The sequence below is a fragment of the Erythrolamprus reginae genome, chromosome 2, assembly GCF_031021105.1.
Source record: "Erythrolamprus reginae isolate rEryReg1 chromosome 2, rEryReg1.hap1, whole genome shotgun sequence".
Lineage (NCBI taxonomy): Eukaryota > Metazoa > Chordata > Lepidosauria > Squamata > Dipsadidae > Erythrolamprus > Erythrolamprus reginae.
The window spans coordinates 313,383,011-313,527,189 of record NC_091951.1 but is presented as its reverse complement, the minus strand read 5'-3'; the positions used below and the strand labels follow the sequence as shown (position 1 = coordinate 313,527,189).

Here is a 144,179-nt window from a genome sequence, read left to right as displayed (position 1 = left end):
GCCTAACTTTGTGAAAGAGTTCCCTGAAGTGTTCAGCCCCACACTGGGATTGTATAAGGGGCCCCCTATATCTTTCTCTATTGACCCCAAGGTCCCACCGATCAGACTAAAACCTCGCAGGGTCCCCCTGCCGCTCCTCCCCAAACTAGACATACAGCTGGACAAACTCATTAGCCAAGGTATTTTGGTCCCTGTGGAGCAGGGGCCATGGGAAACTCCCATAGTTACCCCTCTGAAGCCAGATGGCTCTTTAAGAGTTTGCGCTGATTACAAATCGACCCTAAACAAGGCACTCCAACACCACCCCTACCCCATCCCGGTTGTGCAACAACTGCTACACTCCCTGGGGGAGGGGAAAAGGTTCGCAAAGATCGACCTGGCGCAGGCTTACCAGCAACTTCCGGTCGATGAACAAACAGCAAACGCTCAAACAATTGTAACGCACAGGGGGGCTTTCAAATGCACGAGGTTACAGTTTGGGGTAAGCATAGCCCCAGGAATATTCCAGAGCATTATGGAACGCCTATTGTCAGGGGTAAATGGGGCCATTCCATACTTTGATGACATCTTAATTGCAGGGGAAAACCAGGAACAAGTAAACAAAAGAATAAGGGAAGTACTTAAGAGGTTACAGGACAAAGGTTTAAGAATCAAGCCTGATAAATGTGTCTGGGGAACCAACAGTATAGAATTCCTAGGATATAAAATAGATAAGGAAGGTATCCACCCCACAACAGAGAAACTGAGAGCAATTAGAGAAGCCCCAGAGCCACGAGATAAGAATGAGTTGCAGGCATTTTTGGGCCTCCTTAATTTTTATTCCGTTTTTTTAAAGCAGAAGGCAACAGTAGCAGAGCCTCTCCATCGTTTACTCCAGAAGGAAGCCCGCTGGACATGGGGGAAAACTGAACGTGAAGCTTTTTCTCAAATAAAAAATTTATTAACTTCTAAAAGTGTAGTAGTCCAATATAGTGCTTCACTACCCATTAGGCTCACGTGCGACGCTTCGCCGTACGGCATAGGAGGAGTCCTAGCTCACGTTCTACCTAATAAGACAGAGGCCCCAATAGCATTTTTTTCAAGAACCATGACCAGCACGGAAAGGAATTATAGCCAGTTAGACAAGGAGGCTCTAGCATTAGTGGCAGGGGTAAAGAAGTTTCACAATTACATTTTTGGAAGAAGCTTTGAGCTAGTCACTGACCACAAACCCCTACTAGGCCTGCTAGCCCCCAACAAGCCCACTCCACCTTTTATGTCTCCAAGACTAATCAGATGGGCTCTTTTCCTCTCAGGGTATCAGTATGAGCTCACCCACAAGGGGGGGAAGGAAATCAATCATGCAGACGGTCTCAGCAGATGCCCCATAACAGACTTAGTGGAAGACCCTGTTCCTTCCACAGATGTGTTAATGATAGAACTCGAGGAAAACCCACTAACCACAGCAAAAGAGGTAGCTGCACACACGCAGCAAGATCAAATCCTTAAACAAGTGGTGAACTGTGTTCTAAAGGGATGGCAAAATGATGTTGTGAAACCTGAATTGTGTGATTTTAAAAACAAGAGACTTGAGTTATCGTATGTAAAAGGTTGTTTGCTGTGGGGGGATAGAGTGATCATCCCCAAAAGCCTAAGGGGAAAGGTACTCAAAATGTTACATGTGGGTCATCCTGGGATCGTCAGGATGAAGAGCCTGGCAAGGGGGCATTTATGGTGGCCAGGGCTGGATGCCGATATTGAGAGTTGGGTTTCAAAGTGTGATCCGTGCCAAGAATCACGGCCCAGTCCCCCCAAAACAACTCCGGCTGAGTGGGAACAGCCTGCTGGTCCTTGGTCTAGAATCCACATTGATTTTGCTGGCCCAGTGGGGTCTCAGTATTTTTTAATAGTGGTTGATGCTTTCTCCAAATGGTTGGAAATAATAGCAATGAACAACATAACCACAAGTGCCACTATCAAGGTATTGAGCAGACTGTTTGCATCCCATGGTTGCCCAGATCTCTTAGTGTCTGACAATGGGCCACAGCTAACAGCCAGGCAATTCGAATTGTTCCTAGATGGCCTAGGGGTCAGGCATGCCCTCATCTCGCCTTATTCGCCCTGGGCTAACGGATTGGCAGAACGTTACGTACGGGTGGCAAAGGAGGCATTGCGCAGGTCAGGCCCTGGGGATGTGCAACAGAACTTGGACCAATTCTTACTCACCCAACACATTACCCCTAACTCGCACACACATGTAAGCCCTGCAGAGTTATTGATGGGAAGGAAGTTGAGGTCACCACTAGACAGGTTAAACCCAAGGTTCTGTGTTAATAATAACCAAATGTGTACAAAACCTGAAAGAGAAATGTATTTGGGACAAAATGTATATGTAAAAAGTTTTGATGGAAATGTAAACTGGATGAAGGGAATTATTGTTAAGCAAAATGCACCTAAGACCTATGTTGTTAAACTAGAGGATGGTCGCTTGTGGAAACGACACATAGACCACATTCGGAAGCGAACAGAAAATCAATTGCCACAAACCGCTGACATGGACTCTCCCCCTTCAACAGACTTTAGTACATTGCCCGAAATAAGAGACACGCAAAGAGACTTATCGGGCCAGGGGGAACCATCCAGCGACGCCGAACCATCCTCGTCCTCCGAAGCCTTCGTTGGGCCCGCCAGGCCAAGTCCGCAACACCGGGAGAACAGCGGCGAGCCATCCTCCACAGTCGGTGGCGAAGGAGAAATTGAACTGCGCAGGTCAGCGCGAGCTCCTCAGAGGCCCCACCGATTGGACGACTTTGTCACATGGCTTTCTTGATGGATGTGTCCAACTATGAGGGGAGGGGTGTTGTATCCTGTAATGGCTACCTTGTAACTCTGTAAATAGTTTGTTCCTCTTTCAGCGCTGTCTGAGCCCAAGCAGGAAGTCGCTCCTGATTGGCTCAGACGCGGCCGGCTCTGGCTTTGGCGGGAACCGCAAATATATAAAAGGAGCGGTTTCTCCAGCCAGAGTCAGTCGGTACTCGCTGAATTGTCACTTTACCTTGCTGAGCTGTCACTTGTTCTCTGAGCTGAATAAAAGTACCGATTGCTCAAACCCTGTCTCTGGGTCTACTTCAGTTACTGTATTTTTCTATCTGACCAAAGCACCCCGTATACAGCATTGCTTCAATGATACTGATAGCTGTGCTCTAATTAAAGTTAATGGCCACCAGATTGCTCCCTTTCCCCCAATCAACCTTATCAAAAATAGTTACTTTGCCTTTGTTAATAGCTGCAGAAATAGGCCAATCTTGCCAGAATAGCAGGAAAGGAAGAGAAAGTTCAAATCTCTCCCTTCTCATCAGCTTCCCTGATCAAGATACAGTAATTGTTTCCTGTATGCTATGGGAAGACGAACACATCTCCCAGGGATCTGATGGACAAGTAAAAATTTCCCACAAGGACGTATCATTTGGATTATCCCTTCCACTCCACATGGGGCCTCTGAAACCTATTGCCTAAGTGGAAAGGTCCCAAAAATTGTTTTTTTAAAAAAAATAAAATTCTGATTGTTATGGATTAATTTGCAAAGAAGTGATGTTATCATAATCACCATGTTCATCATCAAAACTAAAAGTCATGAGTTTTCCATATGTGCTCTAATTTTTGCCATAATACTTTCAATCCAGAACCACATAAAAGGAAACCAAACTGAAATTAAGGTGGAATGAAATAATAGCTGGACTCCGAAGAAATGCTTCATTTTGAAGATTTGGGAATCAAAGCACCATTTTATTTTATTATTTTATTTTATTTTATTTTATTTTATTTTTTATTTTATTTTATTTTATTTTATTTTATTTTATTTTATTTTATTTTATTTTATTTTATTTTATTTTATTTTATTTTATTTTATTTTATTTTATTTTATTTTATTTTATTTTATTTTATTTTATTTTATTTTATTTTATTTTATTTTATTTTATTTTATTTTATTTTATTTTATTTTATTTTATTTTATTTTATTTTATTTTATTTTATTTTATTTTATTTTATTTTATTTTATTTTATTTTATTTTATTTTATTTTATTTTATTTTATTTTATTTTATTTTATTTTATTTTATTTTATTTTATTTTATTTTATTTTATTTTATTTTATTTTATTTTATTTTATTTTATTTTATTTTATTTTATTTTATTTTATTTTATTTTATTTTATTTTATTTTATTTTAATTATTTATTTTATTTATTTTATTTTATTTTATGTTATTATTTTATTTTATTTTATTTTTTATATTATATTATTTTATTTTATTATTTTACTTTTTAAAATTATTTTATTTTATTATTTATTTAATTGTATTGATATGCCGCTCATTCCAAAATTGTCTCAGTGGCTAACAACAGTCATAAATACAATAATAATAAAAAAGCAATAAAAATACAACAATAAAATCAACACTGTAATAAAAACGATACTATCATTAAAAAAATCCAAAGCAAAGCAAAGCAAAGCAAAGCAAAGCAAAGCAAAGCAAAGCAAAGCAAAGCAAAGCAAAGCAAAGCAAAGCAAAGCAAAGCAAAGCAAAGCAAAGCAAAGCAAAGCAAAGCAAAGCAAAGCAAAGCAAAGCAAAGCAAAGCAAAGCAAAGCAAAGCAAAGCAAAGCAAAGCAAAGCAAAGCAAAGCAAAGCAAAGCAAAGCAAAGCAAAGCAAAGCAAAGCAAAGCAAAACAATCAGATTGCCCTCATCACCTAGAGGTTCGACTACTGTAATGCTCTCTACATGGGGCTACCTTTGAAAAGTGTTCGGAAACTTCAGATCGTGCAGAATGCAGCTGCGAGAGCAGGCATGGGCTTCTCTAGGTATGCCCATGTTACACCAACACTCCGCAGTCTGCATTGGTTGCCAATCAGTTTCCGGTCACAATTCAAAGTGTTGGTTATGACCTTTAAAGCCCTTCATGGCATCGGACCAGAATATCTCTGAGACCGCCTTCTGCTGCACGAATCCCAGGTCCCATCAACTAAACAATGTCGGTTGGCGGGCCCCAGGGGAAGAGCCTTCTCTGTGGTGGCCCCGACTCTCTGGAACCAGCTCCCCCCAGAGATTAGAACTGCCCCTACCCTCCTCGCCTTTCGCAAACTCCTTAAAACCCACCTTTGTCGTCAGGCATGGGGGAACTGAGATATCTCCCCTGGGCCTATACAATTTATGTATGGTATGCTTGTGTGTATGTCTGTTTAATAATGGGGTTTTTAATATTTTATATTGTAAATTATTAGATTTGTTATAAACTGTTTTTATTGTGTTGTGAGCCGCCCCGAGTCTACGGAGAGGGGCAGCATACAAATCTAAATAATAATAATAATAATAATAATAATAATAATAATAATAATAATAATAATAATAATAATAATAATAATAATAATAATAATTGTGGAAAGGTATAAATGCAATAAATAATTAAGGTAAAACGTTGTGGTAAAAAGATAGAGGTGATTAAGAATTTAACAAGCATTGAGCATGAGAAAAAAAATGCAATTCTCAATTCTTCCTGGCAGTGCCTGGCAGAAGACATCTTGGCATCCAGCCTGAAGTCAGAATCCCTGAAGAGTTATCAGCAAAGAGCAATAAATTATTTGCTCATAAATCATTTATTAGATACCGACTGAAAGAAAGTTCCAGCTAGGAGCCAAAACAAGCAACACAAATGGACACTCTATCCCAGTGTTTCCCAACCTTGGCAACTTGAAGATATTTGGACTTCAACTTCCATAATTCCCCAGCTAGCAAAACACTGCTCTATCCTGCTGCGGTTCTCCTTTGAGACAAGAGCAGAGTGAACCAGGCAGTTTTCTACATGGGTATCTCCCATGACCTGCCTACACTTCTGCTACTTATGAAATCTTTCGGTTTTCTTCTTAGCAATAGCAATAGCACTTATACAGTAGTCCCTCGCTATACCGCGCTTCACCTACTGCGGCTTCACTTCATCGCGGGTTTCTGAGGAAGCCGATCGGCAGATTTAAACAGCCCGCCGAACTCAATCGGCAGGTTTTTTTAAAAAAAAATATATATATCTAAAATTGTAAATACAGTACTGTATTTAAATACTGTATCTAAAATAAATACTGTGTGGGAAGGGTTTATAAACACTTAAAACAATGAAAACTTACCAAACAATTACAATATAAATACTTAAATAAGTACTATCAGTCGATAAATTCCCCATCGCGGATTTCACCTATCGCGGCCAGGTCTGGAACGTAACACCAGCGATAGGTGAGGGACTACTGTATATCGCTTCGTGGTGCTTTTACAGCCCTCTCTAAGTGGTTTATAGAGTCAGCATATTGCCCCCAACAATTTTGGTCCTCATTGTATCCACCTTGGAAGGATATAAGGCTGAGTTAACTTTGAGCCTGGTGAGATTTGAACTGCCAAATGCCTGTGAGATTGGCAAAAATCTATACTGCTCAAAAACATAAAGGAAACACTCTAATAACACATCCGAGATCTGAATGAATGAAATATTCTCATTGGATACTTTGTTCTGCACAAAGTTGAATGTGCACAACAGCATGTGAAATTTATTGTCAATCAGTTATGCTTCCTAAGTGGACAGTTTGATTTCACAGAAATTTGATTTACTTGGAGTTATATTGTGTTGTTTAAGCGTTCCCTTTATTTTTTTTGAGCAGTGTATATAAATATGAAACTGTCTGGAAATGCAAAAGTAAAGACAGAACTTTTTATCATATATGGTGGCAATGCCACAAAGTGAAGACGTATTGGGAAAGAATAAGGAGGTGGCTACAGGAGATCATGGGAGAACAAATTGAATTTAAACTTGAACTAATTATTATTATTATTATTATTATTATTATTAATTATTTATTATTTATTGGATTTGTATGCCGCCCCTGTCCGCAGATTAATCTTATTAGGAATGATTAACCAAAAGATAAAGAAAAAATTCCAATACATTATTTTACATATAGTAACCGCAGCAAGAATTGTATACACCAATGTTGGAAACTTGAAAACACATCAAGGAATGAAAAGATAATACATAAGATAATGTGCAGAGATGTACAAGCTTACATTGGAAATGAAAGGCAAAGAAGAAACAAAATTATATGATGTATGGAATAAGTGGTACAATTGGTTAGAATAGAGAAATAAAGATGTATAGAAATAAATGTAAATAACTGTATGAAACATATGATACAGTACTGTTAAAAATGTTTATTTGATATGTTAATTAAAAATTGAAAAGTAAAAATTGAAAAAAAGGAAGATTTAAATGGCCAAATTGTAGGCAGATGGCAGGCAGCAGAAGTAGCCCTCTAACCACTGCACCACCACGGTCAGTAAATGCTGAGCAGACAGCTCAGAAGGAGATCAGTTATCTAGCTCCTCCTTGGATTCAGAACAAGAGTTAATGACACAGCCACGCATGCAGAGAGTGATGCATAGGCTACAACAACTGAGAGATTATTATCAAAGAAAATGAGGCCACCTGTGGTTGGGTTGCGCTGTGGTAATTAGTGAGGCTGCTATAAATAGCAGCCTGTGCATTTGGCCATTGTGGAGGATTATCTGATCGTTGTGTTTCGTGCCTGCTTTACTGACTTTGACCTTTTGTGTGCTGCTTTTTCCCCGCTTTGAAACTAAACCAGAGCAAAGTGTGTTTCACTTTGTGAAAGAAGAAGGACTGTGAATTGCCTCACAGCTGCAAGCTAAGTATCACAGAACTGATAAGGGACTTGTACAAATTACCAGTTTGTTTGGAGATGAGTGCTCTTTGCTATACCAAAAGAGGGCATAGTTTAAGTGAATTTTCATTATAAAGAACATTGTTTTGAATTTTCAAACGTGTGTGTGTCTGAAATTTATACCTGTGAATTTTTGGGAGGAGTCTACCAGAGAGCCCAACAGAACACATGCTAGTCACCCAGAGCTATGTGCATATCACACCTGTAGCAGCGGTAAGTAGGAACCTCCACCTGTGTTGAAGTACAGTAGAGTCTCGGTTATCCATCCTTCAATAATCTGACATTCCAAATTATCCAACTTCATGGCTACTTGGGGGCATGGCTGTAGGCATTTAAGCGCCACCCAGACATGCCCCCAAACATGGCAGCCGTGATGGGGAAACAAGCTGGGAGGAGGGAAGCGGGTGAGTGAGCAAGAGATCCGAGGAGGGAAGTGGGCGAGCGAGTGAGAGAGCCAAAGAGTGAAGCGGGCGGGCAAGCCACAGTAGAGTCTGGATTATCTGACATTTTTGGCTATCCGACTATCAGTCCACCCGTTTATTTATTTATTTAATGGACTTGTATGCTGACCCTCTCCATGGACTCGGGGCGGCTCACATCATATAGCAAAACACAACAGTACAGTTATCCAATTAATATACTAAAAAGTTCTCAAAATTCTAACTTTAAAAAACATTCATTTTCATTCATTCAGCAATCACACTAACAACATTTATGTCGGATAACCGAGACTCTACTGTATGTGTTGGTGTGTGTGTGTGTGAATAGACTTGTGGCATGGGGATGAATGAATAGAATGGAATAAGATGGAAAAGTTTGTGAATGGCTAATGGGGACCATGAACAAAACTCTACAACCTTTTTTTGTAGGTCATAGCTGTAAAATCAGGGGCCCATCTCAGCCCCTCAAAGTGTGAAATACCTTCAAAGAGTTCTGTGTGGCCAATAGGACTGCCCCCTCCATACGTTCCCATTCCCTTGTTTAGGTGAGGCTCTTTGTAATTGCTGTTCTTTTTTCTGTCCAGCTTCTCTGCCCAACAGTGAATAAATAAGAAGCTTTCTTTGTTCTTGAAATTCACCAATATATTAACCCGATTAACAGTATGACTTGGCTAGTTCTATGTTTTATTTTGCAGATGATATAACCTGTAGATATTCATTCTTTACTATTAAATAGTACATTTAGGACTACAGTTTGAGGCACGGAGTATTTCATAACCATCTGTTATGATCTCCATAAAAAAATATTGGAGCTTTAATTATGAATGTTGTCTCCTGTGGGTATTTCTCAATATCTTCCAGATGGAGAAGACCTATTGCATGCAAAGAAACTGTCTTGTGAAGCCACTTTCTAATTTCATTGATAATACAGTTGGACAAAAGTATAAACTATATTCTCCTCTGGGATATAGGACTGAAGTGTAAATTACTAATAGTGATTTGACTTAATTTAATTTAGTATCCTACAATAGCATAAAAGTCATAAAAAGCCACCCAGAAACAGCTCAATATTATCATATTTTCTCTCTTTTGATTTCAGAAATAAATGCCGATTTCTTAGGAGACCACAAAGCAGACACCAGAAAGCAACGCTACTTTTTTCGCAGCAAATTAGGAAATCTGAGTTTTGCATAAAGTTTTGCATTTAAACATTAAAATGTGAAGCAAAAGAAAGAATTTAAGTCACCTCTCAATGTAACCCAGTGGGCATGGAAAGCTTAAGAAAGATGAAGAAATATGATGGAAGAATAAATTGAATAAAATATAATGGACAATTATTTATTTATTTATTGGTTTATTTGTTTGTTTTGTCAAGTACATATCAGTGGTATACAAAGCTATAATAATATTCATATACATACTAGTAAAAAAGAAAAATTAAGAAAAGGGGACGGAAGACACACTGGTCCATTCAATCACTAGGGCTCAGGCTGCACTCAATGATGTGCATCTAATTATTTGCATAACCTATTAAATCACAAACTATTCATCACAATTTAGTTTTGGGACATATTTTATGAAATTAAATCAATGAGATTCATGTATAATTCTATGAAATCCAGAAAAGTGAATGAACTATGGATCAAATTGTTGTGGTTCAGCCTGGGCCAGATCAAAGACCAGCTGCGTTTCTGCTGGCTCCATGCCCGGAGGAGGCTGAGAGCGGAGAGGAGAGTTCTTTGCAGTCAGACAGTGCAGATAGAAGTCACGAAAGTGAAGGTGATGCAAGGCCTGGGAGCCCTGGGGAAGGGCTATCTCAAGCAAGTAGCTGTGATTCCCTGGAGTCTCTGGATGATGACGCACAAGCTATCATTAGTATGCGACAGAGACGCAGAGATCAAAGGAGAAATCAACTGCGTAGATATTATCAGCGCTGAATGAAGAGCACCTGGGGGTTGGGGATGGTCCTCATTAGCAGGGAAGGGTTTATAAGGCATGCAAACCCTTTCGGCAGCATGGAGTGTTATCAAAGGGAAGTTGGTGTTATCTGCATTTTCTCTCAGCATTTTTGTTCCTGGCTCGTGGCCCATCAGCCTTGAAGATTGGTGGGAGGTGTATGTCTGTTGGCTCAACAGCCTCGTCTGGCATTAAGGATCCTGTGTTTCTGTATGAACAATTGCCTTCGTGTATCTATTTGGAGTTCCAATGTTTTCCTGATCTGTAAGGACATTTTCTGTTGGCTTCTTTTCTCTTTACCATTATAAAACTGTGTTTGGATTCAACCGGTGTGTCTGGCTTATCTTTTTGGGTTGGTCATAGCTTCCGGAGTGACCCAGATAGAACACAAATAAACCTAGGCAAATATGTCATTATAACACAACCAATGAATATCAACCTCCCTGAAATTACCTTACTTTAAAACTATTTATTTATTAATTTATTCGATTTTTTTTAAAAAAAATGCAGCCGTTCTCCTTAGACTCAGGGCGGCTTACAACATGTTAGCAATAGCACTTTTTAACAGAGCCTGCATATTGCCCCCACAATCCGGGTCCTCATTTTACCCACCTTGGAAGGATAGAAGGCTGAGTCAACCTTGAGCCGGTGATGAGATTTGAACTGCTGACCTGATCCCTTTTACTCAATGAATTGTAGACTGATTATACTTAACACCTATGTACAGATTGCCTATTGATGTAGACATTGTATGGACAAATATAATGCGAGTTACTTAAACAAAATATATCAGTTTAGAAAAAACATGTATATTATATTATATTATATACAGTAGTTATACTTGAATAACTGCATTAATTTCTTCTTAGAATTGTAACCTACCTTAAAATTGTACATTTTTTCATTTATTTTATTTTTTCACTTTATTAAAAATACTTTGTTTTTTCTTTTTTTGACAATTTATTTTTATCATAATTATTTTTGTGTTTTGTTTTTCTGTTTACTCGTCATTATTTTAAAAGCAATAAAATGTAAATTAAGAAAACCTTTGTTTATTAAGACTAATGTGCAAGATTGCTGAATTTCTTAGCTAACCAGATTTTACACCTTTGACCATAACAAATTAGGTGGTCATCCCAACCAACCCACAGTTCCCTGTTTTTTAGTTTTTATATAATCAGCAAGTTACCTGCTTTATTAACATAATGGTACCTCATCTATCTTGTGGAGTGATTATAAGGAATGGAAGATTAATTGACTCTGGGAACATACAACACCACATAACACCTTGTCAGTCCACTGGTGTATTGGACTCAATATTGTTTATGATTCCCATTTCCAGATAAGAGTATTCCAACCTTGTGTTATTTTCTCCTTTTAAGTAGTGTGTCTAATCTACGGTAAAGCCTTAAAGCAAGGGCCCCAAACTTGGCAAATTTAAGACTTGTGGGTTTCAATTCCCAGAATTCTGGGATTTGAAGTCCACAAGCCTTAAAATTGCCAAGTTTGAAGACTTCTGCCCTAGAGTCCCATGTAAGCTGCAATCTTTTTGAAGCTCTCAGAATTTCCACAACAATTTTATTTTTATTTTTAACATAACAGAACTTGTTGTGGTTAGCTCTGTCCCAGCTCCTGCCCCAAGGACTGTGGATGTGGGGGAGACATCCACATGCTGCAGGCCTGTTTTGCCCCCCCCCCGGTGGAATCTGCTGATGAAGGCTCCTCTGACCAAGAAGACATGAGTGACAGGGAGGAGGAGAGTGTGGCAGACAGCTCAGAAGGAGATCAATTGTCTAGCTCCTCCTTGGATTCGGAACAAGAGTTAATGATATAGCCACGCATGAGGAGAGCAATGCATAGGCAACAACAACTGAGAGATTATTATCAAAGAAAATGAGGCCACCTGTGGTTGGGTGGGGCTGTGGTAATTAGTGAGGCTGCTATAAATAGCAGCCTGTGGGTTTGGCCATTGTGGAGGATTATCTGATCGTTGTGATTCCTGACTGCTTTCCTGACTTTGACTTTTTGTGTGCTGATTTTTCCCCACTTTGAAACTAAACCAGAGCAAAGTGTGTTTCACTTTGTGAAAGAAGAAGGACTGTGAATTGCCTCACAGCTGCAAGCTAAGTATCACAGAACTGATAAGGGACTTGTACAAAATACCAGTTTGTTTGGAGATGAGTGCTCTTTGCTATACCAAAAGAGGGCTTGGTTTAAGTGACTTTTCATTATAAAGAACATTGTTTTGAATTTTCAAATGTGTGTGTGTCTGAAATTTGTACCTGTGAATTTTTGGGAGGATTCTACCAGAGAGCCCGACAGAACTAGAACTAATTTTAAAAAGATTGAGAATAGTAGTGAAATTAAATGAAAGACATTTTGTCCTTGTACCTATCCATTTATTATTATTATTGCTTCACTTATAGTTTGGAACATGGCTCTAGAAATGCCAGGAGGGATCATTGTTGGCCTTGGGGAAGTCTTTTTTTAAAAACTTGAGCAGATAATAATTTCTGAATGCAAAGTATATGCTCTTCCAGTGAATTACGATCCCAACCTGCCTCATTAGTCTTTAATTCTATTCATTGTAACCAACCAAAGTTTATCGCCTGAGAGTTGTAGCATTGCACTGTTTGCTTATACTGATCTGAAATTATTCTGCTAAAGATATGAAAGATGCTACCTATTTTTTAATCACCGTGGCAACAGAGCAGTGGAATGATTCACTGCTTTGAGACTGTGGGCCTAAAAGGTGTAGAATGGGCTAGGAAAAGAAAAAGGTGTCGGATAAATCCTAGAAAAATAAATTGGGGTACTCTTAGTAGAATAAATCCTTTCCTGAATAATGTTTCCACCTTTTTCTTTATCTCTTTCCAACTCAAATTTTTAGAGCTTTCTCCTCCCCAGAGCTGGAAAAGCAGTGCCGTAAATTGTCACCTTGAAATGTTTGTTTCCCTAGCCCATAAATTATTGTCCAGCTCCATGATGGAGAAACTAAGGCACGCGTGCCACAGGTTGCACGCAAAGCCATATCTGAGGGCATGCGAGGCATTGCCCTATGCCAGGTGATTTTCGGCCTTCTGGAGGGCACAGGGAAGCTGTTTTCGCCCTCTTCAGGCTTCAGGAAAGCCTCCAGAGGTGAAAAAAAGGACTCAACAGGCCAACGGGCCTACCAATCAGAAACAATTTCTGGCAGGCCCGTTGTGTTCTGCCAGCGTGTCTCAACCGCCTGTAATTACAGGGTAATTAGTTCAGGAATACACACACACCACACGATAAAAGGAAAACCCAAAAGTTTTTATAAACAGAAAAAGAGAAACAGCTCCCTTTTTAAATGTCAAAGGGATTTTCTGGTACACACAAGGCACAGGTTAAATGCAGTCCAATTGCTCACCCAATAACTGGGAAATTGAGTCTAACTCTAAAGTCCACACACACAATCCTGAACAGCAAAAACCACGATCTTGATGAAACAATGAATCAGATGAACTGCCATGAGGCTAAAACCCCAGGCTGCACTTTTATCTGTAGCACTAATTAGAGCAGCCCCACCCAACCACAGGTGGCCTCATTTTCTCTTGTAATAATCCTTCAGTTGTTGTCTCTTATGCATCACTCTACACATGCGTGGATGTGTCATTAATTCTTGTTCAGAATCCAGGGATGATACAGATGACTGATCTCCTGGGCTATTTGCCAAACTCCCCTCTTCCCTGTCACTCACGCTTCCTTGGTCAGAGGAGACTTTGTTGGCAGATTCTACTGGGAGCAAAATAGGCCTGCAGCATGTGTATGTCTCCCCCACATCCACCTCCACATTGCTTGGGGCAGGAGCTGGGCCAGAGCTAACCACAGCACGTTGGATCCATTTTTCTCCCTCCCCAGGCTTCAGGAAAGCCTCCTCATGTGCGTAAGGTGGGCAGCATGGGGGGGGGGTTGTGCGCCCATGCACAGCGGGAGGGCATTGCATTGTCTGTGTGAGCATGCATAGACGCCCTTTTGGTACCCAAGCAAAAAATGGTTTGCCATCATTGGTCTAGCTCAAGGGTAGGCAAATTTGGCTCTTCTATGATTTGTGGACTTCAACTCCCAGAATTCCTGAGCCAATCATGCTAGCTTAGGAATTCTGGGAGTTGAAGTCCATATGTCATAAAAGAGCCAACTTTTCCTATCCCTGGTCTAGCTGAAATAAATTGATTCCCTTAGCTTAGAGGTCTCATATCACATGCATAAAATGTGTCTAATTGTGCCCCGGAGTGGCTGTAGAATAACCTGAACTTCTTAGTTGGTTTCTCATTCCAAAGGATTTCTGTGTCTGTTTTTGGCAAAATAGCCCAGGAAGGGGTTCGCTTCCAAAGCAACTCTTAATAAAAAATAGACCAGTGGTCTCCTTATTGTGTATAATGTGTATGTATTCAAGTTAGTTTTGGACTTCAGATAACTTCCTGGATAAGCCCCTTTAGTTTTCTTGGCAAGAATTTGGGAATAGTGAGCCACTGATAAGGGTCACCCAGATGGCTTTGTATCTAAGGCAGGACTAAAGCTCACAATGTAGTAGTAGATGCTTGGAACAAACTTCCAGCAGACGTGGTTGGTACATTCACAGCAACTAAACATGCCTGGGATAAACATATATCCATCCTAAGATAAAATACAGGAAATAATATAATACAATTCCATTGGATGGACCATGAGGTCTTTTTCTGCTGTCAGTCTTCTATATTTCTATGTCCCAGTTTCTAGACTGATGCCTTAACTCCTGGTCATGTTCTATTCTGGCCTTTTTTTGCGGGGAGGAGTGGACTTTCTTAAAGCTTTGAGAAATAAGTAGATAATGGTTTGTTTACATTTTCCTCCCCGAGAAAAATTAACCAGGTGGCTCTCCCTAAGTTAAGTTACGAATTCTGCTTTTCACTTCAAACAAATATAGATGTTTCCAGCTGTTTTCCTGCGTGTGGAACAAGAGACAGCAATGATGATGGACATTGAAAAAATGTGCACAGCACAACTTTCCTGAGTGTTACATATGACCACATGCTTACAACACGTTTTTTAAGGCCACCCAAATGCAATCTGGCAGCAGAAATAGCAGGAAAAAACCCTCCTACTCACCAGACTTGAAGACAGCCTCAAATCTGAAACACATTTTGCAAATGTTGTCACTAGATTCCAAGATTCATGCCAGGCCTCTGATAACTTCAGGCAATCTCTTCTGGCTGGGTTGTTTGTGCAGGGAATCAGAACAGTTACAGAGCAGGGGAATAATCCATATATATATGATCCCAGGATTGGACAGTGGTGATTTGTCTCCTATGTTCCTAAAAGGAGCAACCACTATGGCCATGAGAAACGCTTCTGTCCATGTCAAATGAATTAAATCACCTCTAATAAAGCCATTTAAAAAAAATCAATTCCTAAAGTTATAGCTTTTATCATGAGGATCTGAGGATGAAAATAATTGTGTTTATCCAATGAAATGGCTGCTGCCACAGTGGTTTCACAACAAAGGCAACAGAACAGCTGGTTAACACAATTTGGAAAAGACCAAGCCCAATTGTTCATAACCAAAGTTTGCTGAGATCAAGTTCTATGCACTTTCATAATTAGTTGCTTCATTAGTAACACTTAAAATTGTCCTCTGGAGTCAACAAATTCAACAAGCACTCATTATCATCTGGACCAGGGTTCTCCAACCTTGGCAACTTTAAACCTGGAGGATTTCAACTCCCAGAATTCCCCAGCCAACTGAGGAATTCTGGGAATTGAAATCCACAAGTGTTAAAAGTTGCAGGGGTTGGAGACCCCTGATATAGACTTTCTGTTTTTCAACCACCCTTACAAATTTACTCCTTGTGTGTTTTTGCTTTATATTATGGTTATGGAGGGAATCTTTGTCTTTCTGTTAACTGACCTATTGAATGTCCACTTTGTTAGCAGTATAAACAGGTTATTATATCATTAGGAACTTTCTTCTTGACCACATCCATGTAACCACTTAGAGTCACCTGGACTATGAGTTGACAAATACATTTGATAAATAATAATGTCATGTCATGTAAGACGAGGTAGGGTTGGGTGAGAAGAGATAAGACGAAGAGAAGACATTTTTAAAAATCCAAGGTAAATGCTTTATTCCAATTTTAGCTCTTCCTGCTGTAGATGTTTACAATGCTCCACCTGTTTTGTGACTTTTCCATCAACTTTTCCATCACTTCATCTCTGCAGAATCTGTCTTATTTTGCCATGCTCGCATGATTTAGTTAATTCGCTAAGAGCATTAATGTATGCATTTATTCATCCATTGCATAGTTGTATTCTGTGCCCAAAGTCAAACCATTCTCTTGCATTCATTTCGTTTTGGAATGAAATACTTACCCCAAACGGCTTTTTTCCCCCCTTATGGGCTTGGAGGGGAAAAAAATCATTTACTTGATCTCCCAAGCAAGACATCATTATAGCTCTCTGCATAGTCTCTTCTTGCTTAACTTTGAGTGCAACTATTTTACCCTGAATATTTAACAATTCAGAGGTTGGGGAGCAACAAGACTAGAATGCACCGTGTTAACACAATGTTCCAGAATTCCATCTTCATGGCTAACTGATATATTTTTGCTTAGAGAGTTTTTAACACAGAACCTATAGCAGGGGTTTCAAACTGGTGGCCTGCGGGCCAGATGCTTTTCGTATAGGCCCTGCCCACCCAGCTCCACGAAGGGGAAAAAGTTCACAATAGTCCCGTGACAGCAATGTGACACCGCAAGTTTGACATCCGTGATCTATAGTAACGCTGCAGCCAGTGTCTCTTGGACTTATGGTAGCAGAATTAACCAGAGCATTCTGGTGCAGAGTTTTGGAGAATATATTCTTGACTGAAGACAAATCAACAATTAACATCAAAAGCAGTGGGTATGATCCACATCTGGAGCTCAGGCAAGGGAATGTTTCGCCCTAAATCTGAGGAGGAACTTCTATAATCAACGTTTTGAGCTTCTGGAGGAAATATAAAAATCTAATGTAAGCATAAGTAATAAATAACAGTAATGGTTTATTGTGGATCACAAACAATTAACTGTGAGAAGTGAGAAGAAGTAATTTAAGGAGGATAATTAGAACATCCGTTGCAGACCACATGTCATTTGGTACTTTGTACCGTTGGGGAAACGAAAGAGGATTTTGTGTCTTTTTTGATCATATTTGAAAGCTTCAGGGATCCCATTGACTTAGCTTCTTATTTTTTAATTTTTTATTTTACCTGCAGATTCAGGTGTTTTATTAAGAATCGATCCTGGTATATTTATCTGAGAACCATCAATATGTAGCTATTTTCATAGAGGCAAATGAAATAAAATATTACAAAATGAGACAAAATTATGGTAACAATAAGTTAATGATGAATAAAACTGAAGCCCACAACACACAAGCACATGCATATAATGACATCCTTCTTGAAAACTTAAATGTTCTTTATCTGTTGAAAAAACCTCTAATGCATTGAAAACCAGTAATACAAAGTTTTTTGTTCCCTTATTCCAGGCATTGCCAGCTTGGTTGCGCTGACTGGGGGTAATTGAAATTGTAGTCCCGCACATTGGTAGGTATTAGCCTCCCTAGGCTTACCTAATAGAGACATTTATGCTCTATTGTGTTCTGTCGGGTTCTCTGGTAGACTCCTCCCAAAAATTCACAGGTACAAATTTCAGACACACACACGTTTGAAAATTCAAAACAATGTTCTTTATAATGAAAATTCACTTAACCTAAGCCCTCCTTTGGTATAGCAAAGAGCACTCATCTCCAACCAAACTGGTAATTTGTACAAGTCCCTTATCAGTCCTGTGATACTTAGCTTGCAGCTGTGAGGCCATTCACAGTCCTTCTTTCACAAAGTGAAACACACTTTGCCCTGGTTTAGGGGAAAAATCAGCACACAAAAGGTCAAAGTCAGTAAAGCAGTCACGAAACACAATGATCAGATAATCCTCCACAATGGCCAAACCCACAGGCTGCTATTTATAGCAGCCTCACTAATCACCACATCCCCACCCAACCACAGGTGGCCTCATTTTCTTTGATAATAATCTCTCAGTTGTTGTTGTTGCCTATGCATCGCTCTCCGCATGCGTGGCTGTAACATTAACTCTTGTTCTGAATCCAAGGAGGAGCTAGATAATTGATCTCCTTCTGAGCTGCCTGCCACACTCTCCTCCTCCCTGTCACTCATGTCTTCTTGGTCAGAGGAGCTTTCATCAGCAGATTCCACCACGGGCAAAACAGGCATGCAGCATGTGGATGTCTCCCCCACATCCACAGTCCTTGGGGCAGGAGCTGGGCCAGAGCTAACCATAACATATTGGAAGCTTCATTTCAGAATTTCCTACCATAGAATGCAGGACTAAGTGTTGTCGCTCAGCAACTACCAAGAGTGGTACAAAATGCAGCCACCGAGCGGTTATGGGCCTTCCAAGGCATACCCATATTTCACCATCACTCCGTGGACTGCATTGGCTGCCGATTAGTTTCCTGACACAATTCAAAGTATTGGCTATGACCCACAAAGCCCTACATAGCATTGGGCCATATTACCTTCGAGATCACCTTCTGCGAGTCTGCGGAGAGGGGCGGCATACAAATCTGATTAAACTTATAAACTTATAAACTGCCGCACGAATCCCAGGGCTCAGTCAGGTTCCACAGAGTTGCCCTTCTCAGGGTCCCGTCAACCAGACAATGTCGTTTGGCGGGGCCTAGAGGAAGAGTCTTCTCTGTGGTGGCCCTGGCCCTCTGGAACCAGCTCCCCCCAGAGATTTGCACTGTCCCCACCCTCCTTGCCTTCCATAAAAGTTTAAAGACCTGGGGCCATTAGATCCTAGTCTCCTGACCAAGGAGTGTCTTAGTATGTTATGTGGAGTGAATGGTGATGAATGTTTTTAAACCACATTGGAGATTTTAAACTCTTTTTAGTCATATCAACTAGATTTTTAGATGTATTTGCTGTGTTCTTTTGATATGTTGTGAACTTCCCCGAGTCCTTGGAGAGGGGCAGAATAAAAATAAAATAAAATAAAATAAAATGAAATGAAATGAAATGAAATGAAATAAAATAAAATAATAAAATAAAATAAAATAAAATAAAATAAAATAAAATAATAAAATAATAAAATAAAATAAAATAAAAAAGTTAGTAAATTAGTAAATTAATAATAAATAATAAATAAATAAATAATAAATTAGTAAATTAGTAAATTAGTAAATTAGCAAATTAGCAAATTAGCAAATTGGTAAATTAGTAAATAAATAAATAAACAAATAAATTTGTCTGTACTTTGCATGCATTCTTGCAGGCTGATCAGTATTAGGAGAGAATGTTGTGTGATTGTCTCCCAGATGACCTTTGGTAACAATGATAAAACTATGCAGCCTGAAGTCCTTACTTATCCAAATGGGACTCAAACGCCAGTTCTTCAAAACACTGAATTCAATAGCTTCTCAAAACAGTGTGGTGACAGAAAAGATTATCTCCATCCCTGCTTTTAACGTGCAAGTCTACAAGTAAAGCAAATTAATTAAGGGGAAAATGTTGGACTATGAGGGAGGCTGCATAATGAATGTAATTACTTTTTGATTAAAATAAGGGACTTCCCTGTTTCTGCCGTTCTGACTATTGTTTCTCCTTGGCGGCACTAAGTAGAGAAGGTCTGAGTGGAAAGTTTGCTGGAGCTGCATCTTGCCATGAGTGAACAGGAGAAAAGAGGGGGTCAGAGTAAGGGGTCTGTCCCAATTGAATAGTGCTTTGATTTAACAGCTCCAAAGGCTTTGAAAACCATTGGCCAAGAAAAGTTTGCCACCAACCCAGTATAATCTCTTATCAGAGGCCATTGAAAGCCCTGGCTCCTGGGGTTAATTCTCCCATCACAAAGTGTTTGAATCAGCCCTAAACTCACATTGAGATGAAAGGCACCAAGCCCCTCCGCTCCTCCCCCCCTGCTGACTTGCTCTGCAAAATCCACTGAGATCAAGCAACTGGGGAGGATAGAGCATGTTCATCTGTTGGCTCTCCAGCAGGAAGGGCAAGCTCAAAATAAAAACAATAATTAGGGATAATTGCTTGTGTCCAAACACAGGCATTAAAGCACCCCTCCCTTTCTCTTTTGGGTACTTTGTGAGTTGGAATGAAAGAGACACCCCCTGTTTTGACAGCTGGGCAGGCGAGCAGAATGGGTAGCAGACGAAGTGAGACATCTTCAGGCATCAAGAGGAGGAAGAAGAGAGGCACCCTGGAGGCAACCAGGCCTTCTCCTGGCCTGATATTGAGGAAACCTCACTCCCAGTTCCATCCATTTCAGACCTCTAAGTCCTAGTGAGGATATTCCCAGAAAGCACCTTTAGAAGCAACCACTTCCCTGAAGAAAGTGGGCAGACCATGTGAACGTTTGCAAAGGAGCGCTTGGCTTTGGTGAATTCCACATTTGGAATTTTTCTTTGAGGCCATTGTCCACTCCATGTTCGCTGGGGAATTCTGGAAAGGTGTGCAGTCCACACATCTTAAAGTTGGCAAATTTGAAAAGCACTGCTTTAAAACACAGTGGTACCTCTACCTAAGAATGCCTCTACTTACGAACCTTTCTAGATAAGAGCCTCCGAAAATGTAACCGGAAAAGGCAGGGAGAAGCCTCCGTGGGGCCTCTCTAGAAATCTCCTAGGAGGAAACAGGGCCAGAAAAGAAGGGGAGAAGCCTCCGTGAGACCTCTCTAGGAATCTCCGGGGAGGATACAGGGCCGGAAGAGGTGAGGGGAAGCCTCTGTGGGGCCTCTCTAGGAATCTCCTGGGAGGAAACGGGGCCGTAAAAGGCAGGGAGAAGCCTCCATGGGGCCTCTCTAGGAATCTCCTGGGAGGAAACAAGGCCTCCACCCTCCCTGTAGTTTCCCCAATCGCACACACTATTTGCTTTTACATTGATTCCTATGGGAAAAATTGCTTCTTCTTAAAAAAATTTCTACTTAAGAACCTGGCCACGAAACAAATTAAGTTCGTAAGTAGAGGTTCCACTGTAACAACAGTAACAGGATCGAGAGATTTTCCATGCAAAGCACATACCAAGCATATGACTGATGTTCCAAAATACCGAATGCATCACAAATGTTGGTGTGTTGGGAAATCTTGGCAGGTGGTCAGGAGACAAAAACAGATATTCTGATTTAGGTAGAAACAGCATCAAATATCAAAACATGTTCCTAAATTTAGACCAAAGAAAGATTAAATAATCCATTATTAATATTTAGATTGAAGGAAGGAAGAAAAAAATTGAAAATGTAAAAATCCAAGATGTTTAGGATTAATGAAAGCAAATTGATACTTCAGTGGAGAAGTCTTGAATTAATTAAAATGCTTTCTATCAAAACCTGTGCAGGACAGCCCCAAGAAATATTCAATTCAATTCAATTCAATTTATTAGATTTGTATGCCGCCCCTCTCCAAAGACTCGGGGCAGCTCACAACAAATAGGGTGGCTAACATCTGAGATTACACGTCCCAAAACATTTTCCTGCTACAGTGATACCTTGTCTTACAAACTTAATTGGTTCTGGGATGAGGTTCTTAAGGTGAAAAGTTTGTAAGACGAAACAATGTTTCCCATAGGAATCAATGGAAAAGCGATTAATGCGTGCAAGCCCAAAATTCACCCCTTTTGCCAGCCGAAGCCCCCGTTTTTGCGCTGCTGGGATTTCCCTGAGGCTCCCCTCCATGGGAAACCTCACCTCCGGACTTCTGTGTTTTTGTGATGCTGCAGGGGAATTCCAGCAGGGGAATCCCAGCATCGCAAAAACGAGCACTTTGCTGGCAACGGAAGTCCGGGGGTGGGGTTTCCCAGTGAAGGGAGCATCAGTGAAATCGCAGCATCATAAAAGCACCGAAGTCCTCGAAACCCCACCTCCGGACCTCTGTGTTTTTGCGATGCTGCGATTTCACTGAGGCTCCCCTCATTGGGAAACCCCACCTCCGGACTTCCGTGTTTTTATGATGCTGCAGGGGAATCCCAGCAGGGGAATCCCAGCAGCGCAAAAATGGGTGGTTCGCTGGCAACAGAAGTCCGGAGGCGGGGCATCCCAGCAGCGGCGGTGGGTTTGTAAGGTGAAAATAGTTTGTAAGAAGAGGCAAAAAAATCTTAAACCCCGGGTTTGTATCTCGAAAAGTTTGTATGACGAGGCGTTTGTAAGATGAGGTATCACTGTATTGCTCTCAAGAAAGAACAGATTCAATTTATCTTTGAATGTTTTTTGTTTATGGAAGATCTTTTTTTAAAAGAAAAAAGAAAAGAAAAAGCTACCATATATTTGCACTAGATTTGAATGTATGAAATTCAAAAAATATTAGGATCAGATGATACCTCCATTTAAAGAAGGACTATAGATTCTTCCAAATTTTGGGTTGAGTATCTGGTCATTTTGTACCAATTATGTCATTTCATTAGTTGAAATATAGCAAGGCAAACTGAAGTTTGATTGCACAACTGAAGCTTTTGAAAACAGGGGATGTGCCCTGCATTTGCACAAACATTAGGCTAAAATGTACATGACAAGTCTGTGGTTTGGTGTATTGGATACATGCTACTAAACACATGAACCACAAACTACTCATCCATATTTTAGCTTAGTATGAATCTACTTCTTTCTTGTGCTTTAATATGTTTTACAAACAGAAATTTGAATTGAATAAACAAGAGGTCTTCAAACTTGGCAATTGTTAGGTTAATATAAGAAAAGTGAACAAATATTAAATATATATTAAAAAGTTAAAATCACCATTATTAAAAACTACTTGCTTATAAATTATACACTTCCTTCCCATTATATCTGGCAGTTGATGGCAACCAAAATATTAGGAAATATTTTTGATTTCTATTTGAATCGTTTAATACAATTTGATTTTTTTTTCTCACTAAAAACCATGTTCTAGATATCCTATGTTTGTCTTTTGATGTGGTACATGATACATAAGGGTTCCATTCTTGTTTAAAACTTCTGTTATGAATATTGTTCTGTCTGGGTGCCCCCAGACTTCAACACCAACTGGAAAAAACATCCAGACACCCTGGTACAAACAAAGGCACTTTATAGTTTGAAAAATAAACACAGAGAAAAACCTGTTCTTCCCAACAGGCAGGCTATGAGACTTCCCAGCAGAATCCTGACGGCCAGACAATACAGCAGACTTCTTGCTGGCACACCCACCACTGTAGAGAATAAGACCCACACCTTTTCCCCCCAAGGTTTCAGTATTCAAAGTCACAAACCAGAATTCCAAGACGCCAAAGATCACAGCCAGGTCCCAGGACTCCCAAAGATAATACTCTACAAGCCAGGAAGGGTGGGTCTGCCTTTTCAGCCTTTCCAGAGAGCACCACACCCAAACCCAGCTGTTGCCTCTTTAGTGCTGAAAGTACCTGGCTAATTGTCCCCTTCGTTGTGTTGCTCTTATCTGCCGGAGATCGATTATTGCTTGTGCATTTTCATCTAAGGAATCCAGGCTGCTTGCTGGGGAGAGCTCCCTCTCGGGGGATTCTGGCTGTCCTCCCTCTCCCTCAACCTGAGATTCCTCCTCCCCGTCTGCCTGAACCTCCTGTTCCTCATCCTCCCCCTCTGAGCAGGAAACCGGCAGAGGATCAGCCGTTCCCTGAGGGGCCTCAGACGGAATCACAACAGAATATATATATTGTTACTTTCACCATTACTGCGTATTCTCCCAGCCTGATGTGGTCACTGAAATAACTCTGTTCTAATGTTTTGCCAAATTTGTTCTTGCAGCCACCAACACGTAACTTAATAAATCATATATATTTTTGTCTATATATTTTGGAACAATCGTAGTAAAAATATTTGAGGTTTCAATTCGAATTGTGTGTGTATATATAAATGTATATTCATAAAATATATGTGTATATGTATGTATACCTGTGTTGTGTGTGTATATATACACACACACACATATACATATACAGTACATACATAAATACATACATACACACATACATTCTATACTTTTGAGGGAGATCATAGCATAATTATCACATATGATGAAGTGTTCCTTCTTTATTAAAAATTTCCAATGTTTTTATATTTACTATTTAAAAATTGGTGGAATTACCGTATCTACCATCTGTAAAACATTCTTACCAATTTTCTCCTAAGTTATAACTTGGAGTGAATGTTTTTTTAAAAAAATCTTCCGATTGTTATTCCACTCTTGTTTCTTTAAAAACTTGCATCTCCTTTATCACGCAAACTTTGACTTGCTCTGTCTCTCTCTCTCAATTTAATAACAAGTTTATATATTTATTCAGATACGTATTTTTCATTCTGTACGATATTTCAAATTCTGCACCTTTTTTAAAAGCCCCCACCTTTCTCGAGGTCTCCTTTTATTTTTAATAATTGGTAAAACGTCTCAATTATGATAAATTCCTATCCTCGCTGGCTCGTTCTTCCTGTACCTTTAAATTATGTTCTGCGATTTTTAATATGCCATATCGGGATACTAATGACCCTTTACCAGTTGTAAATTATCTCTGCAAAGCATCCAAAGGTGAGGTTAGTGATTCATCTTAAGTTTATTATTTATTTATTTATTTACTTACTTACTTACCTATTTATTTATTTATTTATTTATTTGTTTAATGTGTCAAACATGTATAGGATAGTAGTTTGTAAGTAAAAAGTGATTATAAAAGAGGGCAATAGGTACAGGGACACTTATGCCTGCCCCTTCCAGACCCCTTAGAAATGGGGAGAGGTCAACTGTAGACAATCTAAGGTTAATGTTTTGGGGGTTTGGGGAAGAAATCAGACAGTCAGGTAGTGCATTCCAGGCTGTTGCCGAAGTCATATTTTCTGCAGTCGAGGTTGGAGTGGTTTACATTCAGTTTAATGTATTACGTGCTCTTGTGTTGCTGTGGTTGAAGGTGAAATAGTCCCTAACGTTACCGTCGAACTTTGTCTTATAAGTCCGAAAAGGAGTTGGACGGCTTATAAATGTAATAAATTATATTGAATTAAATATGTCTTGTCACATTTCCCAAGCTCTCCCAGTCCGAAACCACCCGAGTTGCGGTGCCTCTCCAGCACAGCACAAAAACTACCCAACTTCTTCTAGGCTTCAGTAGGTTTTAACCCTGCTGTTCTGTTCGGGTTGTATGTGACCCGAAGCGAAGTGTGAGACCCTGTAAAAAAATTTCTCTGCATATTTGAAACTTGAAATTTTATGACTTTGCGTCATTTTAGGGGTTCTTTCTATGAGTATATTTTTGCGGGGGGCTTAGTTTTTGCTGGGCAAAAAAAGTCACACTTGTACTGTTTGGGTCATATATGGAATACATATATGAAATGAAAATTGAAATGAAATAAAAAAAGTTGGAACTGGCAGCCTAATCTAGATAAAAATGAACAAAATTGCACAAAAATGGGGGGGTGGGCATTTATGAGCAAAATAAAAAATAAGCATTAAGTTTTTTCATTTCAATTTTCCTTTCATTGTGTTCAGAAATGTTCAAATTAGTATCCCAGCGAAAAAAGTTTTCAAAAAAACCAAATTTAAGTAGCTAAAATAAACCTTTTTTTAGTCCGGGTCAAATTGACCCGGGAACAGAATAAGTGTGACAGTTTCACGAACAAAACAGTAACCGAAGGATGCTTAAAGCAGTGACAACTTCGCCTCTGGCTTGATCCACTAAGGTGGCCGGGGCAGGACAAGGCAAGCAAACGAGGGCGTCCCACCCACACCCACCAGCGACCCTTTGCTCCCCGGCCCCCAAGACGGAATCTGGGGCAGCACGTGGCAAAGAGATCAGGGCAGGTCTCTAGATCGCTACTTCCGGCCACTAAATTGCCCACGAAATGTCAACAAGGAAGGTGGCGGGATGGTCCAATGCAGGTGCACATGGATCTGCGGTAGGTTCCGGTTTCCTTGCCAGCAAATGTGGATGAGATGAGCATCAAAAAAGAAATGATGCTCTGTGTTCTGTCGAGCTCTCTGGTAGACTCCTCCCAAAAATTCAGAGGTACAAATTTCAGACACACACACGTTTGAAAATTCAAAACAATGTTCTTTATAATGAAAATTCACTTAAACCAAGCCCTCTTTTGGTATAGCAAAGAGCACTCGTCTCCAAACAAACTGGTAATTTGTACAAGTCCCTTATCAGTCCTGTGATACTTAGCTTGCAGCTGTGAGGCAATTCACAGTCCTTCTTTCACAAAGTGAATCACACTTTGCCCTGGTTTAGGGGAAAAATCAGCACACAAAAGGTCAAAGTCAGTAAAGCAGTCACAAAACACAACGATCAGATAATCCTCCACAATGGCCAAACCCACAGGCTGCTATTTATAGCAGCCTCACTAATTACCACAGCCCCACCCAACCACAGGTGGCCTCATTTTCTTTGATAATAATCTCTCAGTTGTTGTTGCCTCTGCATCGCTCTCCACATGCGTGGCTGTATCATTAACTCTTGTTCTGAATCCAAGGAGGAGCTAGATAATTGATCTCCTTCTGAGCTGTCTGCCACACTCTCCTCCTCCCTGTTACTCATGTCTTCTTGGTCAGAGGAGCCTTCATCAGCAGATTCCACCGGGGGCAAAACAGGCCTGCAGCATGTGGATGTCTCCCACACATCCACAGTCCTTGGGCCAGGAGCTGGGCCAGAGCTAACCACAACACTCTGCGGCTTCAATGTATGCAATGGCATGCAAGCTTCATTAGGGGAACCACATCCGATCTGGGGGCGGGAGGTGAAGGCAGCTGGATCCCAGATTAATACACAACATTAGAATTAGAATTCTTTATGGGCCAAGTGTGATTGGACGCACAAGGAATTTGTCTTTGGTGCATCTGCTCTCAGTGTACATAAAAGAAAAAGATACGTTTGTCAAGAATCATGAGGTACAACACTTAATCATTGTCATAGGGGTCAAATAAGCAATCAGGAAACAATATTACTAAAAATCTTAAGGATACAAGCTTATCAGGAAAGACTTAATGAACTCAATCTGTATAGTCTGGAGGACAGAAGGGAAAGGGGGGACATGAGCAAAACATTTAAATATGTTAAAGGGTTAAATAAGGCTCAGGAGGGAAGTGTTTTTAATAGGAAAGTGAACACAGGAACAAGGGGGCACAATCTGAGGTTAGTTTGGGGAAAGATCAGAAGCAACGTGAGAAAATATTATTTTACTGAAAGAGTAGTAGATGCTTGGAACAAACTTCCAGCAGCCGTGGTTGGTAAATTCACAGTAACTGAATTTAAACATGCCTGGGATAAACATATATCTATCCTAAGAGCAAAATACAGGAAATAGTGTAAAGGCAGACTAGATGGACCACAAGGGCTTTTTCTGCAGTCAATCTTCTATGTTTCTATGTAAGACTTCTAAGTCTTCTAAATGTTATTCTGATGATTTGCCAAAGTCATATGTTGTTACCAATCCATTACATTTTGTAAACTTACTCACTGCTGGAACCAGCTCCCCCCGGAGATTTGTATTGCCCCCACCCTCCTCGCCTTTCGCAAGAATCTGAAGACTCATTTGCGCCATCAGCCTTGGGGCCTATTAATTACTTGCCCCCTGGCCAATGGATGTAATGTATTGTTGCTGTGTGAATGGGAGCGATTGATTGGAAATAAATTTGGGTTTTTGGAGTAGTTAATTTTAAGTTAAATTGGATTTAAGAGGGTTTTTTCATTGTCTTTTTGTAAACCGCTCTGAGTCCTCGGAGAGGAGTGGCATATAAATCCAATTAAATATAAATGAATGAATGAATGAATGAATGAATGAATGAATGAATGAATAAATAAATAAATAAATATTTATTGATGTTGATTATGACCTATAAAGCCCTGTGTGGCATTGGACCACACTACCTCCAATACCGCCTTCTGCCACACGAATCCCAGCGACTGGTGAGTTCCCACAGAGTTGGTTTCCTTAGGGTCCCGTTGATCAAACAATGTCGGCTGGCGGAACCTAGGGGAAGAGACTTCTTTGTGGGGGGCCCGGCCCTCTGGAATCAGCTCTCCTTGCCTTCCGAAAGAGTTTATAAACTCATCTTTGCCACCAGGCCTGGGGTTTTTAGATCTTCACCCCTGACCAATGAATGTTTCTTAGTATGATTATCAAATGAATTGTAAACGATAGTTTTTTTAAATCAAAATTTTAAGGATTGTTTTTTTAATGTACTATTAATTAGATGGTTTATTATTGTTTTCTGTATATGCTGTGAGCCGCCCCGAGTCCTCGGAGAGGGGCGGCGTACAAATCCAATTAAATCTTAAATCTTAAATAAAAACAATGTTATATCTATGTATGTTACCAATACGTACTTGACAAAATAAAATAAATAAAATAAAATAAAGAGAAAGGGAGAAGAGAGAAGCTGACGCTACAGGCCTTATTGAGGCTGCTCTGCCGTTCGCCCTCCGCAGCTGCCACCTAGTGGCATTGAGTAACTTGAAGAATGAAGAGCCTTTTCTCCCTGGAAGAACGTTTTGTCTGGGAATTCAAAAGGATGGCCTATCTTGGCCTCCCTTAGTTTTGTATTTGTATTTGTTTATTTTGTCCAATACACAATACATATAGAAGAGAATAGACATGACGTAATATATATAAAGAAAAATATAAAATAGAGGAGAAGCTTTTTTGAAAGGAAGAAAATATATATGATATATGAGATAAAGGAAAGACAATTGGACAAGGGACGAAAGGCGCGCTGGTGCACTTATGTACGCCCCTTACTGGCCTCTTAGGAACCTGGAGAGGTCAATCGTGGATAGTCTAAGTGAGAAATGTTGGGGTTAGGGGTTGACACTATTGAGTCTGGTAATGAGTTCCACGCTTCGACAACTTGATTGTTAAAGTCATATTTTTTACAGTCAAGTTTGTAGCGGTTAATATTAAGTTTGAGTCTGTTGCGTGCTCTTGTGTTGTTGCGGTTGAAGCTGAAGTAGTCATTGACAGGTAGGACGTTGCAGCATACGATCTTGTGGGCAATACTTAAATCGTGTTTTAGGCGTCGTATTTCTAAGCTTTCTAGACCCAGGATTGTTAGTCTATTTTCGTAGGGTATTCTGTTGATGTCCGAGATGTGGTATGGGTTCCAGACAGATGAGCTGTATTCTAGGATGGGTCTGGCAAAAGTTTTGTAGGCTCTTGTGAGTAGTGTGAGATTGCCGGAGCAGAAGCTACGTAGGATCAGGTTAACAACTCTGGAAGCCTTTTTGGCGATATTGTTGCAGTGGGCTTTAGCACTTAGGTCATTTGATGTTAGTATTCCAAGGTCTTTTACTGAATGTGGTTTGGCTGTGAGAATTTGTTTATTCAGTTTATATATGAGGTTAGGATTCTTTTTGCCGATGTGGAGGGTAGAACATTTGTTGGCTGATATTATGAACAGGGATTTAGCACGCTTCAGGGATAGCACCCTTTGAATAATGCTATATGCAGGGGTAGGCTACTGCTCGGATGTGGGGGCAACGCAGTGGGTTAGCGAAAATGGAGCTCCACCCCAGAGCACCCAATTTGGACTGTAAATGTTGAAAGAAAATGCAGGGCGTCCTGCATAAGCCACGCCCACAGTGTGGTAGCAAAACTTTTTGGTAGCCCTTCCCTGGCTATGTGAGAACCCCTGTGCAAAAGAAGCTCATTGTTGGATTCCCACGCAAAACAATTCTGCCAGACCAAAGCAGGTTGGCAGGCACCATTTGAAAACAAGTTTAGTGTTATCTCAGAAGTGGGTTAGAGCTGTCTCAAAGCCCTCCCAAACTAACTCATGCTTCACCTTAAGAGTCAAAGGGGTGGGAATATAAGCTTAATGCTATTCTTTGCTTTCAAGATATTTTAGGGAATTGCCATGATCCCTGACCACTGTCTTTTGACTTTGGAAAATGTGGTCCGAAACTGGCCTGCCTCCGCTTCACATCAATATAATTATTCTTGGAATAAATTCCAGTGATTATGTTGTCAATTTGTTCTCTGGATGTTGTTTTGGATTGATTAGTGTATGGCTTATAGTATCGCCAAACAAGTAACATTCAAAGACACCACATCGCTTCAAGTCATCTTAGCAATAATGCGTGGATGAACTTGTAATACTGTATTTGGTATGCTACAATCCAGGTGTAGATTGCTTAATTGAGAATTAGGGCAACATGTGAGATACTTAATACTTAAAGATGATGTCATTCGACTCCCTGCTTCCCAGTCATTAACAATGCAGGGGGGAAAAACCCAAATTGAATATTTGTCTTTATCAACACGCGTGGATTTATTTATTGATTTATTTATTGATTGATTGATTGATTATTTGATTTGATTTATTTGATGTATTTGATTTGATTTGATTTGATTTGTATGCCGCCCCTCTCCGTAGACTCGGGGCGGCTCACAACACAATTAAAACAGTTCATGACAAATCTAATAATTTACAATTTAAAATATTTAAAAAACCCCATTATTAAGCATACATACATACAAACATACCATACATAAATTGTATAGGCCCGGGGGAGATATCTCAATTCCCCCATGCCTGACGACAAAGGTGGGTTTTGAGGAGTTTACGAAAGGCAAGGAGGGTAGGGGCAGTTCTAATCTCTGGGGGGAGCTGGTTCCAGAGACTCAGGGCCACCACAGAGAAGGCTCTTCCCCTGGGGCCCACCAACCAACATTGTTTAGTTGACGGGACCCGGAGAAGGCCCACTCTGTGGGACCTAATTGGTCGCTGGGATTCGTGCGGCAGATTCGTGCTGTTTGTCTACATGGAAAGAGATCTAGTCCTACAGAATGAAGCAAATTTTCACTGAGTAGTGAAGCAAATTTTATTGAGTAGTAAAATCTGTAGAAGATTAAGATGGTGTTTTAAATTTACAACATATTCTGCCAAATGGTTGCTAAATAAAATATTATAAAACCAGTTGGTTCCTTTCTGCCAGGCTGCAAGCCATTTCTTCCCCTCAATCTGGTGCCCATAAATTGAATGTAAAGGGATTACAACATTATGCAATTCCAAGATTCCCAATCAGTATTTAAGTGTTCTCCATAGATGAACACTAAGCCAGTTTTCCCAACCTTGGCAACTTGAAGATATCTGGACTTCAACTCCCAGAATTCCCCAGCCAGCATTCGCTGGCTGGGGAATTCTGGGAGTTGAAGTCCAAATATCTTCAAGTTGCCAAGGTTGGGAAATATTGCACTAAGCTGATGAAGTTTCCTCTAAATTCTCTGGCTTTACATGATGGGATCCTTTTAGAAATGTTGGATTCACATGCTTATTACAGCTTTTGTCATCGTCTTGGGAAGAACCCATGAAAGTATTCTATGGATGTGAAGTATGTGTGTTCGGGGAGCACTTTCCTACTGTGGGACCAGTATGACTATAGACAGCAAAAGATTTTGAACTGTAATAACAAGAAGATTTTGCGGTAATCTCTCCTAACTATACAGAAAGTTAAAATCAGAGCCATGTGTAACCAATCACACCAATGATGTATTACTTGTCTAATCATTAACTTAAAGTGCCATATAAGAATTTGTAATCCATAATAAATCATTTTGCAGGAATGATTCAATGTATTACTGACTAATGCAAAACAGGCTTCTTTTCACAGGCAGGGGTCTGCCAAATATTAAGGGGGTGCTGGGCAGAGCAAGAGGGAAAAGAGGGTTTGGGATCTTTAATGACATAAATTATAGCAATTGTAGAGCAACCATACATCAGTGGTGGTTTGCAGATTGTTGGGTTTTAAATTTAGGAAGATGAAATGAACTAACTAGAGCTCTGCCAGGATTGCGGTGTCGTTATGATTTGCAAATATGGATTCAGCTGTTTTTTTTAATGTAATGCCTACAAATGGAAACTTTTGGTGACAGAATTTTGAATATTGGACTATTCCAGAAGGTCAATGAAAGGAGGAAAAAAGCACAGGAAGGAGAGTTTCAAATAAGTTTGCTCAATGTTTTCCCTCATTAAGTTTCATAAACTACTGTTAAAAAAAAAACAACTGAGCAAACTGGTTTTATTTTAAAACTGAACGACATGTCAGTTGACATGCGTTAATCTCTGTTCTACTTCACTATAAAGATTAACAAGAGGCAGGAGTTTAGAAAACCTAGGTGACATCTGGGTGCTGGCAATGGCCTTAAAGATTAAATAAGCAAATAATAGGGAGCAATGAAAGAGACTGGACTCCATTGGTTCCTAATTTATGGTTCCTAGATGTTGGTGAATGGCAACTACTGGTAGCAGAAGCGTGGGCAATAGTTAAGAATGATGGAAGATGTAATTTAATAACAACTGGAATGCTACAGGCTATGGTGAACTCTTCCTCACTTATCTCTGTAAATGCCACTTTCTGATCTGAGGTGAACTCCAACGATGAGAAGACGAAAGGCTCATTATTATTGTTGTTATTATTATTATTATTTATTAGATTTGTATGCCGCCCCTCTCCGCAGACTAGTTCAAAAAATGCCTCATGCTTAGGTGATGGGATACTCTGAATGCTTTTCATATTTGTTTCAACTCAGTTTCTCTATATTTTACCACCACCCCCGACACACTTGGCCTACTTTGGTTTCTTTCACATTGAAATCTAACCAACACCCGGCTCCCACCCATCCAACGTTGAAGTAACAAGAATGGGAGAAAACAGACTCAACCCAAAAGTAAACCTCAATCCCAATCCATCATTATGCACTTGGATCTAACCTTCAGCAACTTCACAAGACTGGGGAAGTACCAGTATGGGACAGTAGTTAAGATAACCAGGCTACAAACTGGAAGACTGTAAATTCTCGTCCTTGCCTTAATCATAAGGTCAACTAGGTAAACTTGAGTCAGAGATTCTTTCTCAGCCCTTGGAAGGCGGCAATGGCAAACCAATTGTGAATAAGCTTGCTAAGAAAACTGTGGGGTCTTGTCCAGGTGGTCTCCAAGAATCAAACACAATCTAGGTCGGTCACTGGGATCACAGATTTTATCTTCCAAGCTTTTGGATTCATGTGGAGCCCATCTTCACATATATAACTTTTTATTTCTATTTAAAATGTTATTTTTAAAATGAATCTTTCTTCACCATTTTCCTAAATATTTCACATCTGGCTGAATCCCACAATAACACTATTAGACTAATAAAGGGACAAGGTAAAATGTATTTTTAAAACTTGTATAAATATAAATTAGTCATGTTTTACCAGCAGTCCACATCCTTACACACACACACACACACACACACACACACACACACACACACTCCTTTATACCCTCAATCTTGAGTCCTTCTCTTATATTTTTTGTTGATGGTTGTGAAGTCGTGTCCAATCCATCGCGGTATATTTATATTTAAATGGGGCTAAAACTTAGCATGTCTATACCTCTAAGAAGAATTCCCATCAAAGAATAAGGCAAAATGCCAAGGACTCCCCAAACTTTCAAGGTAAGTTTATCTGGAGCCCCACTTTGTTGTGCTTGGACCTGACAATAACCCTTGACCACCCTGAACTAGTTCCTGTGGAGGTCTCATGTCCAAGGCTTGTGAAAGCAGAAACAGCAGTGGGTTGCTCTTGGTGCAGCCTGGTTCTGTGAACTGGTAGTGGAAGTGACAGAAGGCTCCACCCACTCACTGGGTACGCTTCCACACATGTACAGAAATGTCCCGCGCCCAGGGATGGGCAGCAGGCAGGACGAGGTGGAATGCAGTTCTAATGGCAGAAATGAAGATGCGTGAACAGCTCCAGCTGATCGCCGGCTGTCACTTCCTGGATTACTGGTCTCAGCTTGGCTCTCTTTTCTTTCCCTGCTGCTGCTATGTCTGCACTCCTTGCTTTTTTCCTCTTTCCTCCTTCCTGGCCTCGGACGAGCTTCCCTCTCTCCTGCTTGGCTCCCCTCCAGCCTCACGCGGCCACCTCCCGCCTAAGCAGAAGGCTTGGGTGGAAGCAGCGCTGGCAGCATTTATGCTTATGGCAGCACCCATTCGCCTAGTTACCCAGCCTGAGGTGGGTGGGTGACACAGGAAGGAGAGCACAGGAAACACAAAGCAAATTGTCACCACAGCAAACGACACTGGTAAGGTTGTAAGTCTAGGACTTAACAGTTCAAGCCACTCCCACCTAATCACATGGCCGACAAGCCACTCCTACCCAGTCACATGACCATTAAGCCACACCCATAAAATAAGACACACCCACAGTGTGGCAGTATAAATTTTGGCTGCCAATTACTGCCCACACCTATGCAAGCGCATGCACAAATCGGTAGCAACGGGTTTTAGAACCCACTACTGGGCAGGAAGTGAAGGAATTGTTACTTGGGAATAAACAACATAATCACTCCATTTCTAAATAGTCCCTCTAATTAGCCAGTCCTTGAGATCCAGCAGCAGTTGTAAAGGTAAACCTGAAAATATGGTCTTTGTTGAGCAGCTGCTGAGACAAATTTTCATTAGTCCTCCTGTCCTGCTTGCTCAGCTCTTAATCTTCAAACTTCTTTCTGCTTGCCTGATGTTCTGGACCTCTAGACCAGTGTTTCCCAACCTTGAGAACTTGAAGATATCTGGACTTCAATTCTTAGAATTCCCCAGCCAGCAAATGAAGTCCAGATATCTTCAAGTTGCCAAGGTTTGGAGTTGCCAAGGTTTGGAAACACTGCTCTAGACAGTGCTTTTTCTAATATCAACCTGGCATCGCCTGCTGTACATTTTAAAGTACTCTTTGTAAAATAATGTCTTTAACTTATGGTTTGTCTCTTGTTCCATCCTTCCCTTTGGCTCAAGAATTGCTATAATAGTAATTGAACTTGTGATTACTATCTTGTCTCTGATTCTCCACTTGCTGACTTGGTAAAGCCTAAAATAGAACACAATATCCCCATGTGCTCATTCCTGCTTCTTGATATCTTCTTCGGGTGAAAAGCACTGGTCATTCCTTAAACCAGTGTTTCCCAACGTTGGCCACTTGAAGATATTTGGACTTCAACTCCCAGAATGCTGGCTGGGGAATTCTGGGAGTTGAAGTCCAAATATCTTCAAGTGGCCAAGGTTGGGAAACACTGCCTTAGACTACTGTTTTTTTTAAAAAATAAATGAATCTGGATTTCAAACATATCCCAGGTTTAAATAAAACCTGAATATCAATTTGCATATTTTTCAAGAAACCAGGCGAGTAGGTGAACTGGAAAGGCTGGGTGATTTTAGAGATGGAATCAAAAGCAAAATGTTAAACACTTAGAAGAAATATGTCCACTTGCATTTAGTTCAGCTTCCTGATGAGTGAACAACTGTTTTCATCCAAAAAAAAATGTCCGTAAAATTCATGCATGTGGTTTATCCTTATTAAAGTTATATAAGTATGTTGGTGGTCTTATTGACGCAGTCCTGATGGAGATATTAACCCGGTCTGATTATGGCAAAGGTGGAAATATCTTCTCATAAGGAGGAGGTAAGGACTCATTGCAAAGATCTTCATCCAATATCTCTTCAGGTTCCTCAAGACTGTTAGCTGACCTAGAAATATGATGGGTGGATGAGCAGGAGAGAGGCATTTTATAAGATGAAACATCCAGCAAAAGAAACAAAGCATATGAATAAAAAGAGGTATTTTAAAACATATCACAAGAGTATTTTGCTTTATATAATGATAGAAACAGGCAGGGGGTCTTCTTGGACATTTGTACTTAGAGCGGATTTTATATGCACGTTCAAAATGTGCCTGCATTTCTCCCTGCAAAATGCAAGTGAGAGACAAATGTGCACTTACTGTACAAAAGCTTGATGATGCAGAAAGGTCAATAGAGATTAGTGCGTCTCAGTATTGTTAACCTTATGCTTTTGTTTGAAAATGTGTTATTCAACAGCTGGTATCTTAGTTATTGCAGCAAATTCAATACAGGACCAAACATCGGTTATGTAGTTTTCAGATCATATTGAAATTTTCTGTGGCACCATTAAATGAAAAGGTCCAACATATCATTATAAGAAAATTGGAGGATATAATTGTTTAGTGTATAGAATGCAACCTTCTCTATACTTTATATAGTATAGAGAAGGCTGCATTGGTTGCCGACTTCATGGCATCGGGCCAGAATATCTCCGGGACCGCCTTCTGCCGCACGAATCCCAGTGACAGATTAGGTCCCACAGAGTTGGCCTTCTCCGGGTCCCATCAACTAAACAATACCGTTTGGCGGGACCCAGGGGAAGAGCCTTCTCTGTGGTGGCCCCGACCCTCTGGAACCAGCTCCCCCCAGAGATTAGAACTGCCCCCACCCTCCTCGCCTTTCGTAAACTCCTTAAAACCCATCTCTGCCATCAGGCATGGGGGAATTGAAACATCTCCCCCAGCCCTATACAGTTTATGTATGGTATGTTTGTGTGTATGTTTGCTTTTAATAATGGGTTTTTAGTGTTTCTCTTAAATTATTAGATTTGTTATATATTGTTTATTATTGCTGTGAGCCGCCCCGAGTCTACGGAGAGGGGTGGCATACAAATCTAATAAATAAATATATATTCCAAAGCTCCAAAAATAAACTCTGGATCCAAAATCCATGAAGATCAGGTTGTGATAATATATACCCAGTAATCCACTCCCTTTATTCTGATAAAATTATTATGAACATTAGTGGAAAAGAAAGTTATTTCAAGATAAGAAAGAAATGTACTTGAGAAAAACACCAACACATGGAAAATTAAAGCATGTATGTCAGTGAATTACTTAAGTGAAATAGCAATAAGATGTGAAACTGTAGAGCTTCAGGCAATTCTTTCACTTAAAGCAGAATTTTACCCAAGGAATGATAGCCACTCTACTTCCTTAATATCTCTATCTAAGTCCTTTAGTTTTTGCCCTCTAGTGCATATTCCCAAATAACTTACCTTTCACTTATGGTGTCCACTGTAAGATAAACAGAATAATTCTCTTCTGAAAAAGCAGAGCTGTCCATGGGAGTGACATTATCAGAATGAGGAGGATTAAGAACAGGAATTATTGATCTTGGACCTGGGATAAATTCAGAATGGCTCAATACTTGCTGCCAATTGGCTGAATTGGTAGCAAATCTTTCCTGGGTTGGAGAAGGCAGGTAAGGTACCATTGCAGCTCCGTGAAGGATGATGGGCTGCCTAATTTCAGCGTAAAACCCATGATATGCTCTTTCGGTGTCAAGTGAGTTTTCTTCGTCCTGGTTGCAAGCATTGCAGGAGAATATTTTAAATTTGAACACGGCAGTCAGCAGAAATGTTACCCCCATTAAAAGCAGTGTGGGTCCAAGCAATCGAGTCCATTCAAAGTGAATGGCACCTTCATATTTCACCCATCCAATCAGAGCGAAGGTGACTCCTATAACCCCTAAAAAGATTCCGGAGAAAAATAGTGCTGGACCAGCTTTGTCATCCTCAGATGCATGAATTTCAGAGTGATTTCGATGGCAAGGAGAGACAGAAAACCCATTGGTAGACGTATCTTCTGCAGTGTTCTGGTTTTGTTCCATTACTTAGAAGACCCGTTCTGAAATAGCCTGGAAAAGGATATGTTTATAAAAGCATTCCAGGCTGAATGTGCCTATTTTTTACACAAGAACTTTGTTCACATTAACATAGTTAAACTACTGCAGACTCTGGACTTTCTGGTCCTAAAGGGGCCCCTCAGTTTATACTGTGTGTTACTCCACGTTTGTCTTATCCTACCTCTCCTGTCTCCAGAGATAAATACGGACACATAACCTCAAGGTTACATCTAACTCAGGGGTGTCAGACTCGAGGTGTCACGTTGTCATCACATGAAGTATTGTGACTTTTCCCTCTTCGTTAAATGAGTAAGAGCAAGGGTGACGCAGTGGCTAGAGTGCAGCACTGCAGGCTACTTCAACTAACTACTAGCTGTAGTTCAGTAGTTCAAATCTCACCACTGGCTCAAGGTTTACTCAGCCTTCCATCCTTCTGAGGTGGGTAAAATGAGGACCCAGATTGTTGGGGGCAATAGGCTGATTCTGTAAACCACTTAAAAAGGGCTGTAAAAGCACTTTGAAAAGGTATATAAGTCTAAATGCTATTGCTAAATCGGGGTGGGTGTGACCAGCAGGTGATGCATCTGGCCTATATCTAACACCTTGATCTAACCTGTGCATCTAACGTACAGTATATCTAACCTAAGGGAAGTTGATGCACAAATTACAACTAGAACCACCACCCGTATCTTCGAAATTAGAACAGATACAATTGATAGTAGACCAAAGGAGGTGAAATAGGTAATAAATCCCCTTCCTACTTCGTTATTACATTCTCACTTAGAGCAAAAACTCAAAACTAAAATTAACTGCCTTGTCTTACCAGTCTTCTCTTTGTCAGTTTGTATTATTAGATACAATAGTTAGGATATCTTCTGTACGTCGGAATAATAATTATTAGAAGAGGGAATAAATATATGATCATGTTTCTACGTTTTACAATGTTATCCACCTATCCTTGGGTCAGCAGAAAACTATGCTGGTTTGGATTTTGCTATTTTATCCTAATCTTGGCCCTATGACTTCTGTTCCCAGTTACTTCAATCACCTGACTTCTTTTCAAAGTAGTGAGTGTAGTAATGAGTGAGCAACTGTTATTCACCTTAAGGCCAATCTTGGATGGAGTCAGAAGAGGAAAATTTCACTTTAACACAGCTACAATTGAGAATAACTTAAGGCTATCCCTCAGGGGTTGAGGATGAGATGAAAGCAACTTCATAAAGACACAATTTTTTAAAAGGTTGTTGCTTGAGCATCTGTAGCTGAGGACATGACCTGGTCCTGCATTTTTGGATCATTTAAGAATATAGTTGTGATTACAAAAAAATTCTATAAAGGATCTGCCTAAAGGATTCTTTCCCCTAAAGTGATTTTTGATTTCTCTAAATTGGTGAGTCAGATGTTTCAGGTTTTAAGTTGGGACATTATTTACAGTCTAATTGAATGTGCTTCCGATCAGATAGGTAGATCTTTTGAACTATTTTCTTATTTTGTGCTTCTTCCAGGTAATGTTCCCAGAATATGTGATTTTATCTTTTATAAAATATATGCCAAACAACATTGCCACAACTAATACCTAAGCTGTTTGCCTGGATATACAGTATTTAAATCTCATATGTGCTTTAATAATTATAATACAGCCACCAGGATCTGTTTATGCCTACATTTTATTTCTTCTCTATGCCTGAATCCTAATTTTACTTAAAGCTTTAAGCTTATGATAGAAATTCAGGGATTGGCTTTTGAATCAAATAAAATACAAAAATAAGTCCTAACTGAAATACGAGGGTCGCCCAGAAAGTAATGCACTACATTTTTTTCTTCAACAATTATTTATTGAACACAATGAAACTTACACACAAGAAAGAATGATGTTTCTTCTACACTTGCTATTTTTTCATGTAATCTCTGTCCTGGTCTATGGCCTTCCTCCAGCGAGATACTTCTGTAGACTGCAGATTTTCCATAAACTGTACACAAACGTTTGGGAATGTTCCCAACAGTTTCTTTTACCGCAGTGAGAAATTCAATGACACACTGCTTGTAATGTACATCACTTGCAGAAGCCATTTCAAAACACTGCTGCAGCTATGCTGTCTGAAGAAACGCAAAATTTATACACGCACTCCTGACAATTCAAATAATGTACATTTAAAGTTTTACATTCGTAACATTACTGTAGGCTGAGAAAAAAAAAAGTGGTGCATTAATTTCTGAGCGACCCTTGTAGATCTAATTTAGGTTTCTTCCTGTTTTGCATTAATGCCTTGCAGAAAGCTAATCTGTAGCCATGAATGAAGAAGAGTTGGATGATGGACATGGCTGTGTTACCAATGTTCTGTCTCTAAATTCCTGGATGAGCATAAATGAGTGGCATAAATGAGCTGAAAACCTCAAACTTAGCATAAATGAGCTGAAAACCATTTCATAATCTGGCGAATCTTTTTACACAGTAGTCTGAAAACCTGAGTCCAACCTGTCGTATAACGTTTTTAAAGAATTATTGTGGGCTCCCAAAATATTAAATGATTTCTAATTGTTCCTTGAAACAGCCTCTTTCAAAGAAGCTTGCAAAAGTAAACTCAAAATGAAGAAACTGGCTAAACAAAATCAGATGATATTCACAAAAACAAGCTGGTAATGCAGAAGCTGTGAAAGTTTTGTGAGGACCCTGGTAGATTGCTCCTGTGGCAAGCATCAATACATAAATATTAAAAAATAGTATCACAATTTTGTGTGTTCGGAAGTTTATCACTCAACATTTAGCAAATTTTCAGGCAAGGGATTTGGTGATTCCACAAGGTCTTAGCCACTGCACTTTTAAAAATGATTTTGTGAAAATCCAGAAATATCCTTGGGTGGGTGGGGAGGCAACAGGTGTGCCTGCCGATTCAGTGTTATAAATCTTGACTTAAATGGTAGTTCTCAAAACCTTTCAAAGACGTTTGAGAAGTCACATTGAGGAAAAGAGTAGAAATTGCAATTCCAGAATGTAAGTATCAGGTCTGCGACTAAGTGAGTAATGAGGGAAATGAGGGGGAAAAATCAAAATTCTTTATTGCCATCTAGAGGTTGCTTTTATTTTTTATTTGGCCAAATTTGATTTGGTTACAAAAATCTGGACCAGGGGTCCTCAAACTTGACAACTTTAAGACTTGTGGACTTAAATGTGACAAGCAACACAGAGAAATCAGAGCTATTTAACACATTTTTTGCACCTGTCTTTACAAAAAGGGAAAAAACTGCAACCTATCAAAAAACATATTAGGAACCCAAGTTAAAATAGGGAAGAAAATGGTAAGTGAACACCTGTCTACCCTAGACAAATTCAAATAATTAGGGCCAGAGGCATCTTGACAGACTTGAACATGTGCAGACTAGAAAGAATGCAAAGAAGAACAACAAAGATGATTATAGAACTTGATGCTAAAACATATGAAGAACAGTTGCAGGAACTGGGTATGTCTACTTTAGTGAAAAGAAGGACCAGGGGAGACATAATAGCAGTGTTCCAATATCTCAGGAGCTGCCACAAAGAAGAGAGAATCAAGCTATTCTCAAAAGCACTTGAAGGTAGAACAAGAAGTAATGGGTGGAAACTAAACAAGCAGAGAAGCCACTTAAACTAAGGAGAAATTTCCTAATAGTTAGAACAATTAATCAGTGGAACAGCTTGCCTCCAGAGGTTTTGAATGCTCCAACACGGGAAATTCTTTAAGATTATTTATTTATTTATTTATTATGTTGGATAACCATTTGTCTGAAGTGGTGCAGGGTTTGCTGCCTAAGGATGGGTTTGGACTAGAAGACCTCCCTTCCATCTCTGTTATTCTATTCTAAATTAAGCTCAGCCTTCTTTATTTATTTAAAAGAAAATGTCTACCACTCATTTGAAAGACCATTGAAACATGTTTAATTGTCTATGTGAGTTCACATAATTTCTTACTGGTGCTCTGCCAAACAAATTGCAGACAATACCTGGACAGATGCTTCTGTGAAAACAAGGTGCCTGATCTGTGAACCCAATGCCAAATTGGACTTAGAAGACAATGCCATGCAACCAGAGGGAAAAGAGCAGGTCTACAAGAGCTCAAGATGAAAAATAAAATCTGAATAGATTTCAGCCCCTGGTCATTTCATCACTAACCTCTCTGATAAGATGTGGCTGAATGTTTGTATGGCAAGATTGATAAAATTGAACGATCCCAAAGACGGGCTACAAAAATGGTGGAAGATCTTAAGCATAAAACGTATCAGGAAAGACTTAATGAACTCAATCTGTATAGTCTGGAGGACAGAAGGGAAATGGGGGGACATGATCGAAACATTTAAATATGTTAAAGGGTTAAATAAGGTTCAGGAAGGAAGTGTTTTTAATAGGAAACTGAACACAAGAGCAAGGGGACACAATGTGAAGTGAGTTGGGGGAAAGATCAGAAGCAATGTGAGAAAATATTATTTTACTGAAAGAGTAGTAGATGCTTGGAACAAACTTCCAGCAGACGTAGTTGGTAAATCCACAGTAACTGAATTTAAAGATGCCTGGGATAAACATATATCCATTTTAAAATAAAATACAGGAAATAGTATCAGGGCAGACTAGATGGACCATGTTCTGCCGACCATGAGGTCTCTTTCTGCCGTCAATCTTCTATGTTTCTATGTAACACTTGCATTAGCAGAAGAGGAAAAACACAGCTTTAAAACCGACAGCTAGAGACTGTTAGCTGCCTCTGTTTGGGGCTAAAGATGAAAGAAGTGCATAAGGAGACACATCATTCAAGACATTGGTGGAGTGTAAGAACAACCCCCAAAGATTCATTTCTTTGCATAGTGCATAATCATGAAATTCTTCACCATGGGACATAGTGATAGACATTAACTTAAATGGCTCTAAAAGGGGATTGGATACATTTGTGGAGGATAATGATTATGGTATTGGAGCTGTGTGCCATTTATTGGCTGATTTCAAGTGCTTGAGCAAGAATATGGTGGGGTAAGTGCATATGTTTCCACTCTTCAAGTACAAGCTGTGCTGTATATTCAATACAGTATTACCAGCATCAATATTTTCATAGCTTAGCTCAAACACATCAATTCAAATTTACAGTATGCATTTATAGTGAATGCCAGACCTTTTCTAACATTTTAATATTCCTTAAAGCTTTTAGAGGGGCAAAGTAGCAGGAGTAAAACCAGATCCAATGATTATGTAAAACAAAACAAAACAAAAATCAATTTCAAACCTTACTTTAAAAGAACAGCTTTGCTTAATGTAGTAGAAGGAAAAAATAATTGCCTTAAGAGGGGAAAATAATGTTCTTCTAAACCTGCTCTCAAATATAATATTTATGGCAGATTGTAATAAGCATTTTGTAAAAGACTTGTGACTCTGAAGATTCAAGTAAAGGGAGCAAAGAAAGAGTCAAATTGTATGCACAGAAATCACTCATAAATATTAGATTCAGGACTTTTTCTGTAATGAATAGGAACAATTGTTTTCCAAAGAACATTTCAACAACATACCGTGTCCACTCCCCTACAAAACATCTACAAAACAGTCTGAAATTGGTTTATTGGAATATTTTCAGCCTTGGAATATGGAAAAACAGTTGGATAACACAAGCATTCGGAAATCAATGTTTTCAAATTCAAAACAATTCAAATTCAAAAATAAAACCAACCACTTTTTGCAAGAGCCATTTAATCAGTGCTGCCAATGCCTTTAACTCTGCCCCATGAAAGGAAATAAATTATTTATGCCAATCCATATTTTTACTAAAGGCTATATTTGCCTGCTTCCACAAGGGAAACAATAAATCTGAGTATATGTAAGAACATAAAGCTGCTTGGCTACTACAGTCAATCATTATCCCTTCTGTTTAAAAATACCATCTTAAGGATGTCATCATATGTTCTAACCATTTTGAAAACAAGTAATGTTCCTAATGCTTAATTCCTAATGGTTATAGGTTCTAAAGATGGCTGAAGAGAGGAATTGCAAACAAAATGCATAATTTTTTAAAGTGCATAGAATTCATTGCAAGGTCACTTTTATTAGGACTAGCAGATCTCATCTGCCAAAATCCAGATGATCACTGGACATAGAAAGCTAACTCTAATGGTTGGTTTATCTGTTTTTTATTAGAGTTTGCAACCAAGATCTGTTATTCCTAAACTTCAGGGAAAATTTGGGAATAGTTTGGAACACACGGGACATCACATTATGTCCCAATAATAATTCCTTAAAGATATGAGCTCTGAAATATGTTTATCTTCTCAACATGAGATCATTGCACAGATCCGGTCCTAATGCCATTACTGCTAACGCCAATACCAAGACAACCTTGAAGTTACCAGAGGAGGATTTAAAGCTTAGGAGTCTGGAAGAAGAAGGCAAGAGTTTTGTTCCAATATCTACCAAGTATATATCAAAAATAAAAATTGCTTTCTCTCCAGCAGCATCAGCCAAAAGAGGTCAAAACAGGCGAGATGGCATCAAATTGCTGCAATTAAAACCCTGCCCTTTCATAGTACATACAGTATTGACACACACAAAAGGGACAATTGGCATTTTGTTTGTTTTGACCTCCTCTGAATATGTGGCTTTTCTTTTCTTCCTTTTTTATAATTTATTTATTTATTTATTATTTGGATTTGTATGCCGCCCCTCTCCGAAGACTCGGGGCGGCGTTAGAAAGCCAGCAATAAATGTGTTCATCAGCTGAACTCAGCCAACTCCTTGGGAATACAGATCTGGCAGAATCCTCTTAGTTCGGGTTAAAAAAATGAGAAGCATTTTCACTGGATTTATGCTAAACACATTCCATATGCAGGCAGGAAGTTAGAAGAAAAACAGGAGCATGGAATTTTTCAGAAATGGCAGTAATTATATAAATATATAAAAATTGCCTAGTATTTAATTTTTATTGGAATTTTTGTGAGATTACCATTAGAGTCTAACCTGTACAGGATATATCCTGGGCATCAAATGTATGTTAACACCAAATACTGAATGTAGTACTGTCTTCTTTTTATGCTTATTTTTTCAAACTTTGTCCAGAAGAAAAGTGTTATACACACATATTCAATAATACTGTTTTTATTTGGTGTGCACTGGTATCTAAGCATAGTACAATACCTATTTTTTCCATCATAGATAAACAGCATTGAGCTTGGAATGAAGAAATGGCCCATACTGTCCTCCAGATATACTTTACTAGTTAGCTTCCACATATAATTCAAATTGTTAGTTGTCACTTGTTTATAGCTTGAGGCCTGGAAGGTACCCCTTCTCCTGTTTTTGCCTGTCCAATAAGATCTGGCAGGATTGGCATGCTCCAGGTCCTTTTGGCAAAGCAGTATCATCTCATGGCATCCTGGAGTTGGAATACTGCTTAAATCTGCCTATTGCATTATAGGAAAGCCATGAGGTGCCCCTGGGTCTTTCATCAGATCCTAGGAGTGCACTTGAGATGTATGTTTGTACATTGTTGGTTTCCTGTTGTGATTTATCTTTTTTGTTGTTAGATTTCTTTTTAATATATTGATATCACTGTACACTGCCTAGACTTGGTTTGGTAACCGAGGCAATCAGTAATTCAATGAAATAAAGAAATTCAAATAAAGAAAGAAAGAAACTTCCATGGATGAACAGAATAGACTTGAATTCTAATCCAACTCCTTAATCTTCACATTATGGTTTCTTTCATAATTATTCTTCAGTCTACATTGGGGACCTTAATTCTAGAAGATGAAATATGTCATTTGAGGCGCCAAATATGTGCCACTTTGCATCATGATGTTAAATAAATTAAAATGTCACACATATCTCGTGTCTTTTGGGCCTTTACAGCAAGGGAAAAAAGGAGGAAAAGGTCATATGAAGTTTTCAGAATTTCTACTAGCCTAAGTTGATCCTAGCATCAAGATAGTACAGTGGTACCTCGGTTTTCGAACGCTTTCAGTTCGAACAAATCGGTATTCGACCAGGAAATTCAAGAAACTTTTGCCCTGAAATCTGAACAAATATTTGTAACTCGAACACTCAAGAGAGCTGAAGACAGAAGCCGGCAAGCTACAGGGAGAGAGAGAGAGCCAGGGACAGAAGCGGGCGAGCGAGAGAACTGAAGTGGGAAGCCGGCAAGCTACAGAGAGAGAGACACACACACACGGGGACAGAAGCAAGCAAGCTAGAGGGAGAGACAACTAAGGAGAGGAATTTATCTTAAATTGTTCCGGTTCTCAACCAAATCGGTTCTCGACCACATTTCCAGAACAAATTGGGGTCGAGAACCGAGGTACCACTGTACTTGATTTGTTCTGGGTATTTAAATCTCATGCAGGAGTTTTTATGATGGTTCCTTTCTTGAATAATTCTTTAGAAATAAGGAGTTTACCACTTATAGGCATTCTGCCTAGCTTTTGCTACAATTTCCCTTCTGGTTGGCCTCTGAAATGAAAGTGGGTGGCCTTTGGCTAATAGAGTCATCTTTTCTGGGATTCTGAGCCATAAAGGGTTGTTGTTGAATGTCGACAGTGGCACTATCATATCCCAGCACTGCCTACTTCTTTGCTGTCCTTTTTCTGTGCCTTCTGCTTGCCTTTGAAGCATAGCACAGAGAACCAAGAAGTCACAATATCTACCTGTCCCCTTACTCATTTCCTAATTCTCTATTGCTGCCAAGCCTATGAAATACCAATCTCTTCAAGAAGCATCACAGTACACATCCCTTCCACAGCTGCTATCACCACACCTCTCTTCTTCCTTACCTTCCATAGAGGAATATCTCTTTCCCTTTACTTGGCTGCTTGGTGAGAAGTCGTGTGACTTTTATGGCAGCAAAGCTTCCAAATCACTTGTTTGTCCCCCAGCAAGTCCTCTCTTGCTCACTCAGCAAATGAAGTTTCCAAAAGTTCATAATTCCCTGACCTTTCTAACACTGATAAATTGCTGGGTATTTTACTAGCAAATAAGCCTGTAAAACTACCACACTGTCCATTTATAAAAACTCATTCTGGCTTCCTACTTCAGTAGAGCGTTCAGCCGACTTCCTGGTGCCCCCTTTTTTTAACTCAAAATGTCAAAGTATCTTTAGCATATCCCCTGGATTTCAAGCAGCCTCCATGAATTGAGCTGCTGCTACAGCTACTATCCCTGCCATAAGAACAATAAGAAAAATGGATATGCAAGTTAACAGATATACATTTGTTGTAGAAGTGGCCTGGATCGCAAAGTATATTACAGGTAAGTGAACAATCTATTTTACACTAACAATCACTAACGTTTCCTTGTAGGAAATAAATGCAACCACTTGATTCTGGGCAAACCCATCTCCCCCATCCATGTTCCAGCCATTTTCTTTGTAAAACCCCCAAAATATTCTATATGTCTGGAGGAAGCCTTTGACTTGAAAAAGGTTGCACTGTCCTAATGTACAACCTACTGCTCTGTTTAATGGGTTGAGGAAATGCAGGTGTAGCCTTTTTTCATTCACTGTTCATCTTATTTTTATCTGGAATTCCTGTAGTTCTTTCTTTTCTTGTCTTTGTTTATACCTGTTCCTTCCCCTGTCTTTCTGCTTCAGCCCTGAATATTTATTATAGCTGGTGATAAGCAGATGGTAATGGATTAGCTGAATATGGAAGGGAGAGGAAGACAAGACACATTCATTATTTATAACTGCTTCTTTTTTGCTTTGCAATTCTGAGATGACTCAGAGGAATGACAATGAACTGATTAAGTTTTAGAAGACAAACTGTTTTCTGATACTGTGGAACTCATTCCCTCTGTAGGCCTGTTATTCGCATCTCAATATTCTGCAAAAACAATAACAGAATAAAAATGTTAGACATAGACATATTTCATCCAAGATGGCTAATGCTGATGACAATAACGCTAACAAGTATAAAACTTCATAATAATACAAACAATAGAACAATAGTATAAACATTATATACTTATTGTTAAGAGCAATGAGAAATATACGAGAAGTTAGTGAAAATATGATGAGCGATTCATGCAATTACTGACAAGCATCTATCTAGGATCTTATCATTTGGATTGCTATACACTGTAGGCAGTTGTATGATGGTCTAAATCAGTGGCTCCCAACCTTTTGGGCACCAGGGACTGGTTCCATGGGGGAGGGTTTTCATGAGGACCAGAGGGGACGTGGTTTTGAGTGCTGCCTGCATCCTGCGGATGGAGCCAGTTTCTGGCATGCCGTGGCCCGAAGTCAGTTCGCCCCACCCAGGGGTTGGGGACTCCTAGTCTAAATGGCACCTTCCAACTCTATGACTATATGATAGAATCACATCTGGTACAGATATTGTCATTTTAACACTCCCCTTTTCTACTGTGCAAAGACTAAATATAATTTTAAAGCTAATACATTTGTCTATGTAGATCATCATCTATTAATTGAGTGTCTTTTTTCCAGGTAAAATTCACTTATACTTTTTCAGGAAGGTCACGAGAATCTTGTATTCAGGTGCTTCTTTGATTTAGTGTTACCTATATACAGTGATCCCTCTATTATCGCGAGGGTTCCGTTCCAAGACCCCTCGCGATAATCGATTTTTCGCGATGTAGGGTTGCGGAAGTAAAGACACCATCAGCGCATGCGCACCCTTTTTTTCTATGGCCGCGCATGCGTAGATGGTGGAGTTTGCGTTCCCCGCCGCCCACGCAAAGGGGAAACCCGATTCGGCTCCTCGCTGCTGCTGCGCTACTGAGCAGATCAGCTGCTGGGCGGCCGAAGGAACCTTCCCTGGGTCTTCCCGGCCGCCCACGCAAAGGGGAAACCCCGGCTCCTCGCTGATGCCCGCCGCTCGCCCCGCCCGCCAGCAAGAGGGGGAAGACCCAGGGAAGGTTCCTTCAGCCGCCCAGCAGCTGATCTGCTCGGCGCAGCAGCAGCGAGCAGACGAAGATCGGGGTTTCCCAGCTGCCCACGCAAAGGGGAAACCCCGGCTCCTCGCTGATGCCCCCGCTCACCCGCCCGCCAGCAAGAGGGGGAGAGATAGAGAAAGAGAGAGAAGGAAAGAAAGAGATGAGAGAGGGAGGAAGAGAGTGTGAGAGAGGAAGAAGCAAGATAAAGAGAGAGAGAAAGAAAGATGAGAAAGGAAGGAAGAGAGTGACGTCATCGGTGGAAAAATCACGATATAGCGTTTCGCGAAGATCGAGATCGCGAAACTCGAGGGATCACTGTATAACTTTAAAATATTAAGACCAAACCGACATGATGTGAGAGATCCATTAACAGATACTTCAATTATTTTGAAAACTTGAAAGCAGGTGCACTTAACAAAGTGTTAATAAAGAATCAAGGTTGAAGTTGTAGAGGAAGGTAGCTACTCTGTGAAGTGGGATTGTCATTCTATTGTTACATGACTAATAGTCAATTTACAAATAGATAATAAAAATATGAATTAATCATTACTGTTCATGCCAACGTAATTCCAACCTCTCAATGGCTTCTTTTAATTGGTATTTGGGAACTCTCAAGTCATGCCTCATTTGTTGCTTATTTTTAAAACAGATAAGTATCTAAAATTAAAAGCAGAAATACTCTTACCAATTAATAAAAATACTGTGGTATGGTGGAGGATTTTCATTTAAAATAAGTTCGCTTGTTACCAAGCTAGGAGTTATGGTCTGTGGTGAACAATCAGAAAAATAAGGTGGTGGTGGTGGAGGAAAAACCATTACGGTATCACCTGCAAAAAAAAAAGGAAGGTTTTAAAACCAACATCTTCTGCAGATTTCTTTGGAGCAGTAAATAAGGGAGTCAAGCTTCCAAAGTATATTTCATTATAAATTCAACATGAGTTGGAAGCTTTAATTTATATCTTTAGACTAACTTCCATTTTTCAAAATAATTACAGTATATTTTACAATGTACAGGTAGTCCTTGATTGATGGCAGCAATTTCCATTGCTAACCAAAGCAGTTAAGCAGCTGAGTTGCACACCATTTTACAACTCTATTTGCCACAATTGTTAAGCAAATCACTGCAGTTGTTAAGTGAATCATGTGGTCATTAAACAAATCTGGTTTTCCCCATTGACTTTACTTGTCGGAAGCTGGCTGGGAAGATTATAAGATTATGACCCTGGACGAATTGCCATAAATACGTGCCAGCTGCAAGAGCTTAAAGGAAACCCAGTCATAAATCACTTTTTTCAGTGCTATTTTAACTTCAAACGGTCACTAAATGAATAGTTATAAGTTGAGGACTACCTGTATGAAATATAATTGAAATACAATATAACTGAATATAATTGAAGCAGAAATGTTCTACCTCCAAGATAACAGGAATATTTATATAAAAGTATTATCTTTATTTGTGTCTTTCAAACTTTTAACCAATATATTCACTTACTCAAATTCAATTAATGGTATCCTGGGAAATGACAAATCTGACATTTGTGAATCCTTTGTTTACTTATTTGTATCCCACTGTTTTATCCCCATCTTCTTTTTTCTTCCCTGTTTATATATTTTCTTTAAAATGGCTAATAAAATATATGAGAAGGAAGGAAGAAGCATGATATCGAGAGTTGCCGTCTAATAACCAGTGAAAATATCTGGCTGGTTTATTTACTTACCTACTGTAACTTGAAATGATTCAGAGTTCAGTTGTTCTTCACTGACAGAAGATTCTTGGATGAGGTTTAAATTTTGTTTCTTTTTAATGTGAGCTATTACAAAGAAACATAATCCAATAAGCACAATTAAAGGGCCCATAGTTTGAACAGAATGAAATCCACAGTCCTGGAGTTCAACGCCGGATGTGTTGCTATGGTTAAACTGCTGATAGCGCCACCCTGGACTGCATCCCGGAATCCATATGCCCAGGACACTAATAAGCATCCCACTTGTTAAAAATAAAAAACCAAAGACGAGGAACTGAGCAAACTGACAATTTCCTCGACAAAAAACAAATCCATATACCTGATCGTCTTGCAATTGCACATCTCTAAGATAATCTTTGGCTCTCGATTGTGCCAAGATTATACAAACTAGTCCAACCACTGCAAGCAGAGGCCCAATGATTTTGAAAGCTCCCTTACAGTCGCCAAAGGCTCCACTTGGACAGGTTTGCAAAACAAACATTGATAGCAAAAATCCAGCACATAACAACGTAATGCCAAAAACGAAAAGGAAAGAGATAAATTTCCTAGGATGTCCATTATCTCCTTCCATTCCAGATAGGGAGCGAGGAACCGAATACATGATTATTGTAATATGAAATTCTCCTTCAAACTGGAATGGAATGTGTTTTCTTCTATGAAGGTCAGAATGACGAAGGCCTGGAAATTAAAACAAAAAGATAAATATAATTAGGCCATAAAAGGAATACACACTGATTATCCTTAACATAGAACTGCAAGCTTGCAAAAAGGTTAACCTATTCCTGCTTGGTTTGGTGGATACCAAAAATATTCCAGTGCAATTATTAGCTCTAGAACAAAACCAAAGAAAGTCTGCAATATGAGATATGACCAAAAAAACCTAAGTGGAACTCTTTTGCACATTCTGGAAGTGAGTCTGCCTTTAATAACAGCAGTAAGAGGAAGCTTAGATTAAAACCAGTTTTACAGTGAAGAACTTCCAAATTATTTCTTCCTTCCTAGTATCAGAACAATTAGGTAGATTAGCATAAATAGGAAATCATCTATGCAGGGAAACTAAAACTACTTTTAGTGAGACCTTGTCACGCCTAAGGAAACAGGTCTACACTTCTTTATTGTTACAATGTCTATTTACAAGCAAGTTGCCAGATAGACTGCATTATCTTAGGAACAATCAGATAACGCTTCAGTGATTGTGGGAGAGACTGTGTTATTTTCTGCTCTGTGAAGACTTATAGCACCTCTAGATGCAGGTTCCACCACAAATTGGCTATTATCGCTACAGAGCACTGCACACCAAGACAACTAGACACAAGAACAGTTTTCCCGAACGCCATCACTCTACTAAACAAATAATTCCCTCAACACTGTCAGACTTTTTACTAAATCTGCACTTCTATTTCTACTAGTTTTTTCTCATCATTCCTATCATCCTTTTCCTCCCACTTAGGACTGTATGACCGTAACTTGTTGCTTCTGTCCTAAGATTTTTATTAATATTGATTGTTTCTTCATTGCTTATTTGACCCCTATGACAATCATTAAGTGTTGTACCACATGATTCTTGAAAAATGTATCTTTTTCTTTTATGTACGCTGAGAGCATATGCACCAAGACAAATTCCTTGTGTGTCCAATCACACTTGGCCAATAAAATTCTATTCTATTCTATTCTATTCTATTCTATTCTAACTGTCTATTATCAGAATATTTGAACTCTGATTTTTATTAAGAAAATTCTAAGATACTAACTCTGAAATCAATCCCAAAGAATTACTACAAGAATAAGTTCCCTTTTTACGACTCTATAGTTTCTATTCGAATAGTTGGGGCAACTGGATTGAGCTAAACATTTACTTACCAGATACCTTTCCTGACACCTACAAGAAGTTCACAAAAGATATTGTTTCTTTGTCTCTTAGAACAGAAACGGTTGCCACTATCTAGGATTGAATTCTCAACCTTCCGAGCAGTAAGTGTCTTGTCACCACTATGCCAACACGCTTGTCTTGCTACAAGAATAATACCGACTAACTAAGCAGATACACAATTAGAGTGCAAGTAGGGAAAGAGACTTTCTAAGCTGGAAGGGGAAAGAATTTAAATGAACCTAAACAAGCAGTCAGCGAATATAATCTTAGTTGGTCCTATTAAAATAAACTGCAGGGACTTGGTTGTGTATAAGCCACAACACTAGTTAAATACAAATAGGCATGCCTTTATGTCTTCCAAAATTTCTCATATGATAAAGTCTTGAGTCAAGCTTAGTAGCTTCTCATGTACTTTTCCTGATAACAACTTGGAAGTTGTCTGACAGTTCCTACATTCTGAATTTTTGTTATTATTTCCCATTTTACCTTACAGCTGATTATTTCCTGTTGGTCTATCATCCAGATCAGTCTGTCTGTCAGTCATTCAAGTACTAACCAATCAGATCCTACCTTAGCTTTTAGCTTATTCAATATTAGAGACAACTACATTTTTATCAGTACTGTAATTACATTTTATCAATAATTCTCCATTTATACTTTAAGATCTACAAGCTCATATATGTGATACACAGAGACTACAAAGAAGCAACTTTATTTCTCATTATTGTAAATTGTGGAATTGGGAACATGGAAAAAAAACACCTTTTAGTCCATCCCATTGTAGTACCTTGCAGAAGTATTGGACTGTACGTTATGTCATTTTGAGCCATAAATGATGTGTTTTGTAGCTGAAATATCTGGAGAGTGTCTTAAGGAAAACAAGACTAAACAGACTGAATTTTTTATTATATTCTTCCTTCTTTCAGAATAGAATTAACAGGACTAGCTTAATGAATTTGTCAGATTCTAATCACATTTATTTCTCATTAATCCTCCCCACACTTGTTTTTTTTAGCAAAATTCATCCATAGAAAATATACACTCTTGCTGAATTTTTCTCATTCTGTATCCAATACGTTGTGACAGAAACTCTATCTAATTGAGTTTACATATGCTGTATACAATTATTTCTGAAATTATATCAATTTATCTACTTAGTTGCGAAGTATATTTTGAATTAGTGGGGTTTTTTTTAAACTGGTACCATGTATAATTTTCAACAAGTTAGAAATGGTTATACCTTATGTTAGCTACCAAACTTGTTATAAATGGAACTGTCTTTAAAAACTATCCAGAATCTAAAATTGTGAAAAATGCAGCAACAAGTTCCTAATAAGTGCAAGTTATAGGACTATATAATTCATTGGCTTACAATTATTTAGTTATTGAAGTTAAAGCCCTGGTGCAATCAAATTAGTTTATAAGCTATGTAATTCTATGAACATCTACTTAAAATTAAGTTTGGAGGCAAAGGAGTGAAGCTTTAAACTATTATAAAAAGTAAAAACAACATACACCGTCATCCAGTTTCTTCTAATCTAAACATCTTACACACATACACCCCCTGTATTTTGGCAACTACCAGTATTTAGTTCAAAGATAAAAACAAAGCATTAAAGCATGGAATTTTTAATTACATTTATAAAATGGGTCTTTTCTGAATCAATCTTGTAGTGCATCTGAAAAGACAGACAGATAGATACATGAATCAATCTTGACTGTCACTTCATTCCTATATACACTGCTCAAAAATAAAGGGAACACTTAAACAACACAATATAACTCCAAGTAAATCAAGCTTCTGTGAAATCAAACTGTTCACTTAGGAAGCAACACTGATTGACAATCAATTTCACATGTTGTTCAACTTTATACAAAACAAAGTATTCAATGAGAATATTTCATTCATTCAGATCTAGGATGTGTTATTTGAGTTGTTTCCTTTATTTTTTTTGAGCTGTATATATACATGCTTAAACCACAAATAAATCCAGTGCAATTGACTCCCATGAAGGCAAGTTCACAGTTTACTGTAGCCAAGAACTATTAATATAACTATTAATATAAAACACAATTATCCCCCAGAATACCAACAAAATTAAAGCCAAGCTTTAAAAATCTTGTAGACTACCTTATAATGCCTATACATTGTGATTACACTCAAAGGATTTCAGTTTGTTTAAACTATGAAATATTAAAATGATATGAGTCAAAGAACGTATGCAATACTCTGCAACATTACATTTTGAAAACTGATTTTTATTCCACCCCAAATAGAAAAAGATTTAAATGACAGAAGGGATACTATACATTTCTATCTTCACATAGAAGAACAGAATGTGTAATTTTCAAAATACATAGTAAGTTAGGCTATAGAGTTATATTATAAGCAAACTATCTGCCTCTATCAGGGAGCTACCAATAAGATCAAGATCGTAACAGCCACTTGCAATTGTCATACAGAAGAGATAGTTACTCAGCAGAGGCTGAAAATGGGGACAAACATAAACAATTGTAGCAAGCAGTAGTTTTATTCTTAAGAAATAGTGCACGAGCATATACCATGCTTTCCCCCTGATATCTGAAGCTATTCTTAGCTACTCGTATTACAACGTATATTTATTTTATGCTGTCAGCAAAAAGAAGCCACTTAAGAGCAAATTCCTGTCAGCAGATATTTTTTAAATAAAATTACCGCATACCTTTTTCTATCCAGATATAACCAATCTATGCTTGTAGCCCATACAGAACACCAACCACATTTTAGTCTATTATATCATGTGAATTTAGCATGAATGTATTTATATATGTATACCAGTACATCTTTACTGTTCAGTGTCTCATAGAAACTTGTAAAATTGGGTTATTTTAATTACCAATTAATAAATCCAATTGATATAAGCATACAAGTCCAACAAACAAACAACAAACAAAAAAAACAGTGGCTAAATTGATCAGGTAGAAATATCTGGGAACACTATCTCTTTTGAATAATTTTAGGATAGTCATATCAGCTTTTGGGAACAAAATGAGGTTTTATCTACTCTATCTACTTACAGTTTTGAAATATCGGAATCCATTTCATGAGATGTGTAAAGAGAAATCTTAGCCTCTATACTGGCACAACAGGCGATCCATCCTCTGAGTAAGAAAGGCAGCCCTGTGCCAAAAACACCACCGGAAGCCACAAAACATAAATACGTACACACTCAATTGGCAGATAGCAGTAGTCCAAAAGGCAGAGGACAAGCAGATACCACAGCATTCTGGAATGGTTCGGATGACCATTTCAATGTGAACATTTATTTTTAAGGGAACAGGATCTGCAAAATGGAATACTGTATGTTTGGAGGTGGGAATTTTTCCTCACTGGAATACCAGTTGTGATCTAGGGCATCTCACCCCCTCACCCCACACAGTGAAAAAAGCATCCCCGATTCCAAAGAACCACATTCACGCCACCAAAACATTACACTGACAAGTCAGCTGCCCTAAGAACATAAAAAGAGCCATGCTGAATCAGGCCAAAGCCCACCGAGTCCAGCATTCTGTGACACACAGTGGCCCACCAATTGTCCATGGGGATCTTGAGCAGAAAGAGAAGGCAAGAGCCTCCCTTTCCCCTGAACCCCAACAAATGGTACCCAAGGAAATCCTGCCTGCCTCAACCAACACAGAGGCAACATTTGGACATCCGCTTCAATAACCACTGATACACTTAGCATCCATGAATCTGTCTAATCCTGCCTTGAAGCTATCCAGGCTGACAGCTGTCACAACATCTTCTGGAAGTGAATTCTATAAACCAAAGACCCTCTGGGTGAAGAAATATTTCCGTTTTATTTGTCCTTGCTTTCATTCCTATGAGCTTTAGGGAGGGGCCCCTCGTCCTAGTATTGCCTGATAGAGAAAAGAATATTTCTCTACCCACCTTTTCTATCCCATACAGGTCCCATGCCCTCTCTTACTTGATGCTCTCCAGCTGTGTTGGGCCCAAATTTCAATTTCCTCCCCTCCCCCAATTGCCTTTCCAGTCAGCATGCCCAATGGCTATGGTCTCCGGAGTGGGACGGCATACAAGTCTAAATAATAATAATAATAATAATAATAATAATAATAATAATAATAATAATAATAATAATAATAATAATAAATAATAATAATAAATAATAAATAATAAATAATAAATAATAATAATAATAATAATAATAATAATAATAATAATAATAATAATAATAATAATAATAATAATAATAATATGGTGGCTTAAAGCAATGTTTCCCAACCTTGGCAACTTGAAGATATTTGGACTTCAACTCCCAGAATTCCCCAGCCAGCAGAAACACTGGTAAAGGACAAAGAGTTCCAGCGCCAAGTGCGCAATACTTGTGGAGCGGAGAGAACCTGTTTTTGGAAGACTTAAACTTGCACGTACGGAGTATAAGCTCCTCGCCTGTCGAAGTAAATAAAAACACAACAACAACAACCAGTGTTCTCTCTAAAAAAAATTTGGGGTGAGCAGAAAAGTATAGTGTCTGAGCGGCAGTCCCTTCGGGACTGGGCGGCACAGAAATAATAATAAAATTTCCCTCTCGGCTTCTGGGCAGGTTTGGAAAACTCTGAGTTGATGATGATTTTTAAGTGAGCGAACTATGACAACAACAACCCCAGCCTCGGACAGGGTTTTTTTCCCTTTAGTGACAAGCAAGCGGCGTTGGGAAAAGGATGGGGGCCGCGCGAAGAAGTTGCGCCGATATTGGCGCCAAGCATCCATCTCAGTAAAAATACAGGGGGGGGGGGATCCGAACGGGGTTCCCAGCATCCGAAGGGGGGGGGGGAAGAAGCTTCTCCGCATCAGCCGCCATTCCTGCCCGTTCGTTTCTCCCACCCTCCTCCCTTAGACCGGAGGGGAGGCGCCCCAAGGCTGGAACTAGAAGCCTTGTTAGAACTACCTTACAAACCGGAGAGAGACTTCTTTCTCTGCGTCGTGAGGGGGGCCGGGAAGGCTTTCCTCAGGGCCGCGAGTGCCGCCTTTGCTGACGCCCGGAGTGACCTTGAAGCCGCGGCGCTCTCGCGGTTTTCCTCCTCGCTCGGGTCCTTCCTCCGCAGCCGCTCCCGAAAGCTCTTTTTTTGGCTCCCCCCCCCCTCAGTCGAGTCCCCGGAGGCCGCGCCGGGAGAGCAAACCGCGCGCGCCCTCTGGGATATGAAGCGCCTTCCCGAACAGGAGGTGCCGAGGAGGGAGCCGCAGAAATGCCTCTTTTTCCCTCCCTCCCTTCTCTTCGGATGGGAAGGAAGGAAGGGGGCATTTGAAAGCGTGACGTGCACGAGCGGTGTTTGCAGGTGCAAAGCTTGCCGACTGCAGGCCCAGGAGAAATCTTTTCAACAAGGTGGAATCACCTTTCCTCCAGACAACAGCTTTCATATTAGAAACATAGATTGACGGCAGAAAAAGACCTCATGGTCCATCTAGTCTGCCCTTATACTATTTCCTGTATTTTATCTTAGGATGGAGAGATGTTTAAATTCAGTTACTGTGGATTTATCAACCACGATTGTTGGAAGTTTGCTCCAAGCATCTACTACTCTTTCAGTAAAATATTTTCTCACCTTACTTCTGATCTCTCTTTCCCCCAACTAACCTGATTGTGTTCCCTTGTTCTTGGGTTCACTTTCCTATTAAAAACACTTCCCTCCTGAACCTTATTTAACCCTTTAACATATTTAAATGTTTCGATCATGTCCCCCGTCCCCCGATCCTGCAGACTATACAGATTGAGTTCATTCAGTCTTTCCTGATAAGTTTTATGCTTAAGACCTTCCACCATTTTTGTAGTCTGTCTTTGGACCGGTTCAATTTTATCAATATCTTTTTGTAGGTGAGGTCTCCAGAACTGAACACAGTATTCCAAATGTGGTTTCACTCATATTTTTCGGATTTTGAGAAGGGAGAAGCCAAAAACGTTGAGTATGTCCAGTGGAGCAAGAAGGAATTATGTAACAGAAAAATAAATAAATATACTGCTCAAAAAAATAAAGGGAACCCTCAAATAATTCTCAATGAATACTTTGCTCTATACAAAGTTGAATGTGCACAACAGCAGGTGAAATGGATGGTTAATCAGTGTTGCTTCCTAAGTGGACAGCTTGATTTCACAGAAGTTTGATTTAATTGGAGTTACAGTATATTGTTTGTTTGTTTGTTTGTTTATTTATTTATTAGATTTGTATGCCGCCCCTCTCCATACTCGGGGCAGCTAACAACAATAATGAAACAATATGTAACAAATCTAATATTTAAATTAATTTAAAAGACCCTTATCTAAGAAACCAAACATACACACAGACATACCATGCATAAATTTTATAGGCCTAGGGGGAAGGGAATATCTCAATTCCCCCATGCCTGATGACAGAGGTGGGTTTTAAGGAGCTTACGAAAGGCGAGGAATGTGGGGGCAACTCTGATCTCTGGGGGGAGTTGGTTCCAGAGGGTCGGGGCCGCCACAGAGAACGCTCTGTGTTGTTTAAGTGTCCCCTTTATTTTTTTGAGCAGTGTTACTTCCAATTTTTTTCTGGCCCAGGATAAAATACTACTCACCCAGAAAAGCAATGCACCACATTTTTTTCTCAGCCTACAGTAATGGCTGTGAAACAAATGTGAAACTTTAGATATACATTATTTGAATTGTCAGGAGTGCATGTGTGAATTTTGCTTTTCTTCAGACAGCATAGTTGCAGCAGTATTTTGAAATGGTGTAAGTGATGTACATTACAAGCAACGTATCATAATTGAATTTTTCACTGGGGAGAAAGAAACTGTTGGGAACATTCATAAACGTTTGTGTACAGTTTACGGAGAATCTGCAGTCGCCGGGCACAGAGGATAGGCCATTAGAACAAGGAATGGTACCAACACGGCATACACGCCTTTGTGTCTTGCTAAAGGCCATAGAATGGGACGGGGATTACATCGAAAAATAGGGAGTGTGTAGAAGAAATCATTCCTTCTTGTGTGCAAGTTTCATTGTGTTCAATAATTGTTGCAGAAAAGAAATTGGTGCATTACTTTCTGGGCGACCCTCATATATACAGCTTTTACAGTATTTAACACCAAACCATGTGGATAATTGATGACTATTACGTTTCTTCGGATCTTTTAGAAATATTAAATATTGGCATGACTGATAACATACCTACAGACTTTAGCTGTAATTGAGGCAGGAATGTCATTTGTAAATATAGCTGAGGAATCCCAGGAGGAGGAAATCCCAATGATAGGTTCATTATAAGAGGAATACATCTTGTTTGTTGTCTACGTGGAGAAGCATTAAATTGCTTCTCTGCATGGAACTGATGTCTAATTTAGGCGATTTTGTTATGCCTAAAATCATTCAAGTGGCAGGTGAAAATTCTTCAGTTGTGTATGAAGGAAAATTTCTTGGTTTATATAAATCAGAACAGCTGCCTTGAAAAACAGAGTGAAATATTTTGAGTTTGGATAGAAATACCAGGCATATATTTCATAAATATTTTTAAAAAGTTCATTAGAAAGATGCTAATACCTGTGGATGTCTATCTAATCATTGCAGGTCTCCAATTTTTCTTCAGCAATAATCATATAATTTTTATATCATAGAAACATAGAATATTGACGGCAGAAAAAGACCTCATATATTATATTAGGCAAATACTAAATACATAATTTTCTAATGAGACAACTATAGATACATAAATTATTTAGCACTAAGTAAGTCTATAGCATTTTCTGACGGAAGTTTTCAGGACAATTATTGTCCCTCAATCATTCCCAAGAAAATTGTTTGGGGACTTTTATTTTTTATTCTGCTCTATTTTTTGGCAAACTGCTGTAAATTTAGTTTTGAACTGTGACTGACCCATCTTTCTACTAGAAGCAATTCTCCCCATACCTGTGACTCAATTCACACATTATCTTGAGTCCACTTTCTGCATGTTTACCAGAACTTCATATAATACAGTCAACACAGTTGCATCTATGGCTGCAGTAGGTGGAGAAAGATTCTTGATTGCAAAATTGTTCACATACTGTACTTTCATATCAACTTCATAGATTGTACACTATTGGATTACAATGAGTATTATAGTGGAGGGAAAAACTATTGGGGAATTACAGTAATTAGTTTACATTTTAAAATGTATATTTTACTACATTATCTTTATAGCTACACATTCAATTGTTTTCTCAAATCACAGAAAAAATACAAAAATGTAAAAAAATAATGCAGTTGGTGGGAGTTTAGCCAGTTCTTTCTTTCTGTATATAATGGGGATGAGAGGACTTTTATTATTCCCCAAACAACTAAAACAGGAACAGACTATTTTTTCCTTACACTCTTGATAACTGGAAAAAAGCCTGTGAGCACTGATATTGTCTTGTGTAGTAAGCTCATAAACCCATAGCCATAATAGTGCACAGAAATATGTAGAAAAGAAACTAATTCTAACAATGGACCAGAATCAAAATATATTTTATCTGAAAACTGTCAATGGAATGCTTCTGCATAATGTATGAAATCATATAAACAACAACAATCAAACTGTTATATATTACATGTTTATTATAGGTGCAATTTTTAAAACATTTTTGTAAAAGATCAGATGTATTTACAATTTCTCTAAGATTTATATTGCTCTAATTTACAGTTTGTAGAACCTGCAGACCCTTCAGATTTGAGTTTACAAATTCTCCCAAGAGGCAGCTACAAAGGCAAAATCTTTATAAACAAGCAAGATCCAGCTTGCTACATGGTTTCTATGAAATAGGTTTTATTTATAGATATCTATATCTATATTTAGATATAGATTTTTTTAAAAAAATTATAAAGTTACATGGCTTCAAAATCATAACCTGCAGCCTTTGTGAATATGTATCTGAGAACTTTTGGTAGTAAGGCTAGAAGGTGCTGAAATTTAGCACTAATTTAGAAAGAATACATCATTAAAATAAACAGATTGATTTTCAAAAGTTATTCAGACAGTTGTTGATTGCATTAGCAGATTACGATTAAGAATACGTTAAAAGTCTGTACCATTTAAAATCCCAATTTAAATGTATAATTCTATCAAAATGTATTATTCTACAATATGAAAATTCACTGTGTAGTACTCTAATGGAATTTTAGATTTTTATAAAACAAGGCTTTTTGCTTTAAAATCAGTTTTTGCCATTCTAAAATCAGTTTTAATCTATGAATTATTCATGCTTTTCAGTATTTGTGTTTATGTCTGAAAACAATTACATTTGGATTCATTTTTGGTTAAAAATGTGAAACTGAAGAATTTTGAGTAAGATGCCAGAGTTGACTATCAAAGTTAAAGTGGCTTTTTTTTTCCACAAGAAAAAAAAATAGCTGCCATTTCTTCCCTTCCCAATAATGAGCCAGAGTATATTTTGTACATTACAATGTCATAATGTAGTATCTTTCTGAGAGACATTTATGTCACAGTTAAAGAATGAATGTTGCTGGGCTGCTGAAGGTATATCTGTCACACAAAGAGATAGCAAATGTTTATTTCTTTTTAAAAGCAAAAATAATAATTAAATAATGGATCCACGTATCTTTAAAAATAAGACAACCACAGGCGTCTGATTTCCCCATCCTCAACAGCACTGATATTTTCGCTCCACTTTTTGTAGGAAATTAATGGTCTCACAAAAGGAGGGAAAGATATCCCATTTATCCTAGCTATTCATTACTTTGATGTCAATAGAACAGAATACATCTAACTTTATTTGTAGTGTACTACAGATTCATCAAAATTTAGTGACTATATAGAGCACTGATATATCAATCCACTATTTTATTCATTAAGTATTATCCATTGAGTTAGTGATTTTCATGTATGCTTTTATTAGGAACTAGAATTTGAAAAAGTAGTTAATCTCTGGTGCTGTTGTTGATATAATTCACCCGCCCTAATAACTTTTGACATTTACATTTAATCTTTTAAAGGCATATAGGTAAGTTCTAAAAAACAGGATTTGTATTAAACTTATCAAAATGGGTCATTTTTTTTGTATTAGGGCTATTACCTGCTTCTTTATTTGTGATCATAAAACACTTATTGAAATTATCAGTAATTATTTTTATTTTATTAAAAATAGACCTTTAAAATAACATTGCTGCTCATAAGCAACACTTTAAATCCATGTATGTTTCAAAGCATATGAAATTCAGCTTTTTGTAGTTAGAAGAGGAAATTCTACACTTTTCAGAAGTGTAGCATTTTAATTACATTAAAAATTACTTCTTTTTCAGGATTTTATACATCTTTGGTGATATTTTAAATGTTGATACTGTGTGGTAACTGACAAAAATTAAAAGGTTTCTGTTGTAATGGTTGCATTTATTGCAGTTAACCCAACAGAAGTTATATTAAAGGCTATTTTCTGTTTGGATTTCCAAATGCCAGGTTATATCCAACTGTGCCTATCTTCCAGTGAAAGAGATTGTAATGTGCTGGTTGGCTTCTCCTTCCCACTTTAAATGCTTCATGACCCCACAAAATCAGCACCAGAAGTCCTGATGAACCTCCCTAGCAAATATAAGGGGTACATGGAAGATAGAGCACAACTGATTCTTCTATTCTGTAAGAATAAGATTACTTCCTTCAAGTTTACTAATTAGAAGATCTAGATAATGAAAACAAGAAATGAAAAGCACAAAAACATTTGACAGGCACAGCTTTGAAAAGGCACGAAATTACACATTTCATATAAAAATAAATAATCTACAGCATTAATTAAAATTACAACTCCCATCATGTTAACTAATGGCAGAAGTAAATAACTCTGTTGTACATTGCAATTTAAAAAAACATTGCACTTTACATTAAAAACCATCTATTATAAAACACTGGTCATTTAATTATGTATGATATATGGAAATAAAGTTATTTTTATAGATAATCTCTAATAAGATATGACACATGAATATACAAGTGTGAAAACAAAAAATACTTTGCCACTGTTTTGTTTATGGAATGGCAATATTGAAAATTGAAAAATATACTTCAGTAATATTTATAGAAAGTTAAAATATAGTTTTGTTTAAGGTATCACAAAGCATCACACACTTTAAATACCACACATAACTGCTATTTGGCTCCGAAGCTACATTACTATAAAATATTTCAGTATCTTGTTTCCCAGTATTGCAACTGATTTTCTATATTGTTGGAGTTCATTTCAGTGCTATTTCAAAACAGAATATTTTAAAAACTGACTTATTTTCAAAAGTGCATTTTGTTGGGTATAAACTCCAAGAACTACGCAATGTGTTTTCAAAAATTAATGCATGTTAAAATAGTGTTGGAAAGATAGTAAGAGAATGAATAAACTTATTATTCATTGAAAAATAACCTAGTTTTCTTAACAGGTTGTTCAGCAATCTGCCATATATCGTCCTGAAAGACATAAAAGATTTCAGTTAGTATCTCAATAAGCAAAATTAATAGAAAAGTAATTTTTTAAAACTAGACTTCCACATGTTTTGCTATCCTGGACTGTTTACTTCAGTCCTCATAATGATCTCTGATCTATCTAAAATGAGGATTTCATGAATTGCTTGAATCCCCTGAGTTCCTCCTGGGATCCAAGGATGGAAGAATCCTTGGGGACTGATTGGTTGCAGCCAACGAACCTGGTGTCCTTTGTTACCCTTACACATAGGAGAGTTTTCCTGAGTGTAGAACCGTTATATCAACCAGGAGAATGGGCAGAAAGACAGTACTTACTACCTGTATTATACACAGACACACAAACATGTTTTAATCAAGATGCAGAATTAGCATACACATTTTTTCAAAGTAGAACACATTTTAACAACTTTGTTCTACACCACCCAGTGTCACCTTTTGTGCAGTGGGTGGCCTTATAAATTTGATAAACAAACTAATAACAGGATTATAGAACTGCAAATACCTATTACAAAAAGTTTTCCACTTATGATTCTATATCACTAATGACTGTCAGACATTACAAATGAGCTCTATGGGTTATCCTCAGAAAAACATTATCCTTCTTACCACTGGCAAACCTCTTCTTAATCAGGGAAAGCCGATAGCCAGTGCCTACTAATTCCACATCTACTCCAGAAAGGGTGCTTCCCTCACTGATAAATTGCACTACAAGTGTTGTTGGTTTACTGGGTCCTTCAGAAAGGTCAAATTTAGCTCTGAGAGAGCCAGAGCCTATTCAGAACGGAAGAGAGAGAAACAGTAAAGAAATATGCTTATTAGCATAAGTACTAAAATACAATTAATCTTTGACTACTGATAATGCATTTTTAAAATCCCCAAAAATTTCTTCAGTAACACTTCATGTTGAAAGTGCCCCAAAATTCTTCATTATAATTTGGTGCAAAACACTAACACAAAGCCAATTTTATTACAGCAACAACAATGGGTGATGTTTAGCCTGTATTCTGATAAATAAATGGTATTGTAAGAATTACCCTTAAAATATACTGTATTGTCATTTTGCAATATTTTTTAAATTTACTTGGCTATTCAATTGATTGGAGTAATTTCATATATTTCCTATTGAATCTCATGTTTCTATTAGCAAATGTATTAATTATATTAGCATATGTATTAAGAGTTGTTCTTGAATCTTTTAAAATATATAAGACTGTTTGTTTGTTTGTTTGTTTGTTTGTTTGTTTGTTTGTAGCATTTATATGTCGCCCAATTCCAAATGGACTCTGGGTGGCTTGCAGTAATAAGACTAGTTATATACCAAGCCATCTTTATTGTGGCTCATGCATACATACAAACATGCGTATACAAGTGTATAGACATAGGTCAATCTGGTATAAATCTCAGATCAAAATTGACATACAAAAACTTCTGTTTGGTTGATCTACACACACCTATATCACATGCTTAAGAAGATCTCATTTCAATATGGAGAATCAAAGCATAGGTTTCATTTTAAATTGACTGTAGTTTAAATTATTTCATTTTTTCCTTGTGTTTTTAAGACTATTCTGCATTGTGATAAGTTGACAAAACTTATTTTTCTGCAACTCAATATAGTATAAGAGCCGGGGGGGTGCAGCAGGTAGAGTGCTTTCCTGCAGGCCACTGAAGCTGACTATAGATCTGAAGGTCAGCGGTTCAAATCTCACCACCGGCTCAATGTTGACTCAGCCTTCCATCCTTCCGAGGTGAGTAAAATTAGGACCCGGATTGTGGGGGCAATATGCTGGCTCGGTTAAAAAGTGGTATTGCTAACATGTTGTAAAGCCGCCCTGAGTCTAAGGAGAAAGGCGGCATAAAAATCAAATAAATCAATAAATAGTCATAATTTATTACGCAGCAATTAAAAAATAGATAAGGCTCAATGCCAGTTTTTCTATATACATTTTCTAAATAAATAAATAAAATATTGCAAAATATGCTAGTTGATGAAAAAAAATCCATTATAAAATTATCTTTGGGGAGAAAAATAATTATTGCAAGAATATATGCTGTTAGTTTTAAATTGGTTTTTGTTTGTGTGTATGTGTGTGTGTGTGTGTGGTCAAAATACTAATGGTAGTTTTCTAATCTATGAGAGTTAAAATAAAACATTTCTTCTTACCGCCATTTTCTGATTTCTCTGAAATACTAGCTAATTTCCACAAAGCTTTCATCTGCTCTGAGTTCCTATAAAGAAAAAAAAATCATATATTGGCAATTCTCCATACTGCTACTCTGCATCTACCGGTATTCTTTTAGGCAAGTTTTCAAGTAATTAAAAATATAATGCAAGTATGTATTGGAGTCCAGACTCAAAGAATATTTTAGATATTCTCTCTGAAGAGACAGTCCTTAATGTAACCTTGAAGCCAAACTATTCATGGCTTTATGAGTGATAACAAACCTCTGAATGAAGTTCAGAAACTAACTGATAACCTGATGTTCGTCCATCGTGTTCGAAAAGGACCTTGATATCTAATGGGTTGTGGGCACCATTGTTGTAGCATTTGCAGCTCTGGCTTTGCGGAGTGCTCTCTTCTCTTCTGCTATGAATGTTCTTCTGGCCTCAGATGTCTGGCAGCCTTGGTGGATCAGCATGTGCCACGTTGGTCAATGAGTCTAAGGTAAGCTCTAAATTGTGGATTTGCTCCTTCAGAGTGTAATGATCCCTTGTAGAGAAATCATTAGGGTAGCCAATGAGCTAAGATATTTTTGCATGAACAGGAATTCTGTCTTGCTTGAATGAAATTTAAAATCATTTTGGCCCATCCAGGACCTTGCAGCCTCCAGATACTAATTCAAGGTTTCCAAACCATCTCTAGTTAAGACCATGGTGCTGATATATAATTCAGTACCATCAGCAAACTGTTGGCATTTCAACCCAAACTAGTGGAAGATCTTTTCTGGCAGTTTCATACAAATGTTAAAACTTAAAAGCACACAACACTGGAATAACTTTAAATTACAAACAAGTGTTGTGCACAAGGAAGGATGCCTCCTGCAGAGCCCTGCAGACCAAAACATGGATCCAGGAATGGCAAGTTAAATACTACACCAGCAGTTATCTCAACTTGTTCTTAGAGTTCAGTGTCACATAAAGATACTTTCATTCATTGAGAAGAATGGGAATGAGGAAGGAATTATCAAATTGTTAAAAGGGGGGGGGGGGGCTTTCCAAAAAGACTACCCATTCCTGAGAAACAGAATGTGAAAATAATTCAAAATAGCCTCAGATATGCTTTCAATATTCTGTTATTCTATCATACAGCTTTTAAAAAAATAATGGATTCCCTGAGATGCCTGTTTCTTGACCATGCCTAGTTCAAAGTACTGACAACAATCTTGAAAATCTGTCAAAGCTTTTTTTCTCAGGACTGTGTAGTTCCCCTTCCCCCATAGGTTTGCTTGTTTCTTCTTCCTCATTTCTAAGGATAGGTATAAATTATTCTGCATTCACGTACCATTACAGTAGTGCATCTCATCACGCAAAGAGCAATCATTCATGCCTTATATTTCTGCAAGACCCAAAATCCAGAAGATAAATCTCTCACAAGGCCAACCACTATCCAATCAGGTTTCAGTTTTACATATCAACTAGGGTGGTACCAAAATATTGTGAAGAGATGAAGTCTTATTTCAGACAGATATACTATTAAATTAGAAGCAGCAGCATATCAAAAATTTCAGAATCCAGTAGACACCTTAGAAATAGACCTGCAGCATCATACAGTTCCCATTGATCTCCCAACACTTCCCTCTTTCAATTCCATGAGAACTGCTTCAAGCAACAATAATCAATGTATTTCAGAAGTGGTTTTAAAAGACACATCAAGAATCTTAATATGAATTTAATGCAGTATTAATTTAAAAAAAAGTTACCATTTCGCTGGAGGAAGTGACTGCATGTTGATTACACCTCCATCAACTGGTACAATGACTTGTATATTGGATAACGTACTTGGCATTGCCATAGATGCTGGATTGTATTTGTAATCAACTCTTACATCAGTTGTGCCAGCATTACATTTCCAATATGTAGCAAGATTCAGAGGTGTAGACTGGATACCATTTGACAATACCTTTGGAAATAATATAATAACTACTTTTAGGGTCAAACCAGAAAAATCTCCTGACTTCCAAAATTCATTTTTCATGTACTTTTGGTCTCTAAAGAGCAATTATTATTAAAGTTAATTTCATAAAAATAGAGATTTTGAGATGTTTTCATTTTTGGTATTAATAATTAAATTATAATTATATACCTAAATTCCCTAGGTTGGAATTACTTAATCTATTAATACTTAACTACTAAAAATTTGAGTAAAAATGGAAAACAAAATGACAAGGTGGGTGCAGTTTTAATCAATTATCTAATGAAAAGGGATGTACCTGTTTTTATGGGGGCTGCACACATTCAATTCAAAAGATCAGATTTATAGATTGGAAAAATTTCTGTACTGAGTTTTACTTTTCTAAGTTTCCAAGAGTAGCTATGATTAAGAATGTTTTTGTCCAGCTGATATTGGTGTACTAATTAATACTTTTTATCTCCACAGTTGCCTTGTTACTCAATAAGTATCACTCACATTTATTACTGTGAACTGTTCTAGGACTATCTTTGAAAAATTCACCTAGTGAACAATACAATTGCTTAACTGGAACTGATACCAAGTCAAAAGATGACATGCATGTAGCTGAATGAACTGGGATTTCAAGGGATTCCACTTCTATTCTACAGGAAGACATATTGCCTAGTAATGAGCAGGTTGACTTATCACGTGATTCTGACTGTCTGCCCACTGCACAAACTGAAGTGTAACTAGACTCTGCGAATCTGACATCTTTCTTTCTTTTTAAGCCGTTGTTAATCATTTGCAGAGAGTTCAAAATGTTGCTTATTTTTATGACCTGGAATACCTAAAATAATGTGTGTCATATGACTACTGAAGTCAGCTGGAAGACAGTTTGTGCATTCAGCTTCATGCTAAGGTGTAGTTAGGACTAGGGTCAAATCTTCCATGCGGAGTTGTTGCTATAATTAGGCTTTGTTTTGTGACTTATAATTATCATATTTTCGGAATATAAGATGTGCTTCCCCCCAAAAAAAGACATTGAAAATTTGGATGTGTCTTATACTCCAAATGTAGCCGAGCCCACCCACCAGCCTCCGTGCATCCTCTTCCTGGCTGCAGAGATTGCCACAGACAATGGTGTATGTTTTTGGGTTCTGTGTGTCTCATGTTTTCAGCCTCCAAGTGCTCTTTTTTGAGAGCTGTTCAAGGCTGTGGAGATTACCAAAGCACATCGCCGCTGATCACCGCCTATGCACACTGCGCTTTCGGCCTTTGCGCATTGCATTTTAGGCCTCCACACACCTCATTTTTGGCCTCTATCGCATTGCGGTTTTGGGCAGCAATGTGCTTTGGCGATCCCCGCAGCCTTGAATGGCTTTCAAATGGAGCATTTGGAAGCTGAAAATGGGAGGCATGGAGCCCAAAATTGCAACCCGGGATAGCTACTGCCCTATCTTACCGCTTCCGTGCTTTGCCTGCTTTACTCACTGGAGCTACCTTAGGGGATCAGCTGTGCTTTTGAAGTTGTTTAACATCCTCAATGAGGCACATGTGAGTGAAGTTGATGCTGACCAGGCTAAGAACACTGATAGGCAGAGGCAGAATCCCCCCCCCCTTTTCCTCTCCCAAAACTGAAGTGCATCTTATACTTCAGTGCGTCAGGCTAACTGCTCCATACTGTAAATACACCCCTGCTAATATTTACTGAAATTGAATGAAGTAACATGGATAGATTTGGGATGCTGGAACCTTTACAGTTACACAAATATACAACACAATAAATATAAAATGCAGATTGAGGAACCATTATGGAGTCTATTGCTAATTTAGATTGGGCGTTGTGATCAATCAAGCAACTATGATCAGAGTGGTTTACTATTGTTGATTATCAGTATCTGGATGACTACCTGTTTCAGGCAATACCATATCCCTATACTCTATTTCAGAAGCTTTAAATATGCTTTTGAATGTAGTTTTAAAACTGTGCATTGTACAGATTGTCTAAGAGAGATTCTGTCTCTTCTTTTACATTATGGTTAAAAGATACTGTATTTTTCTTATTTAGGGAATAAAAGACTTTTTTCAAACTCAGGCTTCCTTTGACGATTCAATCATTGTTTGGTTCTTCCCTGAAATTTGGGAGACATTCATCTTCTTTACAGTATGGAAATTTTATTTCCCAAGCCATTACTGTGGAATATAAAGACATATTACATATGGTGGTGGTGAGGGTGGTGGGGCAAGATCTGCTGATAAAGGAAGTCAAGAGACTGAGACATATGGAGCTTTTTAAGGTTTAGTGCTGAGTTGACACTCCCTCTAGCAGAAGCAGAAATGGCATGTTGCTGACTTTTTGCCATGTCAGCCCCTTCTCTTTGGTTAACAGCCCAGGGGCTAAGAGTAACAGGAAGAAAAGGGACAGTTTCCATAGTAAATATGAATCCACAGCTGCCAATGCTTGGAGGAATCTGCAAATAACTCGCCAACACTAATGAAGGTATGCTGCAGGCCAGAAGGCAGTGTAGCATAAAGGTACTTAAGGACTTTAAAGATCTTGCATGCTGCTTGTAAGGGCTATGACAGTGTTTTTCAACCAGTGTGCCGGGGCACACTAGTGTGCCGCGAGACATGGTCAGGTGTGCCACGAAGCTCAGAGAGAGAAAGAAAGGAAGAGAGAGAGAGAGAGAAAGCAAGAGAGAAAGAGAACAAGAGAGAGAGAAAGAAAGCAAGAGAGAGAGAGAGAAAGAAAGCAAGAGAGAAAGAGAACAAGAGAGAGAGAGAAAGCAAGAGAGAGAGAAAGAGAACAAGAAAAAGAAAGCAAGAGAGAGAGAAAGAGAGAGAAAGAAAGCAAGAGAGAGAGAGAGAGAAACAGAGGGAGGGAAGGAGAGAGAGAGAAAGACATAGAGGGAGGTAGGGAGGGAGAGAGAGAGCAAAAAGGAGAGGAAGGAAGAGAAAGAAAGAGGGATGGAGAGAGAGAGAAAGAAAGAGGGAGGGAGAGAGAGGGAGGGAGAGAGAAATAATGTGAAAGGGAGGAAGAGAGAGAGAATTTTTTTGTCCAAACTTTTTTAGCCCCCCCCCCCCCCGGCTCAATGTGCCCCAGGGTTTCATAAATGTAAAAAATGTGCCGCGGCTCAAAAAAGGTTGAAAGTCACTGGGCTATGAAATACAAATCAGCAGGAGCAAGGACACTGAAACATTTTGATGTTAGGGATTCCTAAGTATCTGCTCAGGAAACATCCAACCATCCTTAATACTTCTGGCAACATAAAATAACTCATGCTACTGATTATGAACAATGAACCTGCACCCAAGCATAATCTAAATATCTGAAGCAGAAGGTTATGACCTATAAAGCCCTTCATGGAAGCGGACCAGAATATCTCCGGGACTGCCTTCTGCCGCACGAATCTCGGTGACCGATTAGGTCCCACAGAGTTGGCCTTCTCCGGGTCCCATCGACTAAACAATTCCGTCTGGCGGGACCCAGGGGAAGAGCCTTCTCTGTGGCGGCCCCGACCTCTGGAACCAACTCGCCCCAGAGATCAGAGTTGCCCCCACCCTCCTTGCCTTTTGTAAGCTCCTTAAAACCCACCTCTGTTGTCAGGCATGGGGGAATTGAGATATCCCCTCCCCCTAGGCTTATAGATATGCATGGTATGTCTGTGTGTATGATTGGTTTCTTAAATGGGTTTTTTAAATTAACTTAATTATTAGATTTGTTCATATTGTTTCACTATTGTTGTTAGCCGCCCCAAGTCTACGGAGAGGGGCAGCATACAAATCTAATAGATAGATAGATAGATAGATAGATAGATAGATAGATAGATAGATAGATAGATAGATAGATAGATAGATAGATAGATAGATAGATAGATAGATAAACAAACAAACAAACAAACAAAGTGAGCAAACAAAATATTCCAAAAGTACTAGACCTGATGCGATATATGATGCTGATGATAGCATTGGATAGCTCATCAGACTACCTCTGGCTGCTTGTTCCTAATGACAGAATCCTTCTACCTACTTCAGCCTATAGATGTATCTTTCCTCCTAAGGTTACTAAGATGGTCACATCCAGAAGTCCAATATAAAAAGAAAACATGCAACGAGGTGCAATTCTCCAAAATCAACAAAATAGGAATCTTCAATAAGATTTTTAACTTTCTATGCTGGTTAAGTTTTGGTTTTAGTTGATTCGCTGATCAGCTAGTTAAATAGCTTGATTCAGTTTTTAAAGTAAATTTAAAAATGCAGACACTATGTTAATCTGCTATGCCATTTTGGAACAGGCTTATTTCTGTCACACACACAGCATTCTGAGTAAATATATGGTGTTTACACAGTAGGAGAGATAGGGTGGTACTGTATTTTTCACATTATAAGGCACACTGTACCATAAGACGCTCATTAGAGGAGGAAAACAAGAAAAGAAAAAAATCTGCCTCTGTTTCCCAGCATCTAGTGTCCATGCAGCAAACAGCCTAATCAGCATCAGCACATTATCACATCCCCAGCACGTGGCTCACCAGGGCTCCACCCCATTGCACCCACCCTGGTCAGCTGAGTTGAGCTGCTGCTGCTGGAGAACGCTGGAGCCTTTGCTACCGAGCAGCTGTTTGCCGATTGGATCGGCCACCAGGATCACTGCTGATCAGCTGTTCTAGGCAGTGGGGATTGTTGCCGCTTCCACCAATCACTACTGCTGCTTATTACCGTTTGGCACTGCTGCCGATTCCCAGGGCCTAAAACAGCTGATCGGCGGTATTATGGAAGGCCCATCAAACTGCTGATTAGCTGCTTGGTAGCGAAGGCTCCAGTGTTCCCTGGTGGTGACAAACGGTGGCAGCAGTGACAAGTGGCAGCGGTGACACCAACCCCCTCCCTCGCACCACAATATGCGCTCTATAAGGCACAGAGACATTTCCACCCACTTTTTTGGTGGGGAAAAGTATGTCTTATAATGTGAAAAATACGGTAATTCATGCCAGCAAACAATATAATCTAGACTTGTTAAGATCCTAAACTCACAACAAAATACAAAAATTACCTGGTACTTCAGAACTTCTACGTTGTAATAAGAAGCAGAAGGATTCTGCTCAGATAGCTTTTTGAGGTAGACTGTGACAGCTTGCATATCCATCCAAAAATCCCTCATACTGGAATCACTTTGTGATGGATCACTGTGAACAAAATGTAGGCATGAAAACATATATTTGAACCTTGTTTAAACGTATATTTAAACATCTGTGTTACTACAATTGAGAAGATTCACGGCTGTAGATAACAATGTTCTCTTTTATGTTGAAACCCTCTTACGGAAAAAATGGTTTTTTGAAACTACCAGAAGATATCTCTATCTTCCATCATTAAAAACAAAACAATAAATGCAGAGACGGGCAGAATTTATTTATGACAGAGACCTTACTACAGACCAGATGGAAAGCTAGTATATTAGCAGAGAGGGGTGGCATTCAAATCAAATCAAATCAATCAAATCAAAATAAATAAATACTCATGTCCAACACTAGAAAGCTATTCAATGTCAGAAAAGAGAGGAAACAGATGTCAGAAAAGATAGGAAGCAGAAATGACTGATTTACATGAAATTTCAAGACCATTTTGGGCAGAAAGATAATTTCTAGCATAATATATTTTTCTCTATGCGGTCGAATGTGTTGGTCTATGTCCATAACCTGTACATTTCCTGATACTTCGAATGACATGACTGTCACTAAGAAATCTTGAAAGTCTACAGTTATAACATTGTGCAGTGGAACTGCTGGAAATGATAAATGATCTAAGCCAATGCCACCCCAACTTTTTCCTTCATTATCCAAAACTGTTTATCAAATGTTCCTTTTAACTAAGGTAGGTAAAATACACTTCAAATCAATTTTAGTGTTGCTGTACTGATCGTAAAATGGATCCATGAGTCATTACCCGAAAAACGTTCCACTTTTGCTCAATTTTGGGTAATTTACTTAGACTTTGGAAGCAGTGATATAAGCTGTATGCGCTCCAAGGCTTTTAGTGCTGCAAGGAGTTTAAGACAAATGATTACAAGGATCAGTTCAGTTTTGAGGATTTCGGATTTGATATGCCAATGTTCTATCTATGATTTCTGAAGTTTAAGTGTTCTTCTAGAAAATGTCTTTCTTCGATAAATTACCGTTATGTGTGTCCAAAAAAGACAAAGAAAGCAAGTATCAATCTCCTCTTTCTCAAAGAAGAACAGAAATGAAATTGAAGAACAGTTGAAAGCTTAATTTGTTTCTGACCCAAAATTTAAAGTAGCCAGACAGCAAAAGACTATACAGAGTTAGTTGCTTTAAAAGTTCTAGGTTTGATTTGTAGCCTTTTAGAATAACTGACTTTATAAAGATAAAATCTGCAATTACCTAGTTTAGAAACTCTGAGGAAAAACATACCACAGATTTGGGATTTTTTATTTATTTATTAGATTTGTATGCCGCCCCTCTCCGTATATATCAACATCAATACATGAACAGTGTGGCCTCTGAGTATGGTTTATGTTAATACAAATAATAACAGTCAATTATTATTACATTAATCAAACTTATATGATCCTAACATTAATGTACTTTATTATTTTAAAATAGTTATTCAATAGTTAAATGTTCCATTCTAACGTAAATGATCTTCTTGAACATACATAGTAACACCATCTTTCAACTCCTCATCTTTCCATTTAATTATCACTTATTTTCAATGTATACAAAAATTATAACTACTAATATTCTTTCCCTAATTCTTATTTCTACTTCTGGTCAGGTTACTCTTACTAATCCTACAGGGTGCGTTTCAAAAGTAATGCAATTGAATTTCCCGCGCCGCTCCTATTGGTTGGAGTAGGTGGCGGGGGGACGCTAAGCTTTGTCGCGAAACTGGTCTCAGTGCTTTCCAAGCTGTGGAAGCGGCAGAACGTCAGTTATTGTAAATCTCTGTGAGCCGAAGTTTTACAACGTATAGAAATTGAACCTGATTATTTGGACAACGTCATCACTGGTGATGAAACCTGGGTTTTTGAATACAACCCAGAAACAAAACGCCAAAGCTCTGAGTGACACACCTAAGCCCCAAAAGGCAAGAATGAGCAAATCAAAAGTGAAAACAATGCTAATTGTCTTTTTTTGAAAGTAAAGGAGTGGTCCATAAGGCGTTTGTTCCTCAAGAATAGACAGTTGCCGCTGCCTACTACGTGGATGTGCTGAAAAGACTCCGAAAAAGGGTCATCAGGACGGGAAAAGACATCTTCGCTACCTGGCAACTCCATCACGACAACGCGCCTTGCCACAACGCGCTACGAGTCCATGAGTTCCTGGCCAAACATCAGGTGCCAATGCTCCCCCCCCCCCCCCGCCACATAGTCCTGACGTTGCCCCAGCAGACTTCTTCCCTCGGATTAAGGCAGCCCTGAAAGGAACCCATTTTTCATCCATAGAAGAGATCCAATCAGCCGTGACGAAGACCTTGCAAAAGGTCCCTGAAGACGCCTTCCAGGGCGTGTACCGGTCATGGCAGAGTCCCTGGAAAAAATGTGTAGAGGCCCAAGGAAAGTACTTTGAAGAATTTTAAGTGTTTGTGCAAATACGTTCAATAAATTACTTTTAAAAAAATAATTGCATTACTTTTGGAACGCACCCTATATTGTTAAAACACATATTTATGTTAATACATAGTCCTTCATATAAAAGTGTATATTCTTATTTCTATCTCTATTTCTAGTTTTTAATCAGGCCATTATAATAATAGAAAAAAGAAGAAAGGAAAAAAGGGGGAAATAGTTCTATTCTATCCATCATTGCTTGTCGTTTTAATATTTTAATTCTTATTCGGTTTTTGGCTTTCCTCCCATACCCCTCTCTTTGTCTCTGTCAACATCTTCATTGTTTCTTCTAAATATTTCTCCTATCTCTAAGCTGCCATGTCTCTAGAGCATCCACCCATACTCCTATCTCCCTTTCAAAATCCTCTTCCAGGTTATCCAATTCCAATTTCATTTTTATATATCTCAAAAAAAAAATAATTCTTCTCCTCTTGTTTTATTTGGTGATTTGCCTGTTCTATCTTTTTCTCCATTCTTTCCTCTGCTTCCTCTCTTTCCTGGACTCTTTGATCTTCATTCATTGCCAGTTGTATCATATTTTCTACTTTGTCACTTATGCCTTGGATTAAGTCTTTTATTGCTCTTTGGTTCTTTATCACATAATGCTTTGAAACATATATGCCATTTCTCTTGAAATCTCACTCATTTCCCCACAGTAGTTTAATGTCTACTTTTGGTCAGGGCCAAAAGCAATATATTCAGTTCCAATTTTGCTCATCAAAGAGTTCAATAATCATACCTCTTTACATCCCAGGGTTATTAATCAATTCCACTTAAATAGTCCAGACACTTTCCACACAACAAAAGTCACTTCACTTAAAAATCTTTCTTATCACAATAGCAAAATTATTAATTATAGGACAGTTAGTATCGCAATCCTCCAAAAAGATGTTGCTCGTTTCTCCTGACAAAATTTTCCTAGATTTGTAGGGGTGTAGTATATTCCATTTACCAGTAGACAGCAGCAACAACAGAGGTTTCAGCATTGTTTCAAGTGTGACAAATTAAAATCCAAATTTAATTCAGTTTATAGAGACAAAAATAAATGGTCGAATCAATTCAGGTACATAGTTCCAGCATATTATAATGCCTTTCCACACCTACCCAGTTCTAAATCCAATTTTCTTTTATTAAAAGATTGTTACCTTTTTTCCCCTCAATTCTTTTTATTCGGGTATAGAACTTTTCTGCCTATGGTTGTTCGCCGCTTTTAAAAAGATCATTCTAAGAGTCTCCTTTCTTCAATGGATTTTTTTCCTTTAATTTTAGGGACTAAATGCAAAAATAAAAAAGGAATCTTCTCACCCAGCTCCAATCACTGTTTACTAACTCCACTTCAGCACCAGTCTTAGGTGTTCCTCAGCTGCCCCAGCTTCGTGGCAGCCATGTTTTGTCTGCCTCTATTCCTCATCGTGGCAGAGAGGGAAAGAAAATCCCCGGGTCAGGCATGAGAGTTGTGACTCTCCGTGACCATACAGGGCATCCCTCTTTATTTGCCTCCCCTACAGTGAGGCTTTGGCTCATCTCGGAGCCCACCAATGGGGAGGATTCGGTATGGAAGTGCAGAGATCAGTTCCTCATGTCCAATTTCACCATGATGTCAACCAGAAATCCATGCCAGACGTTCAAAATAAAACGACTCTTTACAGGATCTAGTTTGCGAAAATAATTTATAATTTTGAAAATTGTTTACAGTGCTGAGCAAAATCAATCTTTAAAAGTCTTTATGAAGAAATTTGTACAAAAGATTTCTTCACTGCAGTTGCACTGGTGACCATTTGGATTTGCATTTAGTACAGCTTCATGAGAAAAATCAGTAGGCACGAAAGAACAACAGAACTTAACTCAGAATCAAATAATAAGACCTATAGTCTTCTGAATGTTCAACTATTTGTATCTGCTGCTTTGAGAATAAATATGCTCAGTAAGGCATACATTACTCTTTCTTGTTGTCAAGGAGATCAAAGTAAAAGAAAGACATTTTCTCCCACGAAAATATGTTAATAGTACACCACATGGTTATGATGACTTGCAATTTTAAAACAAAGTTCCACCCAATTTATGTCTTTCTGTCAATTGATGCCAGGTATGCTGATGGGTAACATTTATACGGAGTTGCTTCAACCACACTAAAATTTAGGGAAAGTTGCTAAAAGATGAAACATTATTCTCTCATGCCTTGCCAATATCTCAAATTATCTGGAAAAAGTTTGCAGGTGTTGATATCTGCAAAGCCTACTTAAAACTGGTAAAACTGGTAGTTGTAGAATGGTTTCAAGGTAATTGTCACAATGTATTCTAACAAAATGGTGCCATATATAGTACAATGAAGGTGGTGGACCTTTAAACCTAATCCATTAACAATTATTATGCTTGCTGTCTAATTTCCTCAGTAAATGACAGAGCACATCAATAGTAAGAGGAGCAAAAGCAATTCTTGAAGAAGTTATAAAATAAACTATGAATCAATGAGCAATAATGTTTCAGAACATTACAGCAAGACTTAAGCATCTAATCTACATGGTTATATGTTTTTTCACTATTTCCTTTTCCTTTTATGTTAGATATTGTAAACTATAATCTCAGAACAGGCATTACAATCTTCAATTTATACTGTAATCCTCTCTAAAAGTATTTCAAGTTGAACAGCAATAAGTATAATGTTGTAAGATAACATAATGTAATGTAACAACACACTTTAGCATAGCATAGATGGATTTTTTAAAAAATCATCTTGGACTTGAAAGCTTGGTTAACGTTATTTAGAAGTTTTCTGAAATGAAATATCTTTATAAAATTAACAGTTAATTTTAATTTGTCACAATCATGATTTTTTTAATTAAATTATAAAACTTAAATGCAAAAAATATAAGAGTATTTATAAAAGAAGCATACTTTGCAAGTCAAGTAGAATGAAATAAAAAAGGATAATAAAAAGTATGGCTTTATAATAAATAAAAAATACAAAACCTGTACACAAGTTGCACATTTGGAAGAATCTGCTCTAGTTTGCTTGTGTTTTTTACCCTAAAGCAAAGCACAGCAGGAGATGGGTTGCTAGTGAACACTTTAATAATCCCACTTGGGAAGGAGACTGTCATATCACCAGTTATTTTCACAATACATCTAGAAAAAATGTAAAAAGACAAATGTTACTTTTACAGCTATAATTATTAGAATCACAGTAAAATATATGATTGGATTTGAAATGTACATAAACTCATTTATACATTTAAACTGTAGACAAATATTAGCTGCCATTTTTAATTTATTGAGCTCAGTTGCTTGTCTTATCTTGTAGAATTCAAATGAAGCAAAATGGAGAGTCAATTTTCCTCACATAAACCTGCCCAGAACAACTTTGCTCTTATTTTCAGGAAGTGCTGAGCACCCAAGAATAATTACCATTTTGGGAAATGCTCCAAATAACATTCATGCAAATACCATTCTATATATTTGGGGAAACTTGAAATTTGGAAACTTTAAGATGTCTTGACTTCAGCTCACAGAATTCCCCAGCCTGCATGTTGATTGAAATCCACAATTTAAAGCTGCCAAATTTGACAAAAAAAAAAACCATTGGTGGAGGCAGCCTACTCCATTCATTTCAATCAAGTACATACAAATACTACCTTAGTTGTAGAAGATAAGGGTAAGTTCTGGTCAGAATTTGGGGGAATGGAATGATTAGTTCCATACAACATACTTTTTAAAAAAAAGTCCAATCCACAGTAAGTATATAAATAAAATGCATTTGATGGAGTTTTTGTTGAAAGAAGGGATGTTTTAAAAAGTAAACTTGAAAAGGTCTATAACATAGTCTAGCAAAAGAGATGAAAAAACTGCAGTAGTTATGCATTGCCAAATGTAAGAGTTGTTTAAAAATACAATATACTACTTGAAATATATCAATCAATATTAAAGTTTCAAAAATTGTTCAGAACTAAGAAGGAAACCTTATCTGCTTTTTAAATGCAAAACACAACATTCGAAATGAATTACTATTTTACTAACTTTGTGGGATCTGCTCCTTTGAAGTAGGCATTTACAGATTCAGTTAGGGCTATTGCAACAGGCAATGTATCTTGAGTTCCTAGGCTGACAGGGCTAGGACCACGTGAAGTTCCTAGAATATATAATGTCAATTAAAGGCTTCAATTAAAAAATATTCACTTTGCAGTTGTTAATGCTAGTTCTATTATTCATGACTTTTATTTTTAAATACAGTGGTACCTCATGATACGAACCCCTCGTGATACGAACCTGGGGTTCGGAAAATTTTTGCCTCTTCTTATGAACTTTTTTCACCTTATGAACCCACCGCAAATCGCAAAATGGCGCTCCGCTGGGTGCCGCCGCCCGGCTGTCACCTTTTAAAACAGCCGGGGTGCTTCTCGGCATTCTCCCAAACCCGAACTCTTCGGGTTTGGGAGGCCGCCGAGAAGCGCCGCCACCCGGCTGTCACCTTCTGAAACAGCTGGGGTGGCTTCTTGGCATTCTCCCGAACGCCTAAACCAGAAGTTCGGGTTCGGGTTCAGGTTCCGGAGGCCGCCAAGAAGCGCCCGGCTGTTTCAGAAGGTTACAGCCGGGTGGTGGCACTCGGCGAAGCGCCGTTTTTGCAATCGGCGGCGGCGTTTTCGGCCGATCTGGAGGCTAGAAAGGAGGTGGGGAATCCCAATAGGGCATTCCATGGGCGGAGCTTTGACGTCACTGTTCTGAAACAGCCGGGCGCTTCTCGGCGGCCTCCGGAACCCAAACCCGAACCCAAACTTCCGGCTGTTTCAGAAGGTGACAGCCGGGCGGCGGTGCTTCTCGGCGGCCTACTGAACCCAAAATATATCAATAAATATTAAAGTTTCAAAAATTGTTCAAAACTAAGAAGGAAACCTTATCTGCTTTTTAAATGCAAAACATGACATTCGAAATGAATTACTATTTTACTAACTTTGTGGGATCTGCTCCTTTGAAGGGTTCAGGAGAACGCCGAGAAGCCCCCCGGCTGTTTTAAAAGGTGACAGCTGGGCGACGGCGCCCAGCGGAGCGCCATTTTGGGATATATATATTTTGCACAGATTAATTGCTTTTACATTGTTTCCTATGGGAACCAATGTTTCGTCTTACGAACGTTTTGCCTTACGAACCTACTTCCGGAACCAATTAGGTTCGTAAGACAAGGTATTACTGTATTATATATAAGATAATGCAAAATTCTAAATACTGCATTAATCAATGGAAGTTCAATGCAAAAATATATTTAAATGTCATATCAAAGTTAGAGTTATTATGTGCAATTATGAAAAAGAGCTTAGAATAAATTCCAACACCAAAGTAAGATCACATCATAACAGTGTAAAAATGAAATGAGAAATGAAATGAAACAAATGAAATGCAGTGGTTCTCAGTGGATTTTTATTTGTAAGTTCAGAAATGTGGACTTTTTACTATTATATGTGATGCAAGTCTCACCTACTGTGAGTCCAAGTGATTGTTGGGAGCTTTGGTATCTAGCTGTTCCTGAAAAATACCATGTCCATCTACAATAAAGGTCTTTATAATCCAGTGATGGTCAAATGGACATATTTGTTATGTATCACTGAGGTCTATTTAGGTGGAAACAGAAAAATAGCGCAGCCTGAAATCACTCTGATTGAGTTTTAGGTCCTGCAATTATTGTTTTAAGAAGTTTTGGGGGAAAAGCAGGCCTGTTACAGCAAGTATTTAGGCATTAGGGATTGCCTATCTTTTTGTTACTTTTTAATTCTGGTGATAGTTTTTGATTTATGAGAGATTGAATGCATTGGGTAAATGGGAGACTGTTTGGATACTATATTACATATTTAGTTATAAACCACCTTTAGACAATGAAATTATGTGGCCTATATTTTTTTGTAAATAATAATGTCCCCTCCTCCCCCAACCCAGAAACTAAAAAAGATGTGAATGTTATCATGGCAGACTATAAACTTACCAACTGTGGGTGTATTTGTTGCACTTAGTGAAGCAGATGATGATAATGAGGAAGAACTCTCTGCTCGTGCCAAAGGGGCTGATGGAGGAGGACTGGAATTGGAGGTCAAAGGAGGGCTGAATGGTCTTGGCTAATAAGCAAAATTCAAAAACATTAACTTATAGTTCAAATGAACAATACTATGATCAGAGAAGTAAACATCATTAGGGTCAAGATGTAATGAACCTACAATTTCATTAATTCCACTGAGTTTCCCTGAAGTCAACTTTGGTCTAGAAGCTGGTCTTGGGGGAGGTACTAATGTTCCTACTGAAAGAGGAGTTGTTGGTCTTCCTGGAAGGCAATTAAAGAATATTAATGTGTTTGTACAATTAATTAGAAATTGTTCCAAAATATTTAAATCTAAGATTAATTTAGCAGTATTTTAAGAGTTAGGAAAACAGCTCAGCTAAAAAAATAGTTCAGCAATTGGTACTACACTACTGGAATTATATAACTATAAATTATTATCCATAGCTTATGAATTGTGAAAAATTCCCATTATCTTGTTTATAGCTATTGTGTATTTAAAGCATCAATAATGAGTTTTAATGGATCACATTATAAGATTGTAGAAATAATTGCTACTCGATTAAATTACTGAGTTTTAAAATATAGAAATATTTTGTTGTTGAAACAGGTAGAAAATATTACTTTAATACAGAGATGTTTCACTTCTTTAATGAACACTGCACTATTAACAATTAACAAAGGGAATATGGTGGTGCAATGGCTTAATGTCGCTGGAACTGCTGGCCAGAAATGGTCTGTACTCATGTGGTTGGAGCCCAGCTCCATGAGACAGAATGAATTCTCATTGTTTGATTTCTAGCTCTTGTCTACCAGGATTTTGAAAGCATGCAATGTTGTGAGTTTACATGTGTATCACTTTGGTCGGAAAACCTAGCTGCATTTGTGTATGCAAAAGAGTAGAAGCTGCATGGGATCTGGCCAGATACGAGACAACACAACCTCTACCAGTGAGGTGCGACTGGTAGAGAAGCTTGGAAGAGATAGCAACCTGAGTGCCATTAGTCAGCTGGTGTCAGCTAGTGCACAAAAGCTAGGCATGGAAGTGCCAAACATAAAGATCTAGCAATTTAGGCTATCAGGCCTGCATTGTGTCAAACATTTATTTATTTATTTATTTATTTATTTATTTATTTATTCATTCATTCATTCATTCATTCATTCATTCATTCATTCATTCATTCATTCATTCATTCATTCAATTTTTATACCGCCCTTCTCCTTAGACTCAGGGCGGCTTACAACATGTTAGCAATAGCACTTTTTAATAGAGCCAGCATATTGCCCCCACAATCCGGGTTCTCATTTTACCCACCTCGGAAGGATGGAAGGCTGAGTCAACTTTGAGCCGGTGATGAGATTTGAACCACTGACCTACAGATCTACAGTCAGCTTTGGTGGTGTGCAGTACAGCACTCTACCTGTTGTGCCACCCCGGCTCCTATGTAGATTTCTCTGATGGGTTAAGGACAACTCAGCATGACCAGCTCTGCATGGTTTGCTCACCACTGCCAAGTGGCTGCAGGGACAACTCGCTGCAGGTAGCTGGAGGAAAGACTCAAGAGGATAGAATGCAGCGTGATGGTAATGATGGGCAGGGTTTCCCATTTTCACACCAGGCTGTTTGGTGGTGGCAGTGGTTTTTGCCCACTGCTGTGGGATATTTAGCAGTGATGCTAGTGTTTGGGCAGTTTGGCAGCAGTGGGTGTAAATATGGGACACGCATGCCCACCATTGTTTCCCTGTCATCTGCCCTGCCCACTGCTTAGCATCTCAGAACTCAGCATGGGGCAGCAGTGGGGAGTGTGAAAAGGGGAAGCCCACAGCCGCTGCTTTGCGCTCTGCCCAACCACTCGCTCACCCACCAGCTTTCATCTTCCCTCTGGCTGGCCACGTCAAGTTGTTTCATTCCATCCCTGACAATGTATGCTATATGCTAAATAAATAGCAATTCGCAAAGTTTTCTGTGCACCTGAAACAGTGTGTGATAGCATTATGGCAGGGCTGTAAAATTTGTGGCCCACAGGCCAGATGCGTCACGTATGCCCGGTTAAGCAAAGGGGAAAAAGTCACGATAAGTCATGTGACACTGCCGTGATTGTGCAAGTTTGACACCCCTGCATTATGGCATGTGCAAGAGCTTTTATCAAAAGACCGCTTTGAAAAGAGAAAATAGCATGTTTAGAAGTTATAGAAAGGGTGAAAAGATTCCTTGAATTATCTTACTCTTCTAAATAAGTATATTATCATGAAAAAGTAGATTTGAATGACTGCAATAGTATATTTTACAATATTTTTACATAGCACACATTTAGTATAATTTTTTATTAAAAAAAACTCCAAGCATAATTTCAAATTTTCATTGATTAAAATGTTACCAGATGAAGACGACGACATTGTTGAGGTCAGGGAAGATGAATCACCAGAATTTCTAAAGAGTGGATCCCATGCCAGGAGGTCATTGTTGCTTTTCCTAATGTACAAGACATCAGAAAATAAATTCAAATTATGCATTTTATACTTATGCATAAAAGGTATCTTACTACAATCAATCAACCAATCAATCAAAATGTTATTGCAGTCATTGGTCAGCATAAAGAGTATAATAATTAAAAAGCATATAGAATCCAAAACTCACATCAAGAATAAAATAAAAATAAAAATAAACAAAAGATACCTTGATTAAAAATTTAAAACAAGAATCTAAAAGAATCTAAAAGAAAGAATTAACAACTTATATGGTACCTCTTGGAAGATAAGCATCAATAAATGAAGATAAATTTGTTAACTATAATTAATTGTTATTCAATACTGTTTTAAAATTATGCCCTGAAATTAGACAGGATTCTAAATGGGGAAAACCAAATTATTTTGTGATGAACAACAAAGAATTTTGAGCAGAAATTAGCTTCTCCTAGAAGTGGAGCAGAAGTTAGCTTCTCCTGAAAATCATATCTAAGAGAACTGCGAAGAGAGGAAGAAGAAAATAGGGATCTATTTTCTTATGTCTGGTTGTTAACAGTTTAAATACAATGGACAATAAAGTAGGCCATGTACTATTGATTTCCAAGATATTTTAGTGTAAATAATCTTGTATAGATATATCTCTGAACTTCCTTCTAGAACACATAAATGTAAAATTAGGAACCTTAGAAATTTTTATTGGTCCAGTTCTCGAACTGAGACAGCCTCTAACTGGGATTGCATCAGAGATGAGATAATTCACTTTCTCTACTCTAAAGATTTTAATTGTGGCTATGATCTGCCTTTTATTATTGAAGATTGTGAATCAAAGCATGGTCCTTCTCATGTATTGAGTTTTGCAGGAATAAAAATCTTGACTGTTCAGGCTAGATTGCTGTTTAACATAATGCATAAAGAAGAAAATAGGGTTTAAAAAAAATCAAAATTATACACACATACTTAGCATTATTTTGAGAACATAAATGAGAATGTATTTGAGAACTATTATGAATCGCACACCTATTTCCAGAGTGAAACCATTAGGCTAACTGAGTGAACAAAGAGAGGAAGAGCCAAGGAAGGGGAAAGTTGCTGAATGATTATTGTTTCTTGACTGCTTTTTTGACTGGGTATTTTACTTCTACAGCTGTCTTGAATTGAAAGCTAGACCTTTAATTTTAATAAAATAAAAAAAACTCAATCCTAATTATAGAGAAGAACCATTTGAAGAAATAGAATTAATGCAAAAATTTGGAAGAAGTAATGATATAATCATGAAGTTAGATAGTACAGGAAGAACAACTGGGACATAATTTTACTCCACACCAGATTTTAGGAAAACCAATTTCAATGAATTACTGGGAAGATTCTCAGCTAGAGAAATCCGCAATGTAAGGGAATCCAAAGAAATATGATATGCTCTAAAACACAGGTGTCCAACCTTTTGGCTTACCTGGGCTGCAATGAGTGAAGAGAAATTGATTCTGTGGGGCCACATTACTAGCTGTCCAGGGGCACTTGGCCCATGGCCTGGGCATGCTTGCTCTTAAAATAAGATATGGAAGCACATCATTCCAAAGAGAAGAAAAACTTAAAAAATCATTGTGGGTGCCTAGAGATTTTTAATTTTTAATCGAGTTAAGAGATAATGTAGGGGAAATGAAAGAAGAATAATTGCAATCATCAAGAAGTAATTAATATAAGTAGAATGCCCAAAAGAATTTTGAGAATTTGGGCTTGCCAGAGAAGATAAAAACAACAAAAAAAGGCTCATTTACCTCTGTCCATAGAAGTAAGAACAGGAAAAGTTGGGCCTGATGTTTGGAGAATATGGTAGGACAACAAAGAAACAGGGAGAAAGTAGAGTATCATAGTTACTATTTGCTTGAGTCTTCTTCATAGAGAATTGAGTTCAAATGGGTCTAAGCATCAACAACTGACACAAAGAATAAAATAAGCTACCTGGCTACCATGAACAATTTTCAGTTGCCAAGATCAGACCATTTACACCTAAGAATATTTAAAGAGGTTGAGATGTTATCTCTTTCTGACAGAGATAAATGAGCCTTTTTTGTTGCTTAAATAATTGAAAGATCACAGAAGGCAGGCATTGTGCCAGAAGAACGGAGAAGGACAAATTGTATCTTTAAAAAAATGAGGGGGAGTCAGAAGGGAACAAAAGCAGGAACAGCAACTATGGACTGATCATCAAAACAGTGATAAAAGGCAAAGCTCTGGCAGGGACGATTAAGTAGCTAGTTTGTATATATTTAGAAAAGATTGGCTAGAAGGAGCCGCCATGAGTGTATCAAGAGCAAATCACAATGTACCTTAATTTTGAGAAATCAATAGCAAAATATTAGCAATCTTTAGTTGGACACAAACTACCTGAAAAATTGTAACACAACAACAACAACCTGCACATATTTATATCAATGTTTAAGTTGGAAGTGTTGGTCTGAGTTCTAGGTCATATACTGTTCAACATATTTTCAAAAGGCTTAGATAAAGGTTGCAGGTTCACAAGATAGATGGACAACAAACATTTTAAACAATATCAATTTTCAAGAAGATCTCAGCATGTTGGTACAGTGGACATAAACCAACAAAATGGATTTAGTGTCAAGGAGCCAAGTACAAAGTCCTTCACTGAAAAACGTTTACAAAAGTCAAAGACACAAGTGTAGGAACATAGGAAACAGTACATGCAAGCAAAAAAATATAAAAAAATCTGAACTTTGTGGTAGAACATAAATGAAACATGAACCATCAATGTTTAAGACACAAAAAGAAAAGTTCAGGTTGAATCAACAGATGCATAGTGCTAAGATCAAGATAAATCATCATTCTGGATTCTAAATGTGATTTTGTCATGCAGAAGATTAGGCAGAATTGTTGAGACTATCTCCAATAAACAGCACAAGAAACATGTTGAACTGTTAGAGACCATGATCTGTTCCAAATAGCTCTATTTCCAAGGGAAGAATGCTTTTCCAATCAGCTGCTGGACAGCAATGGCAGAATGAGTTCTCTTTCTCCCAAATATACAATAAACTATCAATCCTGCCACAGAAATTTGTATTCTCAAGCAAATTTTTGAAAGAAACTACTTTCAGATCTACTGGCTATTTTTTTTTTAAAAAGCCAATAAAATGCCTTCATTTGACACAGTGGTTCCCAAAGGGGGCGGTGGGAACACTTAGGCAGGCAGCAAGCATCTTCCTGTATTTCAGTATAAAAATGATAAGCAAAGGTTTTTTTAAAAAGTAAAATGTAACTCAATGTAAAATTACCAAATTCAGGTTACAAATGCTTTTTAAAGGTTAAATGAAAGCAGTACACATATATTTATTCTAATCTGAACACAAATTAACAACCCCCCCAATTGAATTGAATTTTAACAATGAAAAAATAAAAAACATATTTCCTAATGTGTAAACTGTAATGTTAGCTCAAGCTGTAAATGCTGCAAACTGGAAAAAAGTTTTGCAAAATAATATTCAATGCCTTTCAAATAAACATGGATATCAAATATGAAACTTACTCATTAGATGAAGCAGAAAACTTTGATTTTAACTCTTCACCTATTTAAAAATATATACGATACTTGTTAAATATGTTTAACAATAACATATTTAATATATTAAAATATAATATATTATAATATATAATAATATATTAACAAAATCAGCCAGGATTTAATAAAAAGCAAAATATCATTATTGATATACAGTAGATATAAATATAATATAAAATCTTCAGAAACTAAGCAGTATGCCTATAACTGCCTGTAACTACGTTTTGAGTAAGTGGCACAAGATATATCCTTTTAAAGTTACTCACATTGGGGGGAAAAATCTGTTTTGAGTACTCTCAATACAAAAGGAAATTTAATTATCCTGCACTCACATTATATATCCATTTGCATACAGTGGTCCCTCGATCATCGCGAGGGTTCCGTTCCAGGACCCCTCGCGATGATCGATTTGTCGCGAAGTAGCGGTGCGGAAGTAAAAACACCATCTGCGCATGCGCAGATGGTATTTTTATTTCCACCGCAGCAGCGAGGAGCCGAAGATTGGGTTTCCCCGCCGCCTCGCTGCTGCTGCTTGTCCGCGCGCGTGCCGCCCGCCCCCCCCCCCCCGCGCTGTTGCTGGGGCCGCTTCTCAGCTGAGAAGCGGCCCTGGGGTTTCCCCGCGCGCGCGCGTGCCGCCCGCCCCCCCCGCGCTGTTGCTGGGGCCGCTTCTCAGCTGAGAAGCGGCCCTGGGGTTTCCCCGCGCGCAGCGCGCGCCGCCCACCCTCCCGCGCTGTTGCTGGGGCCGCTTCTCAGCTGAGAAGCGGCCCTGGGGTTTCCCCGCGCGCGCGCGCGCCGCCCACCCCCCCCGCGCTGTTGCTGGGGCCGCTTCTCAGCTGAGAAGCGGCCCTGGGGTTTCCCCGCGCGCGCGCGCGCGCCGCCCACCCCCCCGCGCTGTTGCTGGGGCCGCTTCTCAGCTGAGAAGCGGCCCTGGGGTTTCCCCGCGCGCGCGCGCGCGCCGCCCACCCCCCCGCGCTGTTGCTGGGGCCGCTTCTCAGCTGAGAAGCGGCCCTGGGGTTTCCCCGCCGCGCGCGCCGCCCACCCCCCCGCGCTGTTGCTGGGGCCGCTTCTCAGCTGAGAAGCGGCCCTGGGGTTTCCCCGCGCGCGCGCGCGCGCCGCCCACCCCCCCCGCGCTGTTGCTGGGGGCCGCTTCTCAGCTGAGAAGCGGCCCTGGGGTTTCCCCGCGCGCGCGCGCGCGCCGCCGCCCCCCCCGCGCTGTTGCTGGGGCCGCTTCTCAGCTGAGAAGCGGCCCTGGGGTTTCCCCGCGCGCGCGCGCGCCGCCCACCCCCCCGCGCTGTTGCTGGGGCCGCTTCTCAGCTGAGAAGCGGCCCTGGGGTTTCCCCGCGCGCGCGCGCGCGCCGCCCGCCCCCCGCGCTGTTGCTGGGGCCGCTTCTCAGCTGAGAAGCGGCCCTTGGGTTTCCCCGCGCGTGTGCCGCCCACCCGCCCACGCCGTTGCTCGCGCCTTACCGGGGCAAGAGGGGGAAGACCCAGGGAAGCCTCTGCCCGGCGGGGAAACTCCACCATCTACGCATGCGTGGAAGGGCACGCATGCGCAGATGGTGGAGTTCACTTCCGGGTTGAAAACTCGCGATATAGCGTTTAGCGAAGATCGAGATCGCGAAACTCGAGGGACCACTGTACATACAAAAACATGGTTTACACATCTAGTTTCATAAAAGAAGACATTACATCTAATATAAGCATAAAAACAAAATCACTGATAGTCACCAGGCCAACTTACTAGATGTATTCCGGTTAATTTGTGCCTAAATGTAATATAAAAAGAACAAATTTTAGTAAATACATATTATTTTCTTTGTAAATTAAGGGAAAAGTTAAAGGCAGGAAATATTCCAAAGACAATCTTAAATATTAGACTTAACAAAATGAATGATACATATAAATAAAATATATAAGATAAATCTTAAATTTAGAACATCAGATAGCATCATTATCTCACTTGTTTTATGCAATACACTTATCCCATCTTGGTTGCTCCACCAATTTCCTCCAGTTTATTTCTTAACTGAGTTAGTGAAGCTGGCAAATATTATTTTTAAGTACGGTAATAAAAATAATAAATACAACTAAGGATGATTTTTTTAAAAAAAAAACCAGCTGTCACTCTATACCAAAAGCCAATTATTCTATATAATTCTATATAAAAGTGGTTTCAAACAGCCTCGGCATGGTGCTCTGAATTCTGAACCTGCTGTAAAAAATGTTGCACTTAATAAATATGAAACTAAAAGCATGGGAAAACAAAACAAATCATAACAGCAGCTTATATGAAATTGACATACAAATTAACATCCATGATATGAGATATGAATTAACTAAATGGCCAATTTAAATGAAGATTGATTACTATAATAATAGTGCCTAAGTTTAGGTGCCTGTCATAACCCCTCCAAAAACTTGGAAATGCAGCTTGTAGACAAGCCTCATTGGCAAAGACTTGGAACATTTAATATTTTTAGGTTTAAAATTATAAAGAACAATTTTTTCATGTCTAAGGTAAAAAGAATGGCAGAATTCATTGTTCAAATCCTATTGAATGTAAAGAAACATCAGGATGGTCACAGGCCAGTGCTTTTACACAGATGTTACATTCCATCTTTTGTAGTCTACGACTGGGAAGGTAATACATCATCACGATAGAATGCTGATATTATCAAGATAATGGTTGGCTTCTTTACAGCTTCTAAAACACTTCTGATTGTTTTAAAATACTGCATCCTTTCTATGATCCTATTTCAGGCTTGCACTTACACTTAAAACTGGTTGCAGTGTCCCATAGACATTTGATCCTGATATGCAACATTTTTTTGCTGATTTCCAATGGGGGGGGAGGGGGGGCTGTTTTCCGATATGTATTTTGACTACTGACTTGATTCACTTAAAACTTCTTTAAAAACAGTCATAAAATCAAGACCAGTCACATGGGTGCCTGATTTATGACTAGTGTTGGGCGAACCCAATGAAGTTTGGGTTTGGCGAACTTACCCGAACTTTGCCGTGAAGTTCGGGTGAGTTCGCTGAACCTGAACCCGAACGCAAACAGCAGCAAGCCGCTGCAGCATTCTTTTCTGTAAAAATAAACAAGGAGGTGGGGAATTCCTTTTATTTTTACAGAAAGGGATGCCGCAATGGCGCTGCAAGCAAAAGGAGGTGGGAAATTCCACAATGAGATTCCGGGAGTGTGACTTTGACGTCACGGAGACTCCTTCCTCCCCGTTTCGGCCGGCCAGGAAGGAGTCTCTGTGATGTCAAAGCCCCGCCCCCAGAATCCCATCGTGGGATTTCCCACCTCCTTTTGCTTGCAGTGCCGCAAGCAAAAGGAGGTGGGGAATTCCATGATGGGATTCTCCACTCTCCTCCTGGGCGGCGGCGTTTCGTGGTGTTCGAACGAACGCCGAACCCGAACTTTACCCAAACTTTTAAAAACGTTCGGGCTCGGCATGCCGAACACTGCAAAGTTCGGCACGAGCCCGAACTTTGCAAGTTCGATTCGCCCAACACTATTTATGACCTTCATGGCTTACAATTGAAATTGTGGTTGTAAGTCAAGGACTATCTGTGAATCAAATCCTGTTCTTATGGTGGAATGATAATTACATTCCAGGTTTGAAAATGTTGATAACAGATTATACTATGTTTTATTGCCTATCTTATAATTAATTTATTATTACCAGGACAAACAATTTTCCAATTTTCATGCCATAAAACTAACTGCCTGCTTTGAGTGAACTATGCTTTACAGAACATTACAGTATATAAAATCAATTACAATATTCTAGCTAAATTCCTTATCAAGCAGTTAAGATACTGCTAATTAAATATGATTTAATACTTACAAGACTATGTCTCTGTTAGCATAGGAAATAAAATAAGGAAAACATAGTTACAAACAGTTTTGTACATTCTATATGTACAAAAGGATATTCTTTTCTAATTCTCAAGGCTGAAGCATCAAACCACGGTGTTTTAAAATCATCCTGTTATTTTAATGGGAAATATTTATTTTTTAAAAATCCACTGACCCAACAGTAGCACTTTTTGTTTGATTGCATTTTGTAACTGTTCTTTAACAAAGTGCAACTATCCATCCTAGAGTAAACTTAGATCCCTAGAGTCTACACTATTGTGATGTTCCCACAATATATAAAATTAAAAGTGGTAATAAAGTAGTCAGCACCATTTAAAAAAACAATATTGGGGGTTTATGGAGTTTTGAATGTATGTTGTATATATTGTAAACCTCTAGGACTGCTTGATTAGATTGTTTACAAATATTCAGCAATTAAGATAAAGAATTTGGAATCTATGGACTGTTCTGGAACATTTCTTTCTCCTGGAAGAAATAGATATCTGGGAGAGTTTCTCATACTTGCAACAGAACAAAAGCCAATGGATAATGGGAGTGAAATATTGGATGATATAATGACTTTGCTGCCACCCTCTTGAAACAAATTCAAATTGGGAAAAGATTTGCACAGTTATTCAGGATCATCCCTACAAAATGTACGCTATTCTGTAACTGACTATACTGAAGAAAACGTTTCTGTTTATCATATTTTAGATAGCAAACCAAACAGCTCAACCAAATGATAGCTCAACCAAACAAAAACACAATTTGCATCAGGCAATGGATAGAATTTAACCAAGAAAATGTCTAGCTCTTACATGTCTCAAATAATTTAAACGTCTCTCTAGCTGACTATAATTAAAGCATCTAACTTCAAAATACAATTGATGCCAGTTTGAACTAAGCAACTACAGGTTTGTCTATTTATTATTTATTAATTAGACTTTTATACTGCTCTTCTCAACTGACTCAGGGCTGTGTACAGCATAATAAATACAGTACAATACAATGTGTAGAAGTCTAATTTTAAAAAAATACTACAAAACTAAGAAAATTTCTAAAAAATCCTATCTATCTCAACACAGTCGTCCACATTCATCCAATCCAGTCACTCATAGCATCGGCAGGAGCCAATCCCACGGTTTATGATATAGGGCTGCACAAATCTGTAGAAAATAGGTTTAAATACTAATAAAACTTTGTAAAACAGTACAGCTAACCTACTCAGCTGTACTGTTTCTTTTATTGATGTTGCTTTTTTCACTGCTGTTTTGTATTCATATATGTTCCTTGAATGTAACATTAACTGCTCCGTTCCTTTCTAAAAAAAACTTAATAAAATACTCTAAAATATGCTAAAAAGTCATGTTATGTTAAGATTCCTATGAAAGTATTAACTATGGTATATTTTCTCTATTACTATATATACTAAATAGCCTATAAAAGTTTACTTACAGATATAGCTGGTGAGAGTGTGATGTTTCCTATTGATTCTTTCAATTCATCCAAAGAAGGCACTGTATACTGAGAACTACAGTCTGAGTGTACGGGTTTGATTTCCACACGAAACTTTCTGGGTTCATCCTCTTCAGAGTCAGAATCACTTGAGGAATAAAAGTGGTTTTCTTTGGCATGTTATTTGCAGTTAAGGAAAAGGTTGATCGATTAAATTAATGCAGGGTTCCCAAACACTGCTGTGACAAATGTATCCCAAACCACTGAATGAATAAAACTGATAATTCACTGGGGCGAGAGCTGAGGAATAAATTAATATACTCCTTTTATTTAATAAATAGTAGTCCATATGTCATGGCAAAGAAAGGAGTTCTTACTGCTTTACATTGGTTTTTCCATAAAACCCCTCATACTGAAACCTGCGAAAAACTAGCAGGTTGTAAGTTGCTTTTGGCACTCTCAGAGTCAGTGGACCTGCACTGCAATAGCAATACAGCACATCTCTTCTGTCCCTTCCAGCCTAGCACTGGGTATCCCTCCCAATACTCTTGCAATTTCTGCCTCCTCACAGAGGTCCCTAATAGCTATCTCCGCAAAACAAAGGTCAGAGGTCTGCATAAAACCCTTCTCCTTCTAGACATCCTCACCCTTTATTTTCAAAGTAAAAGTAATGGTTTTTTTAAAGGGGGGGGGAGAACAAATCAATTACTCTCCATCTAGAAACTAATAATTTGCTCTCTAACAAACAATTTGGTTTCAGAAAAAAACTATCCTGCAACCTGCAGCTCCTCCACTGCAAAAATATATGGACAACTCATCTAGATCAAGGGAAATCTACAGATGCAATTTATATTGACTTCTGCAAAGCCTTTGATTCAGTGGTCCATGACAAACTACTCCTAAAACTCAAATCCTATGGCATCTCAGGATCCCTCCATAGCTGGATTACAGCATTCCTGTCAAACAGACAACAAGTGGTCAAAATAGGAAGCACCATATCCACCCCCGTCCCAGTTAAAAGCGGTGTTCCCCAAGGTAGTATACTGGGACCAACGCTCTTCATTCTCTACATCAATTACCTTTGCAATTACATCACAAGCAACTGCTCTCCTAGATCTCCTAAACCTTTCTTCTATTCCTATATCTCTTCTTCTATTCTTTCATTGATACGTTCTATTACTATATCTTCTTTTCTATTATTTCTTAGATATATTTTACCATGAGTATCTCCTCTATAACCTTCATCATGTATTTTACTATGTGTATATAGATATATACCCACTAAAACCCTCATTGTATATTGGACTAAACAAACAAACAAACAAACAAACAAACAAACAAACAGTTTGGTTGTTCTCTGTTCAGAACACTTATATATCAAAATGGCCAGCTTGTGAGGAAAACTTCTCTTCATTATTTTGCAACCAGCACTTCTCCCTGGGGGTTGAGATCCACACTCTGAGAATTGCAGAGCTAATTAATATTGTACCCAACTACTGCAAACAGAATACTTTATAAAATCATGTAATGCTTCATACTGCATATGAAAATACTAAGTATAATGACAACAAAGGATATTCTGACAATCTTTAGGTTTAATGCTAAACCCTTCATCATCTACATCTGGAATGTTCTGGAAGGAAAAAGAGCTTATTTTAAAATATGTTTCAGTAGAACCCATACTCCATAGAAACAGCTAAAATACTACATGGAAAGCAGTTAAAATGCTATATAAAAAGACTATATGAAAACGGTTAACTAATTTAGGCTGAAAATCTTTACTGAAGACACCATTCTCAAAGCAGAAATAGTAAGGGTTAAATACAACTCTCAAAATTAACCCTTCGTACCTTGGAAGCAACAATCTTTGTAGCATATTCATGACCTTTAACTGCCTCTTTAAGGCCTCCATCCTGTTGCTTAATATCCTGGCAATTATATAATTTTGCTTATGAAAGTAATTATTTTATTTATTTTATTTGTTACATTTATTTGCCACCTATTTTGCAAAGGCATTATTCTAGGCAGCTTACAATAATAAAAAAGAAGAAAAATGAAAAAAAGTGCAAACAGAAATAAAATAAACAAACTATGTCAAAGCAACACAATGAGAATAAGCAAAAGGATGGATTGGTGGAGGGTGAGTGTGTGTGTGTGTAGAATAGAGTCTGCCATCAATGTAGCATCCATTTCCAGCACTTGCAATTCCACCACCTGGTCCCCAGGCCAACTGGCAGAGCTAAGTAATAAAAGTAAAACCTTTAAAATAAGACGGCAGTGCCAGAGACACAACCATTAGTGCAACTCCTTGTAGGTTAGCCACCAAAGCCTATCATTCTTTGATTTATGACTTTCAGGAAGAGGATTATCTTGACAAAAGTTATGTAAAATTTTAAACATCAGAACATTCTTACTTTTCTTGCTGGAAGCTGGCCAGGAAGGTTGCAAATAATGACCACATGACCCCAGCATCTGCCATAAATACATGCCGGTTGGCAAGCACCAGAATGTTGATGGGGTGCTGTGGGGACTCTGTGATGGCCTCGTAACATTCTTTTTTCTTACACTTTTTATACTTCCTTACTATTCTTTTTTTCTTTAAGTATTACTTTTGTATTACTTTTTATTATTGTAATCAAAATTCTTAATTAAAAATATATCCAAAAAAAGAAAGAACATTTCTTCAAATTATATAGAAAATTGTTTTTATATTCTGAAACTGATACAAAATTAATCTAGTGGAGTACATGGGAAATAATAAAATAAAAAGTCTTCTGAACACATACACGCATGAATTTGTTTGCTAATTGTTAAACAAGAAATAGTGAAACATCAAAAAAAAAAAGGAAAATTGTAGGTTCATCCAAGTTATAGATTATGACAGTTGTCAAACCTATAATTGCCTGAATGACATAATTTTATCAGTGGAACTACTGATAGATACTATATATCCCATAAAATTCCATCAAAGCATGCAAAAATCATGTTCAATTAAACAACCTTAAATATAATTTTCATTTTTAATATTGTATTATTGCATAAACAAAATAAATCAAATCCATTAATTTCATAAAGAATATTATCCTAATAATAGTTATATTATTATTAATATTAATAAAGGCAGAATATAGTTTTGCCTACAATTTTTCAGAACATTCTTGAAAGTTATACAGTTTAACAATGATATTTGGGATTAGAATTTCCATCCTATGCAATAAGGTCATGAAGCGAAATGTCATGTGATCACATTGCATAGCAATGGTACTCCCAGAAGCTCCCATTGTCATGAATTGTGCGCCACGTAGGTTGCTGAGGACCTTATATGACCATGACATGCATGAGAATCTGTACATACCTGCTTGCACCCCTGAAACTGTGTTTCCCGCTGCAGCAAGCAGATCAGCTGACGAGAGCTACATGTCGTGGATCCACAGAACAAAATATGGGCAGGCAGGTGTGATGGGAGTAAGGGGAGGCAGATTATGCTATGTGCTGGTGAAAACTGCAAGGGGGTACTATAGAGCAGTGTTTCCCAACCTTGGCACCTTGAAGATATTTGGACTTCAACTCCCAGAATTCCCCAGCCAGCGAATGCTGGCTGGGGAATTCTGGGAATTGAAGTCCAAATATCTTCAAGCTGCCAAGGTTGGGAAACACTGCTATAGAGTATGTGTGGTCAGGCGCTACAGAGTAGAAGTCCTCATGCTGCTCAGGGACAAAAAGCAGCAGGAGCTTTTCTACGACTGTACATGTACACAATTCTGCTTGCTGCAAATGCTGATCATGTGACTGAGGATTCTGCAACACTTCTAGTTGTGAGCCAGTTGGCAATTGCCTGAATCACAATCAGGGGACCATGGGGACACTGCAATGGCTGCAACTTCAAGGAATAGCTGCAAGTGGCCCTTGTTCAGTACTCTAGTAACTTGGAGCAATTGCTGCAATGTTGCTTCAGAAAATTCTGCCTATCTGCCATCTTGGGTTAAATTCTGATAAATGGCCAAAAATAGTTAGAAAGAAAACATATGATAAAACTGACACTTGCTTGGAACTGTAACATTATTCATATACAGTGATCCCTCAATTTTCGCGATCTCGAGCTTCGCGAAACGCTATATCGCGATTTTTCAAAAAATATTAATTAAAAATATTTTCCCACCCGATGACGTCACTCTCTTCCTTTCTCATCTTTCTTTCTCTCTCTCTTTCTCTATCTTGCTTCTTCCTCTCTCACACTCTCTTCCTCCCTCTCTCATCTCTTTCTTTCCTTCTCTCTCTTTCTCTATCTCTCCCCCTCTTGCTCTCGAGCGGCGTGTGGGCGGCGGGGAAACCCGGATCTTCGGCTCCTCGCTGCTGCGGCGCTGCCGAGCAGATCAGCTGCTGGGCGGCCGAAGGAACCTTCCCTGGGTCTTCCCCGCCGCCCACGCAAAGGGGAAACCTGGATCTTCGGCTCCTCGCTGCTGCGGCGCTGCCGAGCAGATCAGCTGCTGGGTGGCGGAAGGAATCTTCCCTGGGTCTTCCCAGGTGCGGAAGTAAAAACACCATCTGCGCATGCGTGGCCATGGAAAAAGGGGCGCGCATGCGCAGATGGTGTTTTTACTTCCGCACTACTATATCGCGAAAAATCGATTATCGCGAGGGGTCTTGGAACGAAACCCTCGCGATAATCGAGGGATCACTGTATACCAAAAGTGCTTTTTCAACAGGCAGCTGGACTTTCTAGGGGTTTTTTGGGGGAAGATGTTTTGCTCTAGAGAAGCTTCTTGGATGAGAAGTGAAATGTCTTCAAAGAAAAACCAGAAAGTCCATCTGCCTCTCGAAAAAGCACCTATGGGACAACCATGACCTGGATGACTGAAAATCTCCATTGACTTCATTCATACACACACACACATACACACGCACACACAAACTCTTCATATATACTTACTACTGAATCTGCATCTGGACATTCTCTGTAAAAAAAAGCACAACAATAAATCAGATAATTGTTGTTATCATAGCAATTAACATAACATATAATCTATATATTCAAAATATATGAATTGTTAAACTTTAGTTTGATATATTCATAACCTCTTACTATCATCTTTGAAATTAATGAGTGTATATTTTATTTAGTCATGAAAATGTTTAGACTGTCAGTTTGTCAAAATTCTTAAAATTACATATATACTGTATATGTATGCTTAATGTAATAGATACAAATATAAATAATCTGGTAATGAATTATGAGAGGATTTGAAGTCTTGCTGATATTAACATTGTTCCTTTCCTATTATTCTATGTTCTAAGTGGATAGGAGCTCTTGGACAAGTGAATTCCATAATTTTAATGTCACATTTTAAAAAACTATTTAGTAGCAATGTTTAAGAAAATGGTAAAAGATACTTAAAATATATACAGTTGATCAATCTTTCATTTTATATAGGATAAAGTGTTATTCAAATGGCATGTGGATTAATCATACATTGCTTGGAAAGCATATATTCTTCTTTTATTGTTGAAAATACGATACTGGCACTGACACTTAGTTTAAAACGGCACACTAATACAAAAAAGAGACTGGAGTGTAATACCGTCCTGAGAGATGCCTATTACATAGAGTTATGACTAAAACTTAAGATAAAACAAATTTTCCCCAAAAGCTAGATGCGTCGTATAGTCCAAAGCATGTTATAATCTGAAAAATACGGTACTTACACAAATTCTGGATCTTTTTCCTTCTTAATAATCCCTGACAATCCAAAAAGCTTTCTTTTACTTGGCTTTATTCCTGCAAGTAAATTATTATTATTAGATAGAAAGTATACTACAGTATTCAGCATACCTTGAAATAATACATACATGTAGCAAATATGAAGATAATTCATTTGATGCCATATGTCATTACATCAGCATTGCCAATAAATTGGAATACTTATACACTGGACTACTTAGTCCATTAAAATTTAATGTTTTTATTCTTAAGCATGGCTCTGAATCAAGATTACTGCTTATATGCAGGGTACTCAAACATTGAGTTTGCCATGAGCCCATAGAATTTCAAGTAGAATAAATGATGCAAAGATGGATTTGCAACCTAAGATATTTTTTTAAAAACTACATATTTTGTAAGTCAATAATAAATCACCAGAGAATCTCAAGATGCTGAAAAAATTGTAGGTAATTTTTGCAGATAATTCTCTGGAGAGCCAGGGAATACAATTAATAAGTGTTCTGTATTTATTTGGAAATGGGAAAAGAACAGATGCCAAAAAATTAATTAATTAAAAATTGAAGATACTTATGGGAATGCTGAGAAGCTGTTTGCTTCTTATTTATAAAAATAATAATTAAAAGAATATTTTTGTTGCTTCTCATATGACTATATAAAGCAATCCGTGGCTATATAAAGCAACTGCTCCTGTTGAATCAAAACAGACATGATATGTTCATCTTCAGGTATTTCACTTAATATTTTAACATAGATTAATCCTAATGATTACCAAAAAAACCCTATATTGGATGTTTTACATCATTTTTACAATGCAGAAAAGCTTACCCTCAACTGCACTGGCTGTATTACATTCTTCAAATTCAATCAGTCCTGAAAACAAGAAAAAAAACATTACTCTTTATTTCTTTTGTGTTATGCAGTGGTATATTGCTTGTCTATAAGATGCAAAATAGCATAGTGATATTCACATAGCTACCTTGAAGAGGAATTCCCGTTTGCAATAAAGACATACCGGTATTTAAGGACCAAAAACAGCACCTGTATATGTGTGCGCATACATAGACAGATAAACACATGAGTCTCGTGTCAAGGTTACAGATAGACCAAAAATCTGGGAAAATCTCAGAGACTGCATGAGCCAGATCTTGATAATAACAGAACAGAATAACAGAGTTGGGAGACATGTATTAACTTAAAATTTAGTTCCCATTTCCAAAACTTTTGTACCAGGGAATTGGGGGTGGGGATGGATCCTGGAAACTACAGACCTATCAGTCTTACATCAATACCTGGGAAGATTCTGGAAAAGATAATCTAGCAATGAATCTGTGAGCACTTAATAATCCCAGTAAATTATATCGACAGCATTTTTTCTAATTCAATAAAACCAAAGGCAAAACCAAAAGCCAACACGGGTTTATCAAAAACAGATCATGCCAGACAAATATTATTGCATTCTTTGACAAAATGACAACATTAGTGTATAAGAAAAATGCTGTCAATATAATTTACTTGGACTTCAGTAAGACTTTTGATACAATGGACCAAAATCTACTAGATAGAAAAATGTGGATTAGGCAGCATCACCACCAGATAGATTTGTAATTGGCTGACCAACTGCACTCAATATGTGTATAGTCCTCAATGGAACTGCAACTATATGGATTAAAAAATGTAGTAGATTACTCCGGGGCTCTATCCTAGGCCCAGTATTCTCCATCAATGATTTAGATATGATTTAGATATGAGTAGAGGGGGAACTCATCAAATTTGGAGACTTCTCCATGTTCAATCCACTACCATAGAAATGGTATTTTATAAGGCCAAGATCACCACTGATCCTTCTGAAGAATTTTTTTCCTGCTTGTATTTATGAGAAGCCCCAGAATTCACTTCATTGAATCAACAGAAAAGTATAATTATAATTATTATAATTATACTATAATCATATCACCCTGCAATTATAACAATTATGGATGACATACATATCTGTAAAAATATTATACAATACTGTATATTTAATTTTTTGAAAGAATTAAGATAGCTAGGCTGCTGACAACAGTAATTGAATACATAACTCTGTAAAGATTTTAAAAGATATAGACACTCTTCAAACTGAGCTTGATAACTGGTGACTCATAGACAGATCAGTGTTGTTTTTTGTGTTAATACTAAGGATACCATATTCTTCTGAATGTTCTTCCTATTTCCAAGTTGTCTACAACTACCAATTCCTTGGAAGACTTCCATTCAAGTACTAACCACAGACCCTACTTAGCTTCCAAGAAGAGACAAGTTTGGCCGCATGCTGCCATCTATTGAACGCTTAGATAAATTTACACAACTCCAAACTGATTCCCCAGTTGAAGTCTGTATGCATTAAATTCAATCCTATGTATAAACAAAAGCAGGTTTGTAATTTAAGTGGTGAAAATTAAATGGCTACAGTATAATATAGCTTTTTAAATGGATAAACAAATACAAATTAAGTCACTGACCCATCATGATTACTATCACCATCCATCTAAATAGGAACCTTCTAATTATTTTAAATATGGGAACAGAACCAACCCTATTTTGAGGTTCTTATGGTATGTCTTGTTTTACAACAAAAATGTTCAGCACTAGGAACAATAAGAAGACTTGAAAATTCACAGATCTCATAAGTCATCTGTCACTTAATCAGTAACAGCTCTGAAACAGTTTGGTTTGAGAATGGGGTCATGACAGGTCAACTGATATAATTGAAATACTCAGTTCAAATTAGACCAGTTAGAACATGTAGCAAATATGTAAATAGAAAAAGAAAGAAAATAATTGGTGAACCGTTCTTGAATATTCTTTAAAATGCATCAATAATAGAAAAAAACTTTAGGCTTGCTAAACAATCACAAATCAAAGTGAAATACATTTAGCAAATATCAACCTGTAGGACTATTTTCAAAAGCAACGCCTACTTAAAAGCAATAGAAGTACTAAACCACTTCTTCATACATGTAAGAAAACTGAAGGGCTGGTTTTAGAGTAAAACAAAAGATTCTCTGCCCTGCCCCCATCTCCTAGTAGGAAGTCATGCATGAAAGGAGGACAATTTTCTCAAAACTACATATGCCTCACATGCTGCTTCAAAACCGCAAAGCTTTGCGTGTCTGGCTCAGTGCCAGTTGACAGCTCAGCTGGAAATCAATGCATATTCTATCCCTCTTGCAACATGTCACTTTTGAATTGTTTCTGCAGTAGAAAGTTTATTCAATCTCTTTCTCAAATGCAATGGACCGACCATCATTCTGCTATTTAATCATAGTCGAACAAGTTATTTTTTTGACAGCACTAAAGCCAGAGTGCAATTCCTAATGAACAGCTTGATACAAGTGGAATTTCAACTGTTTTAGTCTCAATTAATTTTGCTGTCAAAACAAATGACTGTTCCTAGTGTTTAGATGTAAAAGCTCAATCACAAAGGTTAATTTTGCATTATAAACACATACACAATCTTTCTGTTACTAACTCCTCATGCCACTTCATATTTAACATTCAATACCAATACTGAAAACTGAAGTTAACAAAAAGAAATATTCTAAATAAAAACCAAAACCACTTCTTAATGTATATTGTTCACATAACCACTATACTATTAGTTATTGAAAAAGTTAGCACATGAACAATATCATTTATTGTAAAATATTTAATAATTTATAAAAAGACAAAGGTTCTAACAATATCGTAAATTTGTTAACGTTTCTGTAGACTTTTCCTTTTGGAAAAGATCCTAAGAAAACCAAGATACTAGTTTTCACTATTTTAGAAACCTAAAAAGTCATGTTAATTTTATATAATTATTTAATTAAAAAAGGGTTGTATCCACAAAAAAAGTTTCAGAGAACTTAGGAGTTGTATTAGTCAATATGTTGCAAAAATACTTCTGTGAATTAACAGAAATATTTTTCCAGTAAAAACAAGCACTGAACTTGAGCAAAATAGAATACTCTAATTCAGATTTTCACAACACACAGCCAACTAAACACTCTTGTGTGGCTTGTGGATTATATATTTTTTAATTCAACAAATCTACTGCTGTCAAATGTCGCCACTAGGACAAAATGTCACTATCAGAGTCTAGTTTTCCCAGTACCTTTGTCTTAAAAGATCCTATACCAACAGGTGCCTCTAACATCTCAAGGCTTCATCAACATTGCTACCTTCATCATAGCTGCAGCACTATTCACTAAACAGCTGATCAGATATTCTTTTATTGCTCACTATTATTTTTAATATATTAATGTGGGTCTTTTCCTTCCACCAGTTCAGCCTTCTCTAATGCGCTTTAGATGAGAAAATATGTCTTATTAAAAATATGTTTTATTCTATACATCCCCCACTCTAAGAAATTGAATTTAAGATGAAATTGGATCAGTCCATTAGCATTTCATTTATTTAATTGAATTGAATTTATTAGGTTTGTATGCCGCCCCTTCTAGCTGCCAGCTTCAAAATAAAGAAGCCCCCCCATCCCATATCACCACACCCAGTGTTTCTTAATACCTACTGATTTTGAAACACTCTCCATTAATTATTATTATTATTATTATTAATAATAATAATAATAATAATAATAATAATAATAATAATTTATTGGATTTGTATGCCGCCCCTCTCCGTAGACTCGTCTTATTAGACCAGTCATTAAGGGGGACCTTTGCACAGGTTCACCTAGTGCACCAGTTGCGGCCCTATTTGGATCAGGAGTCTCCACTCACAGTCAAAGTCACTGTCCTTACGGCTCGATTACTGCAACATGTTCTACATGGGGCTACCCTTGAAAAGCGTTCGGAAACTACAACTGTTCCAGAATGTAGCTGCACAAGATATTATGGTGTACCTAGGTACATCCGCAACACCAACACTCTGAAAGAGGCACTGGCTCCCAATCGGTCTCCGGACGCAATTTAAGGTGTTAGTTATCACCTATAAAACTCTAAATGGCTTAGGGCCAGATTATTTGCGTGACTGACTACTGCCACATATCTCCCAGTGGCCGATTAGGGCTCACAGGGTTGGCCTTCTCCAGGTCCTGTCAACTAGACAGTATCGGTTGGCGGGGCAATATGGGAAGGCCTTCGCTGTGGTGGCATCAGCTCTCTGGAACTAACTGCCACCGGAGGTGCGCACCGCTCCCACACCACTGGCCTTCCAGACGGATGTAAAAACAGTCCTGGGACCATTAAGTAAGGGATTACCATCTGGCCAAGATATGAATGTTCTTGATTTCTATGGTTTTAATTGTTTTATATTGTTTTTATTCGTTATACGACACCGAGTCCAGAAGGAGTTGGGTGGCTTATAAATTTAAATAAATAAATACAGTAAATAAATTTAACCTAAGCCTAAACTCAGCCTACTTACGACCGAGTTCCGAAATTCTGATGGCCGCCCCTCCCCACTTCCCCAGTCAAGTGATTGCATGTTAGATATTTGGCAACCAGACTGCAATTATAGTTGTTTGCTGTGTCCTGCAATCATGGGACAAAATAGCGAGCAACAGGTTCACTTTAAGATTGTCAGCAAAAAGGTCGTAAAATTGAGCCAATTATGTGGATAGCATGATTTATAACTGTCATGACTGATGATCATGATGGGCAGACTCCATTACTGTTGTAACATAAGGACTACCTGTATTTCTATTTGGACGATAAGAATTCAATGTATTCAGCCCCAACAGTGTGTGTGTGTGTGCGTGTGTGTGTGTGTGTATACAATGTGTGTGTATGTTAGGGACATATTTTTATTAAACTTACACTAGCTTTGACTAACTTTGACAATCAATAATAAGTTAACTGGCAAAGTATTTTATATATTTATATGGAGTTTTTAAGAGTAACCATGTTGTTTTCCCCTGCTCTGCTTTGGAAAACCCTCAGCTATTTTCCTCTTAGGGTTGTACCATGGGAGTAGCCTGAGAGGACTCTTCTTCCACAGCAGTGCCAAAGGACTTCTGGGCTGGGCAGATTCACGCTACTGTATTGCCTTCAGTTCTGCCCTCAACTGAACTGAAGCTAAAGTTGCTTCAGAGAGAAGCTTTGATTGGAAAATGCCACAGACGAGTACTACTTGCCTCTGACAGCCTGCTAAAAACTCCATACTGAAGGTCTTCTGCAATAGACAGCTCTGCTAAGCACCATAAACAATCTCACAGCATGTGCCAGTGCATGCTAAAAATGTTGGATTGCTTCTCTGCACATGGCAGGCAGAATCCCATAATTGACGAGCTTACAAATATCTGGACCAAGATAGTTGAAAAACATCTTTCCCTGAAGTAGAGGACCAAATAATTGAAGGCTATCTGAATTACTTTATTGAATCAAATCAAGTAACATCTTTAAGATTATATGCTATCTTATGTGAGGAAGGAAGGAAGGAAGGAAGGAAGGAAGGAAGGAAGGAAGGAAGGAAGGAAGGAAGGAAGGCAGGCATACTTTTGAGTCTATTTTTTTTACACAATAAAATCTAGGAACTCATTAATTTCCAGACTCAAGAAAATGTTTAAATTAAAAAAAAACATAAGGTGGATTTTTAAATTAAATGTAAATGTTAGTTTCATCTGGCCTGGATATAGGTAGGTACATTAAAAGTTATTTTTAAGATTGAGCCAATTTCATTTAAGGTAAATTGAATTAAAGGAGGATTGTCAGTGTAAAAAATATCAAGTGCAACTGTTTACTAAAATTAATTTTAACAGTTTAGCAATCCCTAAATTATAGCCAATTTTATTTTTAAATAGAATTATATACATGCAAAAAATGTTCATTAAATTTATACGGCTGCCCATCTGAAATACATGACTCTCAATGGCTTACAACACTTAAACATTACATAAATCAGTTAGTTTGGTGGAGTGGTTAAGACACCAAGCTAAAAACAGAGCAATTGGGAGTTCTGGTTCCATCCTCGGCCCAAAGCCACCAAGGTAACTTTGGGCCAGTCACTTTCTCTTAGCCCTAAGACGACAAAGGCAAATCACTTCCAAAATTTTGCCAAGTAAACTGTAAGGATTAGCCCAGGTAGTCACCATGAGTCAACTACTCATGTAGGTCATGAATTTATTTATTCATTTTATTTATTCAATTTTTATGCCGCCCTTCTTCTTATGAATGAATGACTGAATGAATGAATTGTCAATCAAAAGAATGACCTAATGAACAAAACTCCCTTTTAATGACCCAGTAGTCCCTATTTTTGTGTAGAGTCAGGATGAATGTATGGAGCTGAGCATTTACTAGCCAGATGTGCTTTTCGACAATCACATGGAGTTTACAAGCAGACATTATTTGTTTGCGTCCTAGGAGAGAAACATCTAACACTAACTGGGATTGAACTCTCATCCTTCTGAGTGGGACACAAGTGGTCTTCACCACTAGGCCACCAGCCTGCTTGAATGAATCAACATAAAAACCATATAACATCAGCAACCGTCAAGGTTTAAGAAACTAACAAATATAATCAATATAACCATTGAACAGATTTCTATTGTACATCTGTAACCAGTATATGTTAAAAAAACCCAACCCAACAAAGACTCACCAGGTCTGTCTTTGCCTGTGCCTTTTAATTCAGCAAACTTTTGTATCAGACTTTCAACTGTTGTGTTTGCCATGTTTTTTCTAAATTCTTCATGGACCTTTCAGGGAAAAATAGTTCAGCTGAAGATTATTGAACAATTTTAACATGGCAGAAATTTAAAGATGAAAGAAAAAGGCTTTATGTCCAACCCACGGACCATGGGTTGCATGCAGCTCTAGACAGCTAGTAAAGGGACCCCACAAGATAATAATGAATATAAAAACAAAGGAAATGTTATTTAGATACAGTAATTATATATACAGTATTTTTATGCAGCCCAAGACAGTTCTTCTTCATTCAATGCAGCCCAGGCAAGCTAAAAGGTCATAGTAATCAAATATGAAGGATTTATTCAGAGAAATGGTCTCTGCAAATATTCTGAATTTATGGTATTTTGCCTTCAGTTTCTTGCAGCCTCTGTAAAAGACAGAGCCAGGCAACTACATTCTCTATTTTTTAAAAAATATATTATTTTTCTTTTGATCATTAACTTTTGTTTTCTCTTCTAACTCTTAGAGATGGCCTTCATTTTGTATCTTTTTCTGTATCCTTGCTGTTTAATTTAATTCAAACATGTTGTTTTCCAGTTGATATTTATCTTTTCATCTTTATACACCTTTTTGATTTCTTCTTTTGTGGAAGTCTACATTTTCCAATTTCTGTAAGTATTCTTGAATATTTTATATAATTGAAAACCTTTCCCTTGATATGGAAATCTTCTAAGAATTCTAAAAATGTTATAGTGTATTTGATAGAAGTAATATTTTGGCGCAAGTATTTAGAAAGGTTAATTTACTGTATTTTTCAGAGTATAAGACACTTTTTTGAGATGAGAGAAAATAGGGAAAAAATCTACCTACCAGGTACAGTGTTCCCTCGATTTTCGCGGGGGTTACGTTCCAAGACCTCCCGCGAAAGTCGATTTTACGCGAAGTAGCGGTGCGGAAGTAAAAACACCATTTTTGGCTATGGACAGCCAAAAACTACCCCCACGCACCCTTTTTCAAGGCAGCACAAGGAGCCGGGCTTGAAATTAGGGCAGGGAGCGATGAAAGTGGGAAGCCGACAAAGATTGCTTTGAATGTCGGCTGTCCCCGCCCCCCCCAGCGCCTCCGGTGTCCTCGCCGCTACCGCCCGATCCACTCCTCTCACCGGCTTTCTTCGGACACAGGTCATCCTGCAGCAGCGCTGGCGGCCACCGTTCCCTGTAGGCACCCGCCCGTCTGCCATTCGCCCACCCTCCCACCGTTCGCCGCTCGCCCCGCCTGCCCGCCCGCCGTTCGCCCGTCGTTCACCCAGCCACCCGCCGCTCGCCCGGCTGCTCGCTCACCGCTCGCCCGTTCGCCTGCCCACCCGCCGTTCGCCCGGCCGCCCACCCGCCGTTCGCCCGCCCGCCCACCCGCCGTTCGCCCCGCTCGCCCACCCGCCGCTCGCCCGCCCGCTCGCCCGCCCACCCGCCGTTCGCCCGCCGTTCGCCCGCCATTCGCTCGGCCACCCGCCGTTCGCCTGTCATTCGCCCGGCCACCCACCGTTCGCCTGTCGTTCGCCCCGCTCACCCGCCGTTCGCCCGGCCACCCGCCGTTTGCACGGCCGCTCGCTCGCCGCTCGCCCACCGTTCGCCCCGCCCGCTCACCCACCGCTCACCCGCCCACTCGCCGCCCGCTCCACCTCTCTTTCTCCTCTGCTGCAAGAGAGGCGGGACAGGCATTCTCCAGAGGCTGGTGGGTGCACGGGCCGGCGTGCGCTCTTCCCATCTCCCTGCCTGAGCGCCCGCCCGGAACAGAGCGAAGGGTTTTCTTATTTTGAATGTTCCGGGCGGGCGGGCGGGCAGAGAAAGTGAGAAAGAGAGTGAGAGAGAAAGAGGGGGGAGAGCAAGAGATAGCAAGAGAGAAAGAGTGAGAGAAAGAAAACAAGAGAGGGAAAGTGAGAAAAAGAGAGAGAGCAAGAGGGGGAGAGATAGAGAAAAAGAGAGAAGGAAAGAAAGAAAGAGATGAGAGAGGGAGGAAGAGAGTGAGAGAGAGGAAGAAAGAGAGAGAGAGAAGAGTGGAAGGAAGAGAGAGAGAAATGATAGAAAAAAGGGGGGGGAAAGAGAAATGAGAAAATGATTGAAGCAGAGAATGACAGGAAAGAAAGAGAAAGAGACAGGGAAGTGACTCTTGGTGATGACGTATGACGTCATCGGGTGGGAAAAACCGTGGTATCGAAAAAAACCCGTGGAGTATTTTTTAATTAATATTTTTTGAAAAACCGTGGTATAGCGTTTCGCGAAGTTTGAAGCCGCGAAAATTGAGGGATCACTGTATTCATCTGGCTAGTGTTCTTAGTCTGTTCAGCTTCAACACATTATTTTATAATTATGGTAAGGGCTGAAAAAGCCTTTTTCAGATGGAGTAAGAAAACAAGGCTATAAAGACTTAGGGCAGGAAAATCTGCTTCAGAAGGAGTTAGGAATAAAAATAAATGCTGCAAGCCAGAAAGATTGTTAGGGCTAAAAAACCTTTTTCAGATGTACTGTAGTAGGAATGAAAACAAGCCTGCAAAGACTTAGGACTGGAGAAAACCTTCTTTAGAGGGGGGGGGGGGGGAGCTTCAAAAAAGCTACATTAGAAGTAAAAGAGGTACCCAAATTTTCAGCCTCTTTTAGGGAGGAAAAAGGTGTGTCTTATACTTCAAAAATATGGTAGCTAACTAGATATGGTTTAAATATGTTTTTGCTTATTTGCCACTGTAGTGTTATAATTAATAAGAGGCAGCAGCTTCATTTACCATGTTTGAATGATTGTATGATGAAAGTTTATGTTATGCCATAATTACACTTATAGATAGAAAATTTCCCAGTGATCCAAAGGAAAGAATCACACACTGGCTTCTGTCTCAGATGTTCTCTAAATATAATCAAGAAGCAATCACTAGTATTGCAAACAACCAAAAATATAACAATTTAATTATGCCTTTGAGAAAAATGCATTATTCACATTTTACTATTATTTATTGATAAAATATTTTGCTCCATTTGTAAACTTTTTTCTTCTTATTCTAGATACAAAAATATTTAAATTTAAAATATCTGTACATTGAATGATAAAAATATAATACAATATTTATAATTATAATGCAATATTTAAAAATTGCATTACAGTTCTCCCATTTAATCTTCCTAAATCATTTCAAACAAATATTAAGTACAGTTCAGAAATAAAAGACTCTTCAATTCAGAATATGATTAATGAAACACAATCAATGACTCACCTCTCCAATCTGTAAATGAATTTCATTTATTGTACTTGAAAAACATTCTATAATCTCTTTCATATGGAAGAGATGCATTTCTTCAATATCTTGAAATTTCTATAATATAAAAAGATTTCAATTTAATGCTAATGAAAAAGGTTTATTTCAACAATTCTTCTCAAAAAGAACATTAATACATATACAGAACAACTTGCCCAGATATAAAAATGTCCCCGGGACTAGGATTTACGTGCAAACATTTCTCCTGAAACCCAATTACAAATAGTTTTTATTCAACCTGGATTTTGTATTTAATCAATAATAGGGAGGGTTCAGATTTAGATATGCTTGAAATAGACATTTTGGTTCAGTGAATTTACATCATGATAACTATAAATTTAACAAAGTGGAGATAAAGCTTACCTTGGAAGTTTCATTCATCTTTTGTTCAAATTCAGATTTTGCTGCAGCATATTTTTCTACATATAATTTATACATTTCAGTAGCTTTCTTGGATTTTACTGCCGCCTAAATAAATCAGAGGAAGAAGATATTTTACTGTAAATTTAGTCCCGGCTAATTTTGGAAACAGAATTAGCCAGGATTGGTTGAGAGTTCTTGCTACTGCATAGGGATCCCAGAATTATAGATTACTCTGGAACAGAGGTAGATGTCACATGCTGTAACAACTGGCTTGCCCAGAACTGAAAATGTGAGCACACATGGCATCAAAAACCCGGCAATTATACAGGACAGTAATGGCTAACCTTTTCCAAGTGCACCTGCATCTGAACACCCAAAATGCAATGCATGTGCGGTCTCCTGTGTATGCACATGCACCCCCTGCGAATGTGCCCTGCCCCTAGCATGTGCATGTGGGGAACCTACACACACTCTCCACATGTGTGTGGCCTCACACACATGGGTCGGGCCCCTACTCCTTGCTCTTGCACACATGGCCTGTTGTATGCCTCCCGGCGCATGTATGGCAGAGACCAAAAGACCAACTGGCTGGCGGGAGGCATCCATGCTTCCACAGCAGAGCTGAACTGGGGCGATGGCTCACATGCCATCAGAAAGGGCGCCGTGCGACACCTCTGGCACACCTGCCATAGGTTTGCCATCATGGATATAGGACATGATAATGCCAGGATGGGTAGGTGGGCTCAGCCGCTGGTCGGAACTACCAGTGCGCCTGAATCGGCCACAGCCCACCACTGCCCCGGTAGGTAAAAACAAAAAAACATTCTGGAAGAAGGCAGTGACAAGCAATTCTCTACTATTACCAAGAAAAACACATTTGAGTTCAAGCAACCTTTACCTTTCCTTACATGTATTCATTGTCTCTCAAAGTAAATATCAATTCTTACCATACATAACAAAACATCTAATGTTTGAATAAAATATATAAAACAACTTTTTCCCCCTGTAACAGCCTACATAACAGTTTTATTATAACATATGTGAGAAAATGATTGTTCAATCAATTTTTTTTATTCTCATTAAAAATCTGTAATCTCAAACAGAAATAAAACAGCCACACAGTTTAGGAGAAATATAAGTAGAGTACTCAAAGTGAAATAACTTCTGTTCCTTTTTTGGATTTCAGATCAATAATGGCCCTGAATTTTTTTAAAAAAGCATTTCTAAAATTTATCAAAGCTGAACAATTTTGGGGTTTGGTTTGGTTTTTTTTGAAATTCAGATTATGAAATACTGACTATTTTAAGTCATTTGACTTATACAGTCACGAGAATTGATAGTACAGTGGTACCTCGAGATACGAGTTTAATTCGTTCCGGACCTGGGCTCTTAAGTCGAGCAGCTCTTATCTCGAACGACTTTTCCCCATAGGAATTAATGTAAATAATTTTAATTGGTTCCAGCCCTCAAAAAACTCACAAAGTTAGTCTAAATTATGCAGAAAGACATGTTTTTAATGAAGAAATGTACATGTACATATAAATGAATAATGAAGTTTCTTTCACTTAACTTGTAAACTTTCTTAAACTTTTAAATTTACATATGTTCAACTTCTCTGCCACCCAATCCTGTAGGACAGAGGTCCCCAACCCTTTTTGCACCAGGGACCGGCTTTAAGCGATCAAGAGAGGAATGGGTGAATGAATGGACGGAGGGTGGGAAGGAAGGAAGGAAAGAGGGAAGGGACAGGAACAGAGGAAGGAAGCAAGGAAACTTATGAAAGGGGAGAGTAAGAGAGGAATGAGTGAAGGGAGGGAGGGAGGGAAGAAGGTGGGAAGGAGAAAGAAAAGAAGAAATAGAGGAAGGGAAGGTAAAAGAGAGAAAGAAAAAGAGCAAGAAAGAAAGAAAGAAAGAAAGAAAGAAAGAAAGAAAGGGGGAAGGGACAGGAACAGAGGAAGGAAGCAAGGAAACTTATGAAAGGGGAGAGTAAGAGAGGAATGAGTGAAGGGAGAGAGGGAGGGAAGAAGGTGGGAAGGAGAAAGAAAAGAAGAAATAGAGGAAGGGAAGGTAAAAGAGAGAAAGAAAAAGAGCAAGAAAGAAAGCTGCAAGCACCCCCCCCGAGCCCCCCAGGCCGGCTGCAACCTTTTAAAACACGCGCGCCGCTTCGCAGCTGTCTCCTGAAGCCGAACGCGGAAGTTAGCGTTTGGCTTCAGGAGACAGCTCCTTGGCGTTTGTATCTCGAATTTGGGCTTGTAAGTAGAACAAAAATATCTCTCCCCTCCCAGCTCTTATCTCGAGTTGCTCTTAAGTAGAGCAGCTCTTATGTCGGGGTTCCACTGTATACATTTTCAGGAGACCACAATACAACGTTTAAGTCAATGTTTTACCTTTTGGGGAATAGAGTAACAAAAATGATACATTTCCGCTTAAATGTTTGCTAATGTACAATTATTCCAGTAACCATACAACATCTCACACATCACTAATATTGTCTCACCTAGAAAAATTATATGTAATTTTTCAAGCTGAAAAATGCAAAAACAAAAGAAAGGCTTTAAAAAGTTACCTTGTCTATTTCTCTCTGTGTTGCACCTTCTTTTTTCAAACGTTCTTGTTCCACGCATTTTGAATTATAGTTTTCTTTTGCTTTTTGCAGTGCCTGGGTAATACTCTGAAAATTTTGAACTGCTTCCAAAGTCCCAGAAACCTCTTCCTTAGTCTATTAAACATTAATACAGGTGTAAAATCCTACCAATTCACTATTTTATATAAAATAACACTGGGGAACAATTTGTAACACAATTTTTGTTGAGTTTGATTTCTAAACTTTTTTATAATTAATTAGGCATGCTGGTTTCCAAACTGTAGTTAGTTTTCTTCTACCACATCAAGTTTTTTCTCTACACCTTATATATATAATATAGTTAATTAGGCAACATGAGCATCAAACTGCATTTTTTACATAGCCATCTTGCTAACTTCCCAGATAATCTTGGTGCAGTCAGTGATCAGCAGGGTGAGCAATTCCACCAAGATTTGAAGGTCATGGAGGCATAGTATCAAGGTAGATGGGATGTACATATGATGGCTGACTATTGTTGGAGCGTCAAGTGAGAATGTCCACAGATTAAACACTCCAGAAAAAGCTATAAGCAATTTTTTTTACCTTAATATGTATAATTACCTTTCGATAAAAATCCAACTATTTAACTTGCAGTAACTATTACAGTTTTTGTATGAATAAAATTATTCTTTGTAAACAGTATATTTGGTACATTTTTACTTTACTTTTCTTTATATGCACAATTTGTATGACTTTTGAAGGTATCCTGCAGCTTAAAAAGTTGACATGATAGACAAAAACCGTGGTTAGTTTTGGATCCAGAAGCCAAAAGTTAGTTAAAAACAAGTCACTGATTTAAGACAACAAAATTGCTGTTCCCCAGTGTAATTAAAGAAAAATTAAGAATATAAATATAACCTTTTTATGAGCTTTCATTTGTTCATCTCCATATTTTTGCACTTCTTTTATTAGTTCTTGCAGCTTCCTAACAAGTTCTAGATGACAGTATGCTAGCTTTTCGGTTGATGATTTGAAAACATCCCAGACTGGTGCAAATGTCCTAAGAAGTAAAAATAACAATAGTCCCATACCAAAATCATGTGAAAGTAAGGTAATATATTATGCAAACTTTTCCTACAGTGTAGCATGTATTTTTAAAAGATTCCTGTTTAATTATTCTAGATGCAAATATTGTGCTTAGTTAGCCATCTAAATGTGAATAAGGTTAGAGATGGATCTAACTCTCAAGAGTCAAGTATAATTGTCATAGATACTTACTGCAATTCAACATAATTGAATTGTATTATCTGATTGTATTATTAAACTGAAAAAAGTATCATTCACATGCTTTTAAAATGTGTTTACATTTATAGAATAGAATCCACAATAGTTACATGACTTAAATTCAGCAGTCTGTTGGGGATATGGTAGAACTGATGTTCAAAGGTTTTCAAGCAGAGTTGAGGAAAACAAGATCCCGTTAACTTCATGAGGTTTAGTTCAACCTCAAGAATAGAGTCAGATTTTTTTTTCTTTGTGGAACTTAGTATGTATTGTATTTCTAGCAAGAATTCTAGCACTTGTAGATCTCTTTCTTCTAAGGTTTCAGACAACCACTAAAATATAATATTGAAATTACAAAATTTTATTGGGAATATATTGAGAAAAGCAGAAAAGCCACCCCAATGCTTTCAAATGGCCTTGCAATTATTTCTGATATTAAAACAGGATACGGATCTGTATTGCTATTAGACTGCATCAACTTACCCAATTTGTGAATAGTTGCTTGCTGATTTGGCGAGCTTTGTCATTGACCTTGAATAGGCCTCCTCTATTGTAGCCCTATTAAGAAAAAAAGAATACCCTTGTTTTGTTTTCTCAACAAAGTACAAAATCTATACTGTTTTTAGAATAATTAATTAAAACAGTAATCACTAATTATATTAGTTCAAATCTTAATTGAGCTCAGTTAGAGGTAGTTTGGTGTAGTGGTTAAAGCATAAAAGCTAGAAACTCAAAGACCATGACTTCTAGTTCTACCCGACGACACTCAGCTAGTAATCTTGGACCACTTACTTTTTCTCTCAGTTCTAGATAGGAGGCAATGACAAATCACTTTGGCAAAAACCAACAAAACTGCAGGGTCTTATCCAAACATTCTCTAAGAATCATACATAATTGAATGGAAGAAAAAAAATTGAGATCAACATTTTAACAACTGTAAATTTCCAAAGTACTAACATGCTAGAATATTGTCATGGCCATGAAAAAAAGCCTCAGTTCTTTGTTTAAATGTATAAAGAAAAAAAAGCTTTGTCCTAGAATTTGAATGTTCAAAAAATTATTTGCTTGCAAACAAAACACCAATCTGTTTTCCCCCCTCTAATATCTGTTATTATGTCATCATGGTTTTTCCTCATAAAATTAGGCTTATTTTGGATTATCATGGTTGGTTACATAGTCAGCCATATTATTTAGACTGGATTTGGCATTTTTATCCACCTAGCAAATTCCTCCCAAAGACCTGGGATAGGCAGATATTTATTATTAAAGGTATTATCGCAGAATGTAAGTTATTCCAAATAAAGCTGCCTCTTATATTGACTGATGGTGATTTTGTTATTGCCGATAGTATTCAAAAGATTCTTTAGATATTTTGGGATTGAATCTAAGGAACCTATTACTATTAGCATTGACTTTGCTACAATTGTCCTTCTATTTGCAAATCTTTTTATTTTGTGATTTTCTCATTCTGTCAGGCCAACCTTGGACTTCACATAACATTCTTTTTCTTCTTTTTATGTTCACAACAATTGCCAGTTTTTTAGCTTGTGTTGACCTTCATACTCACTGGGTTCTTCCTAAGAACCTAGCATGCCATAATCTATTGGCATATTACTGTGATGGTGAACCTATGGCATGCGTGCCAAGGTGGCATGCAGAGCCATATCAGAAGGCACATAAGATGTTGCCCTATGTCAGTTCCAGCGTGCATGCATGGGCTGGCCAGCTGATTTTCGGCTGGCCAGCACAGGCCATTTTGCCCTCCAGATGCTTCAGAGAAGTTTTCCTGAAGCTCCAGACTGCCCAAAAAAATGCCCAATGGAGAAACTGGAAGTTCAGAAAATGCACTTCCGGTTTGCCTGTTGTGCTGTTTTTTGCACTCCGGAGGGTTCAGGGAAGCTTCCTTTTAAAAATTCTGTATTATCTTATGGCTGTGCGCCACCCTGTGTCCGTCAGGAGAGGGGCGGCTTATAAATTTGAAATAAATAAATAAATAAATAAATAAATAAATAAATAAATAAATAACCCCCAGGGTGAAACAACAACAACAACAACAACAGCACAATGGGCAAACTGGAAGTTCTTTTTTTTCTGAACTTCTGTTTTGGCTGTTTTTTCACATCCCAGGCTTCAGTGAAGCCTGTGCGCATGCGTGGAGACAGGAGGGATTGTGCACATGCATGGTGTGTGTGTACATGCGTGGGGGAAAGGGAAGAGGTGTGGGCACATGCATGCATGCTAGCTCACACACACATACCCTTTTGGCACGCAGACCAAAAATGTTTCGCCATCACTGCCATATTACATGTGCATATCCAAGCAAATCAATTTCCATCTGTCAATTGCAAATCCAAGTTGCTTTCTGCAATTGGCAGATGGAAATTTTCTAAGTACAATCCAATTTTTTTTGTTATGCTGGGGGATGGGGGGTGAGGGAGGCAAGATATCTGTGCACTGCTGAGCCTTTCTAGCCCCTTCATTTTCTGTGTTCCCATAGTCGTAAAGGCAGACATGCTGTCAAGTGCCCAAATTTCAGAACATAAGCATGCTGCAATGGTTGGAACTTCAGGAGCAGCTTGCAAGTCCCTGCGTTCAGGCCCATCATAATTTTTAATGGTCACTAAACAAGTGATCATAAGATTCGAACTATCTGATCATTTATATGTTGGAAATTAGAGTGTTCCCTCAATTTTCGCGGGTTCGAACTTTGCGAAAAGTCTATACCATGGTTTTTAAAAAATATTAATTAAAAATACTTCACAGTTTTTTCCCCTATACCACGGTTTTTCCCATGTTCTACAATGGTCGGAAGTGTTTTACAGGCCACAAAACACCTTTCCAAGATTGCAGTAACTCTGAATGGTCATTAAGCAACCAGTGGCAAGTTGTGGATTACCTGTCTAAAACCAACAAAAGTCACTATGCCCTCCAAAATGTAGCCTACTTTTTTTAAAAAACACCCCACTTTAGCAAATATTTGCAGTTACTATTTCCTGTATGTGACTTTGATCTCAACAACTGGTTCAATTTTTAGCACGTAAGAATTAGTTAGCATGAAATGCCATTGAGTAGGTTGCTTCCTTTATTGCTTCCCTAGAAAATGATTTTGTCTTCCCCTCCTACTGCTAGTCTCAATTTTGGCAAGCCATCATACTTCTATCTTTTGCTCTCATCACTGCCCAAGTATGTTTTTCTTCTGCTTGCTGATATTATTTCAAGGGAAGAATCACTCTATTTGGTCTAGGTTGACTGAGTCATTCTTTCTGCAGTCCCCTATGTTTAACAACCATCTTGCAATTTATAATTTGACGATATGTTTCTTCTTTCTCACTGTCCAGCTTTCACAACCATATGTAAGATTATTTTTAAAATTCTGATCTTTTTGAATGGAATCTAAGATTGACATTCCCTCTTCATACTGAACTTTTACCTGCACATTTTAAACTTAGGTTTTACTTTAGCAATAAGATAAGCCTTCTTTCTTTGGGGCTAATAAGATATTATAATCTGCATATCTCACTCATTATGCTTTAAACCTCCAATATTGATTCCAGCTTTCATCTCCATCCCCATATTTTTAATAATATGTTCACTGTGTTAGCAAAAACTTCAGAAGAGAAGGATTTAGGGGTAGTGATTTCTGACAGTCTCAAAATGGGTGAGCAGTGTGGTCAGGCGGTAGGAAAAGCAAGTAGGATGCTTGGCTGCATAGCTAGAGGTATAACAAGCAGGAAGAGGGAGATTGTGATCCCCTTATATAGAGCGCTGGTGAGACCACATTTGGAATACCGTGTTCAGTTCTGGAGACCTCACCTACAAAAAGATATTGACAAAATTAAACTGGCTACAAGAATGGTGGAAGGTCTTAAGTATAAAACGTATCAGGAAAGACTTAATGAACTCAATCTGTATAGTCTGGAGGACAGAAGGAAAAGGGGGGACATGATCGAAACATTTAAATATGTTAAAGGGTTAAATAAGGTTCAGGAGGGAAGTGTTTTTAATAGGAAAGTGAACACAAGAACAAGGGGACACAATCTGAAGTTAGTTGGGGAAAGATCAAAGGCAACATGAGAAAATATTATTTTACTGAAAGAGTAGTAGATCCTTGGAACAAACTTCCAGCAGACGTGGTTGGTAAATCCACAGTAACTGAATTTAAACATGCCTGGGATAAACATCCATTATAAGATAAAATACAGGAAACAGTATAAGGGCAGACTAGATGGACCATGAGGTCTTTTTCTGCTGTCAGTCTTCTATGTTTTTATGTTTCTATGTCTAATGTTTTGCCCTTGAGGGGCTTTTTAAACATACTGAAATTTAAACTACGAAAATGCTGAAACTGTGAATAAGAATATTTTCCAATAGCAAACAGTAAACAAAACACCCACTGCACTGGCTCCAAATGTCATGAGGCAAAGAAATAACACTGTTAGTTTGAGAGTTAATTATTGTCCAAAGATAGAGGATTTGATTGATTGGTTCAATCTCCCCATCCCACCCCACCCCAGGTGCACGTATGTGTATTCATCCATTTATTTCCTACTCATTTATCTTAAACTCCATGAAGAAATACTGGAAGATTCCTCTTGAAAAAAATTCAGGCTGCCTTTTCTAACCTATAATTTTTTCACACAAATTATTTTTGGACTTTTATCTGTCTTCTGAAACAGTTCTGAGGCTCGTCTATCAGATATTGTCTGGTCAAAGATAGTAGCATGGAAAGTATGTAGATGATTTGATTATTTGTACTTGCAGCTGAGAGAAGCATCTGGAACATGTAAAGCATGTGGTGGGAAGTCTCCACAAAGCTTATCTAATTCTTAACCCTCTAGGTGTGTTCTTGGTTTCCAAGAAACAAAATACCTGGGATTTAGAATGGATACCCTTGTTAGACCAGATTCATTACTCTAAAATAGAGGTGATTCATCTGGCTAGATATCCTAAAAGGAAGAAGTGAAAACCTTCTTAACTTTAAGAAGTTAAGTTTGGAGTTATTATAGATTGTTAGGGTGCCAATCCTTATATAGGGTTCCCAAACTTTCTCAGTTCACCACACTCCTAGTATTATAATAATTCTGTCATGATGCTCTTAGGCCAAATGAATTAGCTAACAATTCTGTTTATTAAACAATTAGGTCAAAAGGATAAGTATTTATAACCTAACAACTGTTTCAAAAAATAGCACATATAAATTCTTTTTAAAAATATTTTAATTTCCTTCTTAAATAACCACAATTACTTAGTAACAGATGTACTTCTTGTTTCTCATTCTCAAATCTGGAATTGCATTAAACATCACCACACACATTTCCTGTTCAACACTGATTTTTGTCACAGCAGTCCTGAAAACCCAGCTTCACAAAAATATGACATTGTCAAATCCTGCTTTAAAGTCATAAAAGTTTAAAATATCCCACAGTTCCCCCTTTGGTTTGTTACACTGCTCCAAGGCACTGAGCTGCAATTTAGGAATCACTCTTACAAATTTAATAATTAATGTAAATAGTTCAGGGGACAGAGGAATATTAAAAGGCATTTAAGTATTTGAAAAGTACATTGTGTAAAGACCTTGGGTTGAAAGGTTCCAGATTTAATTTACTTTTTGTTTTACAAACAGTTGTAAAACAAAAGATGAGCCAAGTGCCACATTCATTACTCAGCCTGTGATGTAGAAAATTCTGTCCAAACATTTAAAGGAAATTATACCCTTCAGAAATCATATATATTACCGTCAATGTGTGAAATAGGTATTTTATAGAATTCAATTCAATTCAATTTATTAGATTTGTATGCCGCCCCACTCCGAAGACTCGGGGAGGCTCACAACAATAATGAAAACAATATAACAGTAAACAAATCTAATATTAGATATATAAGAAAAGTATATAAAACCCAACAATTAAAACCATACAACACATACATACCAAACATAAAATATAGAAGCCTGGGGGAGGTGTCTCAGTTCCCCCATGCCTGGCGAAATCCACAGAATGAGAGTGAAGGGGGTTGGTTTCCAAACATTTATTTTCCATGTTAGGTAACATCTTCAGTGGAGGTTAGGGAATGTCAGTGTCAGTGTACCTGTTTATAAGGGCTTCGTATGGTCAGTAGGTCTTGTGATAGACCAGGCGTCGGCGTGTCAAGTGAGGGTCTTATGATGGATAAGGGGTAGGCATCTGTGAGAGTCTGACACTGACATCCCTTAAAACTGTGTTGCCAAACCTATGGCATGCATGCCACAAGTGGCACATGGAGCTATATCCGAGGGCGCTTGAGGCATTGTCCTATATCAGCTCCAGCGTGCATGCGCACACTGGCCAGCCGATTTTCAGCTTTCCAGAGGGGATAGGCCTCAATAAAAAGGGCGGAGGTGCAAAGAGCTAAGCCAGGATCCATCCAGTATTCATCTGTCTCATTCGCTGCCACATGTTCACTTCCGCCCATTCACCATTGCCACCCACAGCCTGTTCACCACCACAGCCGTGGCCCATTCTAGAACAGTTGATTGGCATCCCCATCCCCCATCGCAATATTCACTGTATAAGATGCAAAGACATTTCTACCCTCTTTTTTTTGGGGGGGGGGAAGTGAGTCTAATTATCTTGCTCAAGTTACAGATGCTATTCCAAATACAACTCTAAAAAGAAAACAGTTGGAGCTGATACAGTTATTTATATACTATCCAGTTGTACAGATTTCTGTATTAGAAACTTCTAATTTTACTTACACAATGTTATTTGAGGGAGATGAATTCTTCAGTACTATGTAAAATAATTAATATAAAAGTCTATGACTCAATTTTTGCAAATATTAAAAAAAAAATCCATTTATGAAACATTCTTGAGGACATGGTATAATGAAAATAGTTCTTGGTACTTATACTAATTTCTTGTACACTGGAATTTAATTAAGGGTTAGTCTAGTCTATACTTGCCTTTGTTTGGACTTTCAAAATTCTTTGCCACTATGGTAGCAGATACGTTGGCCTACATCAGAAGATTTATTATACAGGCATATTTTAACTAACTTATTTCAATTCTTATCAATTGCTTTCAAGTCAGTTTTGACTCCTGTACACTATTGGGACAAATTCCTGCCAGTTTTCCAAGCAAGATTTCAGAAGTGATTTGCCACTGAAAGAAAGTGAGTGAACGAAGACCACCCAGCTAGATTTATACCTAAAACAGGGCTAAAATTCTCCCAGTTTCTAGCCTGGTACCTTAACAATTATACCAAACTGGTTCTCTCAAATATTTAAATATACAGTATTATATGAAAATCCATTCTTAATATAATAAAAGAAATAAAGATGCTAACAATATCACAACTGAAATCATAAAAGATAGACAGGATTGCTTCAGAAAGATATTTTACAAGGAAATAACCTTCTCTCTACCCAATTTTTATCTCCTATCTTACGAACTGCAATAGTTTGGAGACTGCCAACATATTCCACTGTGATGTGTGCACTGCTTTTATATCCAATGTTAGAAAACTGAATGTCTCAGGTAATCAGACATCCAGTGAGTCTTACAATACTTCTTATATAATATCTTCTTATGTAATATCTCATGGCAGAGACATAAATTATATTTTTACAAAATCTGTTGACAAAACCTGTTCAGTGTTTATAATTTAGCAGAAGAGAGCATAGAGATTACAAAAAGTAGCAATCAGTGGACAGTCATGTGGCTTTGCTTTGTTTTGAAGAGATGGAAATCAATTTCTGCTGAGAACTATTCTCTTGATTCACCTCAAATTTCTTATTTGGCATTAGTTTCAAAATTTAGCAAACAACAACTGTGAACTAAATTATATAAGTAGTCCTTCCCTTACAAAACGTGTTTAAATTTTGTTTTAGAAATATTTAGCATAACATGTTAGATTAAAGTCTTAGTAGTTTGGGTGATAACTTTGTTTTTTAGTTTATTAATCCACATTTCATTTACTTTAATATATTTTACAGAATTTATTTCTTCAAAAGATTCATAAAACAGGAATAATATGGTAATAAAAATATGGATACACGTACATACATAATATTTTCTATTTAAATTGTTAATGTTAATGTAAATTTAAAAAGAAAATAAAAAAGAAAATAATGCCAACAACTTCCAATCTCATCTAAGAAGATCAGCCTGTCCCCCAAAAGCCCCATTCATCAAATGGGTAAAAGGAAATGGTTCTTCGCCCTAGTTCTATGACACAACAACAGAAAAAAAAGACTCACTCTCCACAAGGCAAATGCTTTACCTAACCAACCAGAAGAAAGTAAGCTACACATAGCCTGACTCCAAGGAACAATCCTCTTGCCAGCATTATTATTCAGACTCAAGAAAGAACCAGAACCGAGTGATAACTCCCTCATTATAACCAACCCTATGTGAAATAGGAACCAGATCTCATCTTAATCTGTGCAGGCCAAATCAGATTAGAGTACCACTCAGGTCAAGTATAGGAAGGATTCCCTCCTATTCACAGCAGAGAGAAAAATTGGAGAAAGCCTTGGAAACAGTTAAGACCACCTCACACAAGCAAGATGAAAATAACGATGCAAGTCAAAGATGTCATCATGTGTGACAGTGGAATCTTAAATCATTGCATAGCTCAAACAGCTGGACACCAAGTGAAATGCTTCTCCTCTCAGTTGAGTAGAAGCATAGATAGAAACATAGAAACATAGAAGACTGACGGCAGAAAAATACCTCATGGTCCATCTAGTCTGCCCTTATACTATTTTCTGTATTTTATCTTAGGATAGATATATGTTTATCCCAGACATGTTTAAATTCAGTTACTGTGGATTTATCTACCACGTCTGCTGGAAGTTTGTTCCAAGGATCTACTACTCTTTCCATAAAACAATATTTTCTCATGTTGCTTTTGATCTTTCCCCCAACTAACTTCAGATTGTGTCCCCTTGTTCTTGTGTTCACTTTCCTATTAAAAATACTTCCCTCCTGGACTATTTAACCCTTTAATATATTTAAATGTTTCGATCATGTCCCCCCTTTTCCTTCTGTCCTCTAGACTATACAGATTGAGTTCATTAAGTCTTTCCTGATACGTTTTATGCTTAAGACCTTCCACCATTCTTGTAGCCCGTCTTTGGACCCGTTCAATTTTGTCAATATCTTTTTGTAGGTGAGGTCTCCAGAACTGAACACAGTATTCCAAATGTAGTCTCACCAGCAGTGTTCCCTCTAATTTTCTTTTGGGGTGGGCGGAAAAGTATAGTGTCTGAGCGGCAGTCCCTTTGGGACTGGGCGGCACAGAAATAATAAATAAATAAACAAACAAACAAACAAACAAAAAACCCACCCTGTTTTGCCTCAGAGAATTTCAAAATAAAATACTGTACTGTGTGTCTATAACAGTGAGCTCATAATAGGGCAACTCTATCAATATCAAAATGCCACTTAAATAGTTGAGCTACTTTCAAACTAGATTTTGATTTTCTTTCTCTCTTCCTTACTCCCATTCTTTTTCTTTCTCTTTTCCTTCCTCTCTTTTTTCTGTTTCTCTCTCTTCCTCTCTTCCTCTCTTCCTCTCTCTTTCCTTCCCTCTCACTCTTTCCCTCTCGGCTTCTGGGCAGGTTTGGAAAACTCTGAGTTGATGATGATTTTTAAGTGAGCGATTGCTCACTTCTCAGCTTAGAGGGAACTATGCTCACCAGCATTCTATATATCTTGTGTCTGATGTCCTAGGTGTTCCTTTTTTATGTTATCGTCCAACACCTCCAGGTTGTCTTATGTTTATTGTTGGAACTCTTATGTTTTGGGATGGCCGAGTCATTTGGTCAATTTTACGCTTTCATTAAAGGCTTTATTTTTCTTGCAAGGCACACAGCAGGTAAGTATATTATTCTATAGACTATTTCTGGATGTTGGCCCTAATAGGTGAAATATTGGGAAAATAGTGTAATAGTGACTATTTATAGAGATGGTATCTAAAGGAAGAGGAGTGAGTTCACCTTGATTGGAATTAGTGCTTGAAGTGCTGACTCCTTACTTTTTCTTTTCTATATCCCGTTTTCCACCCATTCCTGCCTGTCTAGCCATTGGAGTGATATGATGAAATCTCGCCAATATTTCCTATGAAGAGACTCATGAGGTACTATCGCAGGAACTTCCTGCTTGCTGTGGATAGGACTTCACTAAGTCATGTGATCCAGAGTGTTATATTATTATTATTATTATTATTATTATTATTATTATTTATTTATTTATTTATTTACAAATCACACTTATATGGCTGCCCATTTCAGAAAAAAACTACACTGGTGGTGTACATCAAATAATCAACAAATATATACAGATAAATAATTTAAAATAATTTCTAAAAATGAAAAATTACCATAAAATTTAAAATATACAAACCTCAGTGAGAGTAAAAAGCGAAACCATCTAAAAATATCTATTTCTATATAGAGAAATATATAGATGAATGCACATATTTGTAATAAAAATGACTGAAAATTTAAACTCAATATGATTACAAACTAACTCAATAGTAGAGAAAGCTGACCGGATTAGTAAATGAAAGGTGAACTATGTCATGGAAACAGGACCATAAATTAATTTCTAGAAAGGTTTAGAACAATACATTAAACAATACAATTATTAATTAAATAATAATGCATTATATAATTGTGTTAACACAATATGAAACACAATGAGAAGTATTTAAAGAAAGAACCACAAAACTATTCCTAAAACCTGATGTGTTTATTTCAACAATCAGAATTTTCTGCCAGCATTGTTATTACGGAATGCTTAGAAGTTGGTCTGGAAAGCATCCAAATTAAGCATAGCTGCTTTAAGGAATGCACTCTTTCAATTTCTGCATAGATCAAGAAAAATGAGCTAAAAAGGTCACTTACCTTTCTCTTATAAAATCTGCTAATTCCTTTGTAGATGTATGGCCATGTTTCATATTATGATAAAGGACATCAAAGCCATTATTCCTTTCACCCTAGATTAAAATGAAAACATCACAGTTCATATAAGGCATAAAACAAATAATTAAAACCATTAAATAAAAACAAAACTGGCAGCAAAACCAGAATGAAGTGGTGTCCTGAGACCTGATTATTATTTGTAGGTAATGGTATTCATCCAATATTAAAAAGGCAAATTTCCAATGACAGAAAATTGAACTTAAGTGATTTTGGGGAACCCCATCAAGTTCTCATCAAACCTTACAGTTCTAGAGCTTGAAAAAAACACTGTTATAAGAGAATACAGTATTTAGAGTTACAACCAAACAGATGCAAACTTACGGCGCATTATATGCAATCTTGTACACTCTTTAAAAAGAATGTTTGGATTTGAAGTCACTTTTCTTGTATAAGATTTGTAAGCCAAAAGAGAACTGAAGTAGGATCATAAACTGTAGTTTCATTTAGCAACTGCTTTACCTAATGAGTTGCCAGTCCCAACTGTAGTTGCTATACAAGAGCTACCCATACATGATACAGCTGTAGTGAGACAATAATAATTTAGGAAACTTATATTTTAAATATGCATTTTTAAAAATAAACAAAGCTTTATTAATATGCATTAAATAGGATTAAACTTACAGGCTCCATATTTTAATAAAGATACAACCACCACCTACTTATTTTCCCGCTTCATATATACACCCATCAAATTATCTAACCAATTACTCATTCACACAATATATTATAAATCAAACTTAAAAGATAATGAATGCCGCATGAAGACTGGTTGGTTTGCTCAACGTTCAGAACACTGAAGTCTTTTCATAGAGAAGTCTCTAGTGAATCAAGATAAAGAAAATGAAAATTGTGATATGCCATGAAAGATAAAATGTATCAATTTATTTTACCATGAAGCAGTTAATTATTTATTTATTATTTTACTTTGACTACTAAGGCTATGAAGATAGATGCAGGATGACTGTTGAGATAGTGGCAGTAGTTTAAATGTATGAGAAATGGTCCTTGTGCAAAAAGTAATGACAAACAATGAAGCTGTTAGTTAGGTCTACTGAAGACCCACTAAATGTGAAAATGCTGGAATTGTAAGGAGAAGTAATTTCCCACCAGCTTCCCTGGAGCTGAACCTTAAGGTATTTATCTGCCTTTTATTTATCCTACCAATGTCCCCTTATTAAGATCTTTCCTTTGCCTTAGGAATCTAAAATGAGTAATCCCATCTTGGGCCTATTCATTCCCAATTGCCATGTCTCAGCTACTGAAGTACACTTTTTAGAAAAAACAAATCACTATAAACTTTTTAAAACTTTCCCTGTCCTGCCATGTTAGCAATAGATATGATATTTATGCAGGAGATCATTAAGACCAGAAAATTATTTCAAGGATTCCTCCAGGATAATAAGGTTGAGAAAGGTTATGAAGAAACAGGACAGGGGAGGTTGAGGAATGGCTGTATCCCGTCCCCTGTGCTATTGTCTCTCCTGTATCTCATATCTTTTCTCTTCTATCCCTATATCCTTTCTTCTATGCTCTCATTGATATATTTTATTCCTATATTTTCTCCTCTATTGTCTCCTTGATATATTTCACTTCGAATATATCCACTATAATCTCCATTGTGTATTATTATGTATTGGACTGACTGACTGACTGACTGACTAAATAAATAAACAAACAAACAAATTTACAGCCACGTACTGAGGCCATAGCTAGGGCCCATTCTTGCCTGTTCCCACTACCACTGCTGCAACTCCTCACTATTAGCACTCCAAGAGAGGATCTGTATTGTACTAAGTTATACAGTAAACTGCATAGTCAATCTAAACGTGCACTGTTTATTTGATTCTTCAGAACCACTGATGAGCAGGCAGGCATTTTCGGTCGCAGTCTTCATCTAGTTTGCCCTGGCCTTGTTATCCCCAATATATGAGGAGGGAGCAATGACATTTGCTTTTGGAATATTCCTCACCCTTGCAGGATTTTCTCTAACTATTGTTGTGTGGTACAGAAAATTAGAGGGTTGCATTCATTAACGCCAGGCTTGAGAGCCCTAGCAGTATTCATGTTGTTATTGACAATACTTACTTTAAGAAGAATCTAGGTTCATGTTCTATTTGCATATAAATAGAAGCAGAATATATAATCACTCCTCATTTATAATTAAGGATTTGGATCCCAAAGATAATCCAAACAAGCAGATTTTTCATTTATTGAAACTGGCACTGATGCTGACCATAAATGGCAGAAAATATTGCCCAGTGTCTGTATTGAAAACTCCAGATCTTTAGTTATTTTTACATTCAAATTACACAGTAAAGTAGCAAGGTTCCTACACCACTGTGATTAAAGATTTAATATGAAAGTCAGAAGATGTCTTTGAGGAAATTTTCCAATGTTGTTTTCTGTGTTTATGTAGTAAATTTATGCATGTACACAAAGAGATAAAATATGCAAGATCTTAAATTCCTATAATACACTTTTTGTAATGAGACTTAAATTTTTTCAATGGAATGGAATGGAATAGCAGAGTTAAAAGGGACTTTGAAGGTTTTCTAGTAGTACAACCCACTGCTTAGGTAGGAAACTCTATACATTTCAGACAAATGTTGTCCAATCTCTTCTTTAAAATTTCCAGTGTTGGAGCATTGACAACTTCTGGAGACAAATTGTTCCACAGATTGTTCTGTCAGGAAATTTCTTCTTAGTTCTAGGTTGCTTTTTTCCCTAAAAATAAATATTGTGAATTGAAACTGTCTTCTCAATAATGAAACATCATTTGGATTAGTTTTTGCTTTGTTTTGCAATATAGCTTACATTGTTCAGTTGCCAGATCAGAAATCAAGGGTCTAAAAAAATGTTTTCTGGATCATCCCAACTATCCCTATCATTTCCGTACAATGGATATCAATTGTGGATTCAAAATAGCAACATCCTCAACATTGTCCCTATTTTTAGGGCTTTAGGTTAGCGATGAAAAACCAACCTTACTTTTTAGGGCGTTTGAAACATGAAATTTCTAAGGAAATTGACTTAACAGTGTTTCCAGAAGGTCTTTTTTGGTAAATGAGGGCTGAAAATACCCTATTATTGGTGTTTTTACAAAAACATCACCTTTTGTAAGATATGTCACTCAATTTGTAAAATATTGGAAAGCAGTGGGAGAATGAAAATTTATATTTGAAAACCTTACGTTGCTAAGTTATCATGCACAAAGTTTCACATTTCTCATACCTTTCCTTCCAGAGATATGAGAAGCCAAACTTTAACCTTTTGTTGAGCCCTAATATTGGAACCTCAGAGTCATACTGTAGAAGGTTGCGGTAGGGGGGGTCACACAAGTGACTATATTTCCACAAGTATTGCATTAGGTAACATAACATTTTACCAATGTTCATTGGGGACATATGTGCATGTTTGCACAAAATTTCATCAAAATTTTGATGAAGCATGGATCCAGACCACTTGACATGGAATGACCCTTCTAGTAGTTATCCTATACTCCAGCTCCTCAGAAGGATTTGATTCATATCTGCCAGACTATTCAGAATCCTGGGATGTAATCCACCTGGTCTCTGAGAGTGATCTTCGAGTCCTAGTGGACAACCAGCTAAACATGAGCCAGCAGTGTGCAGTGGCACATTAAAAAGCCAATGCCATCCTAAAATGCATTAACAGAGGGATACAATATAAATCTAGTGAAGTACTAATGCCACTCTATAAAGCCTTAGTTAGACCACACCTAGAGTATTACATCCAGTTTTAGTCACCGCACTATAAAAAAAATGTTGAAATTCTAGAAAGTGTGCAGAGGACAGCAACCAGGATAATTAGGGGACTGGAAACTAAAACATATGAGGAATGGTTGTGGGAACTGGGCATGGCTAGTCTACTGAACAGAAGGACCAGGGGTGACATGATAGCAGTGTTCCAATATTTGAAGGGCTGCCACAGAGAGGAGGGGTCAAGCTATTTTCCAAAGCATCTGAAGGCCAGAAAAGGAGTAATGGATGGAAACTGACAAAGAGAGATTCAACCTAAAAATAAGGAGGAACTTTCTGACAGTGAGGACATTCAGCCAATGGAACAGCTTGCCTTCAGAAGTTGTGAGAGCTTCTTCACTTGAGACTTTCAAGCAGAGATTAGACAGTTGGAAATGATGTTGGGCAGTGATGGCTAACATTTTTGCTGTCATGTGCCAAAAGTTGGGGGGAGCATGGGGGGGGGTGTCACACAGGTTTCGTGCCCACACCCATAATTCAATGTGCCCCACTCCCAGCACGCACTCCCCTCAGCGCTCCCCCTCTTTTGGCATGTGATGGTATAGTGGGCCTGTTTTTCACCCTCCCTGGACTGCAGAGGCTTTCTAGGAGTCTGGGGAGGGCAAAAATAGCCTTCCTTGCCCCTCTGGGTGCTTTCCAGAAGCCAGAAACAGCCTACTTCTTGACTTCTGGTAGGACCGGATGGCCTGGTTTTTGCCCTCCCCAGCCTCCAGAGGCTTTCTTAGGGCTGGGGAGGATGAAAAGGCCCTCACCCACCCCCACAGAGTCCCTCTGGGGGCACAAACACCATCCCAGAGCCTCTGCACAAGCCTTTTACTTATCTCAAAATGAACTGGAGACTCCTGGGAGAGTAGGGGGAATGGACAGCTGAAAATCAGCTGGCCAGAGTGCACATGCATGCTGGAGCTGATCTTTAGCAATGGCTCCCGTGCCAGCAGATATGGCTCCGCGTTCCACCTGTGGCACATGTGCCATAGGTTCACCATCATGGGTGTAGGATCTTCTCAAATAGTGGGGTGAGCCCCCTGAGGGGGGCCGAGTGATGCCGGGGGGGGGGAACACATGGCCCCAGTGAATGTGATTTTTTTTGCCGCAGGGAGTAGGGGTTTTTTTTTGCACCAAACAATAGCACACAGCACAGAGCAGGAGATATGAAGTGCAGATAACAAACCCTTAAGAGACACCATGGGAAAATATTTAACAGGGATGAAAAGAGAGAGATGGAGCTAATGAGACAAACGTAACTTTCACAAAAGCTAAGACAGGGAAATATGATGAAGCGTATATAGCACTTGGCTTCATTGTGTCTACAGTGGGAGACGAGGAAAGACCGGTATGTCTAAAAAGGTTGGCAGTAAACAGCATGAAGCCAAATACATTAAGGCATCACTTAAACACATTTTACACCCCAATCACACTGATAAGCCACTTGTGTTTTTCCAGCAAAAACATGCCAAATATTGCACACCATTGTTCCAGTGGAGAGTTGAGGGGGCACGAAATGTTTATTCATTGGGGGGGAGTCATAAGTTACAGAAAATAATTGAGAAGCACTGGCTTAGAGCCAGGTTATCTTCGAGACCACACAACTCCCAGAGACCAGTAAGATTCCACAGGGTTGGTCTCCTCCAGATCATGTCAGCTGGTGGGCCCACAGAGTGCCTTCTCTGTGGCTGCCCTGGATCTCTGGAACCAATTACCTCCGGAGATCAGGACTTTTCCCACCCTATTGGTCTTCCGAAAAGCTGTTACCTGGTTTCCTGGCAAGCCTGGGGCCGTTGATCTTGCGGTTGTAATTGGCAAGATCCAGCTATGGAATGATATCTATGGGTTTTAAATTGTTTTAATGTTTTAAATATTTTATTCTGCTGTTAAGCCACCTGGAGTCCTTTGGGAGTTTGGCAGCATATAAATTTAATAAAATAAAATAAATAATAAATAAATCAGTGGACTGATCATTTCCTTGACTTTTTTCCTCTTACTTACAGAAAAAACTTTTTAAAATTAATTTTGGCATTTGTTTTAAGTTCATTCTGAGCTTTAGCTTTCCTGACTGTGTCCTTGCAGATTTGGATTATTTCCTGGAATTCTGTTTTGCTTATGTGACCCTCTTTTTATTTTTTTATACTTGTCCTTTTTACCTCTCAGTTTATCAGAGAGTTCTTAATGTACCCATGCTGGTTTCATCTAGGATCTCTTCTTTTTCTTTCTCTGTGGCATTGTGTTATATTGCACAATATATAATCTCATTTTCAGAGTTTCTTTAGAATCCGGAGTAGTTTGAATTTCTATCCATGGAATCTTTCTTTCAATTTGTTGAAGTCAATTTTTAAAGTCTAAATCTTTAAGACTTGTTTGCTTACTTGTGTTTGCATTATGTATACCGTAATTCCAGTTCAATATGATCACTGTGTCCCCAATAACCTCAGTCTGGTCTAATCTAGTTCCTTCCTCTATTTTTTAAATGATATAGTCTTCAGCTAGACTCTTCAGCAATTTATTTGAATGGAAACATTTTGAAACTGAACTTCATGTAATCTTTGAGAATCATATGTATAACACAAACTAAAATAAAAATATCTATTTCCAATCCTTTGTGGCCATTATATTAAGAACAGTAGGTACAAATGCAAACTTAATTAATCTTTATCACCCAATTATTTGCTTCATCAGTTTAGTTAAATCTGATCCTATCATGGAAATGAAAGTAGCTGTGTAAGCAACTACAAGAAAACAGTATTATCAAGTGACAAGAGCATTTCCATGATGAAATTCTCAGTACAAAACAGGAAACATATTACAGGAACTCCTTGTTTTGTTCATATACTAAATATATCCAAAAGTTTGCAGAATTGATAAAACGTATTATCTTATTTGCTCAAAGTATCTGAATTTATATTGTTTAATAGGACAGCAACAATTCAGGTTTTGTACTAACAAGATAGAAACATGGTCTTTTGTAGCTTGGGAAATAAATTAGAAAATAGTAAAATTACAAATAATATTCAATGTTCATATATCTAATATAAGCTATAAGAAAAAGATTTGTTCTACAAAGAGAATTCTTCTTTTAATAAATGTATGAAAACTATGATTGAATGCTCAAAATATATAACTTTTGCATGTTATATTGTCTTACTTGTTCTTTGTTTTAAGAATGAAAAAAAAATCCCACAACATTTAAAAATTCAAAAAAATCTAAAATGAGGAAAATTCTTCTTTACAAAACAACCTGTGAACCACAATAACTTGATGGAATCCTTACACTGTAATATTAATACTATTGAGCTGAGTCCTGGGTTACCCTAGCCTGCCTATATCATTTTAAAGTATAATATATATTATGTACATAATATATACATAGCTTATTCTGCAACAATAACACCTATTTAAATTCATTGCATCACTTCCCATTTATTCACCCACAAGTAAGGAAACAAAATGTGCTGTAAATTGTAAGATATTAAAGATTATCTACACAGCAAAAACTTTAGAGAATAAAAAAGGCTTTTTACTTTTCATCCATTGGGCTAAACTAGAACTATTACAATGGGTATAAATGTCTAAATGTAAGTACAAATCCAAATACTGCAAGTGAAATTGTTCAGTCTTACTATTTTACTATTTTCCGCTGTGTTACTCCGATCCTTTACTCTAGACGATGCAAAATAAACCTCATAATTTCTGTGCGCTACTACTGGACAACTGTGGCAAAATCTGAAGCCAAGAATATAATATAGCACCTCATATGGAACTTAATCAGGTAAAAAAGCTGACTAATTATGTTTTATTATGCTAACCTTTTTAAGGTCCAAGAATGTTTTAAGCAACTCAATTTATAGTCCACTAGACTAAAAGATATACCTAGATTATTCAAGATTTCCAACTGTCAAGTCAATCTCCTTCATCTTATACCCGTTCCTTTGATTTAATTTACTTGGTACCTCAATACTGGATTTTACACTGAATTTCTTCCAGTGGTTTTAAAGTTTGCCTTCTTCCTTGTTGCTAATTATTCTGTTTTCTGTTTGCTTTGTGTTTTAGGCAAGTTTAATAACTACTTCTTTCACACTCATCCAAATAATCACAAAAATGATGAAAGTCACGAGGATTAAGAAGACACTTTCATTATGAAGATCTGCCTCTAAAATAACACAAACATTAATTAATATTTGTTTCATTTGACTCTACAATCTGCTCTGGACTGAAATATGAACATCGACAATTTCAAGTCAAAGTTGGCTTATAGTAAGAATCCAGAAAAGATCGTCTCAGTAATGCCACTGTTTACTTCCAGAATTATGAGAGATTTTGATGTTATGGTTGAAATTGCAAATAATAATACAGTACTAAAAATTCCTAACCAACTGCCCATCCCAAATAAGCTAAGATCAGTAATGGTTCTAAAGTAAAATTAGAATTAAGAGCTTTCCCAAGAAATATGTCTTGTTTACTAAGAACAAACAGAAAAATGTTTACATATTATTGACTATGATATCAAATATCTCTCTACAGGAACAGTTGCAGTTCTTGCCAAATCAAAAGTGGTTACAAAAAAAAAGGGAAAGAGGGGAGGGCTCCACATTCATCAAGCAGAAACAGAAACATAAACACAAGAACAAGGGGACACAATCTGAAGTTAGTTGGGGAAAAGATCAAAAGCAACGTGAGAAAATATTATTTCACTGAAAGAATAGTAGATCCTTGGAACAAACTTCCAGCAGATGTGGTTGGTAAATCCACAGTAACTGAATTTAAACATGCCTGGGATAAACATATATCCATTGTAAGATAAAATACTGGAAATAGTATAAGGGCAGACTAGATGGACCATGAGGTCTTTTTCTGCCGTCAGTTTTCTATGTTTCTATGTAAATGGTGGTGAATAGGTGGAATATTTACCTCCCAGTTTCACAGATTCTGGAAAAAGGAAGTCACTTCACCATATAGGTAATTGCAGAATTAACACAAAAGTTGCAATGATCACGAATAAAGCTACCTTGTCTCCAAGAAAGTTCCAGGAGTGTGTTCTGGACCAGATCACTTGAACTGTTAGTAACCCACTGGTGATGTAATTTTGGCATTGTGGATCTGGTTCTGTCTGTGCCGGTTCATGCTTGCCATGTTTTTTCTTACTTTTCGGGTGATTTTCTTGTGTTTGGATGACTTCTCCTTATTCTGTGCTTTGAAAAATGCCCCCCCCCCCCGGGCGGCTCCAGGGTTAATACTGAGCTTTATTTCTTTCCCTGAAGCACAGTTGATCAACTGATCAACTGTGTTTTGGGCGGAATCCACCTTCTGAGCATGCGCAGAATAAAATCGCATGAGGGAATGTGAGAAAGATCACGATGCAAGCCGGTGGCAAAGGTAAGTAGAACCCACCCCTGTACTGTTCATAGCAGCAGCAGTCATTTTGTGGATGCTAACTTTTGTATCAGTACTGACAAAATAAAAAGGTAGCCAAGTTAGTTGTCAGGGAGTGTACCTCTTTTATTTCAATGGGAGTAGTTTCGGAGTAAACATAATTATGTAATATATATGAGAATATAAAAATAATTTCCATGATGGAAGATATCTTAAGGCTCTTCAAACCTCAACTACATAGATACACACATACACACATATATACACATACATATACCAACATATATTATTTGTATGTATGATATACATGTAGAGATAGATATATAGATATATATGATAAAATGGTTTATTTTTACCATATGCAATATAATTATGGACATGTCTATTTAAATATAAATTTCATAAATTCCTTTTATTTTAATGGGTTTCATTCTATTTGCAACCTTAATCAGCATTAGCCCAGTACACTTTTAAACAACTATTTTCAAGAAAAGCAAATCCACTTGGCAACTAAACTTACATAGTCCTTTTGAAATTCTGCAGAGACATTTCATTATAATTTTTAAGATAGTAATTAACACTAAACCAGTGCTAATGTCTATGTTAGCAGCCTGTTCATAGTTTTAAGATTATGGCTTGCCCAACTAATAACTACTTATACAGTTTCCTCCTAAATTTTAAAGTCAGGAAGAGAGAGAGGGAAAAATGCATCCCCTTAATAGTTTTCCTCCCGGGTCAGTGTGCACATACACATAAGCATGGAGTCTGGTAAATGTACAATTTCCTAAAACCGGAGGATCAACTTAAGGATCAGCTTGCCTTTATTTCTGAAACACCGCTAATCCTTCCTAAGAAGCAATTTCAAGTACTCAAGGTACATAACAATACCAGTTTTCAGCTGGTGACTTCAGCTTTCCTTTGTTTTCTGGCTTTTGTCTAAAGCAGAGGTCTTCCAACCTGGCCACTTTTAAGGCCTGTGGACTTCAACTCCCAGAATTCTCCAGCCAGCAAAGCATATAGCACAGCTGGCTGGGAGAATTCTGGGAATTGAAGTCCCACAGTCTTAAAGGGGCCAAGTTGGAAGACCTCTGGTCAATAAAGTCACTTTTTTCAAAAACACTCTTCTCTCTCTCTCTCTCTCTCTCACACACACACACACACACACACAAACTCAATGATAAAGGTAAGGAAAAGAAGCGAGAAGGGCAACACGAACTACAGCAGTGTTTCCCAACCTTGGCAACTTGAAGATATCTGGACTTCAGCTCCCAGAATTCCCCAGCCAGAATTCTACGGAGTGATTGTAATTCCCCCAAAGCCTTACCGAAAATGATCAGTTTCATTTTAGAAATCCCTGGAAGGAGAGAAATAAACATAGAAAATTGACGGCAGAAAAAGGCCTCCTGGTCCATCTAGTCTGCCCTTATACTATCTCCTGTATTTTATCTTAGGATGGGATCTATGTTTATCCCAGGCATGTTTCAATTCAGTTACTGTGGATTTAACCAACCACTGCTGGAAGTTTGTTCCAAGCATCTACTCCTCTTTCAGTAAAATAATATTTTCTCACCTTGCTTCTGATCTTTGCCCCAACTAACATCAGATCGGGGGCCCCTGATTCTTGTGTTCACTTTCCTATTAAACACACTTCCTAAAAGGAGATTGCTGGATCAAAACTTCCAGGGAACGAATGAAGCAGCTCTCGTGTTTCATTCGCGGAGTGGGTGGGAAGTAAACAATCTCATCCCCCGACTTTCCCCTCAGGCCGAGTCGCCTCACAAGACGGTCCTCGCTTGACCGCGGTGGCCAAACCTCCAGCTGACCAAGAAGAGGCGGGTAGGAGGGCGACCGAGCAGGTGGCTCTCTCCCCACCCCGAAGAACGACCCTCGGGGTGGAGGGGGGACACGAGTCCCGCAAGGAAAGTGACTTGGGGAAAGGCGGCGTCCCCCGTTGCTGCCCTTGAGCCCCGGTCTGTAACCCGCAACGTTTCCCTGGACAAACAAACACGCAAACAGCCCCCGCCGCCTTAGCCACCGACCCGACGGCAGGCCCCAACCCCGCTCCCAAGTGGCCACGGGCGCCGCCGGCTCCCACAGCTCGCCGGCCCCCAATTCTCGCCGCTTTAACCGCAGTGACAGAGCCTACCCTCCTGAAGCCAACAAAAGACCGCCCCCTCCCGAGCAGGAGCAGCCCCTACCCAAAAACTTTCCACGAAGTACTCCATGACCATCTCGCCAGCTTCGGGCCCGGTTCCTTCCGTCGAACCGGAGGCCTCGCTCAGGAAAAAGAGGAAACGGCTTAGCAACTCCGAACGCCGCCCTTTTTTCTTTTTTTTTCTATCTCCTCACGGCACAACGGCGAACTCCCCGTTTCCAGTGAATCCAGGCAGGCAGGCAGAGTGGCGCATGCGCAGGCGCCCGATGGCCGGTCAAGGCGCAGGCACCAAAGTTCGAAACAAACATTAGACGCTGGGACGCGCCCGCCCGCCTTCCCTTCGGGAAAGGATTGAGCAGGCGCGCTAGGGCGGGCGGGAGCGGGGAAGGCCGAGAGCCACGGAGTGTTCGCAAGATCTGCATTTTATTTATTTATTTTTGCTGGTGTGTGTGTGTATTGCAAGTCTGGTGGAAAGGGGGCGGAGGCCCCAGGAGCCTTCTAAGGTGGATGGAAAAGGCGAGAGGATATCCAAACATTCAAAGCCCCTCCTCCCCAGTCAAGCTGATTCCTTGTTTTAGTAGGTTATGGGCACAAACCTGGTTGTGGTCTTTCAGACATTGCTAACAAGATACACTTGTAGTTTCGTGATTCGTACTTCACTTTGTCCGGAGAGCTAAAGATAGGTTGTGCGTGTTGGATTTATAAAGATAAATTGTGTGTGTTATAGTGAACGAGGTTGGCGGTGTTGCAGAGGATGAACACAATTCACATGATTGTGTTAATGGAAAACACACAATATTCATTGTACAATGGTACCTCTACTTACGAACTTAATTCGTTCCGTGACCAAGTTCTTAAGTAGAAGTTTGTAAGAAGAAACAATTTTTCCCATAGGAATCAATGTAAAAGCAAATAATGTGTGCAATGGGGAAACCACAGGGAGGGTGGATTCCGTTTCCTCCCAGGAGATTCCTAGAGAGGCCCCCGAGTCTTCTCCCTACTTTTTCCGGCCGTTTCCTCCCAGGAGATTCCTAGAGGCCCCAGAGAGGCTTCTCCCCACCTTTTCTGGCTGTTTCCTCCCAGGAGATTCCTACAGGCCCCAGAGGGGCTTCTCCCCTCCTTTTCCAGCCATTTCCTCCCAGGAGATTCCTAGAGGCCAACAGAGGCTTCTCCCTGCCTCTTCCAGCCCTGTTTTCTCCCAGGAGATTCCTAGAGAGGCCCCACAGAGGCTTCTCCCTTCCTTTTCCGGTTAGTTTCGGATACTTGGGTTTGTCAGTGGAAAATGGTTCGTGAGACGAGGCAAAAAAATCTTGAACACCCGGTTCTTATCTAGAAAAGTTCATTAAGTAGAGGCGTTCTTAGGTAGAGGTACCACTGTCAAAATTTGACCAATCCTCCCCATCATCCAGCCAGAGCTAAAGAAGCTTCTTGGATGAGAACCAAACCTCTTAAGTAAAACCCAGAAAGTCCAGTTGTCTTTGGGACAATTATGACTTGGATGACTGAAAATCTCCAGCCATTTGACCAGAATTCTAACACTGGGTTCCCCCCCCCTTTGTAATTCAGGTAGTCTGTGACATAACCACCATAGTTGAGTCCAAAAATTCTGTTGCTAAGTGACACATTTGTTAAGTGATTTTTGCTCCATTTTATGACTGTTAAGTGAATTCCTGTTAAATTAGTAACTATTAAGTTATTAAGTGAATCTGGCTTCCCCATTATGTGATTCCCTTTTGCTTATCAAAAGGCTGCAAAAGGGAATCACATAATTATGGGACATTACAATTGTTAGTTGCCAAGTCTGAATTATGATCATATAACTATGGAGATGCTGTAATGTCCATGAGTGAAAAATGGTTATGTCATTTTTTTCAATAGTTGTAACTTTGGACCGCTACTAAATGAACTGTTGTACGTTTAAGACTACCTCTACATGTTTTTGCTCCGTTTCTTCATCTTTTCATTTTTGTCTAAAAAGAATATTATGCGTCACTTTGAATGATAAAGACACCATTGGTTCTGGATTAATACTGAGCACGATTTTTGCAATTTCTCCATAAAGTGCAACATCCTGAAAGTATCCCTTACCGTAACCAATTTGTTACACTTAATTCTGCCTTGTGGATAAAATATAGGGATACCTCATCATTCGAAAAGTCATACAAAATTTTTGAGATACAAACCCGGGGTTTAAGATTTTTTTGCCTCTTCTTCCAAACTATTTTCACCTTACAAACTCAAGCTGCCGCCACTGGGATGCCCCGCCTCCTGACTTCTGTTGCCAGCAAAGCAACCTTTTTTGCGCTGCTGGGATTCACGAGGCTCCTCTCCATGGAAACATCACCTCCGGACTTCCGTGTTTTTGCGATGCTGCAGGGGAATCCCAGCAGCGCAAAAATGGGTGCTTCGCTGGCAACGGAAGTCCAGAGGTGGGGGTTCCCAGCGAGGGGAGCCTCAGCAAAATCGCAGCATCACAAAAACATGGAAGTCCGGAGGTGGGGTTTCAAGGACTTCTGTGTTTTTGCGATGCTGCAATTTCACTGAGGCTCCCCTCGCTGGGAAACTCACCTCTGGACTTCCGGATTCCCCTGAAGCATCGCAAAAACACGGAAGCCCGGAGGTGGGGTTTCCCATGGAGGGGAGCCTCAGGAGAATCCCAGCAGTGCAAAAACAGGCGCTTTGGCTGGCAAAAGGGGTGAGTTTTGGGTTTGCACGCATTAACCGCTTTTCCATTGATTCCTGTGGGAAACATTGTTTTGTCTTACAAACTTTTCACCTTACAAACCTCGTCCCAGAACCAATTAAGTTCGTAAGATGAGGTATCACTGTACTATTAAATTGCAGGCTCTTTATGTTAGTGATGTACAGTACAAAAAATATAGAAGCTGATTTCTAAGTATTTTTTTCAAGATCCCAGATTTCCATCTAGACTTTGCAAACTAGACTTCATATTATCCCAATATTCCTGGATGTATGCCCGTTTCAGGTTCCATTCCCCTCACCACCCATTAAAAATATTTAGTCTTATGTACAGTATCCCAGTTCCTAAATAACCTAACTATTCATCAACCAAGACCACTGGGTCTTGTAAAGATTCCAACTTAAGGCAGGGGTCTCCAACCTTAAAGTTGCCAATGTTGTATTTTATACATTGAATATTGAAGGTTTTACAAGTCATTTTTCCTTGTTTTTAACTGCTGTGAACCACTCAGTTACTTGGGTGAGATGGGTGGTCGTACAAATTGAATAAATAAAAAATAATACTACTGCAATGCATCTTGTATATTTATGAAAATGGCTAGGAACACTTAAGAGTTGATAATCAGTAAGATCAGATTATTGCCTATGTATTTCTCAAATTCAAACCCAGATTCTAGCTTAGATTTATGCAGCTCTAACATGATTTGGATCTTAAGAATGCCAAAATGGATATGCAATCTGTGAAGAACACTTATAAATTCCAATTTATTGGGAAGCCAGATCAGCTAATTGTAGAAATTGGATCTTTTTTGCAATGCCTTTAGAGATCTGTGGAAAACCAAATTTTGGACATTTTCTCCCTTCTTTTATAGGTCAGAATTCTTAACATGCTTGTGCAGTTTTTTACAGTTTATATTTTTTTTATTTAAGACAACAAATGTGTAATTATTCCTTAGTTATCATAAAGCTTTTATTTTTGTATGTGTCAATAAATTCAACTATGATAAAAATCCAGTGAATAGATTTTCTTGAAGTCACTTATCATTCAAAAAATATCTTGATGCCAGATATTAATCATGGCAACATTTCTGTTACAAATATAAATAGATATATTAATGTAATAATTTAACTGGAAAATAACTGTTCTAAAATAGAAATTCAATTCATATTAAATTGTAAGAGAGGAACATCTCAAAATCTATTAATTTTGCCTATTTGCTGCTAAAGCCAAACTAAAAGTAATGTATATTACATAGAGATATATAAACAGTGATTATTAATTAAATCTATGTTTTTTTCCCTGTAGCCAGTAATATCTTTCCAAATATCAGGACAAACTGGAAGCTACATAAATGAATATTCAATTAAAACAAATCATTTTCAATGGCACCTTCTCTTTTCATTAAGAATCAGAGTGCAGCATCTATTTAAACAAATTTTATTAACAGTCAAGCAGTGATTAACATTCACATCTATTATCACATCATACAAATGTAAATACAAAATTACTACATTACAATATATATTCTCTGCATGATCCAAAATATTTGGTGGCCCCAAAAATTCTTTAGAATTCAGCAGCTTATCAAAAATTGAAACCATATTGCGTTTAAGATGAAGCTTTGTTGGCAGAGGCAGACAAGAAAAAAAAACAACTTAATAAAGTTTGAGACGTTGCTGAAGGATATGTTTGAAGGGAATATTCTAACACATGGAAAACACATCCAATTTAATGCTTTCAAGCAAACTCGTACAACCTAAGTTGTCAGCAGAAAGATCTATTATTTAACTATTGTTAGTAATCCAATTCAGATAAACAACCTTATGGCAAAGTTGATTAGGAGAAAAAGTGTAGTATCTTTAGGGGAAAGAAGACAGAAATTGCTATCCAAAATGTTTTAATTGTACATACAAAAGTAGTACTGATTCTAAAATGAACTGTCACACGAGAAACAAGTTATTAGGTGGGGAAGGTTAGGGAAATTCCATTTCATAAATGCTACAATTAATTTGAAGTTTAACTATCTTGTTTAAAAGTGCATCTATCCAGCAAAATAAGAACAAATAATTACTTTAATATAACCATTAAAGTTTCTCTGTTATGCTTTCCCTCAGTCTTTTAGTAATGAAACTGCACTGTATATGCCCATATTAAAAATTCAGTCAGGACAGCCTAAATGCTGATTTGTTTTGACAAGCAAATATAGAATATAGCTTTAAATTGCAGGCATTGTAAATTAAGAACATCAGAAATTTCGGTGCAGTATTAAACTGTATTAAAATGTCAAGTTGTTAATCTAATCACCTCAAAATCAAAATATCCTAAAGAGCCAAATGCTTACCACAGTACATCAATGACATACAAACAGCAATGTTAATTTAAGAGATTACTGCTTGGCATTAGTAGTTTATATAAGAAAAAATGATAATTTTCATGTTTATTCTCTAGGCATTCATTATTCCAAAAAAGCCTAGACTACTCAGATATGAACATATTCCAGGTCATAATCTCTTTTGTTTTAAATCAGGAACATAGCTTTGCACTGCACAATATAAAGTCTCTTTTATGGTGATTATTGGGTACTATTCATACAGATGCATTCATTTCTTTAAAAGAATGTTATATATCCTTGTTGATACATTCAATATGAATAAAATAAGTAATTGCTGTCCCATAGTAACTCAATTTAGATATGAAAGTTTAAGACATTAGGCAGTTCTATATGAACAACAAACTGGTACTCTTATGAAATAAGCCTCTATCTAAACAAAAGGGTATAAGATTATTTACCTGAGATAAAACTAGTATGAATATTTCTTATCTAAATAACAGAAACTTTGGAAATCCTCTTACAATAGTATAAATCTACATTACACAGTATTTATGTAGCTTAAATACTTCAATGCCAATGCTAAAGAAAAAGAAGTATCACAGTGTCAATATTGTTTATTAGAAAAGTAACATTACTTTAAAAAAATCTATTGGCTATGTATTTTATGAAAGTTGCCACGACTTCATCTTCAGCATGGCAATAAACCAAGACTACAGTCCTAAGCATACTTACTTGGAAATGAGTCCTCTGAAATGTATAGTACTTCAAATTAAATATCATTAAACACTGAAATCTAGATCAAAGACCTGATTTCTACATACCAGCTTAGAAAAAAATAAGATAAAAATCTTACAAAATGTTATCCATTCCCCTTCAATAAAGAAATGCAACAAAGATGTTAGGTAAGACTTTTCCCCTTAATAGTCACAAATTCAACCATCAAAAACTCTTTCTACATTAGCCAAGTTGAACTGCAAAGGAGATACTTTTATTTATATTTTTTAAATATACTTTCTGTTACCAACTTAGGTTGATCAGCAGCTTTTGTTTATTGTTAGAATCCTTCAAAAAGCAAAGGGGCCTTCAACACGAAAAGAAAGCCATATATAAAACAGTAAACACTGACCTCCTGAGGTTCCTACAACAAAAATATTCAAGTAGAAAATCTACATCACTTAGCAGCGGCTATTTCTGTAGTTTAGCACACTAAGCACTTAATTCACTGTGTAAGGAGCAGATTTAGTAAGCCGTGCCTGTAGCATGCCAAGAGGCAGAGAACACTGGAATGTAACAAAGACAAATATACAATTCTACAGAACAACATTCAATCAACATTCAAAACTGTCAATACACAAAAAGAATTAAGATACTTTATATATCCCATGATGCAATATATTTGATTTACAACTTAGTGTTGTATTAGAATTCTCCTTACCTCAAATTCTATACCAAGCAGCTTCTGCAAGTATATTGTCATTTTATTCATTATGAATATTGTTTGCTATGAAGCCTTAATTTGTTAATTCTAACTGCAGTATTGCTTTGTTACTTTTCTGTAAGATCAGCTAAATTACAATAAAACAGTCACGTCCCTTTATATTAACCCATATAATAAAATTATCTCTTTATATAAGTAGCTTCTATGCACTAGTCTTTAATGTTATCGGCAACTATCAAATTCAACTGAAGGGCCAAAATAAATAAAGTTTTATCTTTGAGAATTCCTTATAGAAATGTAAACTCTTGCCAAAGAGCAAGTTCTGGCCTTAGTAACTGTTAAGTTTTACTTTCGTCGGAATTCAGATCTACTACTTTGATTGAAAAAGCTAGAACAAAGATCAGCTGAAAGTTCTGGCTTCCAATACAACAAGTTAGTTGAAAATAGATCACTATATGCAATTTTATTCCAGTGGTTTTAATGGCATAGTAGCATAAACCTATTCATAAGACGTTTATACAGGACATATTGTAATAAATCATTTTCAAACATTTGACCCCAATGAAATTTACAAAGGAAAAAAAGGAATGTATACGATTTGTGCATGCTCCCATGCATTAAAAAAAGTCTGAAATAAGATTTCATAAATTCACACTCATACAAGGTTGATCTTCAGTGCAATGGCTAAATCATACAATAGACCTTAAAAAGAATGAAAATCATACACTCATTCCCTACAAAATGGTTATCCAGTATGTTTTTTTTTTCAATGTAAAGATGAGAAGCTAAAATGTAAGGCGGTTGTTATGGCTTTTCTTTCTTTCTTTTTTTTTTTTTTTGCACAATTAATTTTGCAGCATTTAAGGGAAAATGGAAACGTGTGGCTTTATCTCTGGCCAGCAGAGTTACTGTCTTTCCATTTTTCCTTCATCATCATGGGATACTCTTTATGCAGTCTAAATTAATCACACTTTCACTTTTATAGTAACACAAAATCAAGTGTACCAGTTAGATTTTCACATTCACAGTACATAAGAAAATACACATGGAAAGAAAAGTAAAAGGTAAACTTAACAAGGATTTATTCACAGAAATACAAGCAAATAGAAGAAAAGGGAAGCAGAAAAGCTAAACAAATGAAATGAAAAGGATCCAAACGAACATTCACTCTGTAGCTTTTAACCTGCACCCTTTTGTAATCTCTCTAGGACACAATGGGCCCCCAACATGCGCCGACACAGTGTAGATACCCTGCTTTACATATACTAATTTATGCATTTCTTAAGATCATGCTTTGTGGAGGAGGGAATAAAATATGTTAGGTATGAATAAACACTGAAATGTAGCAATCATGTCATCAATTTTCTACAATTGTCTTTAGGCATCAACTAACATTTATGTAACCTCAAACATGTCTTACCTTATAACTCGTTTTAGAAGATTTGATAAAAATCACTAGTAGTATAACCATGCAGAAAGCACATCACACTGACAGCACAGAGGCAATATTTTGCACAGCTATATCTGCTTTCCACATTGTGCAGGTTACACAGGACAATATCAATCATATTCCTAAGAGATCCTAAAAATTATTTTGAGGCCTAATTGTCACTACGGTATTTTATACTTATCTCTTAATTTAAAAAAAAAAATCCACAGAATTTTAAAGGGAATTTTAAATGCAGGGTTATACTGCACGGATTGGTAAACACAAAACTGGCGCAAGGTAAGTAATGTTTACCACTCTCACTCCTTGATGCAAGCATGCTAACTCTCCCACTAAAAATATGCCTGATTACTATGACC

The 144,179-nt window shown here is 38.1% G+C and overlaps 3 protein-coding genes across 4 annotated transcripts; all 3 read right to left on the bottom strand.

Moving 5' to 3' along the window:
• Nucleotides 1-35,590: 35,590 nt before the first annotated feature.
• Nucleotides 35,591-37,678, bottom strand: TMEM174 (transmembrane protein 174). Its single transcript, XM_070736898.1, has 2 exons — nt 37,065-37,678; nt 35,591-35,693 (listed from the first exon to the last, which is right to left on the bottom strand). Exons 1-2 carry the CDS (start codon nt 37,676-37,678, stop codon nt 35,591-35,593), a joined length of 717 nt encoding a protein of 238 aa, XP_070592999.1.
• Nucleotides 37,679-44,782: 7,104 nt separating this feature from the next.
• TMEM171 (transmembrane protein 171) lies at nt 44,783-57,477 on the bottom strand. Its single transcript, XM_070743140.1, has 4 exons — nt 57,152-57,477; nt 50,303-51,007; nt 49,270-49,411; nt 44,783-47,512 (listed from the first exon to the last, which is right to left on the bottom strand). Coding segments are annotated over exons 2-4 (771 nt in total). The 5' UTR covers nt 50,931-51,007; nt 57,152-57,477; the 3' UTR covers nt 44,783-47,511.
• Nucleotides 57,478-60,773: 3,296 nt separating this feature from the next.
• Nucleotides 60,774-136,086, bottom strand: FCHO2 (FCH and mu domain containing endocytic adaptor 2). Of its 2 annotated transcripts, XM_070743138.1 has the most exons (26): nt 135,946-136,074; nt 124,527-124,618; nt 114,122-114,196; nt 113,273-113,414; nt 112,358-112,510; nt 109,792-109,896; nt 109,387-109,485; nt 106,099-106,195; nt 99,346-99,390; nt 98,505-98,577; nt 97,732-97,756; nt 94,380-94,434; nt 92,802-92,980; nt 91,336-91,347; nt 89,220-89,244; nt 87,449-87,488; nt 83,820-83,914; nt 81,602-81,705; nt 81,373-81,502; nt 79,419-79,530; nt 78,375-78,530; nt 72,825-72,957; nt 67,581-67,780; nt 65,824-65,888; nt 64,266-64,430; nt 60,774-63,644 (listed from the first exon to the last, which is right to left on the bottom strand). In XM_070743138.1, exons 1-26 carry the CDS (start codon nt 135,976-135,978, stop codon nt 63,622-63,624), a joined length of 2,433 nt encoding a protein of 810 aa, XP_070599239.1. In that variant the 5' UTR covers nt 135,979-136,074; the 3' UTR covers nt 60,774-63,621. The 2 variants fall into 2 exon arrangements, with proteins under 2 accessions (XP_070599239.1, XP_070599240.1); XM_070743139.1 differs by lacking the exon at nt 91,336-91,347 and having other exon boundaries at nt 135,946-136,086.
• Between the last annotated feature and the right edge of the window lie 8,093 nt (nt 136,087-144,179).

What these genes read in the sequence shown, in the direction of transcription:
- TMEM174 (XM_070736898.1), bottom strand. Translation starts at nt 37,678, where the DNA reads ATGGAACAAAACCAGAACACTGCAGAAGATACGTCTACCAATGGGTTT. An exon ending in GTGGACACCATAAGTGAAAG is followed by an intron (nt 35,694 to 37,064) that starts GTAAGTTATTTG and finishes TCATATTTCTAG; the next exon opens with GTCAGCTAACAGTCTTGAGG.
- TMEM171 (XM_070743140.1), bottom strand. Translation starts at nt 50,930, where the DNA reads ATGTATTCGGTTCCTCGCTCCCTATCTGGAATGGAAGGAGATAATGGA. An exon ending in ATCATTTCAAGTTACAGTAG is followed by an intron (nt 49,412 to 50,302) that starts GTAAGTAAATAA and finishes TTTTTTTTGCAG; the next exon opens with GTGATACCGTAATGGTTTTT.
- FCHO2 (XM_070743138.1), bottom strand. Translation starts at nt 135,978, where the DNA reads ATGGTCATGGAGTACTTCGTGGAAAGTTTTTGG. An exon ending in TAGAAGTTCTGAAGTACCAG is followed by an intron (nt 67,781 to 72,824) that starts GTAATTTTTGTA and finishes TTATTTCCAAAG; the next exon opens with GTATTGTCAAATGGTATCCA. An exon ending in TAAGAAGAGGTTTGCCAGTG is followed by an intron (nt 63,645 to 64,265) that starts GTAAGAAGGATA and finishes TATGTCTTTCAG; the next exon opens with GACGATATATGGCAGATTGC.